The sequence below is a fragment of the Tachyglossus aculeatus genome, chromosome 7 (assembly GCF_015852505.1).
Source record: "Tachyglossus aculeatus isolate mTacAcu1 chromosome 7, mTacAcu1.pri, whole genome shotgun sequence".
Lineage (NCBI taxonomy): Eukaryota > Metazoa > Chordata > Mammalia > Monotremata > Tachyglossidae > Tachyglossus > Tachyglossus aculeatus.
This window is the reverse complement of record NC_052072.1, coordinates 35,847,303-35,969,628: the sequence shown is the minus strand read 5'-3', so window position 1 is coordinate 35,969,628 and position 122,326 is coordinate 35,847,303. Positions and strand designations below refer to the sequence as shown.

Below are 122,326 nucleotides of genomic sequence, written 5' to 3'. Positions count from 1 at the left end.
AGAAGTGGGATATTCAAGTTTAGTGGCTACAAATCAGAAAATAACGGTAACACTGACACCTGTAAGTTATTAAGTTTGGCTTTATAGGATTATTATCCCAGAAGGAGCAAGGGGTGTTGGCAATATTAGAACAGTGCTTTGCACATAGTAAGCGCTTAGCAAATACCAAAATTATTATTATTATATATTCTAGACCACTCACCATTCTCTTACCTGTTTTCCGGAGCCTGATCTCTTCCAGAGCTGGGGCTCCACCATCTCAAGTTGCTAGAAAAGGAGATTAGATTAGGACACGGGTCAATTTATGAACAAACCTTCCGCAATTACCCTGGCGTGAGGTTGCCCTAGTGTTGGGCGCATAAAAGAGCTGGGTTAGGAATTGGTGGGTGCTCAATAATAATAATAACTATGGTATTTGTTAAGTGCTTACTATGTGCCGAGCACTGTTCTAAGTGCTGGAGTTAGATCCAAGTTAATCAGGTTGCACACAGTCCCTGTCCCGCCTGGGGCTCGCAGTCTTAATCCCCATTTTACAGATGAGGTAGCAGGCCCAGAGAAGTTAAGTGACTCACCCCAGGTCACACAGCAGACCAGTGGCGGAGCTGGGATTAGAACCCAGGCATTCCTGATTCCCAGATCCGTTCATTCATTCAATCGTATTTATTGAGTGCTTACTGTGTGCAGAGCACTGTACTAAGCGCTTGGGAAGTACAAGTTGGCAACATATAGAGACGGTCCCTACCCACACAGTCTAGAAAGGGGAGACAGAGAACAAAACAAAACATATTAACAAAATAAATAGAATAAATATGTACAAATAAAATAGAGTAATAAATCAGTACAAACATATATACATATATACATGTGTTGTGGGGAGGGGAAGGAGGTAAGGCGGGGGGGATGGGGAGGGGGAGGAGAGGAAGGAGGGGGCTTAGTGTGGGAAGGCCTCCTGGAGGAGGTGAGCTCTCAGTAGGGCTTTGAAGGGAGGAAGAGAGCTAGCTTGGTGGATGTGCAGCGTGGCTCATCATCATCATCATCATCAATCGTATTTATTGAGCACTTACTATGTGCAGAGCACTGTACTAAGCGCTTGGGAAGTACAAATTGGCAACATATAGAGACAGTCCCTCCCCAACAGTGGGCTCACAGGCTAAAAGGGGGAGACAGAGAACAAAACCAAACATACTAACAAAATAAAATAAATAGAATAGATATGTACAAATAAAATAGAGTAAAAAAATATGTACAAACATATATACATATATACAGGTGCTGTGGGGAAGGGAAGGAGGTAAGATGGGGGGGATGGAGAGAGGGACGAGGGGGAGAGGAAGGAAGGGGCTCAGTGGAAAGAGCCCGGGCTTTGGAGTCAGAGGTCATGGGTTCAAATCCCGACTCCGCCAACTGTCAGCTGGGTGACTTTGGGTAAGTCACTTCACTTCTCTGGGCCTCAGTTACCTCATCTGTCAATTGAGGATTAGGACAGTGAGCCCCACATGGGACAACCTGATTGCCTAGTATCTACACCAGAGCTTAGAACAGTGCTTGGCTCATTGTAAGCGCTTAACAAATACCATCATCATCACTCAATAAATACCACTGATTGATTGATTGATATCTGGCTAATGAAGGTGGCTAAGACCACAGCAGCTCTGCAGTCACTTCATGCCCGAGCTGAAAAAATGCTATCGCGTGCCTTTCGCACCGAGTAGTACCCCCGGGGTGCTTACTGCCCACTGCCCTTCATGCTATAGGAAGGACAAGACTAGCAGGAATAATAATGATAATAATAATAATAATAATAATAATAATAATAATAGTATTTGTTAAGCACTTACGATGCGTCAAGCACTTTTCTAAGCACTGGGGTAGATACAAGCTAACCAGGTCGGACACAGTCCCTACCCCACATGGGGCTCCCCCTCCTAATCCCCATTTTACAGCTGAGGTAACTGAGGCCCAGAGAAGTGAAATGGCTCGCCCAAGGTCCAACAGCAGACAGATGGCAGAGCCTGGATTAGAACCCAGGTCCTTCTGATTCCCAGGACCGTGCTCTATCCAATAGGCCGAGCTGCTGAGAATGTGTGGAGTGGCACTGAACTCCGTCAAACACACTCATTCGATTTAGAGAAAGGAAATGAAGGACCAGATGTGTAAAGTGTTTGCATTTTGAGATGGGCAGTGGCTTAGGAGGAAAAAAAAAGCTTTTATGAGGTCAAAGAATAATTCATTCTATAATAAGAATAACAATAGCATTTATTAAGTGCATACTGTGTGCAAAGCACTGTTCTAAGTGCTAGGGAGGTTACAATAATAATAATAATGGCATTTATTAAGCACTTACTATGTGCAAAGCACTGTTCTAAGCACTGGGGAGGTTACAAGGTGATCAGGTTGCCCCACTAAGGCTCACAGTCTTCATCCCCATTTTACAGATGAGGTAACTGAGGCACAGAGAAGTTAAGTGACTTGCCCAAAAGTCACACAACTGACAGTTGGCGGAGCCGGGATTCGAACCCATGACCTCTGACTCCAAAGCCCGGGCTCTTTCCACTGAGCCACGCCGCTTCCCCTGCTTCTACCTCTACCTTTTATCTATACTTGGTCTCGCATCATTTTCAAACTGAAAAAGCAGCAAGTACGTTTTCTGTTGCAGTAGCATTTTTTACTGTTCATATTTTATTTTTTCCTTTGTACAAAATACAAAAATGAAAATCCAAGAGTACATTCCAGCAATGACACGTACACCTTACAATAAGACAGCAAACATTATCCAGCAAGACATTAGTTCTTTAGATTTTATTTCCGTGAATACATGCATTACATAAAACAAACCCGGAAACTAAAAGACAGAGCCTTTAGCTATTTCTACCCCCAAAACGATCACTGTCGAGCTCTGAAAGGTGATAAAGAAGAATTGAAAAAGCTTCAAAAGAGCAGTTTTTTTTTCCACAGAAAAAAAAGTCAATGTTACTATAAAATGTTCTTTTAGTCACACGTTGGTTAGATTCCTTCTCCAAAGCCACACATAAAAAATAATAATCCCGGAACTGACAGTCAACCCTCAAGAGGTTTGTTAGCTTGGTAACCGTTCAGTAGTTTTAAGAATCTTTTAGGGGTTTTGAAAAGTCTTGAGCCGTTCTGTTTCTTCTTTAGTACTTCAAGCGCGCCCCACCCTCTTCTCCCCCCAAAACCGAAACGCCTCCATCATCGACATTCCATCTAAACCCCAGTCAGATGCCTAAAATCTAAGTTTGGAACAGAGTAATGTACAAAAATATTTAAAGGTCTAGTAAAGATGCAGCAAAGGAGTCTTTGCTTCTTAAAGGAAAACTTTTGTCCGTGCTTTTTCGTAGGCTTCAAGGTCTGTTTATTTGTCCCATAAACAACACCGCACCTGCAGGATAAAAGAAAAGCCACCAAGACAAATTGTGAATCTCGAACAATCCTTCACCGCGCTGTAGGTTGTTTAAGGTGAGAATATTCACAAAATGGCACCCCCCACCATCTTACCTCCTTCCCTTCCCCACAGCACCTGTTTATATGTATATATGTTTGTACATATTTATTACTCTATTTATTTATTTTACTTGTACCTATATATTCTATTTATTTTATTTTGTTAGTATGTTTGGTTTTGTTCTCCGTCTCCCCCTTTTAGACTGTGAGCCCACTGTTGGGTAGGGACTGTCTCTAGATGTTGCCGACTTGTAAGCGCTCAATAAATACGATTGAATGAAAGATGACATGGCATCCGTGAGAATGAACACCACCGAGAGAGAACCTTTTCCACCCAGTTGATTGTATTTTTTTGAGTGATTACTATGTGCAGAGCATCATCATCATCAATCGTATTTATTGAGCGCTTACTATGTGCAGAGCACTGTACTAAGCGCTTGGGAAGTACAAATTGGCAACATAGAGAGACAGTCCCTACCCAACAGTGGGCTCACAGTCTAAAAGGGGGAGACAGAGAACAAAACCAAACATACTAACAAAATTAAATAAATAGAATAGATATGTACAAGTAAAATAAATAGAGTAATAAATATGTACAAACATATATACATATACACAGGTGCTGTGGGGAAGGGAAGGAGGTAAGATGGAGCACTGTATTGCTACTACTTAGAAAAGCAGCGGGGCATAGTGGATAGAGCGTGGACCTGGGTTCTAATCTCACCTCCGCTACTTGTGAGCTGTGTGACCTTGGGTGCGTCACTTCGCTTCTCTGTGCCTCAGCTACCTCATCCATAAAATGGGGATTAAGAGTGTGAACCCCATGCGGGACGGGGGCTGTGTCCAACCCGATTTTCTGAAGCAGCATGGCATTCTAGACCGGGAGCCCATTGCTGGGTAGGGACCGTCTCTATATGTTGCCAACTTGTACTTCCCAAGCGCTTAGTACAGTGCTCTGCACACAGTAAGCGCTCAATAAATATGATTGAATGAATGAATGAACAAGTACCATAATTATTATTATTATTACTAAGTGTTTGGGAGAGTACAATAGAATTAGCAGACATGTTTCCTGCCCATAATGAATTTACAGTCTAAAGGGGGAGACAGATATTAATAAGAATAAGTAATTCATAGTATATAATTTAAAGATTATAAATATATAATATAAATATAAATATTGTATTAAACTCTACCCACAAAAATACAGCTGTGTACCCATTTGATTCATTCATTCAATCGTATTTATTGAGCGCTTACTGGGTGCAGAGCACTGTACTGAGCGCTTACCTGCCATTCAAACGAGCATTGTTCAGATTCTCAGCGCTTAGAACAGTGCTTTGCACATAGTAAGCGCTTGAAGCAGCGTGGCTCAATGGAAAGAGCCTGGGCTTTGGGGTCAGAGGTCATGGGTTCAAATCCCAGCTCCGCCACTTGTCAGCTGTGTGACTTTGGGCAAGTTACTTAACTTCTCTGGGCCTCAGTTCCCTCATTTCTAAAATGGGGATGAAGACTGTGAGCCCCCCGTGGGACAATCTGATCACCTTGTGTCTCCCCCAGCGCTTAGAACAGTGCTTTGCACATAGTAAGCGCTTAATAAATGCCATCATTATTATTATTATTGACAAATGCCATCATTATTATTATTATAGAGGTGTTTATGTTTCTTTCTTTTTTTCTTCGCTCCTGGTTTTCACAGGAAAGTGTGACAACCTGAATGGCAGATGGATTTTAGACTGTGAGCCCACTGTTGGGTAGGGACTGACTCTATATGTTGCCAACTTGTACTTCCCAAGCGCTTAGTACAGTGCTCTGCACACAGTAAGCGCTCAATAAATACGATTGATGATGATTAAAAAAAAAAAAAAGTCCCGGAACCGGTCTGCTCCTTCACGGCTCTGCCCCAAACTAGGCCAGGTTGGGTCGATTAGATTGGGATGTGTTTTGCTGTAATTTAGCGCAATTTGACTCGGTGCCAGCGGAAGATAGTGCAGACGGGATATCTTCCTATGAAGTGGCAAACTTGTGTAGGTTGTGCGATTCATCCAGGAATCCATCCACCGGATCATCTGCCGCTTCCCAGGAATCCTAGCGGCTCTATCTTGCTCCCCTCACCCTACCACCATCATCATCATCATCAATTGTATTTATTGAGCGCTTACAGTGTGCAAAGCACTGTACTAAGCGCTTGGGAAGTACAAATTGGCAACATATTGAGACAGTCCCTACCCAACAGCGGGCTCACAGTCTAAAAGGAGGAGACAGAGAACAAAACCAAACATACCAACAAAATCAAATAAATAGAATAGACATGTACAAGTAAAATAGAGTAATAAATATGTACAAACATATATACATATATACAGACTGAGACCTGAGACCCAAACTGAGCCCCTTCCTTCCTCTCCCCCTCGTCCCCCTCTCCATCCCCCCATCTTACCTCCTTCCCTTCCCCACAGCACCTGTATATATGTATATATGTTTGTATATATTTACTACCTTATTTATTTTACTTGTACATATCTATTCTATTTATTTTATTTTGTTAGTATGTTTGGTTTTGTTCTCTGTCTCCCCCTCTTAGACTGTGAGCCCACTGTTGGGTAGGGACTGTCTCTATATATTGCCAATTTGTACTTCCCAAGCGCTTAGTACAGTGCTCTGCACATAGTAAGCGCTCAATAAATACGACTGATTGATTGATTGATTGAGACAAAACCAAACATACTAACAAAATAAAATAAATAGAATAGATATGTACAAGTAAAATAAATAAATAAAAAAATAAATAGAGTAATAAATACGTACAAACATATATACATATATACAGGTGCTGTGAGGAAGGGAAGGAGGTAAGATGGGGGGGATGGAGAGGGGGACGAGGGGGAGAGGAAGGAGGGGGCTCAGTGTGGGAAGGCCTCCTGGAGGAGGTGAGCTCTCAGTAGGGCCTTGAAGGGAGGAAGAGAGCTAGCTTGGAGGATGGGCAGAGGGAGGGCATTCCAGGCCCGGGGGATGACGTGGGCCGGGGGTTGATGGCGGGACAGGCGAGAACGAGGTACGGTGAGGAGGTTAGCGGCAGAGGAGCGGAGGGTGCGGGCTGGGCTGGAGAAGGAGAGAAGGGAGGTGAGGTAGGAGGGGGCGAGGTGATGGATGGACAGCCTTGAAGCCCAGGGTGAGGAGTTTCTGCCTGATGTGCAGATTGATTGGTAGCCACTGGAGATTTTTGAGGAAATCTGGACACTGGGTGAGTGCCTGGACACTGGGGAGGAGTTCTTTTGGGGTGTGTGGGGGCATCTCGATTTCAGGATCCAACTCTACCCAAGCCGTTCTCACCCGAACAGAGCCCCCAGAGCCCCAGGATTAGAGATGGACTGGAAGTGGGGGGAAAGGGCTGCCGTTGTTATACAAGTCTGGTGATCCTGCGTATGTGTAGTCGTCTCATTCATTCATTCAATCGTATTTATTGAGCGCTTACTGTGGGCGCTTGGGAAGTACAAGTTGGCAACATATAAAGACCCAACAAGGGGCTCAGAGTCTAGAAGGGGGAGACAGACAACAAAACAAAATGTGGACAGGTGTCAAGTCGTCAGAACAAATAGAATTAAAGCTAAATGCACGTCACTAACCAGAGTAATAATAATAATAATGATGGCATTTATTAAGCGCGTACTATGTGCAAATCAATCAATCAATCGTATTTATTGAGCGCTTACTGTGTGCAGAGCACTGTACTAAGCGCTTGGGAAGTACAAGTTGGCAACATATAGAGACAGTCCCTAACCAACAGTGGGCTCACAGTCTAAAAGGGGGAGACAGAGAACAAAACCAAACATACTAACAAAATAAAAGAAATAGAATAGATATATACAAGTAAAATAAATAAATAGAGTAATAAATATGTACAAACATATATACATATATACAGGTGCTGTGGGGAAGGGAAGGAGGTAAGATGGGGGGATGGAGAAAGCACCGTACTAAGCGCTGGGGAGGTTACAAGGTGATCAGGTTGTCCCATGGTGGTGGTGGTGGTGGGGGGGCTCACAGTCTTAATCCCCATTTTACAGATGCGGTAACTGAGGCCCAGAGCAGTGAAGTGACTTACCCAAAGTCACACAGCTGACAATTGGTGGGGCTGGGATTTGAACCCATGACAACAAAACAAAACATATTAACAAAATAAAATAAATAGAATAAATATGTACAAGTAAAATAGAGTAATAAATACGTACAAACATGTATACATATATAAAGGTGTTGTGGGGAGGGGAAGTAGGTAAGGTTGGGGGGAGGGGGAACATATAGAGACGATCCCTACCCAACAGCGGGCTCACAGTCTAGAAGGGGAGGACAGACAACAAAACAAAACATATTAACAAAATAAAACAAATAGAATAGTAAATATGTAATATGCGATTGAATGAATGAATGAGTGAATATGTACAAGTAAAATAAATAGAGTAATAAATCTGTGCAAACATATATACAGGTGCTGTGGGGAGGGGAAGGAGGAACATATAGAGACAGTCCCTACCCAACAGCAGGCTCACGGTCTAGAAGGGGAGGACAGACAACCAAACAAAACATATTAACAAAATAAAATAAATAGAATAGTAAATATGTAATATGCGATTGAATGAATGAATGAGTGAATATGTACAAGTAAAATAAATAGGGTAATAAATCTGTGCAAACATATATACAGGTGCTGTGGGGAGGGGAAGGAGGAACATATAGAGGCAGTCCCTACCCAACAGCGGGCTCACAGTCTAGAAGGGGAGGACAGACAACCAAACAAAACATATTAACAAAATAAAATAAATAGAATATTAAATATGTAATGTGCGATTGAGTGAATGAATGAGTGAATATGTACAAGTAAAATAAATAGAGTAATAAATCTGTGCAAACATATATACAGGTGCTGTGTGGAGGGGAAGGAGGAACATATAGAGACAGTCCCTACCCAACAGCGGGCTCACAGTCTAGAAGGGGAGGACAGACAACAAAACAAAACATATTAACAAAATAAAATAAATAGAATAGTAAATATGTAATATGCGATTGAATGAATGAGTGAATATGTACAAGTAAAATAAATAGAGTAATAAATCTGTGCAAACATATATACAGGTGCTGTGGGGAGGGGAAGGAGGAACATATAGAGACAGTCCCTACCCAACAGCGGGCTCACGGTCTAGAAGGGGAGGACAGACAACCAAACAAAACATATTAACAAAATAAAATAAATAGAATAGTAAATATGTAATATGCGATTGAATGAATGAATGAGTGAATATGTACAAGTAAAATAAAGAGTAATAAATCTGTGCAAACATATATACAGGTGCTGTGGGGAGGGGAAGGAGGAACATATAGAGACAGTCCCTACCCAACAGCGGGCTCACAGTCTAGAAGGGGAGGGCAGACAACCAAACAAAACATATTAACAAAATAAAATAAATAGAATAGTAAATATGTAATATGCGATTGAATGAATGAATGAGTGAATATGTACAAGTAAAATAAAGAGTAATAAATCTGTGCAAACATATATACAGGTGCTGTGGGGAGGGGAAGGAGGAACATATAGAGACAGTCCCTACCCAACAGCGGGCTCACAGCCTAGAAGGGGAGGGCAGACAACAAAACAAAACATATTAACAAAATAAAATAAATAGAATAGTAAATATGTAATGTGCAATTGAATGAATGAATGAGTGAATATGTACAAGTAAAATAGAGTAATAAATCTGTGCAAACATATATACAGGTGCTGTGGGGAGGGGAAGGAGGTAGGGCGGGAGGGGATGGGGAGGAGGAGAGGAAAAAGGGGGTTCAGTCTGGGAAGGCCTCTTGGAGGAGGTGAGTCTCAGTGTGCTGCTGCCAATTCCAACAGTCTAGGACACTAGCCCAGGCCTACCTCCACCCCAGCCTCCAGTCAAAATGGCCCTCATGGGGCCGGGGGGCAGGTGGAGCCCGGTAGACGCCCGGAGTCAACCTGAAGCCAGATGAATGAGGCGTAATCCGGGCCTGACCAGGCCCATGGACCCGCGGTCCGCAAGACTCAACTCTGGGAATTTCTTGCTGGGTAGTAATGAGGAGGGAGACTTGGCTGGGCATTGGAAAAGCCTGAAATTCATTCATTCGTTTGATCATTTATTGAGCAAAGCACTGCACTTGGTGCTTGGAAGGTGGAACACATCAGTCAGGAAGATATGCAGAAATCATCCCCGGGACAGGAGAGGAGGCGTGGCTAGTGATACATTAATAATAATAATAATAATAATGATGGCATTTGTTAAGTGCTTACTATGTGCAGAGCACTGTTCTAAGCACTGGGGGTGGATACAAGGTGATCAAGTTGTCCCACATGGGGCTCACAGTCTTAATCCCCATTTTACAGATGAGGGAACTGAGGCTCAGAGAAGTTAAGTGACTTGCCCAAGGTCACACAGCAGACATGTGGCAGAGCCGGGATTTGAACCCATGACCTCTGACTCCAAAGCCCGTGCTCTTCTCCACTGAGACATGCTGCTCCTATTTGGACGGCATAATATCTGCTTCTTGGGTTTGCCAACTAATACTTACCTTTCCCTGGACAATTTTGGGATGGAAACATTATTTTCACAAACAAAAATCCCCTTCCAGATTGAGTCCTAAATTGCAAGAGTTTTCCCCATGAGATTGTAGGCTTGATGTGGGCAGGGACTATGTCTACAAAATCTGTTGTATTCTCCCGAGTGCTTGCTACAGTGCTCTGTGTACCTTAAGCACTCCAATACCATTGATGATATTGATAATTAAGAGTTTTGAGGGCAGGAACCATGTCCATTTCTTTTAATGTACCCTAAGCCCCTACCACAGTAGTATGCCCTACACAGTATGTGCTCTATAAAATATTATTGAATGAGTAATGATAATAATAATAATAATAATAATGATTGTATTTGTTAAGCGCTTACTATGTGCCAAGCACTGTTCTGAGCACTGGGGTAGATAAAGGTTATCAGGTTGTACCATGTGGGGCTCACAGTCTTAATCCCCATTTTACAGATGAGTTAACAGGTACAGAGAAGGTAAGTGACTTGCCCAAAGTCACACAGCTGACAAGTGGTGGAGCCGGGATTAGAACCCATAACCCCTTCTAGACTGTGAGCCCGCTGTTGGGTAGGGACCGGCTCTATATTTTGCCAACTTGTAATAATAATAATAATAATAATAATGGTATTTATTAAGCACTTACTATGTGCAAAGCACTGTTCTAAGCGCTGGGGAGGTTACAAGGAAATCAGGTTGTCCCATGGGGGGGCTCACAGTCTTAATCCCCATTTTACAGATGAGGTAACTGAGGCACAGAGAAGTTAAGCGACTTGCCCAAAGTCACACAGCTGGCAATTGGCAGAGCTGGGATTCGAACCCCTGACCCCTGACTCCAAAGCCCGTGCTCTTTCCACTGAGCCATGCTGCTTCTTGTACTTCTTGTACTTCCCAAGAGTTTAGTACAGTGCTCTGCACACAGTAAGCGCTCAATAAATACGATTGAATGAATGAATGAATGAATGAATAAGCACTTAGTACAGTGCTCTGCACACAGTAAGCGCTCAGTAAATACGACGGAATTGAATGAATGAACCTGTGACTCCCAAGTCTGTGCTCTTTCCACTAAGCCAAGCTGTGAGCAAATGGTAACGACATGAAGGCGTAGCCAGAGGCAGAATCTTGGGGCTGGCTGCTATGTACATAATTTCTTCTGAATTTAAGGATTTTAGGAAAGATGGTTATAATAATAATAATGATAATAATGATAGTATTTATTAAGTGCTTACTATGTGCAAAGTTCTGTTCTAATAATAATAATAATAATAATAATAATAATAATAATAATTGGCATGTGTTAAGCACTTACTATGTGCAAAGCACTGTTCTAAGCACTAAGGAGGTTACAAGGTGATCAGGTTGTCCCACGGGGGGGGCTCACAGTCTTCACCCCCATTTTCCAGATGAGGGAACTGAGGCCCAGAGAAGTCAAGTGACATGCCCAAAGTCACCCAACTGACAATTGGCAGAGCCGGTATTTGAACCCATGACCTCTGACTCCAAAGCCCGGGCTCTTTCCACTGAGCCACGCTGCTTCTCTTAGCTGGTTATCACAGCTACACCGCTACTGTTGTGCAGGATTTCTAAACTCCACGGGATTTGGCAGTAGCTTTGGAAACATTGGGTGGATAAGTCCACCCAACTGACAACTACTTCAACATGCAGGTAGCTGTGTGGTCACAGTAAGCGCTCAATAAATACGATTGAATGAATTACACAAAAGGCAGCCAATTCCTATCATAGGAGTCAATCAGTCAATCGTATTTATTGAGTGTTTAATGTGTGCAGAGCACTGTACTAAGCACTTGGGAGAGTACAATACAACATAAGCAGCGTGGCTCAGTGGAAAGAGCACGGGCTTTGGAGTCAGAGGTCATGGGTTCGAGTTCCGGCTCCGCCACATGTCTGCTGTGTGACCTTGGGCAAGTCACTTAACTTCTCAGAGCCTCAGTTACCTCATCTGTAAAATGGGGATGATGACTGTAAGCCCCACTGGGACAACCTGATCACCTTGTATCCCCCCCAGTGCTTAGAACAGTGCTTTGCACATAGTAAGCACTTAACAAATGCCATTATTATTATTATTATTATTATTATTATTATAACAGACACGTTCCCTCCCCAGAACAAGTTTACAGTCTAGAGGGAGTGTGGCATTCTTTTAGACTGTGAGCCCACTGTTGGGTAGGGACTGTCTCTATATGTTGCCAACTTGTACTTCCCAAGCGCTTAGTACAGTGCTCTGCACACAGTAAGCGCTCAATAAATACGATTGATTGATTGATTGATCAGACTGGAAGGGTCTGGAGGGGAGGGATCGTGTCTACCAACTCTGTTATGATTGTACTCTCACAACTGCTCAGCACAGTGCTCACGACACAGTAAGTGCTCAATAAATACCACTTGAGAAGCAGCATGGCTTAGTGGAAAGAGCACGGAATTGGGAGTCAGAGGTCCTGGGTTCTAATCCCGGCTCTGCCACTTATCCGCTGTGTGACTTTGGGCGAGTCACTTAACTTCTCTGGGCCTCAGTTCCCTCATCTGTAAAATGGGGATTAAGACTGTGAGCCCCACATGGGACAACCTGATTACCTTGTATCTACCCCAGCGCTTAGAACAGTGCTTGGCACATAGTAAGCGCTGAACAAACGCCATTATTATTTTAGAGAAGCAGCGTGGTTCAGTGGAAAGAGCCCGGGCTTTGGAGTCAGAGGTCATGGGTTCAAATCCCGGCTCCGCCACTTGTCAGCTGTGTGATTTTGGGCAAGTCACTTCACTTCTCTGCGCCTCAGTGACCTCATCTGTAAAATGGGGATTAAGACTGTGAGCTCCCCCCGTGGGACAACCTCATCGCCTTGTAACCTCCCCAGCGCTTAGAACAGTGCTTTGCACATAGTAAGCGCTTAATAAATGCCATTATTATTAAATACCAGTGATTGGTGTAGTACCTCCCCTCCCAAATTCAGCAGCAAGGATGGTTAGATCTTAGCTCCTAATCCATTTCTTTGGAGCCAAACATTCAGCGCCACAAAGAATCAGTGGTTATATTTCCAATTTTCTAGAAGTCCTCCTCCAGCGCTCCTAATCAATCAATCAATCAATTGTATTGATTGAGCGCTTACTGTGTGCAGAGCACTGTACTATGAATGGTATTTATTGGGTGCTTCCTGTGTGCAGAGCACAGCCCTAAACACTTGGGAGAGTCCAACAGAGCAGAATTGGTAGAACCGTTCCCTGCCCACAATGAGCTTACAGTCTAGAAGAGGGAGACAGACATTAATATAAATAAATTCAAATATAGATATGTACATAAGTGCTAGGGGGCTGAGGAAGGGGTGAATATAGGGTGCAAATCCCAGCACTCCCTGGACCCTTACTCTTAGATTGTGAACCCATGGAGGCCAAAGACCACATCTTATTCTTAGGCTCGGATTTTCCCCAGTGCTTAAGACAATTTCCTTCCCACAAGAGAGACCCAACTATTCCTACTGAATGAATAAAATCTCTTACCCGTGGGATTGTGGTGGATGAGAAACATAAACGATCGGTCGACTATAAACCAAGGAGGTGACGACCTGGCTATCAAAATCGCAGCTGCGGGAAACATAGGAAGAAGAAGGTGTTATAAACACGGAGAGAAAAAGGCTTGTACTGTGCAACCGGATCAAAGCATTATTTGAGAATTTCACTTATTCGGTTTTGCTTGTTTCCCCCCCACCCGGTTTAAATTTGTCTTCAAAGTGAAGGGATCGGCAGTTTGTAGCACTCTTGAACGGGTATCCTTTCCTCATTCCCTACGATGCCTCAGTTGGACAAAGTCACCGAGCCTGTCAATGGCTGGGTCTACAAAGCGAAAGGCAGGATATTTTTGGAAAAGTGGAAAATAGAACGGCAGCTTGAGACCGTTCCAGAAATTCATCTGCAACTCCACCTGCATTAAACCTTTCCCCCATGACCAGCCTGTGTGGACTCCGAGGACTGCCCTGAGATAAATTAGAAGGACAGGGATGGGAATGGAAACAACCCAGATTGAGTCATTCAATCGTATTCATTGAGCGCTTACCGTGTGTGTTCTTTAGAAAAGCGCTGCTGAACCTGAGGGTTGGGGTGGGATTCCCAAGGGGAGCTAGTGGTCCAAGGCGCCCCAAATATCCCCACCCTTCCTGCAGACTACAAGCCCTGCTAATTTCGTACATTGCTCCCAAAGATCTAGGTCAGAGGCACACGATTATACGGGAAACATTTGGAAAACAATGCATTCCACACAGGCACAGTCAATTTCACACCAAAATACCACTTCTGAGAATAGCCTAGTCCATTTTTCTCAATCTTCCCGCTGGAAAATGGCTGCTGCTGCCGCGATTGACTTACTGAGTGATTAATTATTAATAATAACAATAATAATGACATTTATTAAGCGCTTACATTGTGCAAAGCACTGTTTTAAGCGCTGAGCACTGTTGGTTGATTTCTACAACCAGCGATTGACCACGAATCCCCTCCAGCCACTCCTGGCAGAGGGCAGGGCAATACCAAAGTGGCATCACAAGAGAAGCATCTTGGCCTAGTGGAAAGAGCCCACAGGCCTGGAAATCAGAAGATCCAAGCTCTAATCCTGACTCTACTAGTTGCTTGCTATGTGACGCCGGATAAGTCACTTAACTGCTCTGTGCCTCAGTTTCCTCATGGGTAAAATGGGGATTCAATGCCTGTTCTCTTTCCTTCTCTGATTCTGCGTCCCATGTGGGCCAGGGATGCCGACTGACCTGATTAACGTATATCTACTCCAGGGCTCACTCAAGAACTTGACCCATAGAAGGCCCTTAATAATAATAATGTCAGCATTTGTTAAGCGCTTACTATGTGCCAAGCACTGCTCTAAGTGCTGGGGGGATATAAGGTGATCAGCCTCGTGGGGCTCACAGTCTTAATCCCTATTTTACAGATGAGGTAACTGAGGCACAGAGAAGTTAAGTGACTTGCCCAAAGTCCCACAGCTGACAAGTGGCACAGCCGGGATTAGAACTGAGCCACGCTGCTTCTCTTAACAAATGCTATTATTATTATTATTACTAATGATAATATTGATAAAATGATAATAAATGAGCCTGCCCCTTCCTTAGCCCGGAAGGTCCTTCCCTGCTTCCACTCCAAGTTTTGTAAGTGGTCCACTGAGCTTTAAAGGACTTGGCCGATCCCCCTGTGAGCATTATTATGTGGGAAAGAAGTCAGCTATAGCTGTGACATTTAGAGTTTCACATTCCTCCCTCGATAAATTTAGGTTATGACTCCTGAGAGATCAGAATCTGAAACACGGTATTACAAGAAACATTTTCCCCCTGGGTCGCATGCCCCATCTCTCCCCTGCATCCTCTGCCAGTCAGTTCACAAACAGCACCCCTTACTTGTTCCTGCAGAAGCTTTGGTCCCGTCTTCGCTGACTTCAATTTTCGCTTTTTGTAAAATGTGAGAGACGTGAAGGTTTTCTGATCCTGTTTCAAGAGAATAAAATAAGACGCCTTAGAGGGGAAGCCATCGTGCGGTTCGCTCCATCATTCGAGGCGACGGCCGGTGACCATTTTTGTAGCAGAAGGAGGGGGAGAGTAATTGAAGGTTGCTGAAAACTTCTCGCTTCCAGCTTGACTGCTGCCTCAGCTCGGTTGGCTGGGCTTCACCAGGCAGAGGAAATTACTAGCTCCGAGCATTTTAGAGGGAGACAGTAATGGGTATGCTTCCAGCATTTCATCTCAGAGCACCAAGGATATTGTAAATCGAGAGAGAATTACAGAATATTAGAGCTGCCTGGGACTCTGATAGATCAGCCAACTCTAGGCTGTCTAAACCAACAATACAGGGCAGATTGTCAATTAACATATATGTATTCCTCTCCCACTCTCTCTCTTCATATATATGTATATAAATACATATGGACACACATATATGTCATTTCTTATGGCCAAACACTCTCCCATTGTAGCTTAAATCAATTTCTCTTCTCCTTTAAACATGAGGAAGATCTTTTAGTGTCCTCCTCCAGAAAAGCTTTCAATGGAGTAGAGTCATCTTGAAAACATTTGTAGCTTCAATTTCACTAAATTTTCTTTATTTAATATTTATTTTATTTACATCTTTCAGCCTCTTTTTACTCTGGCAAGATGACTAAACAAGACCTTCACCTTGTTCTCCTCCCGATTTGAAAAATCAATCAATCGTATTTATTGAGCGCTTACTGTGTGCAGAGCACTGTACTAAGCGCTTGGGGAGTACAAGTTGGCAACATATAGAGACAGTCCCTACCCAACAGTGGGCTCACAGTCTAGAAGATCTATAATAAGTTTTCCCTGGCACGTTACCCTTATTCTTTCCCCCCTTTCATTTGAACCCAGATTCTCCGCTGGCCTCTTTCTGTTCCTTGGACATCAAAAAATGCATAGGTAATTTTTGATGAACAAGGCGCCTTGGTTCCCTGCCGATCCTTCTCACACAACTTATATCTTTGAGGTCCAGCCTTCCAGTCACAAGTGCTGTTCCCCTAGGTCTCAATTTGATCCTTATTGTGGTCCTGAGGTATGCCATTCCAGTGCCTCCCATCTCCCATGCCCCTTTTATTTCTCTCCAAACACTGCACAGCCTGCAGTAGGATTTCCCACATTTTTCAGAGTTAGGGACACCCCCTTGATCAATGCAAATTTGACTTACATTTGGATTTGTTTGATCCATCCCATTCCCCATGCAAGTTATTTTAAGCCACGTTCCGGGATAAGTCAATCAATCAATCAATCGTATTTATTGAGCGCTTACTGTGTGCAGAGCACTGTACTAAATGCTTAAGTACTTTTCAAACAAATCTCACCTCTAGACTGTAAACTCGTTATGGGCAGGGAACGTATCTGTTAATTATATTGAACTCTACTGTCCCAAGCACTTAGTACAGTGCTCTGCACGTAGTAAGCGCTCGATAAATACGACTGACTGATTGGCTGATCAGAAGGAAATAATGTCCAGCCATATTACTAGTTCAACAAAGGATGTACTAGCCTCCAAGATGACTTAGTGGAAAGAGCTCAGGCTTGGGAGTCAGAGGACGTGGGTTCTAACCCCGGCTCCACCATTTGTCTGCAGTGTGACCTTGGACAAGTCACTTAACTTCTCTGTGCCTCAGTTACCTCATCTGTAAAATGGGGATTAAAACTGCGAGCCCCATGTGGGACAACCTGATTACCTTGTATCTACCTCACTGCTTAGAACAGTGCTTGGCACATAGTAAGCGCTTAACAAATATCATCATTATTATTATTATTATTTAGGGAGACAAATTCAGTGATTCTGATGACCCGCTGTTGGGTAGGGACCGTCTCTATATATGTTGCCAACTTGTACTTCCCAAGCGCTTAGTACAGTGCTCTGCACACAGTAAGCACTCAATACGATTGAATGAATGAATGAATGATGACTAACTAATCCACAGAAACCATGCACACATCAACACACGCCACCTTGCCTTGGATCTTTCACAAAGCACCCTTAAAGCTAGATTCTCTTTGACTTTTCAAGGACAACACACGACAGGCAAAACACACAATTAAAGTGGGTCACCAGATGATGATGATGATGATGATGGCATTTATTAAGCGCTTACTATGTGCAAAGCACTGTTCTAAGCGCTGGAGAGGTACAAGGTGATCAGGTTGTCCCACAGCGGGGTCACAGTCTTAATCCCCATTTTACAGATGAGGGAACTGAGGCCCAGAGAAGTTAAGTGACTTGCCCAAAGTCACACAGCTGACAATTGGCGGGGCTGGGATTTGAACCCGTGACCTCTGACTCTACAGAGCATAGGAGATCCAGTTCTAGTAGATACAATTTCACAAAGTCATTTACATCTTTGGACAGAGTAGCAAAATAACCACGGGGAGAAAAACAAATTAGATTTTAGTGGGCAGCTGAAGTAATTAAACAAGCCTTCTCCTCATCGGAAAACAAAATGAAATGCGACGATTTTAAATATATCATTGCACGCTTTTCTAATTTCCAAGTTTGGGGTCTGAGTTTTAAAAGCAAGCCAGAGGAAAAATTCCAGAGCAAATCTTTGGAAAAATGTTGTGTTGAACTGACAGATGACAGGAGGTGATTCCAATACCCGAATACCTTAGGCAGAATCAAAAGGGATCAATCATCCTGCTTCTTGGTCAAAACTAATTTCTCCGGAGTCAGACTCATTTGAATCTGTTCTCATTCTAGAAAAGGTGCAAACAACTATATGGGTTTAGTTGTATCCACGGTTGCTTGCTTGACAAACAAGTTTAGTAGCGACAGAAAAAATACCAGGAGAAAATGGAAAAATTAAAGGGCTTGAAATTAGCAATCTTTAAATGAAAATTCTCCATAATCATCATTTTATATACATAAAATGCTTATTTTAAATATTGGCCCCAATTTACATTGGACCAAATGAACCATTTTGCAGTTAATTTGGGCATTGATTATTTTGAAAGTTTTATACGGAAGAATTTTGAATCTCTGTTTCCTTCCTCCTACCCATAATCAGACACCCTTGATTTTCAATTCTAGAGAGAACAAATCTTAAATAAATCAAAGTCTAGCATACTTGTTATTTTTGCAAAATTTGCTTTTGCTTGATCAAACATCTCAGTAATGCCAAGAGCTTTCAATGGCTCCTCCAAGTCTGTTTCTGCTTCGGCTGTGAACCTGGTATAAAAAAGTAGAAAATGTAAAAGATTCAGAGAAAATATACTTAGAATTTGACAAAAATGACAAGTTTTAGAGTTCGCTTGGGTACAAGAGGTGCTAAATTCAATGAGAAAGTTTGCATCAAGCTTAGTTTTACAGTTCAGATTCAAAAGAATCCTGCATCAAATGGTTCCAAGGTCTTAACGTAGACTTCACATTTAGTTAAAAGCATAGAATTTTGCCAGCAAGTGCTAATGGAATTTAATTCTGAGGATGCTATGCCATTAGTGGAATTGGATATGAACATTATCAGCTATTAAAAACAAGAGTTAGACATGCTCATGTAAGTCGTATCCTTCCGCACCAGCAATTTAGAATTTGATGTGAATTTGTAGCAAGGTTTTTGAATTTTATATTGCTCAACATCTTTATCTCAATTCAAGGGCAGATGAGAGAGTATCACACTGTTCGGTGTTGTAAGCATTTTGGTGATGATGGTAAGAGACCACACAGGCTACAAGATATTTCTCAACTAATCAAAAACACTGGGCTGAAGTTCCACATCCAGTCACCTTCATGTACCATATGGAACTAGATTCTTCTAGAAATGATACCTTTGCTCCTCATATAGAAGACTTTAGGAGCTTTCTGTGTCTAGCAGACACTAGATACGGAGCCCATTCATTACCTTTGGAATCATAATCATCTTAGTCTTAGGAAAGACTCGTCAATTTTAATATGTCAATCGATCATTTGCACTTACTGAATGCTTACTTTGGGCAGAGAACAGCGCTTGGCACATAGTAAGCACTTAAGTACCATGATTATTATTATTACTACGCTCTTGAGAGAGTACAATATAATGGAGTTTGTAGTACAGTGTCTGGCACATAACAAATACCACCATCATTATTATTATTAGTCACATTCCCTGCTGCCAACCTGTGTGACCTTGGGCAAGCCACATCATTTCTCTGTGCCTCCGTTACCTCATCTGTAAAATGGGGATAAAAACTGTGAGCCCAATGTTGAACATGGACTGTGTCCAAACTGGTTAAGTGCTTAGTACAGTGCTCTGCACACAGTAAGCGCTCAATAAATACGATTGATTGATTGATTAGCTTGTATCTAACTCCAGTGTTTAGGTGAGTGCCCGGAACATAGTAAGCACTTAACAAGTACCATACGCAAAACGAAACAGTAACAATGAAAAAATGATTCTACAGTCTAGGGGGGAGACGGACATTAATATAAATAAATTACAGATATGTACATAAGTGGTGGGGGACTGAGGGAGGGGTGACTAAAAGGCGTGAATCCAAATACAAGGGCGACACAGAAGGGAGTGGGAGAAGAGGAAATTTTCTTTCACATCAAAAAATGCAGTGAATTGAGGTACTGTTGGCTCATCCCATCAAATAATAGAAGCACATGGCGCGGTGGATAGAACACACAGGCCTGGGAGTCGGAAGGTCATGGGTTCTAATCCCACTCTGACACTGGTCTGCTGTGGGACCTTGGACATTTCGCTTCTCTGTGCCTCCGTTACATCATCAATCGTATTTATTGAGCGCTTACTATGTGCAGAGCACTGTACTAAGCGCTTGGGAAGTACAAATTGGCAACATATAGAGACAGTCCCTACCCAACAGTGGGCTCACAGTCTAAAAGGGGGAGACAGAGAACAAAACCAAACATACTAACAAAATAAAATAAATAGAATAGATATGTACAAGTAAAATAAATAAATAAATAGAGTAATAAAATCACTTCTTTGTAGCTCAGTTCCCTCATCTGGAAAATGGGGATAAACACTTTGAGCCCCGTGTTGGACAGGGACTGTGTTCAACCCAATTTGCTTGTACCCACCCCAGCTCTTGGTAAAGTGCCTGGCACATAGTAAGCACTTAACAAATACCATTATTATTAATTATTATTATTATTACCTCCACCACCGACTTGAAGAAGAGGGCCATTGGAAGACAACAAGACAGATATAATAAACCTGGATGCTGGTGCCAGTCACTGAGAGCACTCAGCAGCGCCCAGGCGCAGGCATCATCGACAGGATTTATTGAGCACCTACTTTGTGTTGAGCACCTCCTTCAGGCTTTGGGAGCCTACAATGAAAGTAGAGGACACAATCCCAGCCCCCAAGGAGCTTATGTTACCTCATCTTTCAAATGGGGGTTGAGACTGTGAGCCCCACGTGGGAAGGGGACACAGTCCAGCACTTGGTAGAGTGCTTAACAAATACAATAATAATAATAACAAGAGGTATTCCAAACAATTACAGTGTGGTAAAATGGAAAACGAGCTACGAAGAAGTCTGCGCATTAAGGAAGTTGCTACTCACTTTGGCAGAATCACCTGGACTCTCTTGGGCACCATAGTAGTCATCCAGCTCTGGATGGTTTTGGTGCTGATGTGAGGGATGATGGCAGAGAGTGGAGTCGTGCTCTCAGTGGGCAGAGCAATCAACATGCTGATACTGTCTCCGTGGTACGGCAGCTCAATGACATTGTACCATAAATCATTAGGAGTACTCGTTGAGCCTAAGGGGTTAAAAGATTGTCAGCGATGGCGGGAGAAGAAGAGACTGTGAGCTCGTTGGGGGCAGGGATTGTGTCGGCTTATTGTTCCCGTGTGCTCTCCCAAACGCTTGGTACAGTGCTTTGCACACAGTAGATGTGATTGAATGAATGAATGAAAGAGAAGCAGGTGGCCGAATGGACAGAGCGTGGCCTGGGGATCTGGGTTCTAACCCCGGGCCTGCCACTTGTCTGCTGTGTGACCTTGGGACAGTCTAGGCCTCAGTTACCTCATCTGTAAAATGGGGATGACGACTGTGAGCCTCATGTGTGCATCAGGCAGAAACTCCTCACCCTGGGCTTCAAGGCTGTCCATTACCTCACCCCCTCCTACCTCACCTCCCTTCTCTTCTTCTACAGCCCACCCCGCACCCTCCGCTCCTCCACCGCTGATCTCCTCACCGTACCTCGCTCTCGCCTGTCCCGCCATCGACCCCCGGCCCACGTCATCCCCCGGGCCTGGAATGCCCTCCCTCTGCCCCTCCGCCAAGCTAGCTCTCTTCCTCCCTTTAAGGCCCTGCTGAGAGCTCACCTCCTCCAGGAGGCCTTCCCAGACTGAGCCCCTTCCTTCCTCTCCCCCTCGTCCCCCTCGTCCCCCCTCCATCCCCCCATCTTACCTCCCTCCCTTCCCCACAGCACCTGTATATATGTATATATGTTTGTACATACTTTTTTACTCTATTTATTTATTTAATTTATTTGTACATATCTATTCTATTTTATTTTGTTAGTATGTTTGGTCTCTGTCTCCCCCTTTTAGACTGTGAGCCCACTGTTGGGTAGGGACTGTCTCTATATGTTGCCAATTTGTACTTCCCAAGCGCTTAGTACAGTGCTCTGCACATAGTAAGCGCTCAATAAATACGATTGATGATGATGATGATGATGTGGGACAGGGTTCAGCCTGATAAGCTTGTATCTCCTCCAGAGTTTAGTGCAATGCCTGCCACCTAGTAAGCACTTTAAAAATACCATAAAAAAAGGAAGACATAGCTTTAAGGGACTACTGAATGAGATGGGATAGCTTAGTTCCCCAGGGATACTGAAAACTTTGCTTGATAATTCATCCCCCTAGCCAACCTCCCCTCTGATGCTACCAACTCTAAATAGAGTCAAGAGCGATTCTTTTTGATTTACTTGGACTTGATCACATTAGTTCAAATTAAATCCTTCATGTGTATTTGGTTTTAGTTGTACAGCTCTATTTCCCTGTGGTTCCTGCAGCTCTGAGCAGACAGCCTCAGAATCCCGTCCGGAAGAGTATTTAGTAATGGTGGGCGGTGGCAACTTATTATCAATTTGGGCAGGGTGATGGCCTGGGCCCACGTCAGATCGTCTTCGGATTAAGGAGCTTGGTGGGTCAGGGCCAGGAAGCAGAAGACGGTGGCAAGCATAGTAGTGGTGGTAAGCGTGTTCATTCAATCATTCATTCAATTGTATTTATTGAGTGCTTAACTGTGTGCAGAGCACTGTACTAAATGCTTGGAAAGTATAATTCAGCAAGAAGTAGAGACAATCCCTGCCCACAACGAGCTCACCTCTAGAACGGGGGAAGACAGACATCAAAACAAGTAAACAGGCATCAATAGCATCAGTATCAATAAGTAGAATTACAGATATATATACACACATCATTAATAAAAATAAATCGAATTATAAATATATATACACAAGTGCTGTGGGGCAGGGAGAGGGGTAGAGCAAAGGGAGCGAGTTGAGGCGATGGGGAGGGAGAACTGAAGAAAAGGTTAGTCTGGGAAGCCCTCCTGGAGGAGGTGAGTCTTCAGTAGGGCTTTGAAGGAGGGAATTGTGATTGTTTGGCGGATGTGTGGAGGGAGGGAATTCCAGGCCAGAGGTAGGACGTGGACCAGGAGTCGACGGCGGGACAGGCAAGAACGAGACATAGTGAGAAGGTTAGCACCATGAGTGATTGTACTAACATGGGAGCAGTTTGGATGGAGAGGAAAGGGCGGATCTTGGTGACGTTGGCAATCAAGCGCTTAGTACAGTGCTCTGCACACAGTAAGTGCTCAATAAATATGATTGGATGAATGAATTATGAGCAGGTAACTTGTCGGCTAATTCTGTTGTATTGCACTCTCCCAAATGTTTAACACAGTGCTCTGCACATTGCAAGCCGCTCAATAAATGCTATTGATTGATTGATACCACTGCATTATCATATACAGGGGTGGGGATTGATTATGCCTTGGAATTCTAAATTGGGCTTGGGCCTGAGAAGGCCAAATCAAAATAATAAGGGCAAGACAGCGATAGGAGTTTCTAAATGAGGGTATAGAAAAGAGACATTATTTCTCCGAAGGACCACGTGAGGGGTGAGGATTAAGAGAATGCATGGATGCAGGGGAGGGAGAGAGTTACTTTCAAAGTTCTAGTATTCTTGCTTGGCCTGTGGATTACTTTTGTTCAGTGGCAATGTCATTTATTTTGAGATCTTTTCCTCGGAGACAGCCTTTCGCTTGCCATCAGAATTGAGATGAGGAACTCCAGTGTGTCTTTGAAAGAAAGTATTTTCTTTCCCTTTGTCACTTGAAAACCATTTTTTGACCATACAATGCAGCGGTTGAAAGGCAAGCTATTTGGATGCACGACACTGCAGAATGACACGACCGTTTCTCCTCAGGGAGGAAATATTTAGGCAAGAATGAGGATTAGTGTAACGCTTAGTACATTTTGTCCTCTGAATTGCTGTATTCAGACAGCAAAGACTGCTCAGGAGCCAGGAAAATGCTTTCCTCTGCTCAGGGATACATGTTAATTCTCAGTAGACTATGCGCTCTGACTTTTAGTTTACTTCGCTACAACAGGCGCTGATTCTGAATCTATTCTTTTCTGCTCCTCAGCAACAATGTCGACCTCATTAGTGGGTTTATATCACTTTTGGGGACGTAGTAACTCTTGGGGGGGTCATTTAGCAGCACAGTGTAGCGGAAGGTCCTAATCCTGGCTCCGCCAATTGTCCGCTGTGTGACCATGGACAAGTCACTTTGCTTCTCTGTGCCTCAGTTACCTCATCTGTAAAATGGGGATTGAGGCTATGAGTCCCACATGGGCCAGGGACTGTGTCAACCCAATTTGCTTGTAACCACCCCAGTGCTTAGTATAGTGCCTGCCACATAGTATTCATTTAAATACTACAATTATTACCACTATTATTATTACTAGCAGTAGTAGTAAATGATTATTTCAGTGCACTAAATGGTGCACTGGGGTGGGAGAGGAGTTCTTACATTCCAAAAGCGAGCTAATTTACCAGTACTGAAGCTGAAGAGGACAGGACTTTTCGTCTAGTGGTGGCAGGCCCAATAAACCCTGTTTTTGACTGACTGTAGGTCTGAGCCCACTGACAAAGAAACTATGGAAGAAAAGTTACCACAGAGATGATACGTAATAACGATAATAATGATGGCATTTTGTTAAGCGCTTACCAAGCCTGGCTCTTGCCACTGAGCCACGCTGTCTCTCATGCAACCAGGTGGGTACAATATACACTCCTCAAGAGTTGAGATGATGATGCTCATCTTGGCCATTTGAAACCTGTCCTACATCAAACTCTGACTAAAACTGCCGCCCCATTCTCAGCCCATGAAAACGATAATCCGGGGTGGGTTGAGTGCTCGAAATGGAATCCTCTCCATTTGAAAGTCTAAATGGTGTCACTTTCAAGAAAGCAAAATAATTCTAACACTCCCTTGGCCAAATGGAGAGCACAAATCAGTAGCTTTTATGGGCTTGAGCCTCCTTCCAACAATTTCTAGAAAATTTTCTTTTTAGGATTCTCCTGCAGCTGCCTGAGGTAGCCGGCCCATCTTCTCATCCCACCCCCAGACCTGGTAGATAATACTACTCATAGTGACAACAACAATAATAATAGTGGTATTTAAGTGCTTACTGTATCTAATGATGATAATAATAATGGTATTTGTTCAGCACTTCCTATGAATCAAGCGTTGTTCTAAGTACTGGGTTAAATACAAATTAATCAGGTCAGACTCACAATCTGTGTATAAAATAGGGTTGGTCCCCATATTTCTTAGCATGTGGTCCACTCAAGGACATTGAATGTACCCTGACCTTGGAAAAACAACAACTTCCTTCTCAAAATTGCCTATATCTAAAATAATAATAATAATAATGGCATTTATTAAGCCATTATTATTTATATTAATGTCTGTCTCCCCCTCTAGACTGTAATCTCTTTGTGGGCAGGGAATGTGTAATAATAATAATAATAATAATGATGGCATTTATTAAGCGCTTACTATGTGCAAAGCACTGTTCTAAGCACTGAGGGGATTACAAGGTGATCAGGTTGTCCCACGGGGGGCTCACAGTCTTAATCCCCATTTTACAGATGAGGTAACTGAGGCACAGAGAAGTCAAGTGATTTGCCCAAAGTCACACAGCTGACAACTGGCGGAGCCAGGATTTGAACCCATGACCTCTGACTCCAAAGCCCGGGCTCCTTCCACTGAGCCACGCTGCTTCTCATAAAATGAAAATCTTCCGCAATAACAATCATTTTTTTTCCACATTTCTCTTTTTATCTGCTCCCTGACTAGCTAAATATATTGGCAGGCTGAGAAAAAAAAAAAAGGACTGCTAAAAACAAATCTGCCAAGGAATTCAAGGCACAGACAGTCTTCTCTATTTGGGTTTTTTTGAAAAAGAATCAGTGACTCCATAGAAACACTTCTTTCAAGTGAGCTGTGTAGGAAACTTGGCTTGAGGAATGTCACTTTGCTGCTGCACTGCTTTAAACAAACCCACACCTCTGAGCTCATCGGTCGAGAAAGACCACTCTTGTTAAAAGGTGAAACTTCAATGAAGCACGTATGGGCAGAGGAATTAGCCACAGAAATGATATTTTCTGGAGCGGTGTGGCAAAGTGCTACTTGCATATTTAACGGAAGGAGCAGGAACACTAGGAAATGAAACCGAGTGTTTTCTAAGGAGAATTGTTCCCAGACTAAATCAAAAGTGCAGTAATCTTATTCATAGGCTTGAAAGGAACTGCCTAAAGGGACAGGGGGAGGGAGAGAAGGAAACCTTTTTCCTTAGAGGAATCTTAATCTGTAGGGTTTGAAACTATAGAGAGTGTAAAAAGTCCGTGTGCCTTTATCTTTTAGACTGTGAGCCCATTTTAGGTAGGCACTGTCTCTGTACGTTGCCCATTTGTATTTCCCAAAAGCTTAGTACAGTGCTCTGCACTCAGTAAGCGCTCAATAAATACGATTGAATGAATGAAAACACCCCAGATTACACTTCCTCAGATAAATCCACTCAAATATCTCCCATTTCTATGGTTAGACCCAAAGGACAGAAGGCTAACAATTTAATCCCATGCTTTCTAAAGTAATCCTAACTCTCAAATTATCTTAAATTGTGAAAACAGCACCTTGACAGTTATGTCACTCTCTTTACTTTTGGTTCAAAACAGACCTCTAGAAGATTTAGTGGCTTTTAGCAGTTTGGCTTGTGAGAAATGGCTATTTATGATAATAGCCCCCCTGGCTAACAGGAAGCTCCCTTCAAGACTCTTGCTGCTCCCTGGGAAACAAATTGGGTAAGAGTGGAACTAAAAATACTTTAGATTAATGCAAATTTTAATCTAATAGTAAGTGAATAGTCTTGCAATTATATATCCATCCTCTCCCCCGCAGCAAATATAACAAATCATAGGAATGTTTGAAGGTCAAATACCAACCAGACTTTTACTTCTTTGTTTAAAAGAACTGAACCGCTCATGTTGTGAAAGAGTTGGTTTTAGTAAAGAGCTAAACAATGTTAACTCCTATCCCGCTCACTGAGAAACAGTAAATTACAAATCTAGGCACGTTTTATGCACTGGAAAAGATGTGAACATGAAAATCAGTCAGTGATAGTTATTGAGTGTATGTAGAGCACTGTGCTAAACACTTGGGAAAGTATAACAGTGGGTAGATATGTTCACTGCCCACCTGCCCTAAAATCCCCAAATTTCACTGCAGATTTGCCAAGGAAAGTTACCTCTCCTTGTCCCTTTCTCCAAGAAGCTTTTCTTGGCCACAAAAAGGCCATTTTCTGGCACTCTCTGAAGTTAGAAGATAAATAAAGGAACCACACATTCAGTGCTAGTCTTACCTTTTAACAGGGAGCTAATACAGTAAATAACAGATGTTTGGTTTGCCATAGTCTCTGAAAATATGTTTTGTACAAGTTCATAATCCTATCTCCGCTTTATTTCTGCATCAGCCTCCTTGTTGACCTCCCTGCCTCTCCCTTACTCCAGCCAATACTTCACACAGCTGCCCAGATAATTTTTCTTAAAAACTGTTCAGTTTATGTTTCCCCGCTCTTCAAGTACCTCTCGTGGTTTGCCCATCCACCTCCATATCTAACAGAAACTCTTATCTTTTAAAATGGTATTTATTAAACGCTCACTACATACCAGTCACTGTACTAAGCACTGAAGTACTTACAGATTCATCAAGTTGGACATAGTCCTCATCCTATATGGGGTTTACAATCTTAATCCAGAGCTCAGTACAGTGCTTGGCACATAGTAAGCGCTTAACAAATACCATTATTATTTTACAGAGAAGGTAACTGAGGCACAGAGTAGTTAAGTGACTTGCCCAAGGTCGCAAACTTCCCAAGTGCTTAGTACTGTGCTCTGCACACAGTAAGCGCTCAATAAATACGACTGAATGAAAGAATGAATGAATGAAAGTGGTGGAGCTGGGATTAATCAATCGTATTTATTGAGTGCTTACTGTGTGCACAGCACTGTACTAAGCGCTTGGGAAGTACAAGTTGGCAACATATAGAGACAGTCATCATCATCATCATCATCAATCGTATTTATTGAGCGCTTACTGTGTGCAGAGCACTGTACTAAGCGCTTGGGAAGTACAAGTTGGCAACATATAGAGGCAGTCATCATCATCATCAATCGTATTTACTGAGCGCTTACTGTGTGCAGAGCACTGTACTAAGCGCTTGGGAAGTACAAGTTGGCAACATATAGAGACAGTCCCTACCCAACAGTGGGCTCGCAGTCTAAAAGATTAGAACCCATGTCTGCTGTGTGACCTTGGGCAAGACCCTTAACTTCTCTGAGCCTCAGTTCCCTCATCTGTAAAGTGGGGATTAAGACTGTGAGCCCCACGTGGGACAACTTGATCACCTTGTATTCCGCCCCAGCGCTTAGTAAGCGCTTAACAAATGCCATTATTATTATTATTGTTATTATTATGATGTCCTTCTGACTCCCAAGTCTGAGCTCTAAACACTAGGCAGTGTTGCTTCTCACTCCTTACCCTAGGCTTTAGGGAACTCAATCCATTGGCCCCTTCTATTTTATCTTGCTACTCTCCTACTACAGCCCAGCCCACACACAGCACTCCTCTAATTGCCAACCTTCTCACTGTACCTCCATCTCGTCCATCTCACCGCTGACCCCACGCCCACGTCCTGACTTTGCTCTGGAGTGCCCATCTTCTTCACATCCACCCGACAATCGGTCTCCCCGCCTTCAAAACCTTTATTATAAACACATCTCCTCCAAGAGGCCTTCCAAGACTAAGCCCTCAAGTCCTCTTCTCCCACTCCCTTCTGTGTCAACTCTGCATTTGGAATTGCAAGGCTTTGTCCATCCCTCCCTCAGCCCCACCGCATTAATATTCATACCTTTAATATATTTGTTTATACTAATGTCTGTCTCTCCCTCTAGACTGTAAACTTGTGGGCGGGGAACGTGTGTACCAACTCTGTTGTACTACACTCTCCCAAGTCCTCAGTAGAGTACACTGCACACTGTCGCCGTTCAATAAATACAGTTGATTTTAATGTGCAGTTCCACTGGAGGATGGAGGTCACGGAGAAGCAACGTGGCTTAGTGGGAAAAGCCCGGGCTTGGGAGTTAGAGGACGTGGGTTCTAATCCCGGCTCCGCCACTTGTCTGCTGTGTGACCTTGGGCAAGTCACTTCACTTCTCTGTGTCTCAGTTACCTCGTCTGTAAAATGGGGATTAAGACTGTGAGCCCTACATGGGACACCCTCATTACCTTGTTTCTACCCCAGAGCTTACAATAGTGCTTGGCACATAATAAGCATTTAACAAATACCATCATCATCATGCTCCCCACAGAATTGGCATTACAGGGAAAAGTCATTAGTTTTGACTCCAGAGCATTTTGGGCAGGGTGGGGAACCATAGTTAGCTCTTCCAGCCTTTTGGAGTTGGACGGAGGTCAGAAGTTGAACCAAGATGGTGAGCTCACTTCTTGGGTGCCCCCTTTGCTAACTAGATTTAATTTCAAATTCCAGCCAGGGAATCTGGCAAGGATTCTGGTATTAAGTTGGAAGCTCCTATTCTCCTCTTTCTCTCTCCCACCAAACAATATGACGAGCTGAGAGTGCTCCTCTTTCCTTGGACTCTGCCAGGAACTGTGGGGGCATCTGAGGCTCCCCTATCCCCCACATTGGCTTCAGGGTTTGAGTACAGTGCTTTGCACACAGTAAGAGCTCAATAAATAAGATTGAATGAATGAATGAATGAATGAATAAATACGATTGAATGAATGAGGCAGTGGCTCTCCTCTCTCCATTTGGATTCCAGAGTCCAGTGGGAGCTCAGGAATTCATTCATTCAATTGTATTTATTGAGCACTTACTGTGGGCAGAGCACTGTACTAAGTGCTTGGGAAGTACAAGTTGGCAACCTATAGAGACGGTCCCTACCCAACAACGGGCTCACAGTCTAGAAGGGGGAGACAGACAACAAAACAAAACATGTGGGCAGGTGTCAAGTCATCAGAATAAATAGAAGTAAAGCCAGATGCACATCATTAACAAAATAAATACAATAGTGAATATGTACAAGTAAAATAGAGTAATAAATCTGTACAAACTTATATACTGCAGCACCCCTGCATTTAAGGACCGCCCCCTGCCCCCCAATTCCGCAGCTCCGTCAGAACTGTGCCTTAAACCAGCCCCTGGACAAAAGGAAAGTTGCCTAGCTAGTAGCACCGAAGCAGCGTGGCTCAGTGGAAAGGGCACGGGCTTTGGAGTCAGAGGTCATGGGTTCAAATTCCGGCTCCGCCAATTGCCAGCTGTGTGACTTTGGTCAAGTCACTTCACTGGGCCTCAGTTCCCTCGTTTCTAAAATGGGGATGAAGACTGTGAGCCCCCACATGGGACAGCCTGATCATCTTGTAACCTCCCCAGCGCTTAGAACAGTGCTTTGCACATAGTAAGTGCTTAATAAATGCCATTATTATCATTATTATTATTATTGTTATTATTATTATTTGAAAAAGAAGTTGGGGGGGGGGACGGTGGATGATCTTACCACATCGGAATACAGACAGCTGAGCCAGCATGGGCACTTGGTAAGATTTTCCGTCAGCAGCCACAAATGGGCGCTTCTTTGTGTTTTCTGGTTGAAACCGTGACTTCCACAGACCCTTGAAATACACCGCGTTAACAAACGCCAGTTTAGTTAACGCAGGATCGATGAGTTCTGGGGATATGAGATGGTCGATCATACCTGCAGTCAAAAAAGATGAGAGGAACGTTAAGCCCATCAGCATCCTACAGTTAGTTGTGGAGAGCTGTCCCATGAGCACGGCTACCTCGCATCGCTTAGTACAGTGCTCTGCACACAGTAAGCGCTCAATAAATATGATTGATTGATTAATTGAAGGGACATAAGTTAGTCAATCAGTCAATTGGATTTATTGAGCGCTTACTGTATGCAGACCACTGTACTAAGGGCTTGGGAGAGTACACTATAACAATAAACTGACACATTCCCTGCCCGTAACAAGCTTACAGCTTGGAGTGGGAGACAGACATTAATATAAATAAATTACAGATATGCATATAAGTGATATATGGTGCTCTGCACACAGTAAGCGCCCAATAAATACGATTGAATGAATGAATGATTTGAGGCTGGGAGGATCAATCAATCAATCGTATTTATTGAGCGCTTACTGTGTGCAGAGCACTGTACTAAGCGCTTGGGAAGTACAAGTTGGCAGTCAAACATCCTTCTAGAAATAGACATAGCTCTGAGTTGAAATTGATTCGAACACTTCCCCCAGAGAGTTCATCTTATCAAAGACCTTTACATACTCAAATGCTTCCGAGCCTCAAGACAAATCTAAAGTCAAATGTGACAGTTGAAAAGAAGGGAAAGTAACCAGACTAAGCAATATAGTTATTAGCAACTAAGCAGATCCTGCAATTTTCACTGTTTCCATCTACTATCCTATACTCTCTTAGACAAGAAACCTGCCTTCTAAATATATCTAAGGGTAAGATTTTAAATGTATGAATAAAGGGTGCAAGTCAGGGTGACACAGAAGGTAACGGGAGATGAGGAAAGGGGAGTTAGTCAGGGAAGGCTTCTTGGAGGAGATGTGCCTTTAGTAAGGCTTAGAAGGGCAGTAGATATCTTAATCCAGGCAGCTCATTGGGCAGATTATTTTTTTCTCCAAGTTCTTACTGTGATGATGGGTTCTGTCATACTCACCTGTTTGCTGGGACACTTATTGAGCCCTCCTAACCTCTCTCCTACAAAGGACAGCCTATGTGGATCATTAAGGACATAACAGATAGTGATCTGAAAGAGCTCTACTACTCTTTCTCGGGATTTTCAACGTAGAGGTTTCCACCTGGTGAAGGTATTTCAGGAGGCTCAACCTGACAGTGAAATATTAGAAACTTGATCAATACTAAATACTAAAGTTACTCTGCAAGACTAAAGGTTGACCCAGGACACTTAACTGATCAGTTTTCCTTCTAGTCAGCGCTCACAGATAAAACTCAATTAGTGGTAAAAAGAAAATAAAAGTTGGAAGGGAAAGGTGAACCTAGGAAGTGAGCTCACTATCTTGGTTCATTCATTCATTCAATAGTATTTATTGAGCGCTTACTGTGTGCATGGCACTGTACTAAGCGCTTGGGAAGTACAAGTCGGCAACATATAGAGACGGTCCCTACCCAACAACGGGCTCACAGTCTAGAAGGGGGAGACACAGACAACAACATAAAACATGTAGACGGGTGTCAAAATCGTCAGAACAAATAGAATTATAGCTATATGCACATCATTAACAAAATAAATAGAATAGTAAATATGTACAAGTAAATAGAGTAATAAATCTGTACAAATATATACAAGTGCTGTGGGGAGGGGAAGGAGGTAGGGCGGGGGGATGGGGAAGAGGAGGAGAAAAAGGGTTTCTACTTCTGACCTCCATCCAACTCCAAACTATGATTTCCCAACCCAAAAGTAAATATTTTGGCGATTATACAATTCCAAAGCAGGACATAAACACATCCTTTACAGTGTAAATCAGTGAAGAAGCAATTAATCGCAGCTAGAAAATAAAAAAGAGGGAGAGGAGGAGTAACAATGAAATCAGACAAGGGTTGGGGTGGAGAGCAGTGCTTGAACATTATTTGCATAGTTATCTTTCTCAGATCAACTTTAAAAGTCACCACACAAATGTGAAAAGAAAATATGGCAGGAACAAGGAATTTCATTTTTAAGATATTTAGTAAAGTTTACAAAGGAAACTGCCCAAACTCCCAATTGATTAGCAAGCTCAATGTTACTCTTTGAAAATTCTTCATTCTCTTGGATTGTGTTCAGTGTTTTGCAGGAAAACACCAAAATTATACACCTGTACCCTATCAAACCATGATCATATTCAAATAGTGTTTATTCCGTGTTTATTACATCCTTACAGGAGAGCACCCTATACTTAAGGAGCTTAAGGGCTAACATAAAAAGCATGATGCAGTTTTCTTAATTCAGTAAACTCTGCTCAGGGCAGATTTTTCAGTTTGTGCATTAACTGAAGCCTCTTGCTTCCTGTCCTTCTTCGGTCTCCAATTTTGGCTATTTTACTACCCATGAGCACCTCCATCAGAACAAGAAGGGGGAATAAAAGGGAGATGAAATTCAAAGAAATAGACTATTTTGCTGTTCTCGTGAAAGATTTGGTAGGGACTATTGGAACTATTTGGTAGGGTCTTGGAACCATTGGCTGATAGGAGGGTTTTTGATTAACCTGTGGATTTGAATGACCTGGCCGCCCCTGTCCTTATCACCGTGGGTAACTGAAAGCATAATCATCATCATCATCAATGGTATTCATTGAGGGCTTACTGTGTGCAGAACAGTGTATTAAGCACTTGGGAAAGTTCAATAGAAGCAGAGTAGCAATGTAATTTGGGTTCATTAGTTACAAGTAAATATTGTAGTGGTTATACAAATCCAAAAACAAATACATGTTTTTCTGTTTAAAACAGTGAAGCTAGAAATAGGCAAAGGGGAACAATTTTCTATTTAGAGTATGACTGGAGTTGTGTGGGATGCTTTTGGTTGGGTAATGAGAATGTCATTTGGATAAAGCTCTACCCACAGACTGAAGTAGTCTGAAAGACAGACAAATCCACTCTGTGCTCTCTCCTGGGGCATTGGGGCTGACAGTACAATCCATTTAAGCCACGCTGAGATGAAGTTCCTGCTGCGACCCCCAAATTGGGACCAAGTAAGCCCCTGCAAGAGCCCCCCACCAATCTCAGAAGCAAGCTAGAGGAACTGCTTTGGCTGTCAGGAAGGAGATATCCCTGACGTCTGACTGAAAGCTCATCGTGGGCAGGGAATGTGTCTATTTATTGTTGTATGTGCTCTGCACCCAGTAAGCACTCAATAAATACGACTGAATAAATGAATGAACATCAATGCTCCAAGCCCACGTCACAGACGAGGTGGCCCCCTCATCCCTTAGGTTGTAAGCTCGTTGTGAGCAGGGAATGTGTCTACCAACTCTGCTGAGTTGTACTCTCCCAAGGGCTTAGTACAGTGCTCTGTGTGCAGTGAAGTGCGTAATAAATAGAATTGATTGATTGACCTGTGGAGCAGAGTAGAGATGAGGAAGATGAGGCTGGACTTCAAGGTTGTTGAAAGTGAGGGAGAATGCTTGGTGGAGTTGGTGAGGATGGGGAATGAGGATCCAAATGGGGGTGAGTTAGCCACAGGGAAAAGTGGGGCAGGAGATGTAAAACCCTGAATAAGGGACATTGTTTTGAGCAGGTAGCAGATTAGTTTTGGCGGATTCATTCATTCATTCAATAGTATTTATTGAGCGCTTACGGTGTGCAGAGCACTGTACTAAGCGCTTGGGAAATACAAGTTGGTAACATATAGACGGTCCCTACCCAACAATGGGCTCAGAGTCTAGAAGGGGGAGACAGACAACATAATGCTGGGGGAAACCCAAAAGCCTTGTGTTCCCAGGGGTGATAGTGTGGGGTGTCTTAATTAGAGCACCTGGAAGTTGGACAGAGGGTAATGAGAAGGTGGTTGTTTCCCAAATATCTTTGCCTCTGTCACGATTTTCACTGGACTAATAACTTTTGGATCAAGCCCCATGACAGGGAACGTAGAAGAACGGTGAGCCAACCCTTAAGGGTTCCTGGAACAGGAGGAAGAGCCCACCCTTGAGCCACACCTCTTCAGGGCAGGACAGCTGCAGGCTGATCCTGGGCAAGTCGCTTGACTTCTTTGTGCCTCAATTTCCTCAACTGCAAAATGAGGATTCAGTACCTGTTCTCCCTCCTACTTAGACGGTGAGTCCCTTGTGGACAGGGCCTGTATCCAGCAGGACTAAGTTGTAATAATAATAATAATTTTGCCTTTAGACCCAAGCAATACACTATGACAGACATTTTCCACACCTTCAAAAGGCCTTCCCTCACTAAGCCCTCCTTTCTTCTTCTTCCACTCCCTTCTGCATCCTTCTTCCGTTATTCATCCTCCCTTCCAGCTCCACAGCACTTATGTAAATATCTGTAATTTATTATTTATATTAATGTCTGCCTCCCTTTCTAGACTGCAAGCTCTTTGTGGGCAGGGAATGTGTAATAATAATAATAATATTAATAATAACGATGACATTTATTAAGCGCTTACTATGTACATATTTATTACTCTATTTATTTATTTATTCATTTTACTTGTACATTTCTATCCTATTTATTTTATTTTGTTGGTATGTTTGGTTCTGTTCTCTGTCTCCCCCTTTTAGACTGTGAGCCCACTGTTGGGTAGGGACTGTCTCTATGTGTTGCCAATTTGTACTTCCCAAGCGCTTAGTACAGTGCTCTGCACATAGTAAGCGCTCAATAAATACGATTGATTGATTGATTGCAAAGCACTGTTCTAAGCACTGGGGGGATTACAATACAAGGTGATCAGGTTGTCCCACGGGGAGCTCACAGTCTTAATCCCCATTTTACAGATGAGGGAACTGAGACCCTGAGAAGTTAAGTGACTTGCCCAAAGTCACACAGCTGACAATTGGCGGAGCCAGGATTTGTACGCACGACCTCTGACTCCTAAGCCCGGGCTCTTTCCACTGAACCATTATTGTTATATTATACTCTCCCAAGTGCTTAGTACAGTGCTCTGCACACAGTAAGCGCTCAATAAATTCGATTGACTGTGACAGTTTGGGAGCTTCCAGAGTGCACATCAAGGATGCCTAGAAGACAATCTAAAACAGCAACTTAAAGCCTCGGATCTCCTGAAGGGCAGGAATTATGTCTACTAATGCTTTTACTGTGTTGCCCCAAGACTTAAGTATAGTGCTATGCACACAGTAGGTGGTCAATACATGCTTTGATGGAGCTTAATACACTGTCTGAGTGCTAGGATCTTCAGGAATCAGGAGAGATATCAGTATGCGGAAACCCTTCCACTAGGACCTATGGCAGAATTCAAAGAAGAAGAGTACGTGGGTGTAGCAATAAGCAAGAAAAAGGATTTGGTTTACTTTCAAAATCTTCCCCATTATCAACTTTAGTTGCTTTGAAAGTTGTGGAAAATGTCACCATAAATCAAATAAAACGTTCCTCTCCCCCTCCTCCCCCTCTCCATCCCCCCCGCCTTACCTCCTTCCCTTCCCCACAGCACCTGTATATTTGTGTATATATATATATATATATTTGTTCGTATTTATTACTCTATTTATTTTACTTGTACATATCTATTCTATTTATTTTATTTTGTTAATATGTTTTGTTTTGTTCTCTGTCTCCCCCTTCTAGACTGTGAGCCCACTGTTGGGTAGGGACCGTCTCTATATGTTGCCAACTTGTACTTCCCAAGCGCTTAGTACAGTGCCCTGCACACAGTAAGTGCTCAATAAATATGATTGATTGATTGATTGTGAACTCTTACCCCGAGTTTCATTTTTAACCCAAAGGTTAATGGAATCGCTGGCCGAAGTTGCATCTTCAAAGTTCACGTTCCGGACTTCACACTGAAATACTTCTTTGTTTCTGGTAACAAAAGGTGCTTCCATTTTAAAGCCGTTCTGAGTAAACACGGCATTAGCGATTGTCACAATGTCTTTATTCTTCTTGGAAACGATGGCCTTGTTGATCTTCTTTAACACTTTACCCACGCCTATTGGAGAGATGGGAGAAGCCAACAAATATACATAAAAGGGATAGAGACAGAATCAAAAGCCCCACTAAAAAATACGCTCGATTCTGCTGCCCCACTGGTTCCCATGGAAAATATTACATTCTCCCCAAAGGAAGCCCAGCTGGGAGTGGGCCTGGAATGCCCTCCCTCTGCCCATCCGCCAAGCTAGCTCTCTTCCTCCCTTCAAGGCCCTGCTGAGAGCTCACCTCCTCCAGGAGGCCTTCCCAGACTGAGCCCCTTCCTTCCTCTCCCCCTCGTCCCCCTCTCCATCCCCCCATCTTACCTCCTTCCCTTCCCCACAGCACCTGTATATATGTATATATGGTTGTACATATTTATTACTCTATTTATTTATTTATTTATTTTACTTGTACATATCTATCCCATTTATTTTATTTTGTTGGTATGTTTGGTTTTGTTCTCTGTCTCCCCCTTTTAGACTGTGAGCCCACTGTTGGGTAGGGACTGTCTCTATGTGTTGCCAATTTGTACTTCCCAAGCGCTTAGTACAGTGCTCTGCACATAGTAAGCGCTCAATAAATACGATTGATGATGATGATGATGATGATGGAATGAAAATTGAGTCACTAAAGGAAGAGGTCATTTAGAGCAAAGAAGACAGGGTCAGAAGAACCGGAGTATCCACTCTTGGCTCTAACGTTCTAAGATGGTCACAAAATCCATAATAATAATAATAATGGTATTTGTTAAGCGCTTACTATGTGCAAAGCACTGTTCTAGGCACTGGGGGATACAAGGTGATTAGATTGTCCCACGTGGGGCTCACAGTCTTAATCCCCATTTTACAGATGAGGTAACTGAGGCATAGAGAAGTGAAGTTCTAGACCGTGAGCCCACTGTTGGGTAGGGACTGTCTCTATATGTTGCCAACTTGTACTTCCCAAGCTCTTAGTACAGTGCTCTGCACACAGTAAGTGCTCAATAAATACAATTGATTGATTGATTAATTGAAGTGACTTGCCCAAAATCACACAGCCGATAAGTGGCAGAGCTGGGATTGGAACCCATGACCTCCGACTCCCAAGCCCGTGCTCTTTCCACTGAGCCACGCTGCTGATCTGTTTTACTCCAAAAAACACCTCTGTTTTCCCCTCTTTGCACCCCAATTCAGGAGCAAACTGAAGGCCAAACTGAGTAGGGGGATTATCGATTTCCTAGTCCAGAAGGAGAGATGCGATTAGGTAGGCAAAGTTGAACTCCTCTGGTATCCTCCAGGCCAGTGTTTCTATTTCTTCTCTCTGATAACAAAAGTTGGAAAATTTTAGTCTCTCTGAAGGAACCTAAAACACCTCCCAAGAACTGGAATGCTTATTTGCTCCATTTGGCTAATCTTGGAATGGCATTTTTGCCACAAAGAAAGCCTACAATCCAGGTGACCTTTCTTCCCACCTTCTCCCTAATTATTTTCCACTACAGTCATCACCATCAATGTAGGATCAGGAGGAATAAGCATTTCCTCCGAAGAAACCTTGACAGATGGAGTGAAGCAATGACCAGATTTTCCAATTTTGTCCCAACACTCCACCACACCTTGGCTGGCTCTACCGCATTTGGGGAATTCATTTCTTTGGGGAAAATTTCCACTGCAGTTGAAAATTGCACCTTGGTGCCAAACGACGCAGTGTGACCTAGTAGATAAAGCACGGGCTTGGGAGCAGAGACCTGGGTTCTAATCCCGGCTCTGCTACTTGCCTGATGGGTGACCTTGAGCAAGTCACTTCTCTGTGCCTCAGTTTCCTCAACTGCAAAATGGGGATTCAAAACCTGTTCTGCCTCCTAGACTGTGAGCCCCGTGTTGGGACAGGGCCTGTATCCAGCATGATTAACTTGTAATTCATTCAATAGTATTTATTGAGTGCTTACTGTGTGCAGAGCACTGTACTAAGCACTTGGGAAGTACAAGTTGGCAACATATAGAGATGGTCCCTACCCAACAACGGGCTCACAGTCTAGAAGGGGCATAATTGTGGCATTTGTAAAGCACTTACTATGTGCCAGGCACCATTCTAAACTCTGGGGCGGATAATAATAATAATAATAATAATGATAATGGCATTTACTAAGCGCTTATTATGTGCAAAGCACTGTTCTAAGCGCTGGGGAGGTTACAAGGTGATCAGGTTGTCCCACAGGGGGCTCACAGTCTAAATCCCCATTTTACAGATGAGGTAACTGAGGCCCAGAGAAGTTAAGTGACTTGCCCAAGGTCACACAACAGACATGTCGCGGAGTCGGGATTAGAACCCAGGTCTCTGCTCCCAAGCCCGTGCTTTATCTACTAGGTCACACTGCTTCGTTTGGCACGTGCAATTTTCAACTGCAGTGGAAATTTTCCTCAAAGAAAGTAATTCCCCAAATGTGGTAGAGCCAGCCAAGGTGTGGTGGAGTGTTGGGACAAAATTGGAAAATCTGGTCATTGCTTCACTCCATCTGTCAAGGTTTCTTCTGAGGAAATGCTTATTCCTCCTGATCCTACATTGATGGTGATGACTGTAGTGGAAAATAATGAGGGAGAAGGTGGGAAGAAAGGGATTAGAACCCAGTTCCTTCTTTCTCCTAGGTCCGAGCTCTAACCATCAGACCATGCTGCTTCTCTGGTATCCACCCCAATGCTAAGACAGATACTAAGTGCGTAACAAATACCGTAAAAAAAATCCCAAAATGAATCCTGCAGGGAAAGAGCCACGTCTCAGGGCCTCAAAGGTAACAGTAGTTCCTGTGGAGTCATAATTGATTAGTCCCATCTCAGCTCCTGCTCACTCCCCATCCAGCTTTTTAATTTACATCTGCCCGATTGACATTAATCCCTTGATGGAGAAATGGCAAGGCTTAATGGTTAGAGCACAGCCCTGGGAGTCAAAAGGACCTGGGTTGTAATCCCAGCTCTACCACATGTCTTCTGGGTGACCTTGGGCAAGTCACTTCACATCTCTGGGCCTCAGTTACCTCATCTGGAAAATGAGGATTAAGATCGTGAGCCCTATATGAGACAGGGACTGTGTCCAACTCGATTACCTTGTGTCTACCCCAGGTTTTAGTACAGTGCCTGGCACATAGTAAGTGCGTAACAAATATTGCAATTATTATTATTATTCTATAGATGCAGGAGTCTAGAGTCCAGAGAGGCTATCAGCAGAAGGAGTGGCCTAGTAAAAAAAGAAACAAAAAACCCTAGCTCTTCCTGGCAGCCGTCAATCAGGCAGTCTTTTCAGCCAATCAATAATAATAATAATAATAATAATATTAATAATGGCATTTATTAAGTGCTTACTATGTGCAAAACACTGTTCTAAGCACTGGGGGGATACAATGTGATCAAGTTGTCCCACATGGGGCTCACAGTCTTAATCCCCATTTTTACAGATGAGGTAACTGAGGCTCAGAGAAGTTAAGTGACTTGCCCAAGGTCACACAGCAGACTTGTGGTGGAGCCGGGATTCAAACCCATGACCTCAGACTCCAAAGCCCAGGCTCTTTCCACTGAGCCACGCTGCACATTCAAGCAAAAACACCTGTGGCTAAAATTTCACATTTGCCAATCTACTTTTGGTCTGAGCGAAAACAGAGTGGAACGTATTTACCCCATGAAAAAAAAAAATTGGGTGTTTGGATTTACTATGGGTCATGAGACTGTGTTTTGCCCCATGTGGGCTCAGCAGGCCAGTGTTTGTCCTTAGAGCCCTGAAAGTTGAGGTTAGACTTGACCCGTGTTGTTGTTTGTACAGGGTTAGGTCGTTAAGCAATCTGGAAGTCACATTCTTCAATACTATTGCTACTTTCCGTGGGGAACCATGCTGACAGGACAGGACCGTTAGAATTAAAAAGTCCTGTGGATGAGTTTGTGTTGTCCTGACATTTTTTAGGTGGCTATTTTTATAGCTCCTGTGGCTTTAGTTCTGTATTCACCCGTAAATGGATTACAGCCCCTCAGTTTTGGAGGTGATTCACTCAGGAGTTATGAGGGGGCTAGATGATTTACAACTTTAACACTGAGCAGTTGAGCAGGGACGGGACAGGCGTCAACTCCTCACATCTTCCAAACGGTGAACGAACGGAAAATTTAGTCAAAAAGTCTCTTGTCCCATAAACATGGCATTGTTGGGCATTTGGTGGTGCCAGTGCTTTTTAAAAGTGTGGTTACCCTGAAGAAAATGCACAGTCAAAGCAACAGCACCAAGGGAAGCGGCGAGTACGTAAACACCCGGTCCCTTTCCTCTTTCGCCTCTCCCTCCCCCATCCTCCTCCTGCCTCCCAGTTAAAGATGAAAGATTCAGCCTGGGTGTGTGACTGATAGAAAGACAATAATAATAATAATAATGGTGGTATTTGTTAAGCGCTTACTATGTGCAAAGCACTGCGTGGGGATACAAGGTGATCAGGTTGTCCCACTTGGGGCTCACAGTCTTAATCCCCATTTTACAGATGAGGTCACTGAGGCACAGAGAAGTTAAGTGGCTTGCCTAAAGTCACACAGCTGACAAGTGGCAGAGCTGGGATTCGAACCCATGACCTCTGACTCCCAAGCCCGTGTTCTTTCCACTGAGCCACGCTGCTTATGGTGGAAGAGGGTGGGAACGGGTCTTGGGTTAGAAAAGGAGGCTTGAAGAGAGGGGAAAACGCACCTTTGTAAGGGAGGTGGTGAGGCGAGGACTAAATATCTTTGTTGAAAGAGTCAAAGGAGGATCCAAAGGATCACTGCCAAAATAATGGAGACTTCATGCTACTAAAACGAGACGATTAAGCGAAACACCTTTTAGCCTGCCAAGTTAAATGGCCTAGGTTTCTCGGTATGGGGACAGTTTCCCAGTACAAACACACTCGAGGTTTTAGAAGAATCTCTCTGGCGCCCTGAAGAGCTTGGAAAACCCTCCCTTTTCCCAGGAGAAGAATCGACTGAACAAAAAGCCATACAGTAGCAAGGACAAACTAACCGTTGACCCCATATCTCATGACCGTCGTCAGCTGCTGCTTCGTCTTGCCGTCGGCCCCCAGCTGGAGCATTCCCAGGACTGAGGCGATCCCATGGGGAGAAACAACAATATTCTCCCGAGGTTGGGATTTAACTATCTGATTGAAAACTTGGATTCCAATATCGGAGCCGAGTTCCTCGAGGGATAAAGGATTAAACTGGGAGCACACTGATGTTAGAGTAACTGTGGTGCAGAAGAGGAATGGAAAATGCCAATTCATGGTTCCTTCAGGGACAACCTGGAAAAACAAAAAAAGATTTAGAGAGTTCCTACTAGGTGGATGGTTTTGTACTAGGTGCTAGAAAAGACTACTGCAAAACTAGAGAGGGGGACTCATTCATTCATCCAATAGTATTTATTGAGCACTTACTGTGCGCAGAGCCCTGTACTAAGCACTTGGGAGAATACACTATAACAATAAACAGACACGTTCCCTGCCCGCAATGAGCTTACAATCTAGAAGGGATAAGAAGTTGAGAAAACATGGTAGGGCAGATTGAATTCTCTTCCAAAACACTCACTTGAAAAGAAAAATACTGTTTTTTATTGTGAATTCATTTGTCAAATCACAGAGCAGAAAAAGCATCAGACAATCCACATGTTTTTAGCAGTGCTCCCAAAGCTCCCTTAAGAAATAACTGTCAAAAGGTCACACTCTTAAATATAAAAAAATTCGATATAATTTACATCGATATAGTTGATCCGTGCTTTACAGTGCTCTTTCTGTTTGATTTAGGTATCTAATCAAAAGATTGATAATACATAGTACAGAAGAGAAATTATTACATGAATTGGCTATAGCTATGAGAGCTTGCCCATTTACATTTATGGTACTTGGTGCTTTCATTTCAATTTAGTTGCTTCCCCGCAGAAATTTGTACTCAATTATAATTCAGTGGTCCTGTGAAGCAGATATGAACCTATCAGAGGCTTTCAGTGAAATATACTCTTAACATTTAAAAAAATCAAAATATATGAGTCCATGTCCAAAGACTCGTCGTGCCCCATATAGTTCATTTCACGCACCGGCTGAAATAATATTTGCTGGTACAAGAGACGTTAAGCGATTGTCCACGTATTCGTAGGTTCTAGTAAACCCATCTATCTTGCTCACTCGTCCTTATCAGCTTGCTTTTCTACAGAAATCATTTGTTTTTATTCATCCCAAGCAGAGTTTGCAGAATACTGTAGTAGACCCAATAATTAAAAGGAGAAGGAGGAGGAAGAGGAAGAACTGTGGTATTTGTTAAATGTTTACTATGTGCCAAGCAATGTGTTAAGCACTGGGGTAGACGATTCAATCAGATTGGACACCGCCTCGGGTCCACATGAGACTCCAAGTCTAAGAGGGAGAGAGGGAGACAGGCATTTAATCCCCATTTTATAGATGAGGCATGGAGAAGTTAAGTGACTTGCCCAAGATCACCCAGCAGGCAAGTGATACATACATAAGAAAAATTAGACTTAAAACCTGCCCTTGAAGAGGAGCCTGGAATCTAATGGAGAAAAAAAAAACCTCAATTGATGAAACAATAGTTAAAAATAAGGGAGGGTAGATATAAATAATAACCAATCAAGAGTATCGAATGCCTATTACTACAACAACTACTACCAATAATTGTTATGTGTTAAGCACCAGCAATGTGCCAAACACTGTACTAGGGTAGATACAAGATGATCTGGTCAAACACAGTCCCTGTACCTCATGGGGCTAGCAAACTAAGTAGAGAGAAAAAGAATTGAATTTACATTTTACAGATGAGGAAACTGAGGCACAGAGAAGTTAAGTGACTTGCCCAAGATCACCCAGCAGGCAAGTGATACATACATAAGAAAAATTAGACTTAAAACCTGCCCTTGAGGAGGAGCCTGGAATCTAATGGAGAAAAAAAATAACCTCAATTGATGAAGCAATAGTTAAAAATAAGGAAGGGTAGATATAAATAATAACCAATCAAGAGTATCGAATGCCTATTACTACAACAACTACTACCAATAATTGTGCTATGTGTTAAGCACCAGCAATGTGCCAAACACTGTACTAAGCACTAGGGTAGATACAAGATGATCTGGTCAAACACAGTCCCTGTACCTCATAGGGCTAGCAATCTAGAGAAAAGGAACTGAATTTACATTTTACAGATGAGGAAACTGAGGCACAGAGAAGTTAAGTGACTTGCCCAAGGTGATCCAGCAGGCAAGTGGTGGAGCCAGGATTAGAACCCAAGCTCTAGGTGTGTGGGAAGAAGACACTAGAAGATATAAAAGACATAAAATAATTTACAAAAAGGAGGAAGAACAGTAACGTATCGAAAAATGATGTGCAAAATGATATGCACAGAAGGATAGTGGAAATAAGGAGAGAATAATACTAATGATGGTATTTGTTAAGCGCTTATTATGTGCAAAGCACTGTTCTAAGTGCTGGGGGGATACAAGGTGTTCAGGTTGTCCCACGTGGGGCTCACAATCATAATCCCCATTTTACAGATGGGGTGACGGAGGCACCGAGAAGTTAAATGACTTGCCCAAAGTCACACAGCCGGTAAGTGGCTGTGCTGGGATTAGAACCCATGACCTCTGATTCCCAAGCCCGTGCGCTTTCCACTATGCCACGCAAAAGTGCTGAGGTGACAGGAGGGAGGATGTGGCCTGTGGAGAAGAAAAAATTTATTGAGGACGGTCTCCTCGGCTAGGTGGGATTTCAGGAGGACTTTAAATCAATCAATCAGTTGTAGTTACTGAGCATTTACAGAGTACAGAGCACTGTAATAAGCGTTTCAGAGAATACAACAGAAGGAAGTAAACAGGTTCTCTGCCCAAAACTTTGAAGATCATCAATCATCAATCGCATTTATTGAGTGCTTACTATGTGCAGAGCACTGTACTAAGCGCTTGGGAAGTACAAATTGGCAACACATAGAGACAGTCCCTACCCAACAGTGGGCTCACAGTCTAAAAGGGGGAGACAGAGAACAAAACCAAACATACCAACAAAATAAAATAAATAGAATAGATATGTACAAGTAAAATAAATAGAGTAATAAATATGTACAAACATATATACATATATACAGGTGCTGTGGGGAAGGGAAGGAGGTAAGATGGGGGGGATGGACAGGGGGACGAGAGGGAGAGGAAGGAAGGGGCTCAGTCTGGGAAGGCCTCCTGGAGGAGGTGAGCTCTCAGCAGGGCCTTGAAGGGAGGAAGAGAGCTAGCTTGGCGGAGGGGCAGAGGGAGGGCATTCCAGGCCCGGGGGATGACGTGGGCCGGGGGTCGACGGCAGGACAGGCGAGAACGAGGTACAGTGAGGAGATTAGCGGTGGAGGAGCGGAGGTTGCGGGCTGGGCAGTAGAAGGAGAGAAGGGAGGTGAGGTAGGAGGGGGCGAGGTGATGGACAGCCTTGAAGCCCAGGGTGAGGAGTTTCTGCCTGATGCGCAGATTGATTGGTAGCCACTGGAGATTTTTGAGGAGGGGAGTAATATGCCCAGAGCGTTTCTGGACAAAGATAATCCGGGCAGCAGCATGAAGTATGGATTGAAGTGGAGAGAGACACGAGGATGGGAGATCAGAGAGAAGGCTGGTGCAGTAGTCCAGACGGGATAGGATGAGAGCTTGAATGAGCAGGGTAGCAGTTTGGATGGAGAGGAAAGGGCGGATCTTGGCAATCTTGCGGAGCTGAGACCGGCAGGTTTTGGTGACGGCTTGGATGTGAGGGGTGAATGAGAGAGCGGAGTCGAGGATGACACCAAGGTTGCGGGCTTGTGAGACGGGAAGGATGGTAGTGCCGTCAACAGAGATGGGAAAGTCAGGGAGAGGACAAGGTTTGGGAGGGAAGACAAGGAGCTCAGTCTTCGACATGTTGAGCTTTAGGTGGCGGGCGGACATCCAGATGGAGATGTCCTGAAGGCAGGAGGAGATGCGAGCCTGGAGGGAGGGGGAGAGAGCAGGGGCAGAGATGTAGATCTGGGTGTCATCATGGGAGAGCTATGGTCTGATGGATCAAGGAGGGAAGGAAAGTGCGAACAGGGGCAAAGTAGGAGGAAGAGGAACTGGGCTTAAAGCCAATAGTCAGGAGTTTGTCTCTGATGCAAATATGAAAGAGTCACCACTGACGGCCTTTGAGGAGCCATGCTTTAGAAAGACGATCTGAGCCGCAGAATGAAGTTCGGAGTGGAGAGGGGAGAGGTTGGAAGCAGGGAGACCGGTGAGGAGTAATTTAATAGTCCAGCCACAGTATAATGAGCAGCAGGAGCAGAATAGTGGCTCTTGGGATGTGGGGGGATTAGGAGAATCTGAAAAAATGTAGGAGAATCTGGAAAAATAATAAATACGAGTTGGGCAAATAAAGTAATAACGAAGTAGTAACCAACAAAGAAATGGAAAGAAGAGTCCTTACGTAGGTTGAGCTGAGTGAAGGGATGGAATGACTAGGTATCAGGAGGGTGACGGAAGTAATGATAATAATAATAATAATAATGATGGCATTTATTAAGAACTTACTATGTGCAAAGCACTGTTCTAAGCGCTGTGGAGTTTACAAGGTGATTAGATGGGGCTCACAGTCTTAATCCCCATTTTACAGGTGAGGGAACTGAGGCACAGAGAAGTTAAGTGACTTGCCAAAGTCACACAGCTGACAAGTGGCGGAGCCGGGATTTGAACCGATGACCTCTGACTCCAAAGCCCGGGCTCTTTCCACTGAGCCACGCTGCTTCAGGGAATGCCTCTGGAGGAGATGGCATCTTCAAATACTGGAATAATTAATTAACGTATCCAAACTTCTAGCTAAATATATCAGTTTCTCACTTCCTCTCACCACCATGACCGCCGCCGAGAGTAGGAGATTCCTGCTCCCAAGTATTCCTTTTCTAAATGCCTCCCCAGGCATCTTACACAGTAGAAGGAGCTCAGTAGATGAAGATGTAGTGAAGTGATAATGCATACAAACTGTGACCCCGGCCATCTAAAATCCAGACTTCAAAGTTGACCCTACATATGTCATCTCTTCTTCTCTTCCCTAGGTCTTTTTTATTTCCTCTTTAAATCTCAGAATGTCTTTTATTTCCAATTACTTTAAATCACATTTTACCCTGCTCACATTTGGAGGACCTACCAACTCAAAATGTTTTCATTTCTTTGGTGGTCAAATGTTTCTTCTAGGCAAACAAATATCTATTAGGGGTATAAAGAGATAAAAATAAAAAAAAAACCCAAACATTTCATTCATTCATTCAATTGTATTTATTGAGTGCTTACTGTGTGCAGAGCACTGTACTAAGCTCAGGAAGTACAAGTTGGCGACATACAGAGATGGTCCCTACCCAACAACGGGCTCTGAGTGAGCCAACCCAACTACTAATAAATACAGCCAATCTCAAAAACATGCATTCTTGACTACGAATGGTGATCCTATTCCATTTCACGTGTAACTTCAAGACCCTTTTGTCTTAGAATAATTCACTTTAAAATGCCAGAATAGTCAAATGTAAACGAGAAAATACTTGAGTTCATGATTATCGTCAAGCAGTCACTTGTAACAAGTTCTCTGTCTCCCACCTTCAAGCTTTTACTCAGACTTACCTTTAAGCATAGAACAATCTTCCTGCTCATGTCAATCACATCATCTTTTTTAAAAGACGTATTAAAGTGAATAGGGCTTGAGGTTCTATATCCTAGGATACTTAAGTTATTGCAGAACCACTGGCTCTTATCTTGGCAAATTCCTGGAACACAGAAGACCCTGAGGACTGAAAAAGGGCAAAATGTTCCCTTTCTAAAGAAAATAGAAGATGGCCCTGGAAATTACAGGCCTACTAGTTTAATATCTTGACCAATAAATATACTAAAGGAAGAAATGAGCATGCAAACAGCTAGAAGAATCAAAGACAACTAGGAAGGTATGAACATCTGCAAACAGTAAGCGCTTAATAAATACGACTGAATGAATGAATGATTTTTTTTGACAGCCAATAGAGTCCATTTAATATTTTTATGGTATTTGTAAGCACTTACTGTGTGTCAAACACCAAGTGCTGGGGGAAATACACATTGACCAGGCTGGAAACAGTGATACAGTCCCCTGCCCTAAATGGGGCTCATAGTCTAAAAAGGAGGCAGAACAGATATGTATCCCCTTTTTGCAGTTGAGGAAATTGAGGCACAGTGAAGTGACTTGCCCAAGGTCACACAGCAGAAAAGTGGCAGTCAGGATTAGAAGCCAGCGCCTTTGGCTCCCATGTCTGACTAAGCCACACTGCTTCCCTAATTAATTTCTTTCTTTGATAGCCTTGCAGTCCTTGTAATAATAATAATAATGATGGCATTTATTAAGCGCTTACTATGTGCAAAGCACTGTTCTAAGCGCTGGGGAGGTTACAAGGTGATCAGGTTGTCCCACGGGGGACTCACAGTCTTCACCCCCGTTTTACAGATGAGGTAACTGAGGCCCACAGAAGTGAGGTGACTTGCCCAAAGGCACACAGCAGACTTGTGGTGGAGCTGGGATTTGAATAATAATAATAATAATAATAATAATGGCATTTATTAAGCACTTACTATGTGCAAAGCACTGTTCTAAGTGCTGGGGAGGTTACAAGGAGATCAGGTTGTCCCACGGGGGGCTCACAGTCTTAATCCCCATTTTACGGATGAGGTAACTGAGGCACAGAGAAGTCAAGTGTCTTGCCCAAAGTCACACAGCTGGCAATTGGCGGAGCCGGGATTTGAACCCATGACCTCTGACTCCAAAGCCCGGGCTCTTTCCACTGAGCCACGCTGCTTCTCTAAGATGCACTAGACATATTCTATCTAGACAAATTCCATATGGCAGATTTACTGAGAAACTGACACCCTGCCCCCTGTCATTCCCCACTTCAGTGCCTACACCTCTCTGCTGCCCAGATCATTTTTCTCAAAAAAGAGATAAAAGCATTCAGTTCACATCTTCACACTCCTCAAGAACCTCCAGTAGTTGCCCTATCACTTTCACATCAAGCGCTCAATAAATATGACTGAATGAATGAATGATTTTTTTTTGACAGCCAATAGAGTCCATTAAATATTTTTATGGTATTTGTAAGCACTTACTGTGTGTCAAACACTAAGTGCTGGGGGAAATACACATTGACCAGGCTGGAAACAATGATACAGTCCCCTGCCCACGGCTTTAAAGCACTCAATCAGTATGCGCCCATCTATCTGACCTTACCGATGTCCTAGTACAGCCCAGCCTGCATAACGTCACTCCTCAATCCCGAGCTTAATCATCCATCTCACCACCAAACCCTCTCCCACATCCTCCCTCTGGCCTGGAATTCCCTCCCCTTCCAGACCACCCCTCTCTTCACCTTCAAAGCCTTATTAAGGTCCCGTCTCCTCCAAGAGGCCTTCCCTAATTAAGCCCTCTTTTCAATCAATCGGTTGTATTTACTGAATGCTTACTTTTTTAAAAAATGGCATTTTATTAAGTGCTTACTATGTGCAAAACACTGTTCTACGCACTGGGGAGTTTACAAGGTGATTAGGTTGTCCCACGGGGGGCTCACAGTCTTAATCCCCATTTTACAGATGAGGTCACTGAGGCACAGAGAAGTTCAGTGACTTGCTCAAAGTCGCACAGAAGATAAGTGGCGGAGCTGGGATTTGAACCCATGACCTCTGACTCCAAAGCCCGGGCTCTTTCCACTGAGCCACGCTGCTTCTCTACTTTGCTACTTTGTGCAGAGCACTCTACTAAGCCCTTGGGAGCATAAAAACAACTATATAACAGGCACATTCCCTGCCCACAATGAGCTTACAGTCTAGATGGGGAGATAGACATTAATATAAATAAATTCCCTGACTCCAACTCTTTTCTGCAACACTTACGCATTTGGATCTGTACCCTTTGAACACTTGATATTCACTCCACAATCAGCCCCACAGTACTTAAACACATTTGTACATATCTATTCTATTTATTTTATTTTGTTAATATGTTTTGTTTTGTTGTCTGTCTCCCCCTTCTAGACTGTGAGCCCGCTGTTGGGTAGGGACCGTCTCTATATGTTGCCAACGTGTACTTCCCAAGCGCTTAGTACAGTGCTCTGCACACAGTAAGCGCTCAATAAATACGATTGAATGAATGATGTATACCAATATCTGTCTCCCCTTCTAGACTGTAAATTCCTTCACATCTACCAACTCGGCTATATTGTTAATCAATGAATCAATTGTATTTATTGAGTGCTTACTGTGTGCACAGCACTGTACTAAGCGCTTGGGAAGTACAAGTTGGCAACATATAGAGACAGTTCCTACCCAACAGTGGGTTCACGGTCTAAAAGATTGTCTAAAAATTGTCTAAAAATATTGTCCTCTCCCAAGCTCTTAGTACAGTGCTCTGCATACAGTAAGCACTCAATAAATACCGTTAATTCTAGGATCACGCCCTCAAATGACAATTATCAATGGTTTGGTGTCAATGAGATGTGTGCGTCGGAGGCAGGGGGTGAAATCCTCCCTGTCCCTTAGGGTTCAGTTAAATCAGTTTAGTTTCATCCCAGATCTTTTTCAATGACCGAGAAGAAGGAATCGAGAGCAGACATTTGCAGACTTTACCAAGTTGGGCAGGGATAAAATTCAAGGACTTGGAGAAATTGGAGAAATGATCTAAACAAAAATAGACCGCAATTCAATATGGGCCGTCCAAGTAGATAAAAAAGTAGACAACACAAATTCAGGATGAGGAGTGGATGACTAGAAAACACCCAGGAAACAGAGACAGACCTGGAGATAGTAGGAGCCAATTACAAGCTGTGTATGAATCACTAACAAGGTATCGTTGTGTAAAAAGTCAGTGTATCACTGGGGGTACTATGAGGAGGTGACATGGACTAGAAAGTACTCCTATGTTTTATTCTGCATTGGTCAGACCTGCTTTAGAGTGTTGTGCCCAGCTTTGGTCACTCTTCTTTGTAAGATGGAGATGCGGACAGGGAAAAATGTGATGGAAAGGCCAAGGGAAGACGAAAGGGAAAGATAGAGGGAAGTAGGGAGGAGGACAGGAGAAAAGAGGAAGACATGGAGAAGGAAAAGGAAGTAGCATGGCCTAGTGGATAGAGGACAGGCCTGGGAATCAGAAACACCTGGGTTCTAATCCCCTCTCCACTGCTTGTCTGCTGTGCGACCTTGGAAAAGTCACTTAACTTCTTTACATTTCAGTGACCTCATCTATAAAACGGGAATTAAGACTCTGAGACCTGTGGGTCATGGACTGTGTCCAACTTGATTAGATTTTATTTATCCCAGCACGTAGTACAGTGCCTAGCACGTGGAAAGAGCTTAACAAATATCATTTTTTTTTTAAAAAAAAAAAGAGGAGGGAGAGGTAGAGGAGGAGAGGAGGGAAAGGAGAAGGAAAAATCCAAAGTTTTAACCCCTGAATAGCTGCAGTGACCCCTGTTCTTTAATCAATTCAGGTCAAAGGGGCAGATCTGCCAACCATTTCTGTCACCGGATCTGCCGCACCAACCTAAGTTAAGCCCTGTCACATTTGAGAAATGTTATTTCTGAAGGCTTTTCCAGTCCTGCACATAATTGTTTGCCATCTTTGTCATTCAAAAGTAAATTCCATTTGGAAAAGTGTTATGTGTCAAACGAGAAAAATAACGGCATAATTGAAGCCAATTTGAAAGAACTAATTTCAGCTCTTATTGGAGGCAATGGATGAGCCGATTGCAGGTCAGTTCTACTGCTGGTTTGAAACCACTCTCTTCCCTGGGGAATTGTTATCCTAATATCGTGCAATAGCAACGTGGCCTAATGGAAAGAGCACAGGCTTGGGAGTCAAAGGGCCTGGGTTCTAATCCCACTCCCCCACTTACTTTCTGAGTGACTTTTTATGGTATTTGTTAAAGGATTACTACTACATGTTAAGTACTGTTCTAAGAATTGGGACAGGTCCGAGTTAATCATGTTGGACATGGTCCCTGTCCCATATGGGACTCACAGACTAAGCGGGAGGGAGAACAGGCACTGAATCCTCATTTCACAGATGTGGTAACTGAGGCACAGAGAAGTTAAGTGACTTGCCCAAGGCCACACAGCAGGCAAGTGGCAGAGCCAGGATTTAGAAGCAGTGTGGCTCAGCGGAAAGAGCCCGGGCTTTGGAGTCAGAGGTCATGGGTTCAAATTCCGGCTCTGCCAATTGTCAGCTGTGTGACTTTGGGTAAGTCACTTCACTTCTCTGGGCCTCAGTTCCCTCATCTGTAAAATGGGATTAAGACTGTGAGCCCCACTTGGGACAATCTGATTACCTTGTATCCCCCCAGCACTTAGAACAGTGCTTTGCACATAGTAAGCGCTTAACAAATACCAAAATTATTATTATTATTATTATTATTATTATTATTATTATTATTATTATGTCCTCTAACTCCCAGCTGCGGTGTTTTTTCCACTAGGGCACGCTGCTTCTCTAACTTAACTTCTCTGTCAATCAATCAATTGTATTTATTGAGCACTTACTGTATGCAGAGCACTGTATTAAGCACTTGGGAGAGTACAATAAAACAGAATTGGTAGACATGATCCCTGCCCACAACGAGATTACAGTCTAGTGCCTCAGTCCCCTCATCTTTAAAATGGGTATTCGATCCTGTTCTCCCTCCTATTTAGACTGTGAGCCCCATGGGACCTGACTATCTTGCATCTATCCCGGGGTTTAGTACAGTGTGCTTGGCACATAATAAGCACTTAACAAATACCACGATTATTACTATTATTATTGTGAAATATATTGTGAGAGGCAGGCGTGGCTCAGTGGAAAGAGCCCGGGCTTGGGAGTCAGAGGTTGTGGGTTCTAATCCTGGCTCCACCACTTGTCTGCTGTGTGACCTTGGGCAAGTCACTTCACTTCTCTGGGCCTCAGTTCCCTCATCTGTAAAATGGGGATGAAGCCTGTGAGCCCCAAGGGGGACAACCTGATCACCTTGTATTCCCCCCCGCCCACAGCGCTTAGAACAGTGCAGCAGCAGAGTGAATCTGCAGTCTGGTGTGATGCAATCATGTCACAAAATTAAAGCGCTGTCCTAGTCCCCACACTATGCCCCCACTGGCTCTGAACTTGGGGTTAATTGGATGAATTTTGCAAAAGGTGGTTAAATCTTGTTTAAAAGCAGGTTAGATGCCCAAAAACTGAAGCACAAAAAATTCACTTATGTGAGCTACAGCCTTGAACGGATTTCAAATATAAGCGATGTTGGTGACAGAGATATCACATTTAAGAAATATAGCTAAACACCTATTATTCTGCTTTTAATTCATTCATTCAATCGTATTTATTGAGCTCTTACTGTGTGCAGAGCACTGTACTAAGCACTTGGAAAGTACAATTTGGTAACAGATAGAGACAATCCCTACCCAACAATGGGTTCACAGTGTAGAAGCGGGAGACAGACTACAAAACAAGTAGACAGACATCAATAGCATCAAAATAGATAAATAGAATTATAGGTACACATCATTAATAAAATAAATAGAATAATAAATATGTACAAATATACACAAGTGCTTTGGGGAGGGGAGGGGGTAGAACAAAGGGAAGGAGTAGGGTCAGTGGGGAGGGGAGGAGGAGCAGAGGAAAAAGGGGGCTCCATCTGGGAAGGCCTCCTGGAGGAGGTGAGCTCTCAGTAGGGCTTTGAAGGGGGGAAGAGAGCAGGTTTGGTGGATGTGAGGATCAATTGCTTGATCTGTCTCGGACACCCAACTTTGACCTCTCTCCTCATCTGCAGTCTCATATTTCCACCTTCCTTCAGGCCATCTCTACTCGGATATCTGGCCTACACCTCAAACTTAACAGAATTCTTCATCTTCCTACCTAAACCCTGTCCAGCCCAATAATTCCCCAATACTGTAGACAATATCACCATCCTCCCTGTTTCACAAGCCCACAACCTTGAATTATCCTTCTCTAGTCTCTTTCATTCAGCCCACAAATTCAATCTGTCATAGAATCCTGTGGGATCTACCTTCACAACATCTACAGTATCCACCTATTCCCTTCCATCCAAAATGCTTCTAATCAACCAACTAATGATATTTATTGACCATTTAACGGTGTGCAGACCACTGAACTAAGCACTAGGGAGAATATAACACAACACAGTTGGTAGACAACGTTCCCTGCACACAATGAGCTTAAAGTCTAGAGGAGAAGAAAGACATTGATATACATAAATAGAATTTATAGATATGTACATAAGTGCTGTGGAGCAAATACCAAATGCCCAAAGGTCACAGAGCCAAGTGCATTCATTCATTCAATCACATTTATTGAGCGCTTACTGCGTGCAGAGCACTGTACTAAGCACTTGGAAAGTACAGTTCAATAACAAAGAGAGACTATCCCTGACCACAACAGGCTCACAGTCTAGAAGGGGAATAATGTTATTTGTTAAGTGCTTCCTACGTGCCGAGAACTGCTCTAAGCACTGGGGTAGATACAAGGTAATCAGGTTGTCCCATGTAGGGCTCACAGTCTTAAACCCCATTTTACAGATGAGCTAACTGAGGTCCAGAGAAGTGAAGTGACTTGCCCAAGGTCACCCAGCAGATGAGTGATAGAGCGGGGATTAGAACCAAGGTCCTTTGACTCCCAAGCCCGCTCTCAGTCTGCAAGGCCACCCGGCTCCCATCTTAATCATGTTCCTGCTGATCTCCTATAATTAATGGAGGAGTCATTTGTCTCACACCAAAGTGCTGTCAGTTTCTTGTCCAAAAGCCAGCTGCCTGGCACTTTCAATTAACTTTCTACATTGCATGCCCAGGGCTTCAATTAAACAACCTCTTCAGATGTTACCTTTTTTGGTGGGCACAGGAGAAAGGGAATGGGAAATCTTGCAGTTAGCTTTAAAAATAGCCAGGGGAGTCCTACAATTTAAAAAAGTATTTAAAGTACTGATGATCTTATAAAAATGGGGAATTAAATTTTGTCAGCTTGTCTTTCCAGATACCTCATGTGTCAAGTTCAGCTGTCTGCTGCAGACGAAAATACAACCCTAACGCTAAACTGTGTTGATTAAATTAAGCTTCTAATCTCAAGTCCTTGGGATTTAGTAAAACTAACAAGGAGGAGCTGTGAGGAGCTGTGTGGTCTAGTGGAAAGGGCATAGACTTGGGAGTCATAGGACCTGGACTCTAATCCCAGCTCTGCAACTTGTCTGCTGGGTGGCCTTGGACAAGTCATTTAACTTTTCTGTGGCTCAGTTTCCTCGTCTGTAAAATGGAAATTCAGTACTTGCTCTCCTCTACTTAGACTTTGAGCCTCATGAGGGGCGGGGACTGTGTCTGACCTGATTAACTTGCATCTACCCTGTATATATGTATATATGTTTGTACATATTTATTACTCTATTTATTTATTTTACTTGTACATATCTATTCTATTTATTTTATTTTGTTACTATGTTTTGTTCTCTGTCTCCCCCTTCTAGACTGTGAGCCCACTGTTGGGTAGGGACTTTCTCTATATGTTGCCAACTTGTACTTCCCAAGCACTTAGTACAGTGCTCTGCTCACAGTAAGCACTCAATAAATACGACTGATTGATTGATTGATCTACCCAAGCATTTAGTACAGTGCTTGGCACATAGTAAGTGCTTAAATGCCATGGATTATTGTTATTCCCAATGTTAGTCTTTCTCCTTAGTCACAGCAGAGGACCGAAGAGTCGTTTCTCTCCAGCATTTAGAACAGTTCTTGACATATAGTAAGTGCTCAACAAACTTCATAAAACAAAAACAAGACTAGACCTTTGATTGGACAGTGAAGCAGGGCCTTAATACTGCTCAAATTTTTGTAATGAAACAGAAGAGTCAATGTTGCCAAAATGAATAGTAATCTCATGCTGTCGGCACATCCCCCCCCCAATACGTCTTTTTCCTGAAAGAAACCTTCACAGCACTGCCTGTACTGAAGAGCAGAATTGCCAATTTTAGAGAGAAAATGTAAAATGCTCATAAAAATTCAGCCTTCTATAGCCCCAAACTTTTCTAAAACCATTTATTCTCCCAATGTTTCCTCATAAATTCTACTCAAGCTGCAGGCTGATATAATCCTGAAAGCTAAACCCCACCTGGCTTTCTCATCTCTAAAAGTTGAGGACCACCAAAGACCCAGCAGGTGTACTTGAAACTCTTGTTCTGAACATCATTCTGGGTCAAAGTAGCCCCAAATCCCCAAATAAGGAAAGTCTGGTTATTCCTGCAGGGAGGCTTGTGGAGTCAGTTCAGTTTCTTCCTTGGAAGGATAGAGCTGTCCATCCTTAGAAGGATACATATCTGAGGTGGATAAAGACTGCTTATTCTCAGTTCCCAGCAGCATTTGTAATGGGAGGAGGATCTAGAGTATTCGATCGACATACACGGGATCCCATGGGGCTTTAACTCTCCAGTCTCAGCTGGCATGAGGAGAAAGGAATAAAAAATCTGTACTTGTCTGGCTAGGTGAGAAGCAGCATTGCCTAGTGGATAGAGCACAGGCCTGAGAGTCAGAAGGACCTGAGTTCTAATTCCAGCTCCACCACTTGTCTACTGTGTGACCTTGGGTAAGTCACTTAATTCTCAGTTTACCTCATCTGTAAAATGGGGATTAAGACTGAGCCCCATATGGGACATGGACTGTCACCAACCTGATTACCCTGTATCTACCCCAGTGCTTAGTGCAGTGCCTCACACATAGTAAGTGCTTAGTAGATACCATTTTTTAAAAATTGTGGAAGGAGGACCCATATTTTTCTTTTGTAATAATATTAATAATTAGGGTACTTGTTAAGCACTTATTGTGTGCCAAGCACTGTTCTAAGCACTGGGGTAGATAGAAGTTAATCAGGTTGGACACAATTCTTGTCTCATACTTAATCCCCATTGTATAGATGAGGTAATGGAGGCACAGAGAAGTTAAGTAACTTGCCCCAGGTCACAGAGCAGACATGTGGCAGAGCAGGGATTAGAACCCAGGTAGTAACTTCATGACGCCTTAGGTTGAGCAGACACCATTGCTACCAAATCAGCAACTGAGCCAGCAATTTCCTGGGGTACCTACCTGCACTGGACTTTTGTTTAGGGGAAGAGATATCTCCATGTCAGCAGGACATGCATTTGAAAAGCTTTTTGCTTCCTGGGGATGGTTTAGTCAGAGCCATTCACAGTCACTTGGGGTCCCCCCAATTATAGCAATATTCATTATGAGATGGGGGTGACGGACGGCATTTAGGATTGTAGAAGAGAATAACTGCTCCCACACTCACATTTTATGCTCTGAAAACCACGGCTGTCTTTTCCTACTTCCCAAAGGGATGTAGCTACATAGAGTCTTAGGTGCGAATGTAGATTCAACTGCCACTTCAGGCCTTCCAGGGCACCTAAGCACTTATGTTCTCAAAACCACAGCTGCACTTTCTTACATATTTTTAAATTATTTTGTTAAGCACTTATGTGCGCCAGGCACTCTACTAAGCACTAGGGTAGATACAGATGAATCAATTTGGACACAGTCCATGTCCCACATGGAGCGCACAGCCTTAATCCACACTTTAGTGTTGAGGAAACTGAGGCACAGAAGTAGAGTGACTTGCTCAAGGTCACACAGCAGACAAGGGTCAGAGCTTAGATTAGAATCCAGGTCCTCTGCCATGCTCTTTCCACTAGGCCATGCTGCTCTGTTACAGTGTACCCTCCCAAGCACTTAATACAGTGCTCTGCACTTAGTAAATGCTCAATAAACCCAATTGATTGATTATTTGACAACTGAGAAGACAGCTAACTGGAAAACCAATAGAGTTGTTGCACAAAATCTAAGCAAAAACTGATGGCATATGCCAGTTAACTAAAACACCGTGTGCAACGCACTGTACTGAGTGGAGGCAGATATAAATTAATCAGGTTGGATGCAGTCCATGTCCCAAATGGCACTCACAGTCTTAATCCAGAGCTTACAACAGTGCTTTGCACATAGTGAGTGCTTAACAAATGCCATCATCATTATTATTATTATTATTTACAGATGAGGTAACTGAGGCACAGAGAAGTTAAGTGACTTGCCCAAGATTGCGCAGACAAGTGGCGGAGACGGCATTAGAACCCAGGTCCGTGCTCTATCTACTAAGCCATGTTGCTTCTCAGGGTGTTCTTTCAGTCATCTTTTTATGTAATAAAAATAAGACTCCTCATACTTCAAAATTCTGTGGGCATAGAATCTGCCACTTCTGAAGTAGGTCACAGTGCGTTAAGTGTTTCACAGTTTTCAGTGTTTAGTTGAAACTAAATAATACTTAAATTTATTAAGCAATTCCTGTGGACTATGTATGGGAGTAGATAAAATATTATCAAATTGGACACGGTCTCTCAGCCCCATTTTACGAATGAGGAAATTGAGGTATAGAGAGATTAGGGGATTTTCCCTAGGACACTAAAACAGGCCCACAGCTTCTATCTCACAGTTGCCTCCTTTTTCCAGGACCCTGGATTCTGGCCCCTAACAACTCTAACAATATTTTGGGACAAGTGGTGTACTAAACAAGGCTAGGAGTCTGATTGTTGAAGTCTTTTTCCCAGTACACTTTAACTGAGGAAAGTTCTTTAACCCGTCTCTGCCTAGGATCATTTCCATAACTGCCAACTGCTCAAAGAGCTCTGGGAATATTTTTAAAACACACTCCTATCAACTGGTGTCATTTTTCCAGCTGAGGGCTAAAAGAGGGCTGAGCGATGCTGTCTCTTTTCTCTCCTTGCCCCAGGAGATTTATAGAACGATTGCCTTTTTGCATCTAGGTAAAAGATCACTTGGGGAAAGATTAGCAGAGGTCTCCCAGTCTCTAGAGACCATTTGTTAAAATACAGTGGCCTTAGCCAAAAGCCTCTCCTGGGCGAGACAGATTGAAACTGCTTGGCAGAGGAGGAAAATGAAGTTTACCCAGCAAACAGTCCCCACCATGCCAGGATCTAGCTACTGCCTTTGTGCTTTTTCCAAGGTTGTCAGGCTCATGCACAAGGCAAAGTGTTTTTCCAACCTCCTGGAACTGAACTGGGACAGGATCAGTCTGAAGATGTTTTATATAAAGACACTGAAGGCCAGACAAGCACCCTTCTAGTGGACATGAGAGCAAACGATGAGAGTGAATGCTAGGAGCTGATTAACATTATAATCTGGTTTTCAAGTTGCATATCTTCAGGAAAGGCTCAAGACTGACAATTTCTATCTTTGGTACTTGGCCAGGAGGGTTTTTAAAAGTTGAACTGAGTCTGAATAACTTTATAAAGAATGAAATGAAGGGGGCAAATCCACAAACCTCCCCCTGCCCCACCCCAAAAATGAACAAAAAAGTCCCCATAAAATTATTGCCCCCACACTCTCAAAGTCAAAGCAGCAAGCAGAGTGTTGTGATAAAAGTTCTCAGGGAGGCAAGTCTCAGTGAAGAAGCAGCATAGTCTACTGGAAAGAGTACAGGCCTGGAAATCAGAGGACAGGAGCTCAAATCCCAGCCCCACTACTTACATTCTGTATGACCTTGGGCTAGTCACTTTACTTCTCTGAACCTCATTTACCTCATTTGTAAAATGGGGACAAAACACTTGTTCTTCCTCCCTCAGCCTGTGAGCACTGTGCAGGACAGGGATTGTGTCCAATCTACTTATATTACCTCTACCCCAGGACGTCGTACAGTGCTTGGCACAGAGTAAACACTTAACTACTACAATTATTACTATTGTCATCTGTATGATTATTAAACCACTTCTTAAAAATGTGTTATATTTTCATCTGAACTTTTGAAATCCACGCTGTAAGTTCTTGATATTCATCCTAACCTCAGCCCCACAGCACTTATATACATATTTGTGATTTAGTTAAGTTAATGCCTGTCTACCTTTTCTAAACTGTAAACTCCTTGTGGGCAGTGAATGTGTCTAGCAACTCTAAGGTCTCGTATTCTCCCAAACGCTTAGTACGGTACTCTGCATGCAGTCAGTACTCAACAAATACCACTGACTGACAAGAAAGTTGCTGTCTCCAGTCTTCTTTAACCCAGTTCAGCCTAAGATCATTTCCATAACTGCCAACGGCTCAAAGAGCCCTGGGAATAGTTTTAAAATACCCTTCTATCAACTGGTGTCATTTTTCCAGCTGAGGGCTAAAAGAGAGCTGAGCGATGCTGTGTCTTTTCTTTCCTTGCCCCAGGAATTTTATTGAAAGATTGCCTGACTTTCTGATTGATACCTGGTGAGCTCCATGACTCAGAAGCGGGGCTCATGTTTACCAGGCTCTGAGGGGGAATGTATTAGATTTGGAGCGACAGGATGGATGGGTAGAAGGAAGGTTTTCAAGGGTTCCTGTGGGGAACTTCATTGGGAGGAATTCCACCAATGTTCTGTGTGCCTTCATTACATAATAATAATAATAATTATGGCATTTATTAAGTGCTTACATTAATCGCTTACATCTAACATTACATGACATGCCTGGTGTGACACATGCAATGTAATGTAAGTCTGTTACTTCTGGGTCGGGAAAGACACATCCTGTTTTCATTCCCCCTTCTAGACTGTGAGCCCACTGTTGGGTAGGGACCGTCTCTATATGTTGCCAACTTGGACTTCCCAAGCGCTTAGTACAGTGCTCTGCACACAGTAAGTGCTCAATAAATATGATTGATTAATAATAACAACAATAATAACAACAATGGTGGTATTTGTTAAGCACTTACTATGTGCGATGCACTATTCTAAGCGCTGGAGGGGATACAAGGTGATCAGTTTATCCCACGTGGGGCTCACAGCCTTAATCCCCATTTTACAGAGGAGGTAACTGAGGCACAGAGAAGTTAAGAGGCTTGCCCAAGGTCACACAGCTGACAAGTGGTGGAGCTGGGATTCGAACCCACCTCTCACTCCCAAGCCCGTGCTCTTTCCACTAAGCCACGCTGCTTTTCTTCTTCATGAGTTCCATTAGGGGTCATTTGACCCTCACCTCCACCCAGAGATTGAGATCCCTGCCATCCCACTTCAGCAGTGGGTGCACTGAACCTGCCTTATGAATAGTAATAATAATAATAATAATAATAAATAATAACAATAATAACAACAATGGTGGTAGTCATCAAGCACTTATTATGCACCAAGTACTGTATTAAGTGCTAGGGTCAGTGCAAGATAATCAAGTCAGACCGTTCCTGTCTTACAAGGAGCTCACAGTCTAAGTAAGGGATAGAACAAGTACTTAATGCCCATTTTATAGATAAGGAAATTGAGGCACAGAGAAGTTAAGTGACTTGCCCGAAGTCACCCAACAGACAAGTGGCAGAGACGGGATTAGAACCCAGAACCTCGGACTCCAAGGCCTGTGCTTTTCCCACAGAGTCATGCTCCTTTTGTAGAGCATTAAGAAAATTTTGAAAGTCTTACAGCTCCTGGGCCAGGAAGCCTGGATTGTGATTTAAATGTTATAGTTCTTTGGGGAGATCATCAGCTTTTATTGTTCTTGAAAGTTGATTTTTTTCTGTTTTTTTCTCTCTGTCCCTCACTTTACAGAATCGTCAAAAGCAGAAATTGTGTCTTCCCCAGTTCCTAGAATAGGATTCTAACACTGATGATACATCAATGATTGATGAAGAAAAAGTTCCAGTGCCAAGAACTGACACATTAAAATGTAATTTTTCAATATTTTGTGGCTTGCCACAGCTATACCTGTGTACACTCTGTTCTTCTTGGCATTCTTAAAAGACGTGAAATAAACAACTCATGTGAATAGAAGCACTGTGGTTTTAGATCTAGTTATGTACATAGATAAAAATCTGTCAGAGAAAAACAAAACAGTCAATTGTATTTTCAGAGCAACGCCCAGTTGTTAAAAAAAAAAAAAAACAAGCAAATTGTACATTACATTGATTTTTACAGCCAATTGAAACTGCTACTCCTCTAAAGCCCCAGTGAAATTTCCCTAGAGGAACTTTAAGTTTTAAAAAAGGGAATGCAAATTGAAATGAACGCTGCATTAAGATTTGTGTTCAATCAAATATTTTCTCTCTAAAAATCCAGACACTTAGAATGTGTGTGTGCCAGGTGAGCTTTAATAATTTTTTTACTTTTGTAAGAGAAAATGAGAAAAGTCAACCCACCGAATCCAACTTTTAAAGGAACCAAGAACCCTGACATCATCAGTAAAAGATGAGTACCAGAAGAGGGCCTCATTTCTTTTTCAACATAAATTCTCAAATTTCTTCACACTGTTACTTCCTTTTTGCTTTTTTCCTCCTCAGGTTCCCATGACAACCCAGTCTCATCCACCTAGTTCATGGGCGTCAAACTTCTACAACAGCAAAATGAAAAATTCAAATTCTAACTACACCCATTATGGAAAATGTCTCAAAACCTCAAACACTATGATGAAGGAAAGCTAAGGGCGAGAAAGTGGAAGGGGAGGACACTCTTCTAGACTGTGAGCCCACTGTCGGGTAGGGACCGTCTCTATATGTTGCCAACTTGTACTTCCCAAGCACTTAGTACAGTGCTCTGCACACAGTAAGCGCTCAATAAATACGATTGAATAAATGAATGAGGAGTCAAAAGGGAATGCAACATAGGGGGAAGAGTAAAAAGTCGGACGAGAAGGCTTTTTGAGCAAGTTCAAGGGAGAGGAGGCGGTGGATGATGATAGCCAGGAGCCTGAATTTCAGCATCTCTTTGGAAGCCATGCACCAGAACTTGGCTCCGTTCATCTCATCTCTGTATGTAGCAGTTCCTAAAGGAGGTAGGAAAAGAAGAAATAAGGGAGGGCGAGGTGAAGAGAGAAAGGAAAAGCAGGAAGGACTCATGAAGAGGAGCAGAGCCTACTTGCCTCCGTACACGCGGCATAACAGCAACAACAACAACAATAAATAATTGTTGAGCACTTTCTATGTATCAGGCACTGTACTAAGCGCTGAGAAAGAGGCAACACAATCAGGTCCCATGTAGGACTCACTAAGTAAGAGGGAACACCGGTATTGAATGACCCGAGGCCCAGAGAAGTTAAGTGACTTGCCCAAAGTCACCCAGCAGGCAAGTGGAAGAGCGGAATTAGAACCCAACTCCTCTAACTCCCAGGCCTGGGCTTTTTCCACTAAGCCACGCTGTTTCTCCCTTATCTCCTATTGCCACCCGACTGTCTCTCTGGCCACCTGAGTCCATCTTCAGGAGTGTGGCAGCCATCATTCTCTGGGCACTTGCTCTGAACCTCCCATCCCATCTCACACTCCACAAAGCTTCTCCCCATTTTTCCCACTGCACCCGCTGAACATCATCATGGGCATTGGTAACTGGACTGGAACTCTAAAGGCGCTGAATACACTGTTTTATGAGCTGGCTAAAGGGTCAGCTACATGTGAGATTACTAAACACAGATGATGATTTCTTCCATCCTGTAAGAATGATTTCTTCCATTGTTACAGGATTTGGAACTACTTAAAACACTATTCTGGCTAGACCCTCCATTGCAGGGCTGCATTAACCTTTGGGCAAAAAGTGCGGAAGTTGCCGGACCACCACCTTAGAGAGACTTTTGACATTCCCCAAACCCAGAGCAAACTTCTTCCTCCCCTCTAGGCTTCCCACAAAGAAATAATCTGACTCCAGCCCCCAGAATTCCTAATGATGTCTTTAGTCTCTCTCCCTCTCTGAATGGGCACGGAAGACTTTAGAAATTTCTAAAGGAGGAGCTTGAAGTGGAGCAAGCAGCCTGTTCTGCTTGCTCCACTCTCCCCCTTTTCGATTCTCCCCCTTCTAGACTGTGAGCCCACTGTTGGGTAGGGACTGTCTCTATATGTTGCCAACTTGTACTTCCCAAGCGCTTAGTACAGTGCTCTGCACACAGTAAGCGCTCAATAAATACGATTGATTGATTGATTGATTCTGGCAGATTCCCAAAGAGGGAGGGAGCTCCTGGCTGATGAACAGTAAGCGCTCAAGAAATACAACTAAGTGAGCGCATGAATCGACTGACTGATGGAGAGAAGACCCGATATCCCCCGGGTCCCCCTCGCTCCAACTCCTGACCCTTCCTCTCATTAAAGACCTGATTATTTCCCAGGGTTCAGAGTCAAAAATAAGGAGCTCATTCAATTTCAGGCTATGAAAGTGGTTCGGTAATTTGATGGGGTTGAACACAATTGAAAATAATGAAAAGTTATTTCAAGAGGGGAGAATTTCCCAAGACATCAGACAGAGGGAAGGGTATTCACTTAGTGATGTCACTAGCCTGAGGGAGAAGGGAAAAACGGTGAAGCTGGCATCCAATTTTTGCTTCTCTTCTGCTTATGGAGGCAGAATTCATAATTAAATTAATCATACCTCTCTATCCATTTTGAATGCTAATTTGAAATACAAAAAAATGTGGCTGTAGTTTCATTATGTTGATTTTGGTCTTTTCCAATAACACACAAATTCACTTCGCTGCATCCTTCAGATTTATTACACAGACTCTCTAGATAAATTAAAAGATTTGTGCATTATAAATGTTGCGGCAGATCTCAGGAACATTTATTTAGGAGACTAGTGCTATCATTTTCTATTCTCAGTGTGCTCCTTTTTCACTTGACTCAACTCAGCTCCTGGAAACTATTTAATCTTTGTTTCTGGGGGTTTTTTCTGGATAAATATGACACCAGTGTAATCCTATGTAAAATTCAGCAATTAGCAATTCCTAGCCTACATGCTCTCCTCTCAGGATCGCACCTGGAGAGTTCAGTCTCAGCTCTAGGAGGGAGAGTCAAGCACAAGCGCTTAGTACAGTGCTCTGCACATAGTAAGCGCTCAATAAATAAGATTGATGATAGTCATACTCATTCTACTCCTAGATTGGGCAGTAGCTAGTGAGTGGAAGGGCTAAAATGTCGAAAGTGGGCAGCAGCAACATGGGAGACGCTTGAGGGTAGAGACTCAAGTTCACTGCATGGAAAAAGGCAATGGTACAACAATACCGTATTTTTCCTAAGAAAACTCCATGGATACACTAACAGAACAATTGCAGATGGAGAGCGGGGTGTTCTGGGAGAGATGTGTCCATGGAGTCGCTATGGGTCGGATACAACTCGAGAACATAAAACAAGAAGCTTAATTACTATTTTAAAATGGAAGAAAAAAGTGTCACTGCCAGGTGTATCACATTTTAGAGTTTTCAATAATAATAATAATAATGGCATTTATTAAACACTTACTATGTGCAAAACACTTTTCTAAGTGCTGGGGAGGTTACAAGATGATCAGGTTGTCCGATGTGGGGGCTCACAGTCTTAATCCCCATTTTACAGATGAGGTGACAGGCACAGAGAGGTTAAGTGATTTGCCCAAAGTCACACAGCTGACAACTGGCGGGACCGGGATTTGACCTCTGACTTCAGTGCCCGTGCTCTTTCCACTGAGCCACGCCGCTTCTCAAGAAACATAAAGATTGTCCATTCGGAAAAAACTGAAGCATTTTTAAACAAAAACTAAATTCCACCAGAGGGACTTAATCCTAGCCCCACAATCAGGGCATCTAGGTAGTGATAAGGGTATAAAGATCTAGATGGAATGGCAGCCCATTTTGTATCTGAAATTATACTCTCTGTCTCTCACCTTCACTTTCAGACAGTGCTTTCAAGAATGGCCTCTGTCACTCACTACTCCTGATCCACATTTTAAGGTTGCATGGTGAGTGTTAGCTATTTTCACCCCTCAATCGCATCTGTTGGTTCATCCGCTAATTACGATCTGGAGTAAGGCACGATCTTTTAAAGTGTGTTCTTGGAGTCATACCTTTCTCGTCCCCAAGAAAGGCATTACAAACCCAGCCACAACATGGGTGCAGATCAAAATCCAAGGGAGTCATCATGGTCTTTTCAGCCTGGCAGATTCAGAAGAAGACCTCAAGATCACATTTGTAAACTCTATAAACCCCTCTGACAGGAAGAAGACTTGGCTCTAGTAACTACTAAGGAAATCTGTGAACCGCTTGACTCCCTTCTGAGGGTTTAAAGGTACTCAATCATCTCTCCACCTCCCATTTTACCTCACTGATCTTTAATAAGCCAGCGCTCACCCATCACTCTTCTGACACGAACCTACTTACTGCACCTCAACCTTATCTTTCTCACCACTGAACCCTTGCCCAGGTTTTCCTTCTGGCCTAGAATCCCTCTCCATTCATATCCCACAGACATCACTCTTGTCATCTTTGAAACCCTATTAAAAATCACATTTCTTCCAAGAAGCCTCCTCTAAAGCCCTCATTTCCATGTCATCAGTGCACTTGGGCACGAACCCCTTAAACACTCTGATTTTCATCCTGCTCCTGAAGCACTTAGATACATAACCAGCTGGAATTTATTTTAATCTCTGTCTCCCTCTGTAGCCTGTAAGCTCCTTGTAGGCAGGGATCATGTCTCCATATTCTGTTGCACCATACTCTCCCAAGTGCTTAGTAGAGTGCTCTACACATAGTGAGTGCTCTATAAATGCCGTTGATTGATTGAGAGGTTGACAAAACTCCCAAGTCTACTTACATAACTGGATGGTCAGTTGAATCAGAGTTGAAGGTGCCATGTTTGACTTTTCCCCAGAAATTCATTCATTCAATTGTATTTATTGAGTGCTTACTGTGTGCAGAGCACAGTACTAAGCACTTAGGAAGTATCTATTCTATTTATTTTTATTTTGTTAGTATGTTTGGTTTTGTTCTCTGTCTCCCCCTTTTAGACTGTGAGCCCACTGTTGGGTAGGGACTGTCTCTATATGTTGCCAACTTGTACTTCCCAAGCGCTTAGTACAGTGCTCTGCACACAGTAAGTGCTCAATAAATACGATTGATGATGATGATGATAGGAAGTACAAGTCGGTAACATATAGAGACGGTCCCTACCCAACAATGGGCTCACAGTCTAGAAGGCGGGGACAGACAACAAAACAAAACACGTAGACAGGTGTCAAAATCATCAGAACAAATAGAATTAAAGCTATATGGCATCATTAACAAAATAAATAGTAAATATGCACAAGTAATAGAGTAATAAATCTGCACAAATATATATACAGGTGCTGTGGGGAGGGTAGGAGCAGAGGAAAAAGGGGGCTCAGAAATAAGACAGTGTTGTGGAAGAGACCCCATCCTGTTCGATCAAGTCTAAAATGCCACCCTTGAGGGTGTCACAAGGGACCTGGAAGCCTGAGTCAGAATGTTCATCAGACCCACTAGAAAATCTTTCTAATTCATCAGGCAACAGGCACTGACAAAATATATTGGGACCTTCTATAAGCTCCCTGTGGTCAGGGAATGCATCTGTTTCAGTGTACTTTCCCAAGCGCTTAGTATAGTGCTCTGCAAACACTAAGTGCTCAGTAAATACCACTGATTCCTAGTGACAGTGCTCTGGAAGAATGTGTTTCTGAAGTTATGCAACTGTTTCTTAGACCCAAGATGTGGACAAGCCAGCATCAGGGCAACCCCACATTCAGTCGGTCAAAGATTATCATGGGGGCAGCAAGCTTCACACCAAACTAGAGGTCAGCAAAACCAAAAACATGCCTGGGAGACATGGCACCTACTGTTGAGACATTCCAGTTTCATTAGTGAACGTTAAATGATAAAACAGATCAAAATAATAAGGTCCTGGAACATAGTACGTTCACCAACACTGAGACAATGCTCACTACAAAACAGATTTGTAGCAGCAGCAATAGGGAGTAGTAGTAGTATTTATGGAGTACACATTGGGTTCAATGCACTCCACTAAGCGTTTGGGAAATACAAAACCAAGGATACCCTAGCTTGCACTCTAACTGGAGACAGACATTAAAATATTTACAAATAGACCAGGCACAGCATACAGTTGAATAAACATATGTAAAGATTGTGCTTAGGGTGGACTTAAGTAAAGTCTTAAGTGCTGTAGATGGCTGATGAGTTTATAGGACTCGGAGTGTGGGAACTAATCAGGGGGTGGCGGAGGGGGGTTTGAAGGAAGTGGGATTTTAAAAATGGTTCTGAACATGGGAAGACTTGCAAGATAGGACACAGGAGACAAACGGACGGCAACAGTATGTACAATGAGCTACCATCAATCTGGTATCGCCACTAACTTTTGGGAGATCACAGCCGACAAACAGACCAGCCTGGGTGTGCAGCTATTAGAAAAAGCAAAGGCTTCAGGAAGATCGGGACTCCAAAATGCAAATACGAGAACAGCAGGCACTGTGAGTGGCAAGCTCATCAACGTGGCAAAGGACAGTTTGCACACACAGTCGTGTGTGTCAGGAGCACATAGATCTTTCCGGCCCTTCACAACCCCTGTTGGGATCTCAGCAACAGTTACATTACTCTCAACTACAAAGGATAGCATACAAATGGACCTATACATTCACACACACACGAATTACTCTGCCAATTTATATTTCCCCCATCTGTAATCAACTTTAATGTCTGTCTCCCTCTTTACATTGTAAGCTCCTGGTGGGCAGGGATTGTATCTACCAACTCTACTGTATTGCACTCTCTCAAGAACTTCATACAGTACTCTGAACAATAAATACCACTGATTGACTGATTGTGGAGCAAACCCCCTAGTATCAAATATAAGCTGCCCAAGCTTCAAGTCACTCAAAATGTAGCATTACCCATATTTTGTTGTCTGCCTCCCCCTTCTAGACTGTGAGCCCGTTGTTGGGTAGGGACCATCTCTAGATGTTGCCAACTTGTACTTCCCAAGTGCTTATTAGTACAGTGCTCTTCACCCAGTAAGCGCTCAATAAATACGATTGAATGAATGAATGAATAATAGAATTATCCTGTTAAAAGTGCATTTGCCTAAGTGACGCACATCAAGCATTTTTCAAGGTGGTGGCCACCAAAAATTAATGAATCTAAAGCCGTGATTTTTTCAGAGAAATAAATGCAGGCGCTGTTGAATGCCACATTCATTCCTACTAAGGGCAGGGGACAAGAATGGGATGGAGCTGAAGGAAAGATCCTCTCTATAGCCAGGTCATTACAGTATACCATGGAAAAGTGGCCTTTTATTGGGCAGACTGTGAATGTCGAAGGTTTAATTCACCAAACTCTATCCTTCATCTGGACTTGAGCATATCTGTCTATCCAGTGGATCTTTGGAATCCTAGCATATCCCAGCTGCCATTTCCAATGAGTGAACTAGAATTAGTAGAGAAGCAGCATGGCTCAGTGGAAAGACCACGGGCTTTGGAGTCAGAGGTCATGGGTTCAAATCCCCGCTCCGCCGTCAGCTGTGTGACTTTGGTCGTCACTTAACTTCTCTGTGCCTCAGTTAACTCATCTGTAAAATGGGGATTAAAACTGTGAGGCCCCCGTGGGACAACCTGATCACCTTGTAGCCTCCCCAGCGCTTAGACCTTGTAACCTCCCCAGCTCTTAGAACAGTGCTCTGCACATAGTAAGCGCTTAACAAATACCATTATTATTATCATTATTATTACCAGAACCCCTAGTAATCCCCAGGAGAGTCTCTGCATCTTTCCATTTGAGGTGCATTGTGGATTGTTCAAGGGCAGTGTTACCTACCTCGCCATTAGCTAGAGTCACCTACATGAATCTTTGATGATGAATCAGTTTATTAGACCTGTGCCCCCCATTTTAGACTGCTCATCAGTACTCTCCCCCTTCTCTCCTATTCTCACCCTCCAACCCTCCCGGACCTCATTCCTCTCCCCACATTGTGAATTTCACCTATTTATGGTATTTGTTAAGCGCTTACTATGTACCAAATACTGTTCTAAACGCTAGGGTAGGTACAGGTCAATTAGGTCTGACGGTCCCTAAGACTAAGTAGGAGGGGGAACAGGAATTGAATCTCTATTTTACAGTGGAGGAAACTGAGGCACAATGAAGTCAAGTGACTTGCCCGAAGTCACACAGCAAGCAATTGGAAGAGCCAGGATTGGAAGCCAGGTCCTCTGACTCCAAGGCCCGAGCTCTTTCCACTAATAATAATAATAATAATGATGATGGCATTTGTTCATCATCATCATCATCATCATCAATCGTATTATTGAGCACTTACTGTGTGCAGAGCACTGTACTAAGCGCTTGGGAAGTACAAGTTGGCAACATATAGAGACAGTCCCTACCCAACAGTGGGCTCACAGTCTAAAAGGGGGAGACAGAGAACAAAACCAAACATACTAACAAAATAAAATAAATAGAATAGATATGTACAAACAAAATAAATAGAGTAATAAATATGTACAAGCATATATACATATATACAGGTTAAGCGCTTACTATGTGCAAAGCACTGTTCTAGCACTGGGAAGGATACAAGGTGATCAGGTTGCTCCACATGGGGCTCACAGTCTTAATCCCTGTTTTACAGATGAGGTAACTGAGGCCCAGAGAAGTTAAGTGACTTGCCCAAAGTCACACAGCTGACAATTGGCAGATCCGGGATTTGAACCCATGACCTCTGACTCCCAAGCCTGTGCTCCTTCCACTGAGCCACGCTTCTTCTCTAGGCCATGCTGCTTCTCCTATTCTAAGAAAGAGTGAAATTTTCTTGAAGAAAAACAATGCATCAGGATTCACAAGGGATTTTGGGCCCTCCTGTTGGCTCCTTAAGGGCAGGGAATGTATCTCCCGACTCAATTGTATTGCACTCACTTAAGCCCTTAGTACAGTGCTTGGCACAATAAATACCACTGATGGATTGATTGTTCCAAATGCAAACATGCCCCCAAATCTCTGGACTCAGCTTTCAACCAAGAAAAGGTCCAAGGCTGGTACAGACAGGGACATGGCTGTCCAGGGAGTCAGAAACCTTCAAGTCTATTTATTTATTCACTGATGATCTGGAATGATCTTAGACAAGCCATTTATGGAAAGTCTTCTGTTGCCTGCTTCCTCATTTGAAAGAAAAAAATAATCCAAAAGGTATCCACCTCTTTCCCAATCAAATGAGAACCCCACTTTGAATTTTAAAATAATAGGTAAAACACCTTAAGTTTTTCTGAATTAGTTGAAATAGCGTGACTGTACTCCTAGGTGCTCAAGCAGAAAAATTCTGCATATTTAAAAAATCCCCCCTTTCACTACGAAGATTGATGAGTTGGTTGCTTTCTCAGGGTCACGGTGAAATATGGGTCGTCTAACTTGCGAGAGATGAATTCATTACTTTTCTTTCCAAATTTGTGACATAATATTTCCCTCCTATTTCCTCACTCCCCCTTCCCCAGTCTATTGGTTCTTCCAACCTGTTCTTATAGCGAAGCCAGCATTTTGTTTCTAATGCCTGTATTGTAGATGAACCCTCTTCCCCTTTATGCTCTCCCTCTCTCCAAACCCCTTCCATCATTACTCATCACATACATAACCAGATGCCAGAAATGGTAAGTCACCTTTCAGCTCTGCAAGACCTGGAACCTAATGCATAAACCCCAGCTTACTAATAATAATGATGATGGCATTTACTAAGCGCTTACTATGTGCAAAGCACTGTTCTAAGCACTGGGGAGGTTACAAGGTGATCAGGTTGTCCCACGGGGGGCTCACTGTCAATCCCCATTTTACAGATGAGGGTACTGAGGCCCAGAGAAGTGACTTGCCCAAAGTCACACAGCTGACAACTGGCAGAGCCAGGATTTGAACCCATGATCTCTGACTCCAAAGCCCGTGCTCTTTCCACTGAGCCATGCTGCTTCTCTACTTGGCATGTCCCCAGAAGTCCAGCTTTGGTGATGTGGGGCAGATTTTCTGGGCAATAGTTTGGTTCAAAGTCCCATGGAACCCCACAATTCCCCCTCCATCTGTGTAAAACACAAAATTACCTAGACACTACTACAAGCATACAGGGAGGCAGCATGGTCTGGAATGGAAACTCCTTGGGGGCAGGGAACGTGTCTACCAACTCTGTTGCACTGTACTCTTCCAAGCGCTTGGTACAGAACTACGCACACAATAAGCGCTCAATAAATACCACTAATGGATGGATCTAGTCGAAAGAACACAGGCCTGGGAATCAGAAGACCCATGCTGTATTCCCAGGTCTGCCTCTTGCCTATTTGCATGACCTTGGGCAAATCACTTAACCTCACAGTGCCTCAGCTGCTGTTCTGTAAGATGGGGAGAAAATGTGTGTTCTCCCTCCCTCTTAGATCTTGCGGCTTGTGTGTGACAGGATTAAGTCCGATCCATTTATCTGAATCTACCTCGGCGCTTGGCACATGCAGAGTAAGCACTTAATACCGTTCTAATTTTTTTTATTATTAGGTAAAATGTCACATTGTATGGGCAAAAACCGTGAATGATTACTACAGTAAATAGGTGACCTGGGAAAAATTCCAGAAAAAGTGTCCTTAACAGCAACCATGACAACAGAGCTACCATGGCTTTTCTCAGCATGGATGAGTGCTGGTTTCTCCTCAATTTCTTAGAAACGAAGATGCTGGAAAAAACGCCCAGCTGTTTTCCTTACTGCCAAGTGGGATCCGGATTTTGCTGCTGGCATGCCAACTCACCTCCTGTGTATTAAACTCTTTGTGTCTTTGCAGAAGTTCCCCCCACGATATTCCTTGAGCCTGACCTGAGATGGAAGGTGGGGAAACACTTGTGAGAGCCACTGGAAGGAACTACATCAGAGTAGTATCAAACTAAAGTCACAGAATGCAAATCATTCCTAAAAATACAGTTGGAGTGATAGAATGACCATTTAGGATGAGTGAAAAGGCATGACTCATGAGCGCAAATGCACTACTGCATCATTCTTCACAGATCTCCCTGCCTCCAGTCTCTTCCCTCTCTGTCATCATTTTTCTAAAACTTCATCCTGCACACGTCTCCCCATTCTCCAGAAACCTCCATTCTTCTCCGCATCCAACAGAAACTCCTGACCAGGGGCTCTGAACTTCCATCTCACCTAGCACTCTTCACTTCCTTCAAAATTACCCCTCCCCCTGTCTGGAACTCCATATCCGAAAGGCCACAGAGCTCCCCATTTTTAAAGTCCTTCTAAGATCACATCACGCACTGTCAGAGACATTCCCCTCTATCATTGCTAGAAGTTAAATTCAGGAATATAGGAAGCTTCTTATTTCAGAAGAAATGAGTAAGTCAGAGAATTAGTCATTCGGTCAATCATCCAGTATTTACTGAGTGCTCTCTGTGTTTAAAACACTGTTCTAAACACTTGCGAGAGTAGAATACAAGAGTTGCCAGACATTCCTTGCCTACAAGGAGCTTATATTTTAGAAGGCTGAAGAGACATGAAAATAAGGATATGTCAATATGTATCATGGGGGAGTGCAGTGAATATCAAGTGTTTAAAAGGTACAGATCTAAGTCCATAGGTCCACAGGCAGAAGGAAGAGGGAGTAGGAGAAATGAGGGCTTAGCTGGGGAAAGCCCCCTGGTGATGTGATTTTAATACACCTTTGAAGGTGGGGAGAGTGAGAGTCTGTCATATAACCTATCAGTGGTTTCTATTAAGCATTTGTGTCCTGAGCAAATGGGGAGGGAGTACCAGGACAGAGGGAGGATGTGGGAAAGGGGTCAGTGGTGAGATGGATGAGATCGAAGTACAGTGAGGAGTCCGGAGTTAAAGGAGCAAAAGGGGCAGGCTGCTATCCATAGGAAATCAGTAAGTCAAGATGATAGGAGGGGGGTGACCTGACTGAAGTGCTTTAAAGCTGATGGTAAGGAGTCTTGGTTTAATGTGGAGGTGGATGGGCAATCACTGGAAGTTCTTGAGGAGTGGGGAGACATGGAATGAATGTTTTTTTGGTTTTTCTTAGAAAAATGATCTTGTCAGCAGAGTAATGTAAGGACCGGAGTGGAGAGAGACAAGAGGCAGGGAGGTTGGCAAGGAGGTGGATGCAGTAGTCAAGGCAAATAGGATAAGGGCTTGGATCAGTAGTAGCAGTTTGGATGGAGGGTGAAAGGGCAGATTTTAGCAATGTCCTCAAGGTAGAATAGGATTGGGTGACAGATTGGCTATTCGGGTTGAATGAGAGTGATGGGTAAAGGATAATGCTAAGGTTACAGTGTTGGGATAGTGCCAAGAAGTAAATTATTTTTAAGAGAGCAACATTGCTCTGTCCCATTGATCTGTTCACAAAGGCCGCATCATTAAAGGAGGAACTAACCAGACTGCAGTTTCACTCCAGATGGTGATGAATGGAGGGAAACACGAGTTAAGCCATATCACGTATGGCAAAAGTTGCTAATGATTCTGATTTTAGATTTTGGCCTGGCCCAGAAACGTGGTCAGTTTAGTCACTCCTGTGAAGAGGCAGAATTTGCACCTTTGGTGACAACTCGGAGGGCTTCTCAAACCCAAAGACGTCATATACAGACACAGGGTTCTAGGTAAAGTTAGCTTTCGCGCAACATTTCCCCAGTAAAACCTTCTTGTTGCTAAATCATCTTTGAGTTAAAACACTGCCTACATTTGGGTCTATCAGTTCCTATTTATGAAAACTTAATTTATCAAGTTTAAGCCAGCAGTCTTTCTTAAGGTACTTAAAACATTTTGGAACTATGTATTGTGCATGCACGCACACATATATACACACACAAATTAAAAAAAAAAACTTGCCCTCCAATTTTAGATCATACAAAGCTTTGTATTTTCCACTATCATGAATGGTAGATGTGTGTAAACTACAATTTCTCCAATTGGTATTTTCATATCTCATTGGTATTTTCATATCTCCACCCCCAAGAAAATGACAGCAAAGAGTAATCTTTACATTCACCTTTAAAATCTACTGTGTTATAGGGTTACTTACTAAGATTAATAACTAAGAAGTGCATCCTTTCTCATTATTTTTTAATAAATAAAAATCCCTGGAAAGAATCCTTAATGCAGTGCTTGGCAGATTGTAATCCCTCTAGACTAGAAACTGGTTGTGGACGGGGAATGTTTCTGTTATATTGTGCTCTCCCAGGCACTTGCTACAGTGCTCTGGACACAGTAAGCACTCACATACAATTAACAAATTGCACAAATATAATTATTATTATTATTATAGGAAGACAAAAAACACAATAGATTGCCTCCCTTTTATGCCACTGAGCACGATTTCCCCTTCTCTTCAAATCCACCAAGAGAAAAGGATTCTCCTTTGGTACCATGCTTAGAGACAGAATAAAGAATTAGGTGGACAATGAGCAGACAATGCAAAAAACTACATCATCTAAAATCCTCAATGTTACTTTCCTCAATGTAAGCCTATATTTCCCCTACAGCTTCACATCCTTAAAGGACTGTATAAATCTTTCAAAGCTCTTGGGTAATACCAATCTCTTGATTTAGTATTTGGTAGGATAGATAGACCCTATCATGTTCTGGCTGCTTTGCTGTTATCTACAAAATGATTATTCCAAAACCATCCACCTCAAATTAACATAAAGCCATATCTTTAAATGAAGGTCCATAGGTATTACACTGAAAATCAACTTGACTTCACTTTTATTAATAATAATAATAATGATGGCATTTGTTAAGCACTTACTATGTGCAAAGCACTGTTCTAAGTGCTGGGGAGGATACAAGGTGATCAGGTTGTCCCATGTGGGGTTCACGGTCTTCATCCCCATTTTACAGATGAGGGAACTGAGGCACAGAGATAGCAACTGTTGCATCCTTTTTGATGGGCTAGAGACAAGAGCCTGATTCTAGGAGTCAGAAGAGCTGGGTTCTAATCCCTGCTCCGCCAATTCCCTGCTGTGTGATTTTGGAAAAGTCTCAACTTCTCTGGGCCTCAGTTTCCTCATCTTTAAAATGGAGTACATAAAAGTAGTTCTCTCTTCTACTTGACTGGACTACGAGTGCCAAGTGGGACAGGGCTGTGCCTGGGCTGATTATCTTTTATATTCCCCAGTACTTGGCACATAGCAAAAGCTTAGCAAATACCACTATTATAAGTATTATGAATAGTAAGAGATTTACTGCAAAATTTCAGGTAGTCTCAAATCTCATGAAAATAAAAGATGAAAATTGACTGAGATCCTGCCATCACCTTCAGAAATAGTACAATATTTTCAGAAGCGACTGAGCACTAAATTGGAGATGGGAATTCTTGCTGCTCTGACTTGCCAATGAAACACGGTTGTTCGTTGATTTAGATCTGCATCTGACCAATTTGGTAATGGGTCTAAAAGTCCTTAGAAAAAATGATCTCAGGGAATACAAAATATCAACAAATAAGTTTGGAGTTAACCCAAATTCACATTTTGCACCGCTTTTATCTTCTAATTAAAAGATCAAGTCAAGATCAATTATTCATGTTCCTCCAATACTGCCCTTCCAACTGGGTACTCTCAAGTGTTTGGTACAGTACTTTGCACACAAAAAACACTCCATAAATAGTGACTGATTTGGGGGATTGGATCAACCCTTCAAAAACCTCTAGGTTATTTGATGCTTAATATAACGACACTGTAACTTACAGCCCTCAATACACATGCTATTAATCAAAAGAAGAACAGGGACAGATAAGAAGTTTGATAATAATAATAATAATAATAATAATGGCATTTGTTAAGTGCTTACTATGTGCAAAGCACTGTTCTAAGCACTGGGGGAGGATAAAAGGTGATCAGGTTGTCCCATGTGGGGCTCACAATCTTAATCCCCATTTTACAGATGAGGTAACTGAGGCACAGAGAAGTGAAGTGACTTGCCCAGAGTCACCCAGCTGACAAGTGGTGGAGGTGGGATATGAGATGAGAGAAGCAGCGTGGCTCAGTGGAAAGAGCAGGGGCTTTGGAGTTAGAGGTCATGGGTTCAAATCCTGACTCCGCCAATTGTCAGCAGTATGACTTTGGGCAAGTCACTTCACTTCTCTGGGCCTCAGTTCCCTCATCTGTAAAATGGGGATGAAGACCGTGAGCCCCACGTGGGACAACCTGATCACCTTGTAGCCTCCCCAGCGCTTAGAACAGTGCTTTGCACATAGTAAGCGCTTGATAAATGCCATCATTATTATTATTATTAAGTTACACAGCTATATTTTCGAGGTTTAAGGCGCAGAGTCTTATCTGCTCAAAGCATCCGAGAGATAAAAGCTGAAATTTAGTTTGACCTGATGGGAACTCTACACCTAGGGGTTGTAAGCAAAGGCACTGCACAGTCCTCAAAACAATTACTGCAATGAAGGGAAGGCGAAGGGGGAGAAAAGGAGAAGGTTATAAAAGACCAGGCTTCATCAGGATCTTAAACTAAACCGCATTTCGTGAGAACCTCAGGGTAATCGCCCCCCGAATCCCTGTTTTTCAGAAGATGCGATTGCCTCCAGGAGGCCTGCCCAGGCTAGCCAAAGCATTCCGGGGTAGCCTGCGCTGGGCATCACTAGCCAGGGGATCATTCTGGCTCTGCTTCCTTCCTAAGCTTTGAATACAGGGCCAACGGGTCAAACATCTTGAAGAAAGGCTAACCCATCTAAGAGGGGCCGGGTCCGAGCTATATTGTTGGTTTTGAAGTTACCCCAGGCCTGGGCGATGCCTGCTGGGAGGTGGGATGCGGGGTCACCTGGAAAATAGTTCTCAGGGAGCCCCTGAGCCCCCCTTCCCTCCTCCTCCTGCTGCCCAGCTGCAGGCCACCCGCTGGCCCCCCGGCTGGCATCGCCCATCTGTCCCCCCGGACTCCAAAGTTCCACCTGGGCGCCCGCACTTCCAGAAAGGTCATCGGGAGGGAGGAATCCAGGCATCCCCTCGTCGTCGTCGTCCCCCCCCAACCCGGGCCCCCAGAGCCAGCCTTCCCGGGGAAGGGGATGGGGAGGGAGGACCCCCCCTGGTCTCCCTGCCTCGGGGGGAGCCCCGAGGCCGCAGGGTAGACGCCCCGGGGGGCTTCTTTGTCTCCCGGGGGAGGGGGCCGGAGAGGAAAAGGCAGGAGAGGAGGGGGGAAAGGGAGGAGAGGAAAAGAGAAGAGGTGAGGAAAAGGGGAGAGGAAGAGGGGAGAGGAGAAGAGGAGAGGAAAAGAGAGGAGAGGAAAAGAGGAGAGGAAGAGAGGAGAGGAAAAGAGAGGAGAGGAGAGGAAAAGAGAGGAGAGGAGAAGAAAAGACAGGAGAGGAGAGGAGAGGAGAGGAGAGGAGAGGAAGAGAGGAGAGGATGAGGAGATGAAAAGAGGAGAGAAGAGGAGAGGAGAGGAAAAGAGAGGAGAGGAAAAGAAAAGAGAGGAAAAGAGAGGGGAGGAGAGGAGAAGAGAGGAGGGGAGAAGAAAAGAGAGGACAGGAGAAGAGAGGAAGAGAGGAAAAGAGAGGAGAAGAGAGGAAAAGAGAGAAGAGAGGAGAGGTAGAGGAGAAGAGGGGAAAAGAGAGAAGAGAGGGAAAGAGGAAGAGAGAGGAAAAGAGGAGGAGGAGAGAGGAAACGAGAGGAGAGGAGAGGAAAAGAGAGGAGAGGAAAAGAGGAGAGGAGAAGAGAGGAGAGGAGAAGAGAGGAAATGAGGAAGAGAGAGGAAAAGAGGAGGAGAGGAAAAGAGGAGGAGAGAGGAAAAGAGGAGGAGAGAGGAAAAGAGGAAGAGAGAGGAAAAGAGGAGGAGAGAGGAGAAGACGAGAGAGGAAAAGAGAGGAGAGAGGAAAAGAGAGGAGGAGAGAGGAAAAGAGAGGAGGAGAGAGGAAAAGAGAGGAGAAGAGAGGAAAAGAGGAAGAGAGAGGGAAAGAGGAGGAGACAGGAGAAGAGAGGAGGAGAGAGGAAAAGAGAGGAGAAAACGAGGAAAAGAGAAGAGAGGGAATGAGGGAGGGGGAGGGGGAGGGGCCCCCGGTTTGGGGTGTGGGCGGCCACTCACCGCCGCCTCCGCTCCGATGCCCGGGGCAGGAGGAGCGGGAGGAGCAGGAGGAGGCCCACCAGGAGGAGGAGGTCCCGAGGTCCGGAGATCCCGTCCTGTCCGGGTCGTGCGGGCTGCTGGTGTCAGGCGGGCTTTATGGCGTTGGGGGGGGGGGGGGGGCAGCCGCCAGCGACCGCCCCCGGACCCGCCCCCGGACCCGCCGCCGCCGCCTTTGTGTGCCAGCCCCCCGACCCCGGGACCGCCCCCTGCCCTGCCCCCCGGAGCAGCCCCCCCCCCACCCCCCCGGCACCGAGCCGGAGCCCCGCACCCCTGCCCCGGGACCCCGGGGGAACCCCTCTCCCCCTCCAGGGCATCCCCTTTCTGAGCAGGAACCCCTCCCCTCCCCCCGAGGCCCCGACACCAAGTGGGAACCCCCCCCCCCCGGGCACTCCCATACAGAGAGGGAACCCCTCCCCTCCTCCGAGGCCCCAAAACCAAGTGGGAGCCCCCCCACAGCACCCCCATACCGAGCGGGAACCCCTCCCTTCCCCCCGAGGCCCCGACACCAAGTGGGAACCCCCCCCCCCCCGGGCACTCCCATACAGAGAGGGAACCCCTCCCCTCCTCCGAGGCCCCAAAGCCAAGTGGGAGCCCCCCCACAGCACCCCCATACCGAGCGGGAACCCCTCCCCTCCCCCCGAGGCCCCGACACCAAGTGGGAACCCCCCAGAGCACCCCCATACTGAGCAGGAACACTTCCCCTCCCCACGAGACCCCGATCCCAAGTGGGAGCCCCCCCCATAGCACCCCCCATACTGAGCAGGAACCCCTCCCCCCGAGACCCCGACCCCAAGTGGGAACCCCCCCCAGAGCACCCCCATACTGAGCAGGAACACTTTCCCTCCCCCCATAGTACCCCCATACTGAGCAGGAACCCCTCCCCTCCCCCTGAGGCCCTGACACCAAGTGGGGAACCCCCCAGAGCACCCCCATACTGAACAGGAACCCCTCCCCTCCCCCCAAGCTGGAGCCCCATCCCCCCGGGGCCCTGACACCAACTGGACCCCCCCATATTGAGCGAGAAACCCCCCCACCACTTCCCAGGCCCGGGGACCCCCAAATCTCCCTCCCTACCCCGGGCAGCCCCAGGCTTGGCTCTTGGCTTGGCTGGGTTGGCGAGAGGGCTTCAACGATTTGACGTATTTCAGAGTGGAATAATAATTATGGCATTTGTTAAGCGCTTACTATAATAATAATAATAATAATAATAATGACATTTGTTAAGCGCTTACTATGTGCAAAGCACTGTTCTAAGCACTGGGGTGGTTACAAGGTGATCCGGTTGTCCCACGGGGGACTCACGGTCTTAATCCCCATTTGACAGATGAGGTAACTGAGGCCCAGAGAAGTTAAGTGACTTGCCCAAAGTCACACAGCTGACAATTGGCAGAGCTGGGATTTGAACCCATGACCTCTGACCCCAAAGCCCGGGCTCTTTCCACTGAGCCACGCTGCTTCTCATAATAATTATGGCATTTGTTAAGCGCTTACTATGTGCAAGGCACTGTTCTAAGCGCTGGGGTGGTTCCAAGGTGATCCGGTTGTCCCACGGGGGACTCACAGTCTTAATCCCCATTTTACAGATGAGGGAACTGAGGCCCAGAGAAGTGAAGTGACTTGCCCAAAGTCACACAGCTGACAAGCGGTGGAGCCGGGATTTGAATCAGAAGCTTTCCCTCCCCCAGTACACCCCAAATTCCTCCCAGATGCCATCAGCCCAAACACACCCAGCCCCTGTCCTCCAGCCCACTTTCCCATCCCTGTAGACAATCTCAGTGCTTAGAACAGTGCTTGGCACATAGTAAGCGCTTAACAAATACCATCATTATTATTATCTTACATGCCCACGACCTTGGCCTTACTGTCAGTCAACCTGCATATTCCCTCGGTCACCAAATCCTGTCAATCCTACCTTGGTTAAATCTCTTGAATCCATCCCTTCCTCTCCACCCAAATGACTACCAGTCATTCATTCAGTCGTATTTATTGAGCGCTTACTGTGTGCAGATCACTGTACTAAGCGCTTGGGAAGTACAAGTTGGCAACATATAGAGACGGCCCCTACCCAACAGCTGGCTCGCAGTCTAGAAGGGGGAGACAGACAACAAAACATATTAACAAAATAAAATAAATAGAATAAATATGTACAAGTAAAATAAATAGAGTAATAAATATGTACAAACATATATACAGATATACAGGTGCTGCGGGAGGGGAAGGAGGTAACCCGGGGGGGATGGGGAGGAGGGGGAGAGGAATGACCAGGCTGATCCAATATAATAGCCCATCTTAACAACTGCATCAGCCTCCTCACTGACCTCCCTGCCTCCCCTCTCTCCCCACTCCAGTCCTTAATTCACCCCGCTGCTGGGATCATTTTTCTTAAAAAAAAAAATGTTCAGTCAACATGTCCCCCGCTCCTCAAAAACCTCCAGGGGTTGTCCATCCACCTCTGCATCAAACAGAAACTCCTTGTCGTTGGATTTAAGGCACTCAATCAATTCTTCCCCACCCATGTGCCAGGCACTGTTCTAAGCACTGGGGTAGACACAAGACAATCGGTTTGGACACAGTCCCTGTCCCACATGGGGCTCACAGTCTTTATCCCCATTTTACAGATGAGAGAACGGAGGCACGGAGAAGTTAAGTCACTTCCCCACTTGCAACCCAACCCACACACTCCACTATTGATTGCACGGTGATCTAATCTACCTTGTTGCCAATCTCTTGCCTGCCCACTCCCGCTACCCTGGTCGATCAGTCAGACAGTGGTCTTTATTGAGCACTTACTGTGTGCAAAGCGTCGTATTAAGTGCTCGGGAGAGTACACTACAACAGTGCCTTGCACATAGTAAGCGCTTAATAATTGCCATTAAAAAAAAAACCAAAAAAAAAAAACCAGTCACATTTCCTGCTCCAAGGAACTTCCCGAAAATATCTCAGACCACCCCTTTCCCCTGCTTCAAAAGCCTTAATAAAATCACATTTCATCTCCTCAAAGAGGCCTTCCCTGAGTAGGCTCTCATTTCCCCTATTCACCCTCCCTTCTGCATTGCCTGCGCACATGGATTTGTACCTCTACAGCCCTTGATATTCACCCCACCTCCAGCGCCACAGCACTCAAGTACATAGTCTTATACCTTCCTGTTCTCCTGTCAGTAATTTATTTTAACATCAACTTGTACTTCCCAAGCGCTTAGTACAGTGCTCTGCACACAGTAAGTGCTCAATAAATACGATTGAGTGATTGATCTGCCTCCCTTCTAGACTAGAAACTCCTTTGGAGCAGGGAGCATGTCTATCACCTTTACTGTACTGCTCTCTCCCAAGCACCCAGTACAGTGCTCGGAGCATAGTAAGTGCTCCAAATTTACCATTGATTGATTGATCTGGGTTGCACCTCTATTCCCTTGGTCCAGGCACAGTGCAGGACTATCGCTACTACGGTAGGTGGGAGAGAATCAATCAATGATATTAATTGAATGCTAATGGAATTCAGAGCAGTGTACTAGACACTTAGGAGAGTGCAATCCAATGGAGTTGGTAGGCCCAATCCTTGTCCTCAAAGGGCTTAGAGTCTAGCCGGGGAGACAGGCGATAAATTACAGGGAGGGAGAAACAAGAGTTTAAAAATATGTGCATAAGTGGGGTGAGGGAGGGGGGATTGGGTGATGGCAGGACACCTGTCTCCCCGAGCCCGGCCAGCTAGAGAAGCAGCAAGACCTAGTAGCTAGATCCCGGACCTGGGGGTCAGAAAGTCTTGGATTCAGCGCTCAGAACAGTGCTTTGCACATAGTAAGCGCTTAACAAATGCCATCATCATTATTATTATTCTAATCCCGGCTTTGCCACTTGTCCGCTGTGTGACTTTGAGCAAGTCAGCTCACTTCTCCGAGCCTGGGTTCCCTCATCTGTAAAATGGCGATTAAGACTGTGAGCCCTATGTGGGACAGGGGCTGTGTCCATCGTGATTATCTTGTATATTCCCCAGCGCTTAGAACAGTGCCTGGGACATAGTAAGCGCTTCACAAATACCATCATTATTATTAGAGAAGCAGCGTGGCTCAGTGGAAAGAGCACGGGCTTTGGAGTCAGAGGCCATGGGTTCAAATCAATCAATCAATCGTATTTATTGAGCGCTTACTGTGTGCAGAGCACTGTACTAGGCGCTTGAGAAGTACAAGTCGGCAACACATAGAGACAGTCCCTACCCAACAGCGGGCTCACAGTCTAGAAGTTCAAATGCCAGCTTCGCCAGTTGTCAGCTGTGTGACTTCTCTGTGCCTCGGTTACCTCATCTGTAAAATGGGGATTAAGACTGTGAGCCCCCCGTGGAACAACCTGATCACCTTGTAACCTCCCCAGCGCTTAGAACAGTGCTTTGCACATAGTAAGTGCTTAATAAATGCTATTATTATTATTAGCCGGGCAATGTGAGGGTTCGGACCAGGTCCCACCCCCCAAGGAGTCACCGTCCTCTCCCTGCCTTGGGCATCACTGCCTTTCTTCTGGGGCTTTATATTGTACTCTCCCAAGTGCTCTACACCCAGTAAGTGCTCAATAAATGCTATTGATTGATGTCCATTATATTGTACTCTCTCAAGCACTTGTACAGTGCTCTGCACGCATTCAGTGCCCAGTAAATGCTATCGATTGATTATGATGACTATGAGCATGATAAGGTTTACTGGGTTCTCATTCCAGCTCCACCGCTTGTCTGCTGTGTGACCTTGGTTAGTCACTTCACTTCTCTGTTCATCAGTTACCTCATCTGTTAAATGGGGATTGAGGCTATGAGCCCCAAGTGGGACAGGGAACGTATCCAACTTGATTTCTTCGTATCCATCCCAGTGCTTAGTACAGTTCCTTACATGTAGTAAGCCCTTAACAAATACCACAGGTTTTATTATTATTATTATTACAGGTTCCCACGGCTGTTTCTACCACGGGAAACAGCTAGCCGGAGCCAATCAAGCCACAGCTTTTTGTTTTCCCTTAGTGAGAGACATGTCCAGGGCTGCAGAGACCAGCTGTTTCTACATCCCTAGGAGCAGGCTTCCTTGGCTGCAGGAAAAGGAGACAGGGAGAGGGAGAGAAAGAGAGGCCTTGCATGTGAAAGATTCAAAAGTTCAGTCTGCCCTTCCTGTTCAAATGTGTTCTGATTGCGTTATTTTGGTGAAATCAGGGATGCCCAGACTTCTCGGGCTTAAATAGTTTCTTCTTCTCTCTCTGCGAGAGTGGCAGCATGGGGAAAAGGAGGGAAGGAAGAGGTTAAAGTCACCCAGCAACATTCTGGATGTCTATTACAAGGGTTGGAATGCTGTGTGACCTGAACTGAGCATATACTGAGCTCACTTCAGCCTAGATGAAAAAAATCCAAGTTTTTAAAGGGATCGAGAGCAGCCGGAGGCTCTGTCCAGTTAAAGGGAGGCGAGCCAGTTCAGCTAAGACACTCCTGAATCCAGGCACTGTGTATTTTTCTACAATTGCTCAGGGTGGACTAGAAAAATCCACGACCACCCTGGTTCAGATACACACAGATCAGCAGGCCCAAATAATAATAATAATTGTGGTATTTATTAAGTGTTTACTATGTGCCAGGCATTGCCATCACCATCATCATCAATCGTATTTATTGAGCGCTTACTGTGTGCAGAGCACTGTACTAAGCACTTGGGAAGTACAAGTTGGCAACATATAGAGACAGTCCCTGCCCAACAATGGGCTCACAGTCTAAAAGGCTGTCCTAAGTGCTGGGGTGGGTACAAGGAAATCAAGTTGGAAACAGTCCCTGTCCTGCACAGGGCTCACAGTCTTATTCCCCATTTTACAGATAAGGTAATTGAGGCACAGAGAAGTGAAGCGACTTGCCCAAAGCCGCACAGCAGACAAGTGGCAGAGTAGGAATTAGAACCCATGACCTTCTAACTCCTAGGCCTCTGCTCTATCCATTACACATGCTGCTTCCCCCATATAATCTAGTCGGTCTCATCCACAATGGGGCTGATCAAATCCCCCTAAGGAGGAGAGATGGTGTCTTTCCAAATCTTAAAAATGCCACCAAGATTTCACCTTAAGTCACGACTTAATTTCATGTCCCTGGGGTTAAGGGGTATAGATTCCAAGTGTATTGTGACATTTGAACTTTCAACATATGCACTACCCTCAAGGCTGTAAAAGGGTACCCATTTCCTGCAGCTGTGGAGCAAGGTAGAGGCACACTTAGTACAGAGCCTGGCACACAGTAAGCGCTTAACAAATACCAGAATTACTTAAGGCAGGAAGTGGCATTGGTCAGAAATTACAGGGCTGCCCATCTCTACTTTCCTGCTAACCCTGAAGTGGCTGCTCTTTTAGCTTGGCGGGGGTATTCCAAAGTTCATATTGCCACTAACATCCCTCATTGAGCACTTGGAAACGGGAAAGGAGTGGAGCAGAATTGAGGCAGAAAAGAAACCCGAACTAAGATTCTTGATAAGTGACATTTTATGCAACAAATCATCTGCATTACCACATCCTTTCATAATGCCTTTGGAAAAAAGGGAAAACCAGAACCAGAACAGCCCTTGAATAACATCTGAATTTATTCAGATACCCTCGTGAATACCTTCGTCTGCCTTGAGAAGACTACTCCATAAGTCAAAGAACCCTTTTCCTGTCACCATCATCAATCGTATTTATTGAGCGCTTACTGTGTGCAGAGCACTGTACTAAGCAGGACAAAAATTGTGAAGCAGGATTTTGAACTAGATCCGATCTATTCAACCTTTCTATGTAAATGTGCTTGAAGACATAGTGATCTGGAGTCCGATGTTGGAATACAATTCTGATTCTCCAGGAAACTCTTTCAACTACACAAGTCTACAATTACCTTGTATTTAAGACCCGAGTGATCAGTACAGTGCCTGGCACATAGCACCCACTTAACAAAGACCATACTTAATATCACCAAAAATTCTTCAAATTAATCATCTAGGAGGAGTTTTGCACTAATGATTGTGTCTGGAAATGCACAAGAAGTCATGTAAATGACCAAGAATTGTTTAAAAACCTGAATCTGATATTCTGTAACACAATCACGGAAGTTTGTCATTGATTCGGAAATAAATCCTGTTACTGAATCCCACTACCTAGGTAGCATGTGCTCTAAAGGTATCAAGCTTAGACCAATCAGATGGCTGACAGAGCAGAAGTCCTCTGCTTTTCAAAGCTGTAAATTTAATTTCTTCAGCAGTTCCATCAATACCATTTATGTGCTCCCTTAGCAATTAATGTCAAGGCAATCAAGTACTGAATCACAGTCCTTTGCCCGGCACCAGAACAATGTTCATTAAGTAGCAGCCTGGGCTAATGGTTAGAGTTGCTGGGAGTTGGGGCCTCGGAGTGAGAAGGATCCGAGTTCTAGTCCCACTTGCCTGCTGTGTGACCTTAGGCATGTCACTTAACTTCTCTGTGCCTCCGTTATCTCATCTGTAAAATGGGGATTACGATTGTGAACCCCATGTGAGACATGGACTGTGTCCAACCTGATTGGCTTATATCTGCCCCGGTGCTTAGAACAGAGCCTAGCACACAGTAAGTGCTTAATAAATAGCATTCATTCATTCATTCAATCGTATTTATTGAGCGCTTACTGTGTGCAGAGCACTGTACTAAGCGCTTGGGAAGTACAAGTTGGCAACATATATAAAAAAGTGCTTATACAACCCTGCTTTACTTGGTACTATCTCTAGGTGAATGATGTGGGGAGGGCAGAACTGTTTCAAAAGAAATGGTTGAAAGTATTCTCAAATGATGCCATGCACAGGACTGGAGGTAATAATAATAATAATAATAATAATGGCATTTATTAAACACTTGCTATGTGCAAAGCATTGTTCTAAGCGCTGGGGAGGTTACAAGGTGATCAGGTTGTCCCACGTGGGGCTCACAGTCTTCATCCCCATTTTACAGATGTGGGAACTGAGGCACAGGGAAGTTAAGTGACTCGCCCGAAGTCACACAGCTGACAAGCGTCGGAGCCGGGATTTGAACCCATGACCTCTGACTCCAAAGCCCGGGCTCTTCCCACTGAGCCAGGCTGCTTCCCAGGTTCCAGTATAAGAAAAAAGTTCCAGGAATGGTCCTTCCGTTATGAAAATTGTTTGTTTGCAGCAGCAGCCTATTCTTAACACATGGGTGTGTGTGCATTCAATTGTACATTCAATTGCTATTCTGATTATTCTATTTGTAAATATTTTTTGTGAAGGTCTCTCCCATCGAAGGGTCCATTCCTTGCGAAGAGCGAATATGTCTCAGGCTTCTGTTGTGTTTTCCCAAGGGCTTAGTAGAGTGTATTGCACCCAGTGGGTGCTCAGTAGATACCATTTCTACACAACAAAAAATAGTCCTTCTATGTATACATTGAAATAGTGGAAATAGTAATTATTAAATATTTATCATGTGCAAAGCGCTATGGCCAAGGGCAGGGAAAAAATGCACTGAAGAGAATCATATATGGTCTATGGCCCCCAAGGGGCTCACAGTTTAAGAATAAAGGGAGGACGGGAGTGATGGCAGGCACATGGGGAAAGATGAAACAGTAAAAGCACAAACAACGTAGTCGACAAGGACATAGACAAATAGAATAAGAGCAATAGGAGAGACTGTGTCTAGAGGAGTTGAATTTCGGGCTTCTCTCAATCCAACAATCATAACAATCCTAACCCCAGCCTTTCCAATATTTTCAAAGTTGCGAAGGCCTCACTTTCCCGTGGCTGATTTCTCACCCTTCCTGGGCTGGAATAGGGGCTGATGGAAAACCAGGATAGGGTGGGGGCTGGACAGCCCCTCTCCCAAGGTTTCAAACCTCTGGTTCAGTGGTGAGGGAACGGCTTGGACCTCACTCTGCTGAGCCAGCTGATTTCTCACTCTTCCTGGGCCGCCACAGAGGCGATGGGGAGACCTCATGGGGCGGGGATTGGACAACGTCCCTTCTGGGTTTGAGGCCACCAGCCAGCATGGCCTAGTGGAAAGAGCTGGAGATTGGATTTGCACTCTTTATTCACCCCTCCCATAGCACTTACATATCTGTAATTTACTCATATTAAAGTCTGCCTCATTGTGGGCAGGGAACGTGTCAACAAACTCTGTTATATTGTACTCTTCCAAGCGCTTAGTATAGTACTCTGGGCGCAGTAAGTGCTCAAAAATACGATTGATTGATCTATGTTTATTGAAAATATTCTGTGTAGAATGTCTAAAAGTAAATGTGATGGATTGATGGATTGACTGAAAGTCAAGAGATCTGGGTTCTAGTCCCAGCTCTGCTACTGGACTATTGTTTCATCTTAGGTGACTCTCTTGGGGCCTCAGTTTCCTCATCTATAAAATAATAAGATAGATAGATTGTGTGCCCCTAGCTAGACTGTAAGCTCCCTCTAGCCTGTAAGTTCACCGTGGGCAGGGAATGTGTCTGTTTTTTGTTATATTGTACTCTCCCACGCCCTTAGTACATCATCATCATCATCAATTGTATTTATTGAGCGCTTACTATGTGCAGAGCACTGTACTAAGCGCTTGGGAAGTACAAATTGGCAACATAATGGCAACATAGTACAATGCTCTGCACACAGTAAATACTCAATAAGTACGATTGACTCACTGAACAAGGATTGGGTCCTATAGAATAACACCGGGTTTACCCCAGCGCTTAATAAATTCCATAATTAATAATGAATTAATTATCAATTAAGGAAGCAGCTGGAGCCTCCCTCTGCTGCTGATTTCTCACCCTTCAGAGACTGGAGCAGCTGGGAAACAAGACGGGGTGGAGGCTGGGCAGCCTCTCTCCAAGGCTTCAGACCTTGGGTTCAGTGGGAATGGCCGGGATTCCTTTCTTCTGCTACTGCTGATTGGGATACAGCCGGATAGATTCTCACCTCACTTAGCAAGTTCTTCAAGCCCAGGGAGGGCAAGTATACATTAATGATTACAGAACTTCTGATGAAAAGCCTTAAAGCTGCTACCCTTCCTTAGGTGATTGAAACACGTCCTGTATAGTTTTGGTATAGAAAAAATGTGTTGTTTTGTTATCTAGGAAGGGTCATTTTTATAAATATTATATAATAACAATAATAATTATGGTATTTGTTGGGCACTGTACTAAGTGCTGGGGTAGATACATGCAAATCGTGTTGGACACGGTCCCTGACCCATGTGGGGGGTCCCAGTCTCAATCCCCATTTTACAGATGTGGTAATTGAGGCCCAGAGGAGTGAAGTGACTTTCCCGAGGTCACATAGCAGACAAGTAGTGAAGTCAGAATTAGAACCTAGGACCTTCTGACTCTCAGGACTATGCTCTATCCACTATACTGTGATTCCATTATTTTACTTTTTTCAGTGATATATTATCTTTAAATTTTAATTTTAGGAGGCTGAAGTTAGACTTTGAGGAATATTCTTGAAGAAATGTAAATGCCTTCTATTTAAAAAACAAAAAGCTACTGTAAAATGACACACCTATCTTGCGTTCTGAGAAAGCAACACTTTCAGTAATAATGAGTTGGTCTTAGTTACACAATCAGGAACTATGGTTTATTAACTAATATACTAAGCCGATACACACAATGTTGCCTTTTGTTCCCTGTGGACGTTAGAGACCCTCAAATGTGTAATTCCACAAAGGAAGTGGTTGAAAACAGAGACCCATTCTGCAAGTTGAACAGTGCAGGGAATACAAACTCTGATTAATAGTAAGTTTACATTACTGTGATTGGTTCATTCTCTTGCGTCTTGGGGAAGAGGGAATGAAGCAAGAATAAAAAATGCAGATTCAATGGCATAATTTTTCCAACACGGAATACATAGAGCCAGTTATTCAATTAGGACAGCATGAACTCCTGACCTATAAACCATCTGGAAGAAACTATTCCTTTAATATTGGTTTTCACCAGTATTTCTTTCATCCCTCCCCTACCTCCCAACCCTTCTCTACTGATCTGTATGTTCAGCTGATCTTCCCCGTTTGGGTTTCCATTTGAATTCTTCAAACATTCAATAAATGGAATATTTTTTCTGCTTTATCTCTGAGGCATGACCTTCACAATCTTGGGTTTTTGATATCTTTGATTTAGCCAGTCCATCACATTTTTCAGATAGTGTTTTGAATCACTTGTCCACCCCTACAAATGTAAGGTTACTTGGTGAATAATAATAATAATAGTATTTGTTAAGCACTTACTATGTCACTGTACTAAGCGCTGGGGTGGATACAAGCAAATTGGATTGGACACCGTCTCTGTCCCATGTGGGGCTCACAATCTCAGTCCCCATTTTACAGAGAGGTAACACGCACAGAGAAGTAAAGTGACTTACCCAAGGTCACACAGCAGATATGTGGCAGAGCCAGGATTAGAACCTATGAAACACCATTTTATGTCCTTAAGTCATAGTTGAGAGAACTATTCTGCATGAGCCTGGGGGTCAGAGGACCTGGGTTCTAATCTTGGTGCCAACACTTGTCTGCTGTGTGACCTTGGGCAAGTCACTTAACTTCTCTGAGTCTCAGTTCCCTCATCTGCAAAATGGGGATTAAGACTGTGAGCTCCGGGTCGGACAAGAAACGTGTCCAACCTGATTAGCTTGTATCTACCCCATTGCTTTGTACAGTGACTGGCACATAATTAGCGCTTAACGGATACCATTTAAAAAAAACTATTAATATGCCAAAAAGGATTGAAGCAAATGGTAAATTTAGAACAGTTTTCATTTTGGACAGCATCCGCTGCTGGATGCTTGAAATGCACAATGCAAATGTCCAAATGCACCAAAATTGTATTAATAATGATACTAATTACAATAATAACAATTACGGTATTTGTTAAGCGCTTACTATGTGCCAGACACTGTACTAAACCCTGAGGTGGACAGCAAATCCGATTGGACACAGTCCCTATCCCACGTGGGGCTCACAGTCTCAATCACCATTTTACAGATGGAGTAACAGGCATAGTGAAGTAAGGTAACTTGCCCAAGGTCACCCAGCAGACAAGTGGCAGAGCCGAGATTAGAACTCATGACCTTCAGCCTCGCATACTCATGCCCTATCCATCAATCAATCGTATTTATTGAGCACTTATTGTGCGCAGAGCACTGTACTAAGCGCTTGGAAAGTACAAGTTGGCAACATATAGAGACAGTCCCTACCCAACAGTGGGCTCACAGTCTAAAAGGGGGAGACAGACAACAAAACCAAACATACTAACAAAATAAAATAAATAGAATAGGTATGTACAAGTAAAATAAATAAATAAATAGAGTAATAAATATGTACGAATATATATACATATATACAGGTGCTGTGGGGAAGGGAAGGAGGTAAGATGGGGGGATGGAGAGGGGGACGAGGGGGAGAGGAAGGAAGGGGCTCAGTCTGGGAAGGCCATGCTTGTACTTCGAGAAAAATGATTTCCTGACCCCAGCCGGTATTTGGGTTGGGTCTAAAAGAATAAGAACTGATGCCCAGTCTTGAAGGAATTTCAGCTGCTAACCGTTCACAAGTTCCTGCTTGGATCTCAAAACAGCACACATAGTTAGGCCGTGGAACCAGTTCTTTGCTCTTACCACCTGCCCAGGTGTGAAGGGAAGGAGCAGAGTCACCGAACATTTGAAGGAGGATGTGGGTCAGTTGCAGAAGGCCCCAAGACACTTAACGCAGAGGCTCTTTTCCATCCCGCAATCCCCTTGAGGTTCTCCCTCCATTAGTGCAACACTGCATTGTCCTACCATCGAGGTCATGGGGGTCAATTCATTCATTCATTCAATCATATTTATTGAGCGCTTACTGTGTGCAGAGCACTGTACTGAGCGCTTGAGAAGTACAAGTTGGCAACATATGGAGACGGTCCCTACCCAACAGCGGGCTCACAGTCTAGAAGGGGGAGACAGAGAATAAAACATATAAACCAAATAAAATAAATACAATAAATATGTACAAATAAAATAGATTAATAAATATGTACAAACATATATACATATATACAGGTGCTGTGGGGAGGGGAAGGAGGTAAGGCGGGGGGATGGGGAGGGGGAGGAGGGGGAGAGAAAGGAGGGGGCTCAGTCTGGGAAGGCCTCCTGGAGGAGGTGAGCTCTCAGTAGGGCTTTGAAGGGAGGAAGATAACTAGCTTGGCGGATGTGTGGCGGGAGGGCATTCCAGGCCAGGGGGAGGACGTGGGCCAGGGGTCGACGGCGGGACAGGCCAGAATGAGGCACAGTGAGGAGGTTAGATAGTCAATTAGTTAAAACGACCATTCAACAGCAGAAACTTATCAAATAGCTTTTCCTTAGAAAGGCAGGGCTAAATGACACTGCTGGTCCCATTCTAGTTTAAGTTGCTCGGATTTTTCCTGTAACTCGGGGGAAAATACCCTGGAACCTCTTCATAGTTCAACGTTACATCCACCCCTCCTGCTTTATCTTGAGCCCTAGAGGCCTTTATCTTGGGTTACAGTTTCACATCCTCCAGAGTTCCAAGCTGCAAGTAGTACATTCAGTCCCATTCAGCCCACTCCAGTCTAGCAAACCTCTTTCTTTCTTTTTCTTCCTTTCTTTCTTTCTCTCTCTCTCTCTTTCTTTCTCTCTCTCTCTCTCTCTCTCTTTCTTTCTTTCTTTCTTCCTATCCTTCTTTCTTTCTTCCTTCCTTCCTTCCATCCTTCCTTCTTTCCTTTTCCTTCCTTTCTTCCTTCCTTCCTTTCCTTCTTTCTTTCTTTTTCCTTCCTTCCTTTCTTCCCATCCTTCCTTCCTTCCTATCCTTCCTTCCTATCCTTCCTTCCTTTCCTTTTTCCTCTCTCTCTCTCTCTCTCTCTCTCTCTCTCTCTCTCTCTCTCTCTCTCTCTCTCTCTCTCTCTCTCTCTCTCTCTCTCTTCCCCACCCCCCACCCCACATAAAGAGAGTCCAGCTATAGCAATAGGCTTTCCTACTGAATTCTTTTCTCCTTACTCCATCTGTTCAATCTGACTCTTAAGGGTTTGACTCTTAAATTGGAAAATTAAGGAAGTGCCAATGGGCAAAGCAAAGGCTTGATGAGGTGCACTCACAAAGGTGCTGGCTGATCATAAAAGGACAACCACAGATTGATGCCAAAATTCATAAAGATTCAAATGCATGGGCAGATACAGTCAGTCACATCTACAGAATGACACATACACAAACACATGCGTGAGAAAGTTATGAGAAGAGCAGGAACATTTAAATAGACCTCACAACAAAGGGTAGAGTTACTGGAAAATCAGGTATTCTCTAAATCAATTAATGGTATTTATGACTACTTACTGTGGGCAGAGTACTGTCCTAAGGGTTTGGGAGAGTACACGACGACAGAGTTGGTAGGCACATTCCCTGTCCATAGCAAGCTTAAATAACAACTGAAAGCCCTCTGAAAGTCTGCGGAGCAGTAGAAGAAGAGAGGGTTGGGATGCAAAGATCTCATTTTCAAAAAGAATAGGAGGTAAAGATCTCATTTCAAAAAAGAATAGGAGGTAGATGAGGATGGCAGTGTCGGTGACCATAAAGAATACCTGCTAAAGGCCTAAGGTTTTGGTTCTCTCCCATCTTGAGAAAGGTATCTCCCTTTCTGCCCCGCTAAACTTTCTTTCTTCCTCTTTCTCTCCCTCCCTTCCTCTCCATCCTTGGGCCAAATGGTGAGGAAAATGATGTGCAAAATCTCCAACGTCTTGAAAAAGCTATTTTCAGAGTGGGACATAGGATTTATGAGAGAAGTCCAACAGAGATAGGAATAGTTTGCCTGAATAAGAAAAAGGTCAGAGAGAGGCTTAATAACTAATTGTCTTGAAACTCTACATGAGGAATAGTACAATATTATTATATGGCAAATAATGACCAAATATTTTCCATCTACACTAAGGGTAGGATAAGGGAGACTGGAATTGCAAGTGGGAAGAGGGATTAGACATAAAGGACATCAGTCAATCATATTTATTGAGTGCTTACTCTGTGCAGAGCACTGTACTAAGTGCTTGGGAGAGTACAATTTGGGAGAGTACAATGAGAAGCAGCATGGCTCAGTGGAAAGAGCCCGGGCTTTGGAGTCAGAGGTCGTGGGTTCAAATCCCGGCTCCGCCACTTGTCAGCTGTGTGACTTTGGGCAAGTCACTTAACTTCTCTGGGCCTCAGTTACCTCATCTGTAAAATGGGGATTAATTAAGACTGTGAGCCCCTCGTGGGACAACCTGATCACCTTGTAACCTCCCCAGCGCTTTAAACAGTGCTTTGCACATAGTAAGTGCTTAATAAATGCCATTATTATTATTATTATTACAATTTAACAGTATAACAGACACATTCCCTGTTCTCAGTGAGCTTACAGTCTAGAGGGCGAGTCAGACATTAATATAAATGAATTACGGGTATGTACATAAGAGCTATGGGGCTGGGAGGGGCATGAATAAAGGGAGCAAGTCAAGGCAATGTAAGAAGGGAGTGGAAGAAAAGGAAAAAAAGGACTTAGGGAAGGCCTCTTGGAGGAGATATGCCTTCAGTAAGGCTTTGAAGGTGGGGAGAGTAATTGTCTCTTGGACATGAACAGGGAGGGCTGTCTAGGCCAGAGGTGGGGCATGGATAAGAGGTCAGAGGGGAGAGAGATGAGACTGAGGTACAGAGAGTAGGTTGGCATAGAGGAGCAAAGTGTGTGGGCTGGGTTGTAGTAGAAGAAGAGTAGTTGTAGTAGGAAAGGTGAGGTGGGAGGTGGTAAGGCGATTGAGTGCATTAAAGCTGACGGGAAGGAGTTTCTGTTTGATGTGGAGGTGGATGGGCAATCCCTGGAGGTTCTTGGAGAGTGGGGAAACGTGACCTGAATGTTTTTGTAGAAAAATGATCTGGGCAGCAGAGTGAAGTATGGACTAAAGTGAGGAGAGACAGGGAGGTCAGCAAGGAGGCTGATAAAGTTGTCAAGATGGGTTGGGGATAAATGTTTGGTTTAACGTGGTAGCAGTTTGGATGGAGAGGAAAAGGTGGATTTTAGCAATGTTGTGAAGGTTGAACAGACAGGATTTAGTGATAGATTGAATATGTGGGTTCAGTGAGAGAGAGGAGTCAAGGATATGCCAAGGTTATGAGTTTGTGAGACAGGAAGGATGGTGGTACTGTCTACAGTGATGGGAAAGTCAGTGGAAGGGCAGGGTTTTGGTGGGAAGATGAGTTCTCTTTTTGACATGTTAAGTTTGAGGTGATGGCAGGACATCCAGGTAGAGATGTCTTGAAGGCAGGAGGAGATGCGAAACTGGAGAGAGGCAGAGAGATCAGGGCTGGAGAAGTAGATTTGGGAATCATGTGCATAGAGTGGTAGTAGAAGCCATGGGAGTGGGTGAGTTCTCCAAGGGAGTGGGTGTAGATGGAGAATAGAAGGGGAGCCAGAACTGAACTTTGAGGGACCCTCACAGTTAGGGGGTGGGAGGAAGAGGAGGAGCCCACGAAAGAGACTGAGAATGAGTTGACAGAGAGCTAGGAGGAGGACCAGGAGAATTTGGGCAATGTTTCCAGCAGAAGGGGATGTCGACAGTGTCGAAGGACATCTTGACTGTGGTGACTTGTGTCACTGAAAATGATTTCTGAGAAAATCCCAGGAAATCTTCCCAGGAGGACAATAAGATTACGAACAGGAAATCATGTTCACGATTCTGTGGTGTCTGGGAGCACCAGAGTTGATCAATAAAATCCCCTTCCCGTCCAATAACTTTCTTACCATTCACTCTTCAGCTCACGTTCTTTGGTTCGCTCAAGTTCCCCCATGGTAACCTTCTTCTTCTTGATTTCTACCCTTTTACAAACTGGCTTCTGTACCGGTGGCAGGTTCCCTCTTGAGACTCAGTAGGATTAAAGCAAATGCACCCCTCCCCTTTCAAATTCTTCTTGAAATACTTCTTCCCTGGATTCTTTCTAACCCCATTTACCAGTCCACCCTACCCCAGAGGTCTGAAGAAGAGGGAAAAAAGAACAAAATAAAAGGGATGAATAAAACATGAAAGTCTCTTGTCAGATAACTATGATGATCACCTTTGGCAACTTATAACGCTTTCCAAATTAGATGTAGAAAGATAAGCTTGGTTGGTTTCGTGTGACCATAAAAGTGCCATCCATACTCAAAAACAATAAAAATATTACTCTTTTCCACAGTGGATATGGACTTTAATTGAAGACTGATTTTAAACATTCAGATGGTTGTTAATTTTGGAGAAGTGGGCTAATAGAGCCTGAGAGCCTGAGAGTCAGAAAAACCTAGGTTCTAACCCCTGCTCTGCAAGTTGCCTTCTGCGTGACCTTAGGCAAGTCACTTCATTTTTCTATGCCTCAGTTACCTCATCTGTAAAACGGGGATTCAGATACCTCATCTGTAAAATGGGAATTCAGACTGAGAGTCCTATGTGGGACATGGACTGTGCCCAACTTGATTAGCATGTATCTACTCCAGCACTTAGTACAATGACTGGCACAGAGTAAGTGCTTAAATATCATTAAAAACATGGAGCTTGTCTTGGGGGAGAGAAATTAAGGATTTATATAAGGAAGTTGTCCTTCCATAGTCACAGAGGTCTGACAAAGAAGACATGGAAACTACAGCAGGAGAGTTCAGTTGGTCATATAAAAGGAATTCCTGGCTCTCAGGGTGATAAGGCTACTCAGAAGGAGGTTGTGTTGAAGATTGTTTTTTTAAATGGTGTTTAAGAGCATACTATGTGTCAGGCACTGTACCAAGTGCTGGGGTAGAGTCAGATAATATGGTTGGGCATGTCCCATGTGGGGCTCACAGTCTAAATCACCATTTTACAGATGAAGTAACTGAGGCACAGAGAAGTGGAGCGACTTGCCCAAGGTCACACAGAAGATTAGAATCCAGGTCTTCTCTCTTCCAAGTCCTTACCTTTCTACTAGGCCATGCTGCTTTTAAGATTCTGAAGAAACCACTGATCCATAGACAGAGCACTGGACCAGAAGATGTCTCAAGATCCCTTTGAGCTTTCTGACTGTTGGTCAATTTCCAAATTCATTATTTTGGAGGGGATCTTGGTGAGCTCTTCTGTCATTCAGTCAGTGATATTTATTGAATGCTTATTGTGTGCACAGCACTGTACTAAGATCTGAGAAAGCATAATACAACAGACTTGGTAGATGTGATTTCTGTCCATAAGGAGCTTACCATCATTGTTATTATGAAGCAATTTATTTTAACAAGCTATTAAGTAGAAAACTTTCTGGAAAAGTTTTCCCCACTTCAAAATATTTCGGATGTGAAGAAAATTACTACTTAAATCCCCATCGAAGTAACCCACCTAAAAAACACATTTCTGGAAGGGTAGAAATATCCTGGGACAGGCTATTTTCCAGGTGGAAGTATGACTAGAATTCAAATTGTGTTTCAGGCAGAGCAGAGACCAATGATTTATCCATCCACACTGCTCAGACTGCACAAACTGAACAGAATGACCAATGTTCCTCCATTATAAATGGAAGAATTCTCATCAACACACATTAGAGAGAAAGGTAACAGCGTCTCTGATCACAAACTCTCTGGGGAACCCATCTGCTTCAGGCTATAAATAAGACTTTGAGACTGCAAGTTAAACTGTTGTGGTTAACCACAGGGTAGGAAAAAAATTCCCAATTGGAATGTATCCAGGCAGGTATGATGACACTCGTAGAATTTGGGAAATGGAAGAGACAGACTCAAGGGGTCATCTAGTCCAATCTCCTGCCTCCAGACAATGAACGGCTAAACCATCAAGGGCAGAGAGTTGTCAAATCTAGGTTTATAGATCTTCAGGGATAGAGATTTCACAACCTCCCTCGACAACCTGTTCCAATGCTTAATAACTCTTGCAAGTCAAAAAGATCTTCCTTTTGACTAATTGAGCTTCTTTTGTGGCAATTTAAGCCCATTTCCTCTCATAATTTCTCTCTGGTCATGCAGAAAACTGGTTAGCAACCACCCTCATAAGACCTTTCGTCTACTTAAAGACAGCTTCTAAGCCACCCTAAGCCTTTTTTTCTCTAAGCTAAATAACCTAATTCCTTTAACTTTTCTCTGCAAGATTTATTTTCCATCCTTCTAGCAATTGGTTTTTTACTCTTCTCTGGACTTCCTCCAGTTTTTCCACATGTACTTTTTAAGGGCAGTGGCTCTGACCAGAGCAGAATATGATAGAAGGATTATTTCCCAGGTCCCACACGTCATAACCAAGCCAGTACTTTCCAAAACGTATTGGCTTTTGAAAAAAAAATGACATTTCATTGCTCACATGACTTCTGCTTGGGGTCCACTCAGACCTCTTTCTGAGCTAATCTTTTGCCATAATGCATCTATACAGCTTGATTGTGCTGCTTTTGATTTTCGTCAGCAGTATTTATCTAGTGCCAGTTTGCGCGTAGCCACGTGTTGTTGATGTTGAGTCTCTGGGTAGCAATGGAAGATGAGTCTTGATCCTGAGACATCATCATCATCATCAATGGTATTTATTGAGCACCTACTGTACACAGAGCACGTGGGAAACTACAATTCAACAGAGTTGATAGACACGTTCCCTGCCCACAGTGAGTTTTTAGTCTAGAAGGGAAGACAGACATAAACATAAATAATTCATAATATGTAACTCGGGCCTGAGAACCTGTGCAGAGTAACTGATCATGCAGCGGTGGCTGGCACGGAGACGTTCACACTGTCATCCTTGTCAGCCTTGTTTCAGCTGGGGCACAGAGTGCAGTGAGCACTCGAGAGTAGGGACTGTATATGTTACCAACTTGTACTTCCCAAGCGCTTAGTACAGTGCTCTGCACACAGTAAGCGCTCAATAAATACGATTGATTGATTGATTGATTGATTGAGAGAAGCAGCACGGCCTACTAGATAAAACACAGGCCTGAAAGTCAGAAGGGTCTGAGTTCCCATCCCAGTTCTGCCACTTGTCTGCTATGTGACCTTGGGAAAGTCACTTCGCTTCTCTGTGCCTCAGTTACCTCGTCTGTCAAACGGGGATTAACACTGTGAGCCCCATAGAGAAGCAGCGTGGCTCAGTGGAAAGAGCACCGGCTTTGGAGTCAGAGGTCATGGGTTCAAATCCCGGCTCTGCCACATAGCTGTGTGACCTTGGGCAAGTCACTTCACTTCTATGAGCCTCAGTTACCTCATCTGTAAAATGGGGATTAAGACTGTGAGCCCCACGTGGGACAACCTGATCACCTTGTATCCCCCCAGCACTTAGAACAGTGCTTTGCACATAGTAAGTGCTTAACAAATGCCATTATTATTATTATTATTGTATCCCCCCAGCGCTTAGAACAGTGCTCTGCACATAGTAAGTGCTTAACAAATGCCATTATTATTATTATTATTATTATTATTATTATTATTATTATTATCATCATGTGGGGCATGGACTGTGGCCAACCTGATAATCCCGTGGTGGGAAGGGATTGTCTCTATTGCTGTATTGTACTTTCCGAGTGCTTAGTACAATGTCCTGCACACAGTAAGCACTCAATAAATAAGAATGAATGAATGAATCCTGTATCTACCCTAATGCTTAGAACAGTGCCTGGCACATAGTGTTTTATAAATATCATTACCAACAACAACAATGAGCAGGCAGGGTTGTATCACACTGTGAAGTGCATGTACTTCCCAAGCGCTTAGTACAGTGCTCTGCACACAGTAAGTGCTCAATAAATACGATCGAATGAATGAATGATCGTTACCTACATTAGCCATCCGCAGACTGCCTTCAGGGCTGTCTGTGGTCTTGTGGGACAGTAGATCACGCATCAGTACCTTGCCTTTTCTACAGGGGCTCTGGTAATTATAATAATAATAATTGTGCTATTTGTTAAGCACATACTATGTGCCAGGCACTGTACTAAGCGCTGGGGTAGATAATAATAATAATAATGGCATTTATTAAGTGCAAAGCACTGTTCTAAGCACTGGGGAGGTTACAAGGTGATCAGGTTGTCCCACGTGGGGCTCACAGTCTTAATCCCCATTTTACAGATGAGGTAACTGAGGCCCAGAGAAGTGAAGTGACTTGCCCAAAGTCACACAGCTGACAAGTGGCGGAGCTGGGATTAGAACCCACGACCTCTGACCCCCAAGCCCAGGCTCTTTCCACTGAGCCACGCTGCTTCTCTAATTGGGTTGGATACAGCTCCCGTTCCACATAGGGCTCACAGTCTCAATCTCCTTTTTACAGATGAGGTAACTGAGGCACAGAGAAGTGAAGTGACTTGTCCAAGGTCACACAACAGGCAAGTGGCAGAGCCAGGATTCAAATCCAGGTCCTTCGAGGCTGGTGCTCTATCCACTAGGCCAGGCTGTGTGACCAGAGATAACAGCGACGATACTCTTGCTAGATATATACCTACCTCAATTGTCTGTTGGGCAGCAAATGCATGGAGCATTGGAGAAGTGGGGTGGGCATGAATGAAATCTTTTCTTGAAGGCTGCAGTGATAAAAGCTTTAGAAGTAGCAGTAAAATAATGGCCCCATCCCAGTCTCTGTCCTATCAATCAATCGTATTTATTGAGCGCTTACTGTGTGCAGAGCACTGTACTAAGCACTTGGGAAGTACAAGTTGGCAACATATAGAGACAGTCCCTACCCAACAGTGGGCTCACAGTCTAAAAAGTCCTAGCCATCATTCCACAATAAAGTGGCAATTCTGGGAGTTTCAGGTCTCACTAGCCGGGGGAGGTAGAGATGGGGTGATTGCCCTGCCCTTGTGGGGAAACAAATCCAAAAAACTGGAGCATTATAAGTGGACTCCGGGCTTAATCTTCCAATGTCAGTGTCCCCAGAAGGAAGCAGGGGTTGGTGGCAAGGAATGTGAAAGAAAAGCCACATCCTGTGACTTTCTATTTACCCTGACTCTCTCTCTAGGAATTCCTTTCTGTGATACCTAGGCACCCTGATTGAGGTCTTGGCTGCAAATGAGGGAAAGAGGGGAATATTTACCACTCCTATATTTCCCTGTAGCAGTGTCCAGAGCACACTCCAGGATCCTCTCACTTAAATCCAGAGAGAAGCGATAGAGGGGGAGGAAAAGTCTGCTTCTCCTGAATCCTGGAATTAGATATTCTCAAGTGAGCGCTCTGTAAATGGAAGAATGGCAATTGTTAATTGCTGCTGTTGATTGCTAAAAAGAACACTGTTTAAGCAAGTGGGAGACTACGATACTACAGGATTGATAGACACGCTAACTGCCCACAACGAGCTTACTGTACAGAGGGGAAGACAGACATTAATATAAATAAATATAGTATAGCTATGAACATAAGTTCTGAGGGGCTGGAGGGGGAATGAATAAAGGGAGCAAGTCAGGGTGACGTCAGTTACGCTCAAAGGGTAGCCTCCCTTCGCTAGCCCTTTCTATCCTTGTGGCTTCTAAAACAGTATCGGCCATGCCCGGGGGAAAAGGTGTACTGAGGAGAGGAATGGCTTGTTCTTCCCTCCCTCAAACACATCCACTTCTCTTCCGGCCTATCCCACAATCCAATTCCCAATTTAGTGATGGCAGCGACAGGGACAAGGAGGAAGCAGCTATAGCCTAGTGGTTGGAGCCCGGGCCTGGGTGTCAGAAGGTCATGGGTTCTAATCCCAGCTCTGCCACTTGTCTGCGGTGTGACCTTGGGTATGTCACTTCATTTCTCTGGGCCTCAGTTGATTCATCTGTAAAATGGGATTGAAACTGTGAGCCCATAGAGGACAGGGACTGTGTCCAACTTGATTTGCTTGTATCCACCCCAGTGCTTAGTACAGTGCCTGGCTCATAGTAAGCACTTAACAAATACTGTCATTTAATTTATTTATTACCCCCTCCACTGTTCTTGCTCCCAGAAGAATAAGCTCCCATGGAGGAAGTGGACTTTAGTGACTCTTTGAAAGAGACTTCTGTTAGGTGCAAAGATCAATGGAGATATGCTTCCAAGTGCTTAATAAAGTGCTCTGAACACAGTAAGCGCTCAATAAATACGAATGATTGATAGAGATCCTTCCACTAAGGAGGAATGACCCGTGCAATGGAAGAAAGGTGGGAAAGTTGACTGTGGGGAGTGGCAGGCAGTCTTGCTTAGTTGGGGTGTAGAGCAAAAATGAGGGAAGTGATGAGGGGATGAGAAGCTAATAGGGAAAGCACAGAAGTTTTGATTCAACTTCAGTGGCAACTGATAGTGGCAACTAACAATCAATCAATCAATCAAATTTATTGAGCACTTACTGTGTGCAGAGCACTGTACTAAGCGCTTGGGAAGTACAAGTTGGCAACATATAGAGACAGTCCCTACCCAACAGTGGGCTCACAGTCTAGAAGGGGGAGACAGAGAACAAAACCAAACATATTAACAAAATAAAATAAATAGAGTAGATATGTACAAGTAAAATAAATAGAGTAATAAATATGTACAATCATATATACATATATACAGGTGCTGCGGGGAAGGGAAGGAGGCAAGACGGGGGGATGGAGAGGGGGACGAGGGGGAGTGGAAGGAGGAGGCTCAGTCTGGAAAGGCCTCCTGGAGGAGGTGAGCTCTCAGTAGGGCCTTGAAGGGAGGAAGAGAGGTAGCTTGGTGGATGTGCGCAGGGAGGGCATTCCAGGCCAGGGGGATGACGTGGGCCGGAGGGTCGACGGCGGGACAGGCAAGAACGAGGCACCGTGAGGAGATTAGTGGCAGAGGAACGGATGGTGCAGGCTGGGCTGTAGAAGGAGAGAAGGGAGGTGAGGTAGGAGGGGGCGAGGGGATGGACAGCCTTGATGCCCAGGGTGAGGAGTTTCTTCCTGATGCGCAGATTGATTGGTAGCCACTGGAGAATTTTGAGGAGGGGAGTAACATGCCCAGAGTGTTTCTGGACAAAGACAATCCAGGCAGCGGTGTGAAATATGGATTGAAGTGGGGAGAGACAACGAGGATGGGAGATCAGAGAGGAGGCTGATACAGTAATCCAGATGGGATAGGATGAGAGCTTGAATAAGCAGGGTAGCGGTTTGGATGGAGAGGAAAGAGCAGACCTTGGCGATGTTGCGGAGGTGAGACCGGCAGGTTTTGGTGACGGCTTGGATGTGAGGGGTGAACGAGAGAGCGGAGTCGAGGATGACACCAAGGTTGCGGGCCTGTGAGACGGGAAGGATGGTAGTGCTGTCAACAGTGATGGGAAAGTCAGGGAGAGGGCAGAGTTTGGGAGGGAAGACAAGGAGTTCAGTCTTGGACATGTTGAGCTTAGGTGGTGGGCAGACATCCAGATGGAGATGTCCTGAAGGCAGTAGGAGATGCGAGCCTGGAGAGAGGGGGAGAGAGCAGGGGCAGAGATGTAGATTTGGGTGTCATCAGCGTAGAGATGATAGTTGAAGCCGTGGAAGTGAATGAGGTCACCAAGGGAGTGAGTGTAGATTGAGAACAGAAGGGGACCAAGAACTGAACCTTGAAGGATATGAGTCTTGGGCCTGTAACTACCACAGATGGGCATGGTGAGAGGATGCAAGTGAAGACCAGAAAGAAGACTTGGGAGAAATCCAAGTGCAAAGGTGGTTAGGGACTAAGCTATGGTAGTTAGTAACTGTTGGAATGGAGAGGAAGAGGTGGATCTGTGAGAATTTACAGATCAGTGCGCAGAATAAGTTCCTCCTCTAGACCGCAATCTCCTTGTGGGCAGGGAACGTGTCTACCGACTGGGTTGTATTTTTCTTCCCAAAAACTCAGTAGAGTGATCTGCACATACGGTAAGTGCTAAATAAACAGCAATGATCAATTGTGGAGGTTGTAAATGTTGAATCAATTTAGTTGGTGTTTTACCTACTCCTTTGCACTGTACTCTCATAAGCACTTAGTACAGTGCTCCATAAATTCTTTCATTCAATTGTATTTATTGAGTGCTTATTGTGTGCAGAGCACTGTACTAAGCACTTGGAAAGTACAAGTACTGATGGCTTGATTGGCCCTAAAGGATTACAGGTCAGGACATCTTTCCCGTTCTTGAGTCAGAACACAGTTACTGCCCTGAGCTTAACTTGAAACGGATCCACACCTTCCTGATCTTTCCCACGCATCTCAATTTCAGGATTCTCAGGTCAAGAGTTAAAGATTTTAAATGGTTTACACACCTCATTTTTAGATCATAAGAAATTTTTGGCAGCTAAGTTTTTCCAGAGACAATTTCTTGGTCAGGCCTAAACTCATGTTTAATTGAAAAAATATGTTCATGGGCTTCTAACTTCTCAACACAGCTTTTTAGGAGGTTACTCTTTACAAAGAAATGTTCAGCTTGAATTCAATTAAGCTCTAGCATCCGTCTGAAACGGTCAAAAACAAGGCAGAGAATAAAATAGCTCAGTCTCCTGTTCAAATATCCTAAAAAGCTGGAAGAGAACATGGTGTCTCCTGTAACATTAACTTGTTCTTTTCATGTTGTGCAGAGCTATCATAATGTTGTGAAATGGCTCTGCGAGACTTGGTCGTGATGACAAAGGAAGACAGTTACTATTTCTAGACTGTGAGCCCGTTGTTGGGTAGGGACCGTCTCTAAATGTTGTCGATTTGTACTTCCCAAGTGCTCAGTACAGTGCTCTGCACACAGTAAGCACTAAATAAATACAATTGAATGAATTTGTCTTTCAACTCCAGACTTGACTCAAAACCATAGAAAGTTAGAGCATAGTACTGAGCGGAAAGGCGTGACTGAGGCAGATAAGTGAAACTGAGATGACTGCCAAACTGAGTTCAGTGCTCTCTTGAAAGTGTTGATATCATTTCATAAACACTCCAAACACAGGGAACCTTCATTTCTGCGTCCCTTGCAGTATAAGTGATTTCAGCCACTGTAGCCGAAAAATAACATTATTCCATTTTTATCCCGTTACGGAGCCAAGTCCCCCTCTCTGACTTGAATCTTTGTCAGTGGCTTGGCTTCCGGTCGAATTGTGAAACAATCCAGAAGTTCTTTCGCCATAAAATTATGGTATTGGGTTCATCTTTTTAATGGCCAACGTCCTCATTTTTAAACAGGATATGCTCAGGAAATGTGAATTCACTATTTAATTGTTTCAGAAGCATAAATACTGCTAACTGTAATAATTTAATATGGCTGGAATCACTGAGCCCAATTCTCCCAGTGACTAAAGTAACTGAAATAATTCCCAGGAATGATGCATCAGAGGGATGAACTCGCTAGCGGTTGCTGGGAAAGCCACCAGAAATCTCACTGCTGCTGCTAGCTATTGCCCAAATAAACCATTTTTTTTCCTCTATTCATCCCACACTTTCTCAGTTCCCTTCTTTCCTCACCCATCCGACTGTCCTTTAACTTTGCCCTTTCTCCACAACTTTGGGAAAAACCTATCCATCCCTGATCCATCAGCTGATGTTTCACTGCTGCTTCCCCTAATTATTCCATCTGCTTTTTTGTTAAAAAAAAGACTTGCATAGCTCTCTACCCCAGCTCGATCTTGCCAGTTCCAATCCAGCCCTAACCGCACCTGTTAATTAATGAAGTAATTAATTAATCCATGATATTTATTGATTGATTGCTAAATGCACAGCAGTGTACTAAGTACTTGGAGAGTACGATTCTCTAGACTGTCAGCTCGTTGTCGACAGGTAATATGTCTGTTTATTGTTATATTGCACTCTCCCCGGTGCTTAGTACAATGCTCTGCACACAGTAAGCGCTCAGTAAATACAATTGACTGACTGACAGTACTGTTTGTAGACACGATCATGCCCACAAGTGGTTCTCCCTCCAGCTTAGATTGCGAGCCCAGTATGGGATGAGGACTGTGTCCAACCTGATTATTTCCTATCTACAACAGCACTTAGAACAGTGCTTGGCATGTGGTAAGTGCTTAATAATAATAATAATAATAATAATAATAATGATTGTGGTATTTGTTAAGTGCTTACTATGTGCCAGGCACTGTATAAAGCACTGGGGTGGATACAAGCAAATCAGGTTGGACACAGTCCCTGTCCCTCATGGGAATTACAGTCTTAATCCTCTTATTAAGCAGCATGGCTCAGTGGAAAGAGCCCAAGCTTGGGAGTCAAAGGTCAAGGGTTTGCATCCCGACTCTGCCACTTGACCTGCTGTGTGATCTTGGGCAATCCACTTAAGTTCTCTGTGCCTCAGTTCCCTCATCTGTAAAATGGGGATGAAGACTGTGATCCCCACGTGAGACAACCTGATCACCTTGTATCCCCCCAGTGCTTAGAACAGTGCTTTGCACATAGTAAGCGCTTAATAAATGCCATCATCATTATTATTATTAATATCTGTCTCCCCGACTAGATTGCAAGCTCATTATGGGTAGGGAACATATCTCCTAATTCTGTTATATTGTACGCTCCCAAATGCGTAGTACAGTGCTGCGCATACAGTAAGCACTCTATAAATATGATTGATGGATTGCTTAAGGAAATGTTAAAGAAACCCGCCAGCCTAGATAACTTTCTAACATCTAAATGACTTTCTAACATCTAAATGACTGAGGCTTCAGTGAATCTGAGCTTCTTAGAAGGCGGAGAGTGGGAAGGCCACTGAGAGTCTGCTGGCCCGAGCCCCCCAGCAGCTCTGTCTGGAGCTTGTTGTGACTCCCCAGGCTACTAGCTCTCCCCCCATTCATTCCTGCAGCTCCTTGCGGGGGAGAGGCCCGAGGACACGTATTGAGAATCCCAAGGTAGAAATTCCCGCCTGCACCCCTAGAGCTGGCAGGGAATGTAATAATTGTGGTATTTATTAAGCGCTTACTATGTACCAGGCATTGTACTAAGCACTGGGGTGGACACAAGCAAATCAGGTTGGACACAGTCCCTGTTCTGTGTAGGGCACATAGTCTCAATCCCCATTTTACAGGTGAGGGGACTGAGGCCCAGAGAACTGAAGTGACTTGCCCAAGGCCAAACAGCAGACGAGTGGTGGAGCCGGGATTAGAACCCATGACCTTCTGACTCCGAGGTCCATGCTCTATCATTCATTCATTCATTCAGTCGTATTTATTGAGCGCTTACTGTGTGCAGAGCACTGTACTAAGCGCTTGGGAAGTACAAGTTGGCAACACATAGAGACAGACCCTACCCAACAGTGGGCTCACCGATTCTGCTATATTGTACTCTCCCAAGCGCTTAGTACAGTGCTCCGCACACAGTAAGCGCTCAATAAATACGACTGACTGACCGGCTCAGTCACCTCAAAGCGTGGGTCCATGCCAGGTTTAGATAAAAGAGGGAGATTTCTTAAATCATTTCCAGTCCTCTAATTTTCCCAATAAAATGTTCTTGTTAGCACCCAAATGTAATAAGCAACTACAAGGAAGAATATCTGTGTTCTCTTCCCTTCTGTTGTTAAACACTTGGCAATTCCTGGTACAGGAGAATTGTGTATCGGGTCTTGCTGGGCAAATTAAAATACATAAACAGAGGTTGCGGCTTCCCAGAATCTTGAAGGTCTGCCGGAGATATCAAATGCTTCTAGCAGTCAATCGTACAAACAGCACTGGATGCCGGCGTGTTGCTGGGTATGCATTTTTATATTGAGAGGATTCGCTCCCACGGCTTCAACTATCATCTCTACGCTGATGACACCCAAATCTACATCTCTGCCCCTGCTCTCTCCCCCTCCCTCCAGGCTCACATCTCCTCCTGCCTTCAGGACATCTCCATCTGGATGTCTGCCCGCCACCTAAAACTCAACATGTCCAAGATTGAACTCCTTGTCTTCCCTCCCAAACCCCGCCCTCTCCCTGACTTTCCCATCCCTGTTGACGGCACTACCATCCTTCCCGTCTCACAAGCCCGCAGCCTTGGTGTCATCCTCGACTTCGCTCTCTCGTTCACCCTTCACATCCAAGCCGTCACCAAAACCTGACGGTCTCAGCTCCGCAACATTGCCAAGATCCGCCCTTTCCTCTCCATCCAAACCGCTACCCTGCTCGTTCAAGCTCTCATCCTATCCCATCTGGACTACTGCATCAGCCTTCTCTCTGATCTCCCATCCTCGTGTCTCTCACACTTCAATCCATACTTCATGCTGCTGCCCAGATTGTCTTTGTCCAGAAATGCTCTGGGAATGTTACTCCCCTCCTCAATAATCTCCAGTGGCTACCAATCAATCTGTGCATCAGGCAGAAACGCCTCACCCTCGGCTTCGAGGCTGTCCATCACCTTGCCCCCTCCTACCTCAACTCCCTTCTGTCCTTCTCCAGCCCAGCCCGCACCCTCCGCTCCTCTGCCGCTGATCTCCTCACCGTGCCTCATTCTCGCCTGTCCCGCCATCGACCCCCGGCCCACGTCCTCCCCCTGGCCTGCAATGGCCTTCCTCTGCCCATCCGCCAAGCTACCTCTCTTCCTTCCTTCAAGGCCCTACTGAGAGCTCACCTTCTCCAGGAGGCCTTCCCACACTGAGCCCCTTCCTTCCTCTCCCCCTCGTCCCCCTCTCCAATCCCCCGTCTTACCTCCTTCCCTTCCCCACAGCACCTGCATATATGTATATATGTTTGTACATATTTATTACTCTATTTATTTATTTATTTATTTATTTATTTATTTATTTATTTATTTATTTTACTTGTATATATCTATTCTATTTATTTTATGTTGTTAATATGTTTGGTTTTGTTCTCTGTCTCCCCCTTCTAGACTGTGAGCCCACTGTTGGGTAGGGACTGTCTCTATATGTTGCCAACTTGTACTTCCCAAGTGCTTAGTACAGTGCTCTGCACACAGTAAATGCTCAATAAATACGATTGATTGATTGATTGTAGTAGGAGGGGTATAAAAACATTAATCCATCAGTGGTATTTATTGGGTGTACTTCCCAAGTGCTTAGTACATTGCTCTGCACACAGTAAGCGCTCAATAAATATGACTGAATGAATGAATTATGCTAAGCACTTGGGAGAGTACTAGAATAGCAAAGCTCAGGTTCCCTCAAAGATCTTCCCATGGTATGGGGGAGGTGGGCAAAAATGATTTACAACTGGAAGCGGGAGAAAGAACACAGATATAGCAGGAAATGGGACAAATATACTAGCTGAATAAATTACTGAAGGTACTAATAAATCTAACAAAGGTACTAATAAATAATCCTCTCCTCCTCCCCACCCCCCCGCCCTACCTCCTTCCCCTCTCCACAGCACTTGTATATATATTTGTACAGATTTATTACTCTATTTATTTTCCTTGTACATATTTACTATTCTATTTATTTTGTTAATGATGTGCATAGAGCTTTAATTCTATTTGTTCTGATGATTTTGACACCTGTCTACATGTTTTGTTTTGTTGTCTGTCTCGCCCTTCTAGACGGTGAGTCCGTTATTGGGTAGGGACCGTCTCTATATGTTGCCGACTTGTACTTCCCAAGCGCTTAGTACAGAGCTCTGCACACAGTAAGTGCTCAATAAATACGATTGAATGAATAAATCAATCAATGATATTTATTGAGCACTTTCTGTATGCGGAGCACGGGGGACTGTAATATGACAAGATATAATAATGAATATGTATGCAATTGCTGAGCATACTAAGCTCAAGAAATACGGTTGAATGAATGAATAAATCAATCAATGATATTTATAGAGCACTTTCTGTATGCAGAGCACGGGGGACTGCAATACGACAAGATATAATAATGAATATGTATGCAATTGCTGAGCATACTAAGGATGGGTGTTGGGGTAAAGAATCAGTATGGTCTAGTGGCTAGAGCACAGGCCTTTGAGTCAGTAGGATCTGGGTTCTAATCCCAGCTCTGCTACTTGTCAGCTGTGTGATCTTGGAAAAGTCGCTTAACTTCTCTGTGCCTCAGTTACCTCATCTGAAAAATGGGGATTAAGACGCGGTGTCCCACATGAGACAGGGACTGTGTCCAACCTGATTATATTGTGTCTACCCCAGCGTTTAGAACAGCGTCTGGTACATAGTAAGCGCTTAACAAATACCGTATAAAAAAATTGAGGGGCTGAGAATCAGGGAAGGCTTTCTGGAGCAGGTAAGTCTTTAGGAGGGCTTTGAAGATGGGCAGATATGCGGTTTGGTAGATTCTGGGGAGGTCGTTTCCAAGCTGGAGGGACAGTGTGAGTGAGGAGTAAGGGCAGGGGAACTGAGTGTAAATTATAGATAAATACAGTTAGATGACTGAACAGTGAAAAGCTCCAAAGGATAGGCATTCTAACCCCTGCTCTACTGAAAGCTAGCAATCTAGTAGGGCTCCAGTGATCGTTATTGTCTGTATGCTGAAGTCAAACTTCTTAAAGATTTGAACTACGATGGGCAGGAAACTGCTACACACAGTCATGGAAATGGAAAATCTTACTTAGCCTGGAAGTCCTTATTGAATTGCTAAAAAATCATTTTCCTACTGTTAAATCATTGGCAAATTGGCAGGCTGGGAATTCCCAGAACTCAATTCCCATGCACTCCCTCCCCCTCCACCCACCACGGAGTGCTTACAACACTAATTTACTTCAGACCTCTGGGCATCAACGCTTTAGTGGCTTGCTGGCCATTGCAAAGAAGGGCAATTCATCACCACCCGTCTGTCACTTAACTGTATAAGCACTTCGGTCTTTCAGAATTGGAGCCCAAGAAGGCCAAACCTCTGCTTCTCTAGCCACAGTGTCCTCTCTCTTCTTGTATGTACTGTTATCATTGTCTTCTATAAAGCTTTTGTGTTTCATCCTCTCTCAAGTTTCATCTTGTACTTCCCAAGAGCTTAGTACAGCGCTCTGCACAATGTAAGCACTCAATAAATATGATTGATGATGATGATCCTCTCTATTGGTCTGCCACCTGCCCCTCTCCCCTCCCTTATTTATTATTAGTATTATTACTGTGTGCCAAGCACTGTATTAAGTATTGGGGTCGATACAATACAATCAGGACAGACACAATCCCTGTCTTACGTGAGACTCACTGTCTAAGGGGGAAGGATAAAAGTATTTAATCCCCATTTTATAGATAAGGAAACTGGGGAACAGAGATGTGAAGTCACTTGCCCGAGATCAAACAGCAGGCAAGTGGAAGAGACTGGATTAGAATCCAAGTTCTCTGAACCCAAGACCTGCACTCTACTAGGCCATGCTGAGGGCCAGAAATTGTGTCTAATTTTCACGCATGTATTTTTTTCCCTGAGCTTAGGATAGTGCTGGGCAAAAGATAACAATACCAGTGCTGCTATTACTACTTCACTCTTTGTACCCAGGTATTATGAGTCCATTTGGATGTCACCGCAAATCCTAAGTTCTCCAAAACTGGGACAAGAGTAAGCGTGATTCGCTCTAGGGATTTATTTATTTTTTCCACAGCCATAGTTTTGGAATTGTTGCTGGCGTCTGAAGTAGCTTTAACTTAACTAATGGTTCTATGCTAGTGTCCAAGGTTGGAATCTAACAATCCAGTAATTAAGAGTAAGCTTTTAGGATAATTCCAGATGGCATTCTTCCCAGTATGACTCCTGTCTGTCTTAGATATGCCTGAAAGAGAGCATAGGCCAATGGACCAAGATTGCTGAAGAGATGTTGGGAAAATATCTGGATTCTAAGGAGTTCCAGAGGGGGAGAGACACTAGACACTTAGCAGCACCTACACTAGAAACAGTAGTAGTTCTATATCCCAACTGGAGCTCCACAACTTCGTTCTATATCCCAACTTAAGCTCCACAGTTTAGGGTTTGGGTCAGGAAGACAGCAATGGAAACAATTTAAAGAAAACAGGATTCTCATGGAAAGGTTAAAATAACTGTGATTATTTAGTTTGGAGAAGGCTGAAGTGAACAGATTTCAAAAATCTACAGAGAAATTTTCTTGGGCAGATTGTGTAATCTCCTACCCTACAGACCCTCTGAATTGGAATGGAGCCCCATGGGATTGGAATGGCTTAATGTTATTTCCTGGAAGCACCAGGAAATATCTGGGGGAAGGACCACTCAGTCCCCTCATGGGGGTGACTTGCTGGGACCTAGCAGGGATTATCTGACAATATTAAAATATTGAAAAAATACTCAGATGACCGGGAATTTACAAGGTGCCCAATAAATCTTTTCAATTATATGCACACGACACACCCAATAAATATTTGCTGTTGATCCATAAAGATATGATAGATATTAACAGCTTTTATTATTATTATTATTGACATTTATTAAGTGCTTACTATGTGCAAAGCACTGTTCTAAGAGCTGGGGAGGTTACAAGGTGATCAGGTTGTCCCATGGGGAGCTCACAATCTTCATCCCCATTTTATAGATGAGGGAACTGAGGACCAGAGAAGTTAAGTGACTTGCCCAAACCCAGAGAGCTGACAATTGGCAGAGCCAGGATTTGAACCCATGACCTCTGACTCCAAAGCCTGTGCTTTTTCCACTGAGCCAAGTTGCTTCTCTATTACTACTACTACTACTAATAATAATAATGGTATTTGTTAAGCGCTTACTATGTGCAAAGCACTGTTCTAAGCACTGGGGAGGTTAAAGGGTGATCAGGTTGTCCCACAGGGGGCTCACAGTTTTAATCCCCTTTTTACAGATGAGGTAACTGAGGCCCAGAGAAGTTAAGTGACTTGCCCAAAGTCACACAGCTGACAATTGGCGGAGCCAGGATTTGAACCCATGACCTCTGACTCCAAAGCCCGGGCTCTTTCCACTGAGCCACGCTGCTTCTCGTGTAGTAGCATTACTACTACTACTACTACTACTACTACTACTACTACTACTAAATAATTATAATAATATATTATTATATTTTTATATATTAATTATAATATAATATATAATATGCAATATATTATATAATATATAATATACATAACATATATAAGATATAGGGTTATATATTATATATTATATAATATATTATATTAAATTATTATATTATATTATAATAATAATACTAATAATAATAATATTGGTATTTGTTAAGTGCTTACTAGGTGCCAGGCACCTTACTAAGCACTGGGTGGACGCAAGTAAATTGGGTTGAACACAGTGCAACGTGGGGCTCACAGTCTTAAGTCCCCATTTTATCAACGCGATAACTGAGGCACAGGGAAGATAAGTGACTTGCCCAAGGTCACGCAGCAGACAGGTGGCTGAATTGTACTTTCCAAGTACTTAGTACAGTGCTCTGCACACAGTAAGCGCTCAATAAATACGACTGAATGAAGTGGCAGAGCCAGGATTAGAACTCAGGTCCTGATTCCCAGGCCCATGCTCTATCTACTTGGCCATGCTACTTTACAGAAATATAGACATAGTGCCAGGACTTTCATATACTCCTCAAAAATGTGGGTGTATTGCGAACAATGCGTTATGGGGTACATTTTCCCAGACTTTAATGTAATTTGGTAGTTTCCTGTTCCAGAGCCAACCCTGCATGGTGATCGATCCCTTTCAGATAATTGAAAATTAGCACATGGAGCACTCCTTGCTGTGTGCATTCATTCATTCCTTCAATCGTATTTATTGAGCGCTTACTGTGTGCAGAGCACTGTACGAAGCGCTTGGGAAGTACAAGTTGGCAACATATAGAGACGGTCCCTACCCAACAGTGGGCTCAGAGCACTGTACTAAGCACCTGGGAAAGTACAATTCAACAATAAACAGACACATCCCCTCCCACATTGAGCTCAACAGTCTACATACAAAAACAGATTTATGCTTATTCCTATGTCTATGAATTGTAAATTATTTATTTATATTAATGCCTTTCTCCCCCTCCGCACCGTAAGCTCACCGGGCAGGGAATCTGTTTCATGCATTCGTATTTATTGAGCGCTTACGGTGTGCAGAGCACTGTACTAAGCGGTTGGAAAGTACAAGTCGGCAACAGATGGAGACAATCCCTACCCCACAATGGGCTCACTCTGTTGTATTGTACTCCCTCGAGTGCTCAGCGCAGTGCTCAGCACACAGTAAATGCTCAATAAATACCACCGATTAACAGGCACTTGCGCTGCTCTCACTCAAGTGACGCGCTGCCCCTGCTATTTCTAGCAGAAAAGGGGAGAGGGAGTCTCACCTGAATCCTCCCCTTTTGGTTCAGTCCAGGAGCACTTCCAGCTCTGACGAGACAGCAGCCATTTCCTTCCCAGCCATTCATTCATTCAATCATATTTATTGAGCGCTTACTGTGTGCAGAGCACTGTACTAAGCGCTTGGGAATGAGAGGCAAAAAAGGGTGGAGAAGGGCTGAATGGGAAGCAGTTCTGATCCCTGCTCTACCACTGTCTGCTGTGTGACCTCGGGCAAGACGCTTCACTTCTCTGTACCTCAGTTACCTCATCTGGATTAAGACCGGGAGCCCCACGTGGGACAAGGAATGTGTCTAACCTGATTAGCGTATCTACCCCAGCGCTTATTACAGTAGCCGGCACATGGTAAGTGCTTAACAAATACCACCATTATTAAGTCAGTTCACTTCTCTGTGCCTCAATCTTCTCAGCTGCAAAATGGGGATTCAATACATCTCCCTCCTACCTAGGCCGTGAGCCCCAAGTGTAAGCTCACTGTGGGCAGGGAATGTGTCTATTATATTGAGGATGATGATGATGGCATATATTAAGTGCTTACTATGTGCAAGGCACTGTTCTAAGCGCTGGGGAGGTAACAAGGTGATCAGGTTGTCCCACGTGGGGGGGGCTCACAGTCTTAATCCCCATTTTCCAGATCAGGTAACTGAGGCCCAGAGAAGTTAAGTGACTTGCCCAAAGTCACCCAGCTGACAACTGGCCGAGCCAGGATTAGAACCTATGACCTCGGACTCCAAAGCCCGGGCTCTTCCCACTGAGCCACGCTGCTTCTACACTATCGCAATATTGTACTCTCCCAAGTGCTTAGTACAGTGTTCTGCACACAGTAGCATTCAATAAATATGATTGACTGGTGGACTGAGTGGGAGAGGGACTGCATTTGACCTGATTAACTCGTATCTACCCCAGAGCTTAGAACAGTGCTTGACACATAGTAAGCCACTTAGCCAATACTATTAAAAAGAAAAAAGTATTTATCGCACTTTGGCCAAAGGCAGCACAGAATCAGGGTGAGAGGCAGATCTCCTCCCCTTCCATTCCCACCCCCTGCTGAAGTGGAGAACCAGCCCTTCGCTGAGTTCCTGATTCAGAAGCCTTGCCGGAGGTGGGGAGAGGCAGACAAGGATAGGGAGGGAACTGTTTTCCCAGAATCAATCAATCAATCATATTTATTGAGCGCTTACTGTGTGCAGAGCACTGGACTAAGCGCTTGGGAAGTCCAAGTTGGCAACATATAGAGACGGTCCCTACTCAACAGTGGGCTCGCAGTCTAGAAGGGGGAGACAGAGAATGAAACCAAACATATTAACAAAATAAAATAAATAGAATAGATATGTACAAGTAAAATAAATAGAGTAATAAATATGTACAAACATATATACATATATACAGGTGCTGTGGGGAAGGGAAGGAGGTAAGATGGGGGGGATGAGAGGGGGAGAGGAAGGAGGGGGCTCAGTCTGGGAAGGCCTCCTGGAGGAGGTGAGCTCTCAGTAGGGCTACTGAGCCCAGAAGCGATTGGACACAGTGTCACGTGGGGTTTTCAGATCCTGGGCTACGTCAGCGATTTGGGCATGACGTACATCCAGATGTTATGTGTTAGGGTTATTCGGATCCAGGAGCATGCTTGTATGTAACATGGCCAGATGTGCACTCACACAGCTGGAACAAAGACAGGAGAAAGGGCAGTATGCTCCTGGAGTGACTGGCGTCAGGCCTGGAGGAAGGGAGGTGTGGTAAGCAGGGAAAAAGTCTTTGATTCTGTGCTCCCTTTGGCCAAAGGGACATAAACTCCTTTTTCTTTTTAATGACACTGGCTAAGTGCTTACTGTGTTCTGTTCCAAGCACTGGGGTGAATAATAATCATAATAATGGCATTTATTAAGCGCTTCCTATGTGCAAAGCACTGTTCTAAGCGCTGGGGAGGTTACAAGGTGATCAGGTTGTCCCATGGGGGGCTCACAGTTTACAGATGAGGTAACTGAGGCACAGAGAAGTTAAGTGACTAGCCCAGTCACACAGCTGACAATCGGCGGAGTCAGGATTTGAACCCATGACCTCTGACTCCAAAGCTCGTGCTCTTTCCACTGAGCCACCCTGCTTCTTCTCCACGCTGAATGTCCAAACAGAGCTCCTCATCTTCCCATAAAACCCTGTCCTCCCCCTGACTTTTCCATCACTGTAGACGGCATCACCATCCTTCCCGTCTCACAAGCCCGTCGCCTTGGCGTTATCCTTGACTCCTCTCTCTCATCTGCCCCAAGTAGGGGTTCCTCGGCTGGGGCAGACCCAGAGATGGCTCTGGACTGCAAGCTCATCGTGGACAGGGAATGTATCTACTTACTGTTATATTGTACTCTCCCAGGCTCTTAATACAGTGCTCTGCACACAGTAAGTGCTCACTAAATACGATTGAATATTGATCCCCCACGGTTGCAAAGAACCTTACTAAGTGCCTGGAAGAATACAATAGAATTAGGAAACGCGATCTCAGTTCTCAAGAAGTTTACAATCTATTGAGGGAGAAGCAGTGTGGCTCAGTGGAAAGACCCCGGGCTTTGGAGTCATGGGTTCAACTCCTGGCTCTGCCACTTAGCTGTGTGACTTTGGGTAAGTGCCTCAGTTACCTCATCTGTAAAATGGGGATTAAGACGGTGAGCCCCACGTGGGACACCCTGATCACCTTGTAACCAGCGTTTAGAACAGTGCTTTGCACATAGTAAGGGCTTAGTACAGTGCTCTGCACACAGTAAGCACTCAATAGATAGGATTGAATGAATAAATGAACATAACGAGAGTATGAGAGACAGATAGGTAGAAGTAAAACATGTAAATAAGATACACATCTCAGGGCTTTGGTGGTGGTGAGTTAAGTACTTAGGTGGAATGGAAGCATCGGAGTGTCAATTGTGGGGATATAAATGTGTTTAACTGAGAGTTATAGGGTGTAATGTCTGTCCAGCTCCTAAATGGAGGAGCTGGCATTCAGGAAAAAGAAAACATGCTCTGAGATCGCTGAAAATGAGGAGAGTACCAATGGAGGAAGAAGTTTATGATGAGGTGGAGGAGAGAGGATTGCTTGTTTCCCCCATGTCCATCTTCCCTGCAAAACACTGCATGAACATCTCAGTTATGATAGAGGTCTTGGTGAAGCAAGCATTTGTTGGCTTTTTAGGTTGGTGCTGGACAATTTAAATATCAATGGCAGGTGTCAATAAGGGAAATTTGTTTTAGTTGCCTTGTGGACTTGGTTAAAACATGAGTAAACTCTACACTGTGAGCTTGTTGTGGACAGGGAACAAGTCTACCAACTCGATTACATTGTACTCTCCCAAGTGCTTAGTATAGTGCTCTGTACCCAGTAAGCGTTCAATAAATGCCACTGATTGACCACTGATGATGAGGGGAAACATACAATTTCTGCCATACGTGCTCAGGTCTGGGACTGGCAGGCTGCGTGCCAAGACAAGAATTGGGGATGGAGTCCAGGTAACACTGAAAGTTCAGCTCAGTGCACTGACCCCGGAGCCAAGACTGGGAAGAGAGGGTAGTTGTGGGCAAAGGAGAGGAGGCACCACAGAAGGGGATGAGGGCAACAGCTTGAAGATTGTGGTGGGAGCCTGTGAAGATCTTGGTTAGAAGTGCAAAGAATGTGAGCTGACAACGTAGTGACTCCATGTTCCCACAGACTTATCATCCTATAGCTGTAAATTATTTATTTATAGTAATGCCTGTCTCTCCCTCTAGACTATAAGCTTGTTGTGGGCAGGGAATGTGTCTGTTTATTGCTGTATTGTATTCACCCAACTATTTAGTGCAGTGCTCTACAATAACAATAATAATTGTGGTATTTGTTAAGCATCTACTATGCATCAGGCGCTGTACTAAGTGCTGGGGTAGCGGAGGGGGAACACAAGCAAATTGGGTTGGACCCAATCCCAGTCCCACATGGGGCTCGCAGTCTCCATCCCCGCTTTACAGATGAGGTAACTGAGGCACAGAGAAGAGAAGGGACTTCCCCAAGGACACACAGCAGAAAAGTGGCAGAGCTGGGATCAGAACCCATGACTTTCTGATTCCCAGCCCTAGGCTCTATCCACTATGGCAAGCTGCTTCTCAATTTGCCCAGGGCCAACACTACCACAATTGTAACTGGGCAGAAGTGATGGTGCTCACTCTGGATGAACTGACTTATCCCGGGAATAAAGCAACATGAGGAGGTGGCAGAGGATGTGGAGGGTCTCACCCATTTTTACCCTTTTGCGCCTTTCGGCTCATCCCATTTTCTCTTGTTGCCAGGTTCCTTTCTCCCCTTCTTCCTCCTCTTCTTCTGTCCCCTCCCTTTTCTCCCTCTTCCCCCTTTTTCTAGCCCCAGAGTTCCCTTGGAGGTTGCCCCATTCCCGTCCAACCATCTCATCATAATTGATAATAATAATAATGATATTTGTTAAGCGCTTACTATGTGCAAAGCACCGTTCTAAGCGCTTGGGGGATACAAGGTAATCAGGTTATCCCACATGGGACTCACAGTCTTAATCCCCATTTTACAGATGAGGGAACTGAGGCCCAGAGAAGTTAAATGGCTTGCCCAAGGTCACACAGCTGACAAGTGGTGGAGCGAGGATTCGAACTCATAACCTCTGATTCCCAAGCCCGGGCTCTTTCCACTGAGCCATGCTAATTGGGAAAGAATACAAACCTAAACAAGGCTGATATTCCCAACCTCTGTTTTGGAGGTTGAATTCACCATTGGAGCATAAGGGTTCACACAGGAAATTTTCCATCATCTGTCTCCAGGTAGGTTTATTTCTCAAACCATCCTAAGCAAAGAGATATCCATTTTTTCTTCAACATTTGAGATTAAAAAATAAAACCCTTCCATCTCTTTTAACCCTCTGTTTCAGTGTCTAACAATCCTTAGGCAGGAAATCACAGGCTACTTTCAAACCAAGATACTATCTCATCATTTCCAAGACTTCAGCGGAATCAATATTCACTGAAAACTTGTTTTAAATGTGCTGCTGCTTTTTTTCCCCCAACTAAAAAGCTTCTCTAACTCCTATGGAGTATTCTACTCACCCTCCCTCCCCGGGAAAGGGTTTTGGGGGGAATGGTAAAGGAAGGAGAGAAAACAGAAAAAGAAAGAAGAGGCAAGAAGCGTAAAGCCCGAGAATGCTGGGGTCTCTGAAGACCATGGTCCAGCAGTGAGAACTAGACTTGGTCTGTATATCCCACGTGCCCATGGTGCAGAGAAGAAAGTCTAAAGATTTTCCTATCCACGGACCGCGCCAGCATGGTAAGATGCTGGAATGTTGTTCCAGTACATTCTAGAACAAACCTTATTAAAAGCACATCTCCTCCAGGAAGCCTTCCACAACTAAGTCATCATTTCCTCTTCTCTCCTTCATTCAATCAATCAATCATTCGTATTTATTGAGCGCTTACTGTGTGCAGAGCACTGTACTAAGTGCTCGGGAAGTACAAGTCGCCAACATATAGAGATGGTCCCTACCCAACAATGGACTCACGGACACAGACTGAGAGACAGAACGGAGAAGACACAAAAATACAGAGACAAATCGAGGCAGAGACAGTCAGAGATGGACCCAAACTGAGAGAGGCAGTTAATTGATAATTTCCCCCTTCTGCATCTGAATGGAAGCCTAGAGGTTCTCCAGAGGCAGGGACACAAAGGTAGAGACAGAGACAGACACAGACTGAGAGACAGAGACAAAGAGAGGAAGAAACACACAGAGATATTGTGTCGCCTTTGCACTTGGGTTAGTACCAGTTAGTTATTCATCCCTCCCTCAGCCCCACAGCATTTATGTACCTGTCTGCAATTTATTTATTTATATTAATGTATGTCTCCCCCTCACAATTGTAAAGCTCGTTGTGGGCAGGAAATGTGCCTGCCAACTCTCTTCTAATGTACTCTCGCAAGTGCTTGGCACACAGTAAGCACTCAAATATGATGGGTTGATTGAACAGGGAATAAAAAGTTGTCTACTGATAAGTCTCTCATTTTGCAGGACTTCTAGGAATCCCCAGAGCCTTAACTTTCCAGAAAGACATAATCCATGATGGATAAAAGAAGAGATCTTGACGTGGGTACCTATAGTTACATGGTTTTGAATCTGGAACCTTGGCACTGCAAATGAACTTCAAAATGATCATCAGAACCTCTCTGGAGTCTTAAAAGACACTTTTACTGAAGCCTGGCCCCATGAGGCATGATTCATCTGGACTCTCTTTTCTTATCTCTGCTCCTAATTCACTGTATGATGATAGAAATGAATTCAAATAAATGTTCTGATATTAAGGACCACAACCTAAACCTTTAAGCATGGAGGTTCAATTTTTTAAAATTATTATTATTATTGCTAATAATAATAATAACAACAGTTTTTGTTAAGTGCTTACTATGTGCTAAGCATTATACTAAGCACTGGGGTAGGTATGAGATATTCAGGATGGACACAGTCCTTGGCCTACATGGGGCTCACAAATAGAAGGAATAGGATTGAATTCCCATTTTACAGATGAGGAAACAGATGCACAGAGAAGTGAAATGACTTGCCCATGATCAAACAGCAGACAAGTGGTGGAGCCAGAATTAGAACCCAGTTCCAGGCCCGGGCTCTTTCCACACTGCTTCCCTATGAAACAATTTCATAACGTAACTACAAAATTCTTTCATAATTACACCAGATGAATTACAACAACAGGGTTGGATCAAGATTATTTTCTGCCATCTTGCTTATACTCTAGAATGGATCTATCAGTGCAGTCGGACTCAGGGGACCTTTTCCATGGAACAAACCATGAAAACTATGATGCATAAACGAGGCATGAGTTCAACACAAAGACAGGCATCATCCGACCGTGTCTACCTCAATGCTTGGTACAAAGTGCTCAATGAACATCCTTATTACTATTATTATTCATTCAATCATATTTATTGAGCGCTTGCTGGGTGCAGAGCACTGTACTAAGCACTTGGGAAGTACAAGTCGGCAACATATTGAGATGGTCCCTACCCAACAATGGGCTCATAGTCTAATACACCTCATATTTTCATAATAAAAAAAGTTTCCCAAGTGCTGCCAGTGTATTTCTTTGTTAATTTCCCCCTTCAGCATCTGAATGTAAGCCTAGAGGTTCTCCAACCACTACCCTCTACTCATGAGAGCAGTGAGACCCTGAATAAATACCATTTTTAAATTAGTATCAATGAGGATCAGTCAAAAAGTAATACAAGTGGGCCATAATGGACTACTGCATGTAAAGTAGGGAATGTGGAGGGAAAGTTAGGGGTTATAGATGATCCAGCTCTAAACATTAGGGTTGTTGTCAAGGAAGGCAACCATGATACTGTCCCTCCTCCAAGCATCTGGGTCTCCTCTTAAGGGCAAAATCGTGTGTTGGCTTGGTCTGACATGGAATTGGCATTCCGTGGTTCTAATCCCAGATCTCCTCCTCACGGTACCTCATTCTCGCCTGTCCCCCCGTCGACCCCCGGCTCATGTCCTCCCCCAGGCCTGAAATGCCCTCCCTCCGCACATCCGCCAAACTAGCTCTCTTCCTCCCTTCAAAGCCCTACTGAGAGCTCACCTCCTCCAGGAGGCCTTCCCAGGCTGAGCCCCCTTTTTCCTCTCCTCCTCCCCATCCCCCCCACCCTACCTCCTCCCCCTCTCCACAGCACCTGTATATATGTTTGTGCAGATTTATTACTCTATTTATTTTACTTGTACTTATTTTCTATTCTATTTATTTTGTTAATGATGTGCATTGAGCTTTAATTCTATTTGTTCTGATGACTTGACACCTGTACACATGTTTTGTTTTGTTGTCTGTCTCCCCCTTCTAGACTGTGAGCCCGCTGTTGTGTAGGGACTGTCTCTATATGTTGCCAACTTGTACTTCCCAAGCGCTTAGTACCGTGCTCTGCACACAGTAAGCGCTCAATAAATACGACTGAATGACTGAATGAATGAAATGGCTTAACTTCTCTGGTTCTCAGTTTCCCCATCTGCAAAATGAGGATTAAAAACCTCTCCTCCCTCAGCTCACCCCATATCTTACCTGACCTATTTCCTAATACAGCCCAGCCTACACACTTCGCTTCTCTAGCATCATCTTGCTCACTGTGTCTTGATCTCATCTCTCTCACTATGCCTTGATCTCTTCTCTCTCACTGCCAACGCTTTTCACACATCCTCCTTCTGGCCTGGAACTCCTTCTCTCTCCATAAACAACAGACTCCCATTCTCCTTACCTTCAAAACTTTATTAAAATCACATCTCCTCTAAAAGGCCTTCCCTGACTAAACCCTCCTTTCCCCTACTCCCTCTCCCTTTTGCGTCTTTTATGCATTTGGACCCTTTAAACTTTTGATATTGTCTCCATCCTTTACCCCCCAGGAACTTATGTATATATCCATAATATATCCAATTAATTAATTTTAATTTCTGCCTTCCCCTCTAGACCATAAGCTCCTTGAAAGCAGGAAATTTGTCTACCAATGCTCTCCTAAGCACTTACTATACATCCATAATTTATTTTAATGTCTGTTTCTCCCTCTAAATTATAA

The 122,326-nt window shown here is 44.0% G+C and overlaps 1 protein-coding gene across 1 annotated transcript; it reads right to left on the bottom strand.

Annotated features, from left to right (window-relative positions):
• Nucleotides 1-2,648: 2,648 nt before the first annotated feature.
• On the bottom strand, nt 2,649-78,675 carry SERPINE2 (serpin family E member 2). Its single transcript, XM_038749609.1, has 9 exons — nt 78,643-78,675; nt 41,811-42,087; nt 36,610-36,837; nt 30,700-30,897; nt 21,107-21,305; nt 18,668-18,768; nt 15,465-15,551; nt 13,570-13,653; nt 2,649-3,397 (listed from the first exon to the last, which is right to left on the bottom strand). Exons 2-9 carry the CDS (start codon nt 42,067-42,069, stop codon nt 3,360-3,362), a joined length of 1,194 nt encoding a protein of 397 aa, XP_038605537.1. The 5' UTR covers nt 42,070-42,087; nt 78,643-78,675; the 3' UTR covers nt 2,649-3,359.
• Nucleotides 78,676-122,326: the final 43,651 nt, after the last annotated feature.

Coding starts and splice junctions, on each gene's coding strand:
- SERPINE2 (XM_038749609.1), bottom strand. CDS start 42,069: ATGAATTGGCATTTTCCATTCCTCTTCTGCACCACAGTTACTCTAACA. Junction 36,838..41,810: donor CATGAGATATGGGGTCAACG/GTTAGTTTGTCC, acceptor TCTCTCCAATAG/GCGTGGGTAAAGTGTTAAAG. Junction 18,769..21,106: donor GTCCAGGTGATTCTGCCAAA/GTGAGTAGCAAC, acceptor TTTTTATACCAG/GTTCACAGCCGAAGCAGAAA.